At 43.6% G+C, this 144,179-nt stretch overlaps 2 protein-coding genes and 1 pseudogene across 4 annotated transcripts; 2 read left to right on the plus strand and 1 right to left on the minus strand.

Moving 5' to 3' along the window:
- The first annotated feature begins 5,335 nt into the window (after positions 1-5,335).
- Positions 5,336-75,099, plus strand: KLHL2 (kelch like family member 2). 3 transcript variants are annotated; one of them, XM_084856392.1, is made up of 15 exons: positions 5,336-5,642; positions 18,003-18,128; positions 20,067-20,173; positions 22,589-22,710; positions 35,930-36,092; positions 42,880-42,989; positions 50,357-50,473; positions 51,454-51,603; positions 53,734-53,851; positions 54,067-54,264; positions 54,883-54,984; positions 67,585-67,713; positions 69,970-70,110; positions 70,561-70,704; positions 74,064-75,099. In XM_084856392.1, exons 1-15 carry the CDS (start codon positions 5,614-5,616, stop codon positions 74,090-74,092), a joined length of 1,785 nt encoding a protein of 594 aa, XP_084712518.1. In that variant the 5' UTR covers positions 5,336-5,613; the 3' UTR covers positions 74,093-75,099. The 3 variants fall into 3 exon arrangements, with proteins under 3 accessions (XP_084712518.1, XP_084712519.1, XP_084712520.1); XM_084856393.1 differs by having other exon boundaries at positions 74,134-75,099; XM_084856394.1 differs by lacking the exons at positions 18,003-18,128; positions 20,067-20,173.
- Positions 75,100-89,598: 14,499 nt separating this feature from the next.
- On the plus strand, positions 89,599-105,464 carry MSMO1 (methylsterol monooxygenase 1). The gene is made up of 6 exons (XM_084856395.1): positions 89,599-89,636; positions 94,184-94,488; positions 96,884-97,032; positions 100,362-100,488; positions 102,378-102,532; positions 104,499-105,464. Exons 2-6 carry the CDS (start codon positions 94,237-94,239, stop codon positions 104,704-104,706), a joined length of 891 nt encoding a protein of 296 aa, XP_084712521.1. The 5' UTR covers positions 89,599-89,636; positions 94,184-94,236; the 3' UTR covers positions 104,707-105,464.
- A 2,417-nt stretch (positions 105,465-107,881) lies between these two features.
- Positions 107,882-108,047, minus strand: LOC146344013 (U2 spliceosomal RNA; annotated as a pseudogene).
- Between the last annotated feature and the right edge of the window lie 36,132 nt (positions 108,048-144,179).

A 144,179-nucleotide genomic window follows, 5' to 3' on the forward strand; every position in this document is an offset into this window, starting at 1 on the left:
ATGAATGGGATTTAAATTAAACCAAGATTGGATACATCCCAGAAAGAGAGGAAGGCTTTGATGCTGCACGGTGCAAAGGCGAGTGATTTCACCTCTCTCCACGGTGTAGCAGCAGACTGAGAAGAAACGATGACTCTGGAGTTGCTGTGAGCAAAAACATGCAGACTGCAGGCAGGTGGGTCCTTCAGCTCTTGCATCCAGACAGTGGGAGCTCCGAAGACTAAGGGCACAATCCTATGCATGTTTATGCAGAAAAAGTCCTACAATTCCCAGCCGGCTGGGGAGAATGCTGGGAATTGTAGGACTTTTTCTGTCTAAACATGCATAGGATTGTGCCCTAAGAAGATAAAGTGGAGAGAGCAAAAGGGGCTTTTCAGAGAAGATGAAAATTACCTTGGTGGGACAAGGCCAATAGAACATGACAACAACTGCTGTTTCTTGCTGCTTGTCCCAAACAGCTGGGACTGAGATTTAGTACCACTGGACATGGAAGTTGTTCTGTTTAGGAATTTGGTATGGATAGACCTACCCTCTGTGAATTCCTCTAAGGACACAATCTTATGCATGTTTAGACAGACAAAAGCTCTACAACTCCCAGCATGCCCCAGCCAGTCATGGGGCACGCTGGGAGTTGTAGAGCTCTTTTCTGTCTAAACATGCATAGAATTGTGCCCTAATCCATTTAATAAGCCATTTGAACTATCATAACCACCTTGCATTGATAAATTCCATGTCAGTTCTGAATCTACTGCCTATTAGTTTCACAGGATGATCCTAGTGTTGAATGAACCCTTGTCCCAGGAGGGCTGGACAGAAGCTTGTCAGTTAAGTGCAGGCTGTATTCCACAAGCCATTTGCAGTCCAATCCTATTCATGTTTACTCAGAAGTAAGTCCAACAATTGCACTCATTTCACATGCCAGCAAGGCTCAAAATCCTACAAGCTAGGCTTCAGCAGTATGTGAACCGAGAACTACCAGAAGTACAAGCTGGGTTTCGAAGAGGCAGAGGAACTAGAGATCAAATCGCCAACATTCGCTGGATCATGGAGAAAACAAGAGAATTCCAGAAAAACGTCTATTTCTGCTTCATTGACTATGCTAAAGCCTTTGATTGTGTGGATCACAACAAATTGTGGCAAATTCTTAAAGAGATGGGAGTACCAGACCACCTTACCTGTCTCCTGAGAAACCTGTACGAGGGTCAAGAAGCAACAGTAAGAACCAGACATGGAACAACTGATGGGTTCCAAATTGGGAAAGGAATACGACAAGGCTGCATATTGTTGCCCTGCTTATTTAACTTATATGCAGAGTACATCATGAGAAACTCCGGGTTGGATAAATCACAGGGTGGAATTAAGATTGCAGGGAGAATTATCAACAACCTCAGATATGCAGACGATACCACCCTCATGGCAGAAAGCAAAGAAGATCTAAACAGCCTCTTGTTGAGTGTGAAAGTAGAGAGTGCAAAAGCTGGTTTGAAACTCAACATCAAAAAAACTAAGATCATGGTATCTGGCCCTATCACTTCCTGGCATATAGAAGGGGAAGAAATGGAAGCAGTGACAGATTTTATTTTCTTGGGCTCCAAGATCACCGCAGACGGTGACCGTAGCCATGAAATTAAAAGACGCTTGCTCCTTGGGAGGAAAGCTGTGGCAAACCTAGACAGCATAGTAAGGAGCAGAGACATCACCTTGCTGACAAAGGTCCATCTAATCAAAGCTATGGTTTTCCCAGTAGCAACGTATGGCTGTGAGAGCTGGACTATAAGGAAGGCTGAGCACCGAAGAATTGATGCTTTCGAACTGTGGTGCTGGAGAAGACTCTTACGAGTCCCCTGGACTGCAAGGAGGTCAAATCAGTCCATCCTAAAGGAAATCAACCCTGAGTACTCATTGGAAGGAAAGATACTGAAGATGAAGCTGAGATATTTTGGCCACCTAATGCAAAGAGAAAACTCCCTGGAAACGACCCTGATGCTGGGAAAGATTGAAGGCAAAAGGAGAAGGACGGCAGAGGATGAGATGGCTAGATAGCATCACCGATGCAATGAATATGAACTTGAGCACACTCCGGGAGAGAGCGGAGGACAGGAAGGCCTGGCGTGCTATAGTCCATGGGGTCACGAGGAGTCGGACACGACTTAACGACTGAACAACAACAAGAAGTCCAACTGAGTTCAATGGGACTTACTTTCTAGTAATTGTGCTCAGGATTTCAGCCTGAAACAGTTTCACTGGATTTAACTGGGTTGAAAAATATACTGACTGATGTCTCATTTCGTTTATATTTGGTTTAGAAACCAAAGACTGAAAGATGGGGCCACACATATTTTGATTATTTGTTATTTACCTGGAGTAAAATACATCCCTGGTAAGAGTGAGGGCTTAAATGAATGCTGTCTGTGGTGAAGGCACTATGACCAGAAGTGACCAGAAGATGGCACTATGCTGCACACAAAAATCATTTGATCTATAGTTCGTAAATTGTACAAATTAATATGTACAATTAATTTTATCTGTGAATACAAACCTCTGTATGTTCTTATATTCATATGGTAACTAACATCATTCCCACTAATTTCATTAATTCATTGAGTACAGACACCTGTAAATATGCATGTTACCCTGCGCTGATTGCTGTCTATAAATGCTTCACATGATAGGATAGGGTATTAACAGCCTGGAACACATATGGAAATGATATTTCCCTTTCCTTCAGGAGGATTGCACTCCAAGAGTTAGGGAATTTTGTGTGCAAGTATTTGGGAGCCATGTTTTAGCTTCTGTTTTTTCTCCCTGATGTGGGGGAGGGGGAGCAGTGTTTGTCCCATTTTTGCTGTCACTGTTACAATGACACCCTCCACCTGAGTCACTGGACTGAAGACGCCTGCACAAGCAACTAGTGCTGAGATCTTATGTATACACTCTTGGCTGGTAGTACAGTCTACTGAACTCGGTCTGATTTACTTACAAATGAACATGCATAGGATCACAGTGGGCAAGATACACAATGCATCATATTTGTGATATTTGTGAGACAGATTTCCTGGGTGTGTTCAGCATCAACAATACTATTTATTTTATTTATTACATTTCTATAATGTCCAATAGCCAAAGCTCTCTGGGCGGTTCACAAAAATTAAAACCACAAGTACAGCATAAAAACAATATAAAATATAAAAGCTTTAAGCTACAGTATAGAAGTACAATCAGCATAAAACCTAGCAGCAATGCAGAGATTTAAAATACAGTATCAGATTTAAGACAGATTTAAGACAGCAGAGCTAAAAAACAGAATGCTAAAATACTAAAATTCCTAGGAAACTAAGCCTTCACCTGGCGCTGGAACAAGTACAACGTAGGCGCCAGGCACACCTCTCTAGAGAGCTCATACCACAACCAGGATGCCACAGCAAAAAAGGTTCTCTCTGGTAGCCACCATTCCATTTGCATTGTATTATTCCATCAACGGAAATATGTCTGCACTTTTCTTTCCTCAGATGTATTACTATAGGCACAATTCACCCAAATACCACAGACAAACTGTAGCTCTACGAATCTTAGGTCACTGCCATTCAAAAACAAACTGCAATGGTGAAGGAAAGGCACTCTGCCCATGGTTTGAGGCACTTTCTCATTTACTAGCGTTACATTATTATCTATTCATTCTTCATGTGTCCCAGTGCAACTGTCTCAGTGGCTGCCATTGTGGTTCCAACCAAACTAGCAGTGAAGATGATCATTGGTTGGCTGGTTTTCATATTCATAGAGTTATAGAACCATAGGGTTGGAATGGGCCTACAAGACCATCGAGTCCAACTCGCTGCTCAATGCAGCAAGCCTGATTCCCAGGCGGTTGGTCTCCCATCCAAGTACTAACCACGGCTACTTCCTTTGGAGGATTTGCCATGGTTCATTTTTCAAAGATCCGCAGTGAGAACTAGCTTGGTGTTGCAGACGGTGAACTGGACTTTGAGTGGGAAGCCATATGGTGCAGTCCTAAATATGTTTAGGGAGGCTGCAATCCCATACCTACTTACCTAGGAGTAAGTCCCATTGAACTCTATGGCACAGACATATACAGGATTATATGGCTAGTAAGATTCAGATTTCATTGGGTTGTTGAGTGCAAGCCTATGCATTTTTACTCAGAAGTAAGCTCATTAACATTAGATGAGGCTTACCTACATGTTTAGGCATGTTTAGGACTGTAGCTTTACTCCATAAATGAGTCTAGAATTGCAGTCCAAGATTCAAATCCTTGCTCAGCCAAAGGTGGCTTTGAGCAAGCCGCAACCACTCAATATGACATACTTCACATAGCTGTTGTGAAGATAAAATGGAATAATTCAGTTACACCAGTGTTCCCCAAACTGGTGCCCTCCAGATGTTTTGGACTTCAACTCCCATCAGCCCCAGGCGGCATAGCCAATGGTCAGAAATGCTGGGAATTGTGTTCCAAAACATTTGAAGGAAACCAGGTAAGGAAGGCTGATTTACACTGTTCTGTTATTATCATTTATCTGTATGCTGCCCTGATCTTAATGATATAGGGCAGGATAGAAATGTTTTAAATTAAAAAAAACGATTAATATGTATAACATAATATTATATAGGAATATAGTGCCATCAGTCTGGTGCTTTTACAGAGGAGAGAAGGACTTGTCCCTGCCCCCAAGGAGCTGACAATATAAAGTTTGAAATAGGGGAAAAAGGGAAAAGGGAGGCAGGAGTGAACAGGGAAAGAATACAAACATGGTCAATAAAATAACAGGGGATAGTGCCATTTTCAGAGAAAGTCTAGTTCTGACCACCAACATGGTCAATTTGTGAATTTAGCCAAACCATCATTTTTTCAGCCCCAACTGGCAATGCTAATCTGCCTGGCCTACTGCCTTGATTCAAATCCGGGCAAGGCAATTCGTGCCTCCTCTCACCCATCGATGTTTTCGACCATAGCTCCCAACACTTCACCGGGCAATTGGCTGTGTTGGCTGGGGATGATGAGAATTGTAGTCCGCAGCACCTGGAGGGGCTAGGGTTTGGGGAAAGGAGGGAAGGCCTCGCATCTCAACCAACAATTCTCAAAGCAGCAAAGAACCGCCCCCCTCCCGGCCTCCCCCCCCCTTCTGGGCTTTCGCCCCCGCCCGGATCCACCCGCAACACCAGCCGGTTCTCTTGCAAACTGCGCGCGCGCCTCGTGGACCACGCAGAGGAGGGGGCGCACGTAGGAGTTCTTCTTCCCCCCGGCCCCCCTCCCGCTCCAAGTTGCGTGTTGACGTCACCCTCCTCCTGTAATGATAATCGGGTTGGGTCCACTCCGCCTGGACCCCGGAAGTGGCGGATTGGCGGCGGCTGGGGGAAAGCAGAAGCGGCAGCTGCAAGTCGTCTCCGCTTGGGCGGGGGCAGCGGCGGCAGCGGCACCGTCGCCTGTGCAGTGGCACTCGCTCGCCGGAGAGGCCAGGCTGCTCTAGCCCAGGCAAGCCTTGCCTCTCTCTGGGCGTTCTGCCGGGGCTGCCCCAGCGTTCGCGGCTGGAATGGTGCTGGCGCCGGCGTTCGGTGCCTGCGTTCTGAGGAGGGAGCAGCCCGAGCGGAGGAGCCGCGATGGACATGCTGCTACTGCAGCCGTTGGGGTGAGTGTCAGGCGCACGTCAGGCAGGGGTGTGTGTGTGTGTGTGTGTGATGCGTGGATGGGTAGATATAGACTAGCCGCCCCCCAAAAACAAACCCTGGTGCTCTCCAGATGTGCTGGGCTACAACTCCCAGCACCCTCCAATCAGCATGGCTGGCTGGGGGATGCTGGGAGTTGGAGTTCAGCATGTATGGCGGTCACCCGCTTGGAGGGAAGGCTGGTGCAGACAGACAGAGTTGGCTGGACTGGGCTTCTCATAATGACGTGAGGGAACCTGGGGAGGATGCGGGGGGTTGCCTTCTCCCCCCACTCTTCCTTTCCTGAACCTGGTCTTGGCCCCGCCACCGGTTTGGAATGCCAAAGCTTCTGGAACATACGGAACAATGACTTCAGTGTATCTGGCCATGTGCAGAGTGCAGTTTCAGCTCTACAGTAGCCTGCCCGAAGGCACCTGAGGCTATAGAGGGTAGAACAGTGGCTCATCTCGCGGGTGGAGGAGAAACGGGAGTGATGCAGCTATGGCCCCCTTGGTAGCTATGCTTTTTTTGGATGGCAAACCCAGATTTGCTCCCTAGCCTCAGTTCTTTGGAAGCTGGCTGTGGTCACTTGTCTGGGAGTGGAAACATGTTCTGTATGGTCAGAGGTGCTGCCCTTATAATTCACATATTGCAGGGCAGGGACCTGATGTTTAAAACAGCTTCTGGGGATGAACCCTGGCTCAAATGTAAGGACTGCATTGCTTAAATAAAACTTACAGTCTAATTCTAGATGAGAGGGAGCAGCTTGCTGGCAGGCTGACCTCCTGCCTTTTTCTGTGTCTTGGCTGCCCTTGGTGCCAACCCATCTGTATGCACTGTGCTGAAACTCAGCTGTGGGTCTCGGGCAGGCTGACACAGAAAGAGCCTTGGAAGACTGCAGGCTTTCCGTTGTTTATTCACTCCTTTTTCTTTGCATGAAGTTGATTACTTCTTTTTCCCCTTCTAGGCATGGTTTGAATAATAATAGACATTTATTTAGCAGCATGCAAAGTGCTTTATAATGCACAAAAATGATGGTCTCTACCTGGGATGGGTACAGACTTGGTCTGCATGAATAGTTTTACTCTTTATCCTGAAATAACTGCCAACCCCCCCCCCCCCCGCTTTGTCTGCTACTAATGACTGTATACTTTGTCCAACTTGAATGCCACCATTTTGACAGAATCCGAGATGGATGTAGCGGTGGCACCATCTGGTCCTGTTGTTATGGATACTTTTCTGCTTGTGCAACCTAAGGATGTTGACAAGCTGCTTGGAGGACTGAGGTCTACCAGTTGCTCTTCAAATCCTTGCCCCTCCTGGCTAGTGAAATCTGCCAGGCCTGGGCTTACAGCATGGATATCAGTACTTCCATTAACCATGAGGTGTTTCCAGTAGTCCTGAAAGAGGCAGTAGTAAGACCACTGTTGATGAAGCCAGGTCTTTGTTCCCTTGGCTATGGGGAATTATCGCCCAGGTTTAAATCTACCATTTCTGAGCAAGGTCTCATGTCATGTCATGTCATGTAGACTCCAGACAGATTTGGATGACACTGATTATTTAGATCCATTCCAGTCTGCCTTCTGGCCTGGGTTTGGGACAGAAGCTGCCTTGGTTGCCTGGTGGATGACTTGTGCTGGGTAATAGATAGTGGGTGTGTGACCCTATTGGTTCTCCTAGCAGCTTTTGATACCATTGACCATGGTACCCTTCTGGACCATCTCTCTGGAATGGGACTCGGGGGCACAGTGTTGCAGTGGCTCCAGTCTTCGGTGTGTGTGTGTGTGTGTGTGTGTACCCAGAAGGTGGTACTAGTGAACTTTTGTTCCACCCTTTCGCCATTGGCATTTGGGGTGCCTCAGCATTCATCTTGTCCCCCATGTTTTTCGATATCTAGATGAAACCACTGGGAGATGTCATCTGGAGGTTTGGGCTGAGGTGAGGAGGACCAGGATCTCTTCTCAATCATCCCAGAGTGCAGGACGTGGAGTGGTGGGCTCGGGTTGCAGGAGGCCAGATTCCAGCTGGGCATCGGGGGGACCTTCCTGACTGTTGGAGCGATGCGACGGTGGAACCCATTCCCTGGGGAGATGGTGGGCTCTCCCACCCTGGAGGCATTTAAGACGAGGCTGGACAGCCACTTGTCAGGGGTGCTTTGACTTGGATTCCTGCACTGAGCAGAGGGTTGGACTTGATGGTCTTATAGGCCCCTTCCAGCCCTACTATTCTATGATTCTATGACATCAGTATGTGGATGACACTTAGCTCTGCTGCTTTTTTTCACCATCTAATCCCAGGCAAGCAGTTGAAACCCCAGGTGGGTGTTTGGGACAGGACTGGAATGGATGAGGTCTGACAAGCTGAAACTTAATCCAGATAAGATGAAAGTACTGTGGGTTGGAAAATCTGCTAATCTGGATGGAGGTTTAGATCTGACTCGGGATGGGTTCACACTCCCCCTGAAGGGCCATGTATACCGTCTGGGAGTGCTCCTGGACTCAGCTCTTTCTATGGAGGCACAGGTGGTGTGAGCCATGGTCTTATCTAGAGAAAGCCACAGTGACACTTTTATTTATTTATTCAATTTGTAACCTGCCTTTATTCGAAATACTCCAGGTGGCATACAGAGTTAAAAACAATTTTACAAAAAAACAAACCTAAAATAAAAACACTACAGCCTAGAAACAGTATATGACAATCAGCAAAGAGAAAGAGGGATTCTAAAAAGGGAAGGCCTGCCGGAATAATAGAGTCTTTAAGGGCTCAATCCTATGCAAGCTTAGACAGAGAAAAGGCCTACAGCTCCCAGCATTCCCCAGCCATCCTTGCTGGCTGGGGAATGCTGGGAGCTGTAGGCCTTTTCTCTGTCTAAGCTTGCATAGGATTGCGCCTGAAAACATTCAAAGAGGTCAGCAGGCACATTTTAGCCAGCAGGTCATTCTACAGCTGAGGGGTGGTGAAGGAAAGTGTCCTCTCAGGTGTGGCTGCCAATCTCACATTAGGCAGCTGCAGCAGATAACCCTCAAGAGGACTTTAAGTGGTGGACTGGGACATGGGGGAGGAGGTGCTCCCTGAGTACCTTGGACCTAGACTATGTAAGGCCTTAAAGGTAAGAACCAGCACTTTATATTTTGCCCAGAAACAAATGGGTAGCCAGTGTGAAGATTTTAAATCCTTGAGGTAAATGTACCTCGATTACATCCAGGTTAGATTACTGTAATGCGTTCCACGTGGGATTGCCTTTGTAGATGATTTGGAAATTGCAATTGGTACAGAACGTGGTACCCAGAACATTTGTGGGAGCTAAGTTCTCTGATAAACTTACTTCTGTTCTGTATTGTTAACATTGGGTTCCTGTTAGTTTCTGGGCCCAGTACAAGTAAAACCAGCACCTTGAAAAGCCCTAAATGGTTTTGGACCATGTTATTTGAAGAATTGCCTACACCTGTGTGAGCCTGCCCAAGCACTGAGAACAGCATTGAAGGCCCTACTCTCTGGCCCACCAGCAAGAGCCATTAGACTGGTGAGTACCAAGGATAGAGCTTTCTCAGTAGTGGTCCCACACCTTTGGAACTCCCTCCGTTGTTGTTGTTATTAATTAATTAATTAGTTGCATTTATATCCCGCCTTTTTTCCTCTTTCAAGGAACCCAAGGTGGCTTACATGATCCTCCTCCTCTCCCTTTTATCCTCACAACAACAACCCTGTGAGGTAGGTTGGGCTGAGAGTCTGTGACTGGCCCAAAGTCACCCAGTGAGCTTCCATGGCTGAGTGGGGAGTAGAACCCGGATCTCTGGGTTCCCAGTCCAACACTCTAGCCACTACGTCACACTGGCTCTCCAGTATTATTATTATTATCCAATATTATTATTATTATTATTATTATTATTATTAATAATAATATTTCTATACCACCCCACAGCCGAAGCTCTCTGGGTGGTTTACAAAAGTTAAAACATTAAAATACAATAGACAAAGTTTAAAAACCTTTTACATAAAAACATATGGACAGTATATACAAACAACGTATAACTAAAAGCAACTTTGAACCAAAAACATTTTTTTAAAAATCCAACAATAAAACACAGCTTAAAACAACACTGCTTAAAAATTATATGCAAAAGTCAGCAAAAGGAACAAAAATTCTAAAAAGAGAAGGCCTGCTGGAATAATAGTTTTTCATGCCTGCTTAAAAGCCTTCAACGAGGTCAGCAGGCACATTTCAACCGGCTGGTCATTCCAGAACTGAGGGGCGGCAAAGGAAAAGGTCCTCTTGCGTGTGGCTGCCAGTCTCACATCAGGCAGCCGCAGCAGAGAGCCCTCGGAGGACCTTAGGTGGCGGACTGGAACATACGGGAGAAGGCACTTCCTAAGGTACCTTGGACTTAGACCATGTAAGGCTTTAAAGGTAAGAACCCGCACTTTATATTTTGCTCAGAAACAAATTGGCAGGCAGTGTAAAGATTTTAAAACTGGTATAATATGGTCTCCACGGGATAACTCCCTAAAGTACGTATGACTTCATCACCGCTGGCTTTTAAAAACCAAACCAAACTTGAAGACTCATTTATTCCAGTCAGCATTTGGTACTTAAAATCATTAGCTGCTACTGTTGTGTGTATATTTAACTGTAATTGTATGTTTGTGTTTTTATAATATTGTAAGCTGCATTGTGGGGCAGTGTGCCCCGAAAGGCAGGTTAAAAATCTCCAATATAATAATGATAATTAATTAGATGAGTAGAAGAATATAAACATGCATTCTAACATGTTTCAACAATATAGATGCAGGAACTCCAGGTAGCTAAGGTATGTTTAAGGGTACCTATTCTGTGTTATGAGTTTGCAGCTTAACTCGGTGTCCCTCAAACTGACATGCTCAAAGTGGAGACCAGTTAATTAAAGACTCCTTGTTCCCAAATGGATCTGGCTGTCAGTTTAGATCATCATCTGAGGCCATTCCCCTGGTGCCTCCAGAATCGGAAGTTAAATGACAGTGACTAGGGAAAGGGCCTTCTTTGTTGTAGCACTTTGACATTAGAATGTTCTCACCTGGTGCCTAGTTTGAGGAGTTCTAGGTGCTGGGCCACAGCCTTCTTTTCCTGTGATTTTAATTTCATGTGAAATTTCATGTAAAATTCAAGTGAATTTCATGCTGCTTCTTTGAGACTTTATTACTGTTTTTAACTACTGCTTTTGTTTATTGTTTGTATTAATATTTAAAATTTGTTAGTAAGATTTTTGTAACCCACCTTGAAAATAAACTACTGCAGATAAACAAAATCTGACAGGGCCCAGGTGTCTTTTCCCCATGCTTCACAAAGCTCATCTTCAGTCTGAATGATGTTGCTGGGGAACATCAAGGCAGCTAAATATATAATGTATGAGGCCAATAAAATGTGTGTACTGTAAGATGCTGATGTACAAAGTGTGGACATGCTAAAGCAGCCACAATTTGCTGGGCTCTGCTGCGTGAACATTCCTCTCCATAGCATGTCATGTAGCCCTAATCATGTTTGGAGGTTGTCTGCTACTTTTCCAAGGCATTAGGCCTAGCCTGAATGGCCGGGAAGCAAAGTTTAGGGGATTGTGGTGGTAATCTCAATGAAGTGGGGAGGAACAGTTTGGAGGGGATAGGAAGCTGGGATTGAAGCAGGTAAGGCAGCTCATATGCTCCCCTGTGATTTTCAGGAGTTCGAGAACATACTAGAAGAGACTGTGTATTTATAAATTACTAGTCTGTATTGTTCAAGAATTGCCAATCCAAGTAATGGATAACTACCACTACAATTAGTGGTGTGAGATGGGAAAGTAGTGATAGAGTTGTAACAAAATTCCATGGCTTAAAGGGTTGTACGACACCCAGAGTTTCCAAAAGGGTTGTGTTAAGTTTCCTCCAAGTCCTGTTCCCAGTAGTTAGTAAAGTGAAATGTATTATAACAAGTTTAATGATCTAATGTAGCAAATTATCCCTGGGGAAACAGTTTGTCATTAAACTGAGCAGTGTCTTCTATGTGAGACAGTTCTGGATATGATAATGGAAAACTTGCATGTATGTATGGGATGCACACCCATACTGTGTTACGAACAGAAGAAGAGCGCTTATGGATCAGAACAATAGTCCATCTAGTCCAGCGTCCTGCTTTGCAAGTGGCCTGCCAGTTGTCTTTTGGAAGTTAGGCTTGTAAAAAAATTGTATTCAAAGGCTACCAAGTTCTGAGCAGCTACAGAAAGACATATAGCTAGATCAACAAAGAGTCTTGTGGCACCATAAAAACTAACACATTTATTGTGGATGAAGGTTTTGTGGACCACAGTCCACTTCCATCTGTTGAGGTGGTCTATGGTCCGTGACAGTTTATGCCAGAATAAATGAGTTGGTCTTTAAGGTGCCGATCTTTGCACAAAACGTTCCCTTGAGATCTCCAGTTTTCTTGAAGAGATCTCTAGTCTTTCCCATTCTCTTGTTTTTCTCAATTTCTTTGCATTGTTCATTTAAGAAGGCCTTCTTGTCTCTCCCTTGTCTATTCTCTGGAAATCTGCATTCAGTTGGATATATCTTCCCCTTTCTCCCTTGCTTTTAGCTTCCCTTCTTTCCTCAGCTACTTGTAAAGCCTCATCAGACAGCCACTTTGCTTTCTTGCATTTCTTTTTCTTTGGGATGGATTGAGTTGCTGCCTCCTGAACAATGTTACGGACCTCCGTCCATAGTTCCTCAGGCACTCTGTCTATCAGGTCTAATCCCTGAAATCTATTCCTCACCTCCACTGTATATTCATAAGGGATATGGTTTAGGTCATATCTGAATGGTTTAGTGGTTTTCCCTACGTTCTTCAATTTAAGCTGAAATGTTGCGATAAGAAGCTCATGATCTGAGCCACAGTCAGCTCCAGGTCTTGTTTTTACTGACTGTATAGAGCTTCTCCATCTTTGGCTGCAAAGGACATAATCAATCTGATTTCGATATTGACCATCTGGTGATGTCCTTGTGTAAAGTCGCCTCTTGTGCTGTTGGAAAAGAGTGTTTGCTATGATCAGCGTGTTGTCTTGGCAAAACTCTATTAGCCTTTGTCCTGCTTCATTTTGTAGACCAAGGCCATGCTTGCCTGTTATCCCGGTGATTTCTTGACTTCCTACTTTAGCATTCCAATCCCCTATGATGAAGAGGACATCTTTTTTTGGTCTTAGTTCTAGAAGGTGTTGTAGGTCTTCATAGAACCGATCAACCTCAGCTTCTTCGTCCTCAGTGGTTGGGGCGTAGACTTGAATTATTGTGATGTTGAATGGTTTGCCTTGGATTTGTACTGAGATCATTCTATCGTTTCTGAGATTGTACCCCAGTACTGCTTTTCCCACCCTTTTATTGACTGAGTGCTACTCCATGTCTTCTAAGGGATTCTTGCCCACAGTAGTAGATTTGATGGTCACCTGAATTAAATTCGCCCATGCTTGTCCATTTTAGTTCACTGATTCCCAAGATGCCGATGTTCAATCTTGCCATCTCATGTTTGACCACCTCCAGCTTACCTTGATTCATTGAACTTACATTCCAGGTTCCTAAACAATATTGTTCTTTACAGCATCGGACTTTCTTTTCACCACCAGACACATCCGCAGCTGAGTGTCCTTTCGGCTTTGGCCCAGCTGCTTCACTCTTTCTGGTGCTACTTGGAAATACCCTCTGCTCTTCTCCAGTAGTATATTGGACACCTTCCGACCTGAGGAGCTCCTCTTCCGGCGTCATCTCTTTTGATACGTTCCATGGGGTTTTCTTGGCAAGAATACTGGAGTGGGTTGCCATTTCCTTCTCCAGTGGACCACATTTTGTCAGAACTCTCCACCATGACCTGTCCGTCTTGGGTGGCCCTGCACGGCATAGCTTATGGCTTCACTGAGTTACGCAAGCCCCTTCACCACAACAAGGCAGTGATCCAAAAAGGGGAAACATGGCTACTCCTCTGGATATAGTTAGATGTATATCTGCTTTTGAATTTTTTTTTTACACATCTTGTATCCCCAAGCGACAAGTTTAGTTGTTACTGTGTAGTCTAATGATTAAAAAATGGCAATAGTCTCCTTCCGTTCCCCACTTACCAACTGAGCATCCTGATGTGGAGGGGAAGAACATAGTGCTGGCTGTTGTCTTATAATCAACCATCCACTGCTAAATGTTAACTTGTTTATCAGGCTAGATTCCTGGAATAGTGGGTGTAAGGATATAGAAATGGGTGCCAACTGTATGTTATCTCCTTTTAAAAAAGAGTTACTGGACCATTCTGAGAATAGGTTTAGCACAACATCATTCCGAAGTATACAGAGATAATTTTACTGGAACAAGTTACAAAATTGTTGATTACTTTGCCAGATATTTTTTTCCAATTGTGACCATCTCTTGTAAAAACATACAGGAAAGTAGCAACAAGAAAATGCAGATTTATTTGGGTGAACATCCACTTCTAGAGACTACAGAGGGTTGGAGAGAGGGAAGAGTGCCCAACAATTTGGAATCCATCCCTGTGCCCACTCACTCTTCCATATTGTTGGGCACTCTTCCCTCTCCCCAACCTTCTGCAGTCCCTAGAAGAAACAAGTGCTGAAAATAATGGGGCAGTTCGCACATAACAGCCCATCGGTTATATAAACCGTGGGCTGTCAGGAATGAGCAGGAGAGAGCAGGTGTGCTGCCACTTCTGCTTTTAATCAACACCATACAATTGACTTGTTGAGTGTGATGTGTGAGCCTGGATCCTTGGGTTGTTTATGGGCTAAACAAGCCAGTGGTTAACCCAGCAACAAACCATCAAGCATGTCACGCTCAACAACCAATTTGATGGTAGGTTATTGAGTAAAAGCAGAAGTGGCTGATACATGTGAGGTAGCATGCTCTCTCTTTCCTGCTTGTGCATGATATCCCATGAGTTGTTCAAACCATGGGTTGTCATTACATGCGAACACGGTCAATTAGTCAGGGCTGATGACTTTAAGTGCCTTTATACACTTTGAGTCCCTCTGTCAGATACATCTCAGTTAAAGGTGGCTTTTCTATGCAAATGAAGATCATTTCTCAAGTCTGAATATTAATACTCTGAGTGTTTCATGACCTGATGGAAATGAACTTGTCTAGTCTGCCCAGTCATTATCAGACCTTACTTCTACCTATGAGCCATCAGCATTTCATATTTGTTTGCTACCTTGTTTTTGTGAGGGCTGGGCCGGGCCAAGAAAGTGTGAACCAGAAAGGAGCATCACTGGAAAGAAGACGAGAAGACCAAATTGTCCAGTGCACAAGTTCCTATGTGCCCATACTTAACCTCACAAATTGTCATGACTTTCCCCTCTATAGATTAAAAAAAAAGAGGAAAGCCTACAAAATGTACACAGTGCAACAAAAGAGGTTGCAGGGCTGGGTTGTAAGATTAAAACAGTGTAAATAATCCTCTGTTTTTAAATTAAGATGATTTAGTGGTCAGTATTGCACCATTGTTTAGGGAAATATGTGGAGAAGTGTTAATGGGAAACGTTAATTTAAATCACTGCTGGGCAGAGCAATCCTAAACCCATTGGACAACTGTCTAAAGATAGTTAGAATGGGGTGGAAATGCCCCACTGCTAGTGGCGAGGACCTATGCTGGTGGGTCAGCATGTTCATTCTGAGGCCTCTAGAAGACCCACGGAAAGCTCCATGGATCAAGAATACTACTAGCCCACAAACAAGGAACTCTGAGAGGTTGTAGCCCCAGGATTGGTCTTGCCAGCTTGGAGTTGGTTTAGTTGGTTTCCCTCCCATTGAAACCAGTGGGGGAAATCTTACCAAAAAAAAAGGCAGAGGGAAGATGGAACACCCCCCCCCCCCGCTGGCAGGGTGTTGAAAGTGACAGATCGACTGTCACTTTGCTCCCCGCTACCCCACTTGGGATTACTCTGTTAAACTACCTTGATTTAAGTCAATCCACTCTGATGCCTGAAAAGTTAAACACATAAATACATTTGCTTAAAAAGTTAATTAAAACTTTGATTTAGTTTTAATTGGCATTGTATCCATTCCAGTTGCCAATCTGACTTTTGTGTTCAGTTATTTTGTGACTAATTAATCCTATGGAACAGTCTTATAAATGTACTTATAAAATTGTTTGTTTTTTCCTGTGGAAAAACATCCACCTCACGTTACAAGAATTGTGCGTAACGGAGACTACAGCAGCCTTAAGGGTCTACAAAGGGACATTACTCCCCTGCTGTGGTGGGTTGCTGAAGGATATGGTTATGAAAGGGCTACTTGGTGTTGTGTAGTTAGCAATTGCTGTCTCTGTTTTTAAAGGTATGAACCTAGAAATGGCAGCTGTGTAACAGCTGTTTTTCTTTGGTATTCAACCAGTGGATTTCATGCATATCTAAAGCACACTCCATTCGTTCCAATTCTCCACCACCACCTTTGGGCTTGCTTAGATGAAATATCCTGCCTTGGATTGCTCTTCTGTGTCTGGATATTGTAGTGCTGCTTTGATTAGAAAGACACTTAGCTAATAATAACTAAGTTATTTGGTGGGATCCAAAGGATAGCATGTGCTGGGACTTCTGTGGGCTTTCTCTTCTCCACTGCACCATGTAGCATTTGGCTGAAGAACTGTTTCCAAAAGCCAGGGTACAGCATGAGGATCTGTGTTTAGAAGTACACATTGGGGAAGCAGTGGAGTGTGTACCTGTACTAAGGCACGCACACACTAGAATGTTTTGATCCACTCCTTATTAAGCATCGTGTAGGATTTTATTAAAATCCTATTATTTATTAAAATTTATTTTTAAATTTATTAATTTAAATTAATTTAAATTATTTATTAAAAATTATAATCTTAATTTTAGGGGCCACGGTGGCTTAGTGGTTAAGACGCTGAACTGCAGACTGGAAGGTTGGCAGGTCAGCATTTCGAGACCCGAGTGCTGCGTGACGGAGTGAGCTCCTGTCTTCAGTCCCATCTTCTGCCAACCTAGCAGTTCGAAAGCAAGAAATTGCAAGTAGATAAATAGGTACCGCCTCGGCGGGAAAGGTAACAGCGTTCCGTGCACCTCGGTGTTCAGTCATGCCGGCCACATGACCACGGAAGCGTCTTCGGACAGCGCTGGCTCTTCGGCTTAGAAACGGGGATGAGCACCACACCCTAGAGTCGGACACGACTGGTTGGGGACACCTTTACCTTTAGGATTTTAAAGTGGATGGGGCCCCTTCTAGAATTGGCATAATTTAAGAAAAGTACACACCTCAAAAAGCATAAGGGATAGGAAGAGAAAAAGTGATCAAACTCCAGGAAATTCAGATACTCTCCCTTTGTGTAACAAAGTTGTTGGTATATAGAGGCAATTTCCTTGGAAGAACCAGCATGAGAGACTTTAGTTAATTAGAGGTTTTGTGATAAATGGCAATGATGCCTAATAAAGCTGGCAAGAATGATGCCTTGGGCTGATCTGCTTTCCAGATATTCCTTCCCTTTTATCTATTTGGGTGCATGGACACAGATATTTGAAAGAAGACTCTGCATTTGTTGACTTAAGTGTTTTCTACCACTGATTGTTCAAAGGACAAACCAATACTGGTAAATCACATGGTAGCAAGACACTGTGGAATAATGCCTGTGCTTGCCTCTCCACTCTGACCATTTGCTTTTGAGAAATTACTAAAATGATGAGTTTGGTTTCAGAGCAGTTCTGTTTGATCAAATAAAATATTTTCAGTGATTGGTCTTGCCATCTCTATTGGCAGGTGGCGGGGTGGTGGTGGTTGCCTGAATGAACTGCTTTGAAAAATATGATACTAGCACAATGACTGGTACATTTTAACTCTAGTGATTGTTTGCAGGTGTAGGTAAGTCTTGGTGTTGGGACTTTTTTTGGCTTACAGCTCCCATGATCCCGTATCATTGGCTATGCTGGCTAGGGCTGGTGGGAGCTGTAGGTCAAAACATCTGGAGAGTCACAAGTTGTCTACCCCGGGCTAAAGCGTACATCACCTTTTACCTCTTTCGCTGCATGCTGTTAGCACGTCTCCAGTGAGGATCCTTCCGTGTGGTGTTTTAAATGGGTGCTTATTGTGATCTTCCACCAATGTTTGAATCTGATTAAATATATTTAGTCTTGGGAGTCTTTCCATGCATGGATGTAAATTGCTTAGGGTTTGGGTTGTTTGTCCCAAGCATCAGGGGTATAGTCAAAGCAAAGTTCTGAAAGTGCATTTCACTTGTCTGACTTCCTCCTGGGAGTGTATAGGAGTTGCCGAACCATAAAAAGTAAGCCTTCAATCTGCGTTGGTGACAGACTCTCAAGGAGAGTTATTGAACTAGCCTTTCTCATTTGCAGATGTACCAAACTCTGCCAGCAGAAGCCTCTGGATCTGAAAGATGATAATACTGAAAAACACTGTCCTGTTACAGTGAATCCTTGGCATATGAAGAAAGCTTTCAAAGTTATGAACGAATTAAGAAGGTATTATTTCATTCTTGAAATACATGTACTCTCTTTGCTTATCTGGTTAATGATTTTCTGAAGTTACTTTACCTCTGTGATCGTTACCAATTTTGCAAATGACTATGTCATCTCTCTTGCTATTTCCTTGGTAATATGTACTACTTTGAACAGACCCAGAGAATAGATATCCCTACCTTCAAATGATTTTAATTCAGCCTGTGTCAGGGTAGGGCTTTAGGGAAAAGGTCAAGATATTGAGACTGTGTATGGTTCTGGTACAGTAATGAGAGCATTGGATTAATGTCTTTGAGAGGTGATTTCAAGGCTCACTTCTGCATTTACCTCATTGTGTGAAGCTAGACATGTTTGGTTCTCCATCTGCAAAATGGGAATAATGGTGACCTACCTCCAAGCCCGTTCAAATGTGCGAGAGGCTGTATGTGCATTGGGTGTGGGGAGCTGTACAGCCATGTGAGACTCCAGTGTTATATGGAGGCCTCCAAGGCAGAGGGCTTGAAATCTGTATTCCTTTTGCATCCGTGTGCTAGCTTAAGTTTTTTATTCTATATCAGCTGCTGCAGTGGCCTCTCAAATGAAATTGGTTTGAATTAACGCTTTGGTGTGCAGAGAATTCCCATTCTTTTATATGTGGGGAAAGGGATGGGGTTATGTGCCTAGGGATTTTCTGATGTATATGTAAAACAGATGTCTCAGGAAAAGAACAGGGAAACATGAATCTGTAGGGGTTTGATTGTGGATCTTTTAAAATTATATGTTCTGTTCTTCTACTAAAAGTATCCAGATAATGTGGTCTTCCATATAGACTGATACTGTGTATTTAGGGTATGAGCCTCCCTTGTACTCTGATTCTGGAGTGGGATTACCTGGGTGCAGGATTCAGCATGACCCACAGTGTGTGCTTCAGAATTTGAGATGTACTCAGAGTTAAGTATCACTGCTGTTTGCTGCTTAAATATGAGCAGGGCTGGCAGCAAATGCTGAGGAGCACAGAATGAATAGAGTTGTTATGTGCCACGTGACCTGCTCGGTGCCGCCGTCTGGTCACCCTTTGTATATAGAAGAGATGGGGGTGGCGCCATTTCGTCCTTGCCTCAGGCGGCAAAATGTTTTGTGCTGGTCTTGGCTATAAGTTAGTGTTGCTGATCCATTTTGGATCCTTATGAAATATAACCAGGTTTTATAATGAGACCTTCAGTAATTCTGGAAGCTAGAACATGTCTTTCCTGATGCATTTCAGGAGGAAATCTAGAGAACTGTTTTTTAAAAAAATCACCAAAACTCTGAAGTACGATGAGCCTTCAGTCTGAACATGGAAAATGCACCTTGCTTGATTGTTGGAGAAGGGAGCATATCCTTTAATTATGTGCCTTACCTTTCTGCTATACTTCTACTATGCAAACAAGCTTGTTCTGGTTTGGGGGCTTTAAACCATGTGACTAGGCTTTTTTCTTTTGTTTCTTTTTGCTACTTGTCACTGGACAATATTTTGAACCCTATCACAACGCATGATTACATTTGGACAATCCAGTAAGGATTGAAGGTTACTCTCTAGCAGGAGAAAATAAGTGACCAAGAAGCTAGCAGTGCTTCATAAAATGGAGGTAAAACTACTGGGGAACTTCAGATGCGATACAATACAAATGGGACAAGATAGGTGCAGTAATAGTGACATATCACTAGCAAGGGGAGCAGTAGGCATCTGAACTCTGGCTGTCCCCCACTTACTTTATAAGATTATGGGGGGTATGAAATTACAGAATTTGTGGGTTTTACCAAAGCTCCCTATACCTAAGCAATAGTCTTCAACAAACTGGTCAACAGTTATTCTTTTTAAAATATGTCTGAAAACCACCTTGAGAAGAATGAGTATGTTCTCTGTCTTGCAAATCATGTGTTATTTACAACTCTGTTTTTCTGCTGTCTTTTCCCATGTAGTCAAAACTTGCTGTGTGATGTTACGATAGTAGCTGAAGACATGGAAATTGCAGCTCATAGAGTTGTGTTAGCAGCTTGCAGCCCATACTTCCATGCCATGTTTACAGGTACCACATTTTCCTTATTGCTTGTTGCAGTTGAAACACAAATGGTCCATTTTGGAAGACATAACCAAGATATTTGGGAGGCTTTCCTCAATGATACACTCCCTCAATATCTGCAAGAACAAAGGGCAGGTCAAAATGTTTTAATAGTAAGTAAGTAATCAATCTTGGGGCTGGTTTACACATACATGTGCAACACCCAATGAATATGTAAACTATATCATCTTGAGTTGATACTAGAATATGACAGTTTTATCTGATGGCTCACTTATACATGCAAGATCACTTGATCATCTTCAGTGAGTAAAACATGCCTGCATGAATAGCTGATCTTCAAGGTCAAAAGACTGCAGTGAAAACAAATATAGAAATGCGGGTGGGAGGGAGTATTGAGGCACCAGTTATAATATTTGGAGATGGAAAATATTAACACACATGGAAGATGTGTGGCGGTCTGCCCATGTATACCAGCTGCTGGGGAACATGGGCGGGAGGGTGTTACTGCACTCATGTCCTCTTGCAGGTTCCTGGTCAACAGCTGGTTGGACACTGTGTAAACAGAATGCTGGACTAGATGGACCCTGGTCTGATCCAATAGGGCTCTTCTTATGTTCTTAAGATTTAATGGCTTTGGCATCTTATTGCTGGAGTGCATGTTCTAGTGTCTTTTTTTCATAGCTACACATGACAGCTGGACAGTAAATCTGGCCATATGTTTTCTATGCCAGCTGAATTTTTGCCTGTTCACGCTCCGCACTGACCATGCTGTGTGTTTAAGGGAGGAACGTCAGTGGCATTGCAGGATCCAAGAATAATTTACATTTGTGTTGTCAGGTCAGTTGCTTTAGTGGACTTCAGTGTGGCTTATGATAAATATTCAGTCACTCATCAGGAGAGTATTAATATTGAAGTTATGAATTAAGCCTCCCTTCTCTTTACGCTTTAGGAGTTCCTCTGTTTTAGATCAAGTCATCTGATATGTGCATTATTTTGATTTGAGTGTTCTCCTAAATGATATGGCTATAGATAATAAAAATTAAAATATGGGATCCTCATGCAACCTACGGATTATTCTGTCAACATACTGCTTTTGCCAAATGTATTTAGTTAAATCCTAGAGGGACCACTGATATGACAGGCTGTGAGTGTGGCTGAAAAACTTTTCTGATGGCCCTGCTCTCCCTTTACGCTCTGCCTCTTCTGTTTTATTCTGGAAAATTTCTTCTCCATCTTTGGGCCCCCAAGGCAGCTTCCCAACAAAAATACAATAAAATTGAAAGTTGAAAAATACAATAAAAATAGTGAAACAAAAACACATCGATCAAATCATTAAAAAAGCAACAACAGATGAGCATAAAACAACTGGATCAGTTTAAAAATGCAGTTCCACAGCTGTGTTATCGTCTGCCTGCCCTATCTTCCAGTGCCATTGAATGATTTGCTCTGATATCACAACAGGCTTTGCAGGCAGGAGTATCAACACCTGTTATGTGTAGGTAGATGTGGAGGGTTGGAGTTTGGCTCCAGCTCAGAAAGGGTATCCAAGAAAGGGGTGAGATACCAGGTCTATGTTACTTGGTGTTACTCTCAGCACCTGGCTAGTACTCAAGTTTAGAGAGAATTCCTTCCTTCCTTACTTTCCCTTGCTTGTAATTCTATCCCGTATTGCCAGTGGCTCTGGGGCTGTGCTCTGGATTGTAAGAGCTGCCGTGGAGCAGCACTCATTAAATATGCATTGGACTTTTGCACTCTGAGTGGCACTGGATTTTCTGGTCTCGAAGACTTGTTCTGAGTCCTCTTTTGTCAACATTTATCCTGGCACTGCAGATGGCCTTTCTGATCAGTTGTCCAGCCTCCACAAGCTGGTACGCTGTTTCCCCTTTCTTCTGAATAGAGGTGAAATGGTTTTGAGGGAGGATGAGTCGAGTGTTGCTAATCTTAATCCTCTTGTATGGTGCTGGAATTTTCTAGGACAGTTTGTACTGGTATCACTTAAACTTATTAAAATTGTTCCTATCAAGTTGCTGATGTGCTCCTGAGCTTGTGAATACTTCACTTTGTCTTCCTTGCCACGTGGGATTATCACATAGAACTGACTTATGTGCCCATGCAGATTCTAGCCCTGGAATAATGAGTGGATTTAGAAGCTTGATGAGTACCCAAGTTTTTGAAAGATTTATGCATCCCCAGCAGGAGGTGTAGCTCAACTTGATCTTTGCTCCTTAATTCAAATATTTTTCCAGTACTGCATGATTCTTGGGAGGTGGGCCTGTCTGTTTTCTTTCTCTTGGAGGAAATGGGGAGCTGGATGTTTGTGCTAGCTGATAAAGCCGCCTGTGATAAACTGCAGCATGTTGATGCCAATTGCCAGTATCTGATTAGATTAAATTAACAGATTTATACAATTGTGTATTATAGGTGAAATGAGCGAGAGTCAGGCCAAGAGAGTTCGAATAAAGGAAGTTGATGGCTGGACCCTTAAGATGCTCATTGAATATGTTTACACTGGGGAAATTCAGGTTACGGAAGAAAATGTACAGGTGAGTGGGAGGATTCTGTTGGCTCATCCTGTAATGGTATGCATGATGACACAAACAATAAGGCAAACTTCTTTCCCCCATGAGGGTAATGACATTTATTTTTAGCAACTTAGTCACAAGAAGGATATATGCATTTTAATAGTAATTGCATGATCTTGTGGCACTGCTTTCTTTAGTACAAAGTCATTGATACCTGATCTTGAACTTGTTTGCACTTTAAAGTCACCTGCTGTGTTATAGCCCTCAACAGGCTGTTTTGTTAATTGTGTAGCAAACGTAATCGCAAGCCCTGGAAAAGCTAGACAAAGCAATAGTTTGAAAGGGTCACATTTAAAAATATGCTGCATTCAGCTATAAATCACTGCTAATACTTGCAGGACTTTTTGGTGTAGCAAAGGTGCTAAGGCCTGTAGCCCAAATAACTTAGCGAAACATAAGCTCACCTGTATCATTCCTGCATCCTTCATGGAGTTGGAGAAGAGCTGATTTCATGCCTGATGCTGATGCCTTAGGTGGCTTTGTATGAAAGGGGCAAATGCAATAATTGCTTATTGGAAAAAGTGAGAGAAGATTACATTTGGAAATCACCAGGAAAATAATATTGGGCAAATATTTCCATGTGTTAAAAGATGATGTAAATCAGGCACTTTTCAATCTAGAGAACATAGTGAATACTGCAATTAGTCTATTATAATTAGAACTAGATTCTCTTAGAATAGGTATATTGAACCTCAGGCCCATCGTCCCATTCCAGCCCTACGTGGTTCTCCAAATGGCCACCCTGTCTTAGAATATAACTCTTTCTCTCTTTTCAATCAGGGTGACTTGTGCATAGACAAGAAAACAGCAGAAAGAAAAGCCTAAGAGGGGGTTTCTGAATACTGGAGGGACAGGAAAATACATATGTTTATGTTTTATTTCTTAAAGTTGCTTCCAACTCGAGCTGTAGGAATTAAGGCCTGTGCACGTATACTGCCTGTCAGTGAATGTTCGGAGGAGAGTAGATCATAGATAAAAGCACATATGTGGTGAGGGCTGGCGTTTACCCTGAAAGGAAGCAAGGGACCTGCTCTTTGCTTCCGCTCAGCATGGAGCCCAAAGGGAGAGGAGTGAATTGGCTAGAGAGGATACTGTGTGCCCTTAGGCATGAGTCAGTCCTCTGAGCCCAATTTCTTCTCGCCATAGGAACTGCTTAAGTTACAAGGCAGACTTTCCCCTTCACAGCTGAAAGGGTGAGGTGGCTAGAACCATGTTGGCTGAGGAGCCAGTGGGCAAAAGGAGAGGAATCCTTTAAGAAGTTGCAGGGAGTCAGGACAACAAGGGTGGGGATTGGCCTTAGAGATAATGCCTGTGCTCAAGCAGCTATTTTTGCTCCTAGTCCTTGCCTCCCTGTAGGGCCATGGGTGCACAAGCTTTTTGGCCTATAGGGGTACATTGGGTGTCCGTCAAGGGTGCCGGGGGCTGCACATGTGTGCTTGCATGGGTGGGCATACACTCTCAGACTTGGGAGAGGTTGGAGATAAGGGAAGTGCTTCCTTCACTAGCACTAGCTAGGGAAATCCCAGACTTTCCCTTGCTGGCGCTAAAAAGAAAAACTCTGTGTGGGGCCTTGGAAGCGGCTGTGGGTTGTGCACCCATGCCGTAGTGTCAGACTAGGGGTAAATGAGATGCATATTTCATTTTCAGGCTTCTCAGCTGAAGTGCTGCAGCTATGGATTGCTCTCCCCCCAGAAGCCTGACTGGTTCTGGCATATTTGGCCTTACTTTAGCACCAAGTTAAGATCTGGCTATGTACCCAAGTTTTGGGGTCATTGACTATAGCTCAGTTAATATTGTTTGGATTGTTGCTGATGATACTTGATTGGTCTTATGTTAAAGTTGTTTTTATTAATGTTCTCCACCTTGAGATCAATGGATATTTGGAGGGGGGAGGGGCTTAGAAATATTTTAATAAATATGTTGCTGAGTGTACATCTTATTGAAAGCCATGCAGTAGAGTGGGTATCTGCCTCTCTACAGACTATGAACATGTTTTACTGGTGTCTCACCAGTTGAGACATTTGCAGTGACTAAGTCTCAAAAGCCAAGTTAAATCAAAGTTTTACACAACAGTATTTAGCAACAGAATAGAGTGGGATGATATCAAAACCCACGATATTAATCTTGATTTTTAGCGTGATCATATTTTTAACAAAGAAGCTAAGATGACAAAGGGAAACAATCCCTGACTAAATGAAACCTAGAACCAATATAGAAGCCAGGAACAATCTATTACAATATATTCAACAATTTTTACTCAGTTTGCTATTACTTTATACATAACCAAATGTGTTAAAAAAACAAAATGTTTAAAATACGCTCCTTTGAATACATCGTTAATAAAATAATGTCCTTATTGCAAGGCAGAGAGAAATAAATCTAATCACCAATACACATGAGTAAGAATTCCAGTTGCCAGGTGTGTTCCAACTTTGTAGTCTTCAATGACATATAAATGTCAATTAGTGGATTAGCATCAGATTCTGCCTTGCTTAAATCAGGAATTATTTTCTTGAAACAGAATAATGCAAATGTAATTTTTTTAATGTATAAACCTTACTTGCAACCCCCCGCCATCTACCAATACAAGTATACTATGGGTTGGGCTACATAGAGGAATTCACTATCTTTCTTTAAACATACTTATAATGGAAAATCCTGTACTCTCCAGACTCCCCAAGTCTGGGCCAAAAGTTGATCTAATTGCAGTTCCCAAGCCTCCTTCACAGTGGATTTGGAAGGATGTGAGAGTACACATTTTATCTTGTTTGTACTCATCCCTGAAAGTGCCCATCGATATGCAATGTACATGTGGCAATTTTTAAATGATATGTAAATGAAATGTTGTGCATCGTACTTGCAGGCTTATGTACAGTGATGCCAACAAACCCTTAGCTGTGATGGCCCCTCATGTAATTACCATATCCTTTAAAATATTATTTTTGAACACCACCACTTACGTTTGTCTAGGCAGCTGCTGTGCTGACATATAACCACTGCATACGAATGGACCAGTGCATATTATTAGTACTTACTATGGAAATAATCTTTAGCTGCCATAATGTATATATGTAGTGCTGCTGCATGTGGGAGGGCTCATATCTAAATTGTTCCCTAGTCAATAGGCGGCCTAAAGATTCTGTTCTACTCACCTTCAGCCACAATCAACTGGCTTCCTTTTTAACAGTTACCAAAGATATAATTTGGGAAAATAAAACTTCCCAACTGAGAATCTATGCAGCATTAACAAAGAAGGACTTATTACTGTTGTGATCATGTTTCCTTAGTACTTGGAATCCTCCAGGGATTCTAGTACCCGGAAGGAGCTTCTTGGGAAACTTTATCCAAAGATACAATTTTACAGGTGGTGTTCTTAGTTTTTGTCCCTCTTTTATGATGTAGAAAGCTGCTTTATACTAGGTCAGACTATTCAGATAGCCCAGTACTGGCAGCACCTTTCCAGCACCTGTTATGAGACCCCCTTTTAACTGGAGTTATCGAGGACTGAACCTTGGACATTCTGCATGCAAAGCGTGTGCTATACCAGTGAACTGCGGCCCCTCCATCTGTTGTGTTTATGCTCAGCCTGAAGGATGGAAATTGTATAATTGTAGCAACTGTATTTCTTACAGCAGTACTGCAGCCTTAACAGAGCAGGATCACTTTTCCATTGACTTGATGCTACCACATCTTTACTAGTTGAGAAAGAAATGTGGTTACTATTGTAGCTCCATGTTTGTGCATCCCTAAGAATAAGAAACTTGTTGGCTTAAAAACTTACTAAAAACTCAGATGCCAAGTTCTTTAGTAATTTAAGGGATTTGGCTTTCACTCTGTAAATGCTGGTTTCTCACCTTCCTAACCTTGCTGTGATCAGTGTTCAGCGCATGTAATATCATTACATGTTGACAAACTGCTGTGTTCAGTCATAGTGGAGACCTTCATTGAGTGATATTGTCAACTATTCTTTTTAAAAGGAAGTTCTTCTTTGTTGCTGTTTAAAGTCCTCATTCAGCTTTAGATGCTGTTATCAGTCTGTTTCCTGAACATTGACCTAGATGTCACTATATTCTAATGCAATGTTGATAATAGCAACTGGGGGAAATCTAGCAGAAGTAAAAACTAGGGCTACAGATATTTGTGTCCAGTATCACCTGATGTTTGCAGCTAACCTTAAAATCTCCCAAGAAGAGATTTTACTCTTCTAAGATGCTGGCTTATACTATTTATGCTCAATAATTATTCAGCTGCCCTATTCATGGAACTGTGAGTTCGATATGACTACAGTCATCTGCAGGCCAAAGCTGAAATAAATAGAATTCTTAGTTGCTGATATTAACAGAGGTGTATAACTCTGTGTTGTATGTTTAGGGCTGAGGCAATAAATGAAGCATGTTCTGTGAAAACAATTTCACACATCCATGCTGCTATTTTGGGGGACGGAAGGTCTGGGCAACAGGAAGAAAAGTGCATCCATTGAGAGTGAGGGCAGGAAGAATCTTCCTCATTCTGACAGTGGTGTCAGACCATATTCAGAGTGGTGGTAATTGTAAAGGAGTGACGATTATCTAGACCCATTTCAGTCGGGCTTGGGCATGGGACAGAAACGGCCTTGGTCGCCTTGATAGATGATATGAGGAGGGCTCTGGATAGGGGTGAATGCTCCTTCCTTGTTCTCCTCGACCTCTCAGCGGCTTTTGATACCGTTGACCAAGGTATCCTCCTGGACCGCCTGGGCATTGGAGACACCGTATTGCGGTGGTTCCGGTCCTTCCTCTCCAGCAGGTACCAGAGGGTAGCACTAGGAGAGGAGGTTTCGGACCCGTGGCCACTTACTTGTGGGGTGCCACAGGGTTCCATCCTCTCCCCGATGCTATTTAACATCTATGTGAAGCCACTGGGGGCTATCATCAGGAGGTTTGGGGTGCGGTGTCATCAATATGCGGATGACACGCAGCTCTACCTCTCATTCAAATCTTCACCAAGGTTGGCCGTAGAATCCCTGTCCAAATGTCTGGAGACGGTGAGTGGCTGGATGGGGAGGAATAAGCTGAAGCTGAACCCTGACAAGACTGAGGTACTTTTGGTGGGAGACAAGAGGAGGTTGGGGGATGTTGACCTGGTGTTGAATGGGGTACGGCTACCCTTGAAAGACCAGGTCTGCAACCTGGGGGTCATTTTGGACTCCCAGCTGTCCATGGAGGCTCAGGTGTCAGCTGTGAGCCGGACAGCGCTGTATCAACTCCTTCTGATACGGCGGTTGTGCCCCTTCCTTCCCGACCATCTGCTCCCATTGGTAGTACATGCCCTGGTCTCCTCTCGTTTAGACTACTGTAATGCGCTCTACGTGGGGTTACCTGTGAAGACGGTTCGGAAGCTGCAGCTGGTACAGAACGCGGTGGCTCGCCTGATTAAAGGCAGCCGCCGGCGAGATCACATCACTCCAGTGCTGATGGAGTTGCACTGGTTACCAGTTGTTTTCCGGGCCAAATTCAACGTGTTGGTTTTGACCTTTAAAGCCCTATATGGTTCCGGCCCAGCCTATCTTAAGCAGCGCCTCCAGCAGCACCAGACGGGCCGCTTAACAAGATCAGCCTCGGATGGCCTTCTCTCTGTCCCATCAGCCAGGACAGCTAGATGGGTGGGGACGAGGGAGAGGGCCTTTTCTGTGGTGGCCCCCACTCTGTGGAACTCCCTCCCTAGGGAACTCCGCCATGCCCTCTCTTTAATGAGCTTCCACTGTGCATTAAAAACATGGTTGTTCAGGCAGGCATTTGGGGTGGGTTAGGGTATTTTAGAAAATGTTTTTATTGTAGAATTTTATTGTTTTAAACTGTTTTATTGTATGCTGTACATCGCCCAGGGTGGCTGGGTGATCAGCCAGATGGGCAATTAATAAATTTAATAATAAATAAAATAAATAAAGACGGTTGTAAGGTAGGTTGCTCTGCTCCACTCAGGTTTTGGGTGGGAGTTAAGGGTTAATAGTAAAAGGCATTCTGTTTTCATTAGAATGTCATGTTTTCTAATCAAGGAGCTGGCTGAGAAGATTTGCAGCCTTGGGGCACTTGGAAGGAGGGAGGCTTGCATTATCTCCTGACCAGCTAAGGCCTTTATCTTTATTCAAGGTCATAAACCATCTTGGACCGCCAAGTGGGGGAGCCACAGCTGGAAAATGCCACATCCTCATCCCTTGAAGAAGGGAGTGGGGGTGAATTGGAGAGTTGGGTTTGAAATGAAATAAAGCTTAGGGAGAATCTCCAGCCTTTAGTCTTTTGGTTTCCATTCAGTCTGGTGGAAGGTCTGGGTTGCTGGCTATGTCTCAAAAGACCGTACTTGGAGTAAGTAGTCAGGCTAGCTAGTTTTATTGTTTTACCTTATTGGGTCTCCAATCAAGGGTTTGGTTTTTGTGTTTCCTTTCTGTATTTTTCAATGCTCTTCCTATTCCCTTACCCCGAACTTATAAATAAACTTTCTGCCTCTTAATTTGTGCTGCTAATTCTTTCAGTGGCTCAGTGCTAAATCCAGCAGGGCTATTGCCTAGGGATACCTGGCTCTGGGTGCTGGGACATTACAGAGATTTCCTTTAAGTCTCAGGTGTAAGGAGACCTGTGGAGATGGTGGCAGTGGGAAAGCATGGTGGCTAGAGCCACCATGTCCAGTCTACCTTTAGAGTAATGCTTCCTGCTTTCATTCTTACTTGGCTGCATAATGATGTGACATCACTGACTATGTAGTTGGTTGGGATTGCCTCAAAAAAGTGGTGCCAAAGGTCTAGATCAGTGACTGTCATACCAACTAAGCAGAAGATTTATCTTTTTTGTTTTCATTGATGTTTCTGAATCAATACCTTTCTATTTGTATATTGTCCTCACCTACAGTTTCAAAAATTAAGATTTTTGAATTGGGAATAATTAAAGGTCTCTTCAGTTACAGCTATGTCTGGCACTGAAGTTCTGCAACTAAACCCTTTGTCGCTAGTACTCAAAAGACACAACATTGTAGCAAGTCACCAAGGTTCATTAGATGTGAAGAATGTCTTGGCTTGAGCTCCATCCCAACAGGCATTATGTGGTTCTTGTTGCTGAGGCTGCAAGGTCTCAATGGGAAGTCTTGGAAGGAAGCGATAGCCCTGCTCTGCAAGACAGCTGAGCTTCTTGTAAAGCCCCACAGGCGGCTGCTAATATGTGTCACCGTGGAATTTAGTGAGATTTTAATGTGGGAAAGCTATACATGCATGGTGCACACTGCAACACAAAGAGGCACAGCTGCAGGTACAGAAACCCGAGGACTGCAGCTAAAAATGCCCCCCCCCACCTTATTCCACTTGCAGATAATAGATTGGGCAGTCTGTTCCATTTGTAAAGACATGCGATTTATACTCCTCCCTCATTTTCAAATTGTGGTGTAAATGTCCTTTGTTCGCAATCTGGAACAAGCGTGATAGAGGACTGTTGCCACTCTGGAAGGTAGAGTGACTTCATTATATACAGTGCTCTAAAAATAGCTGCTATCTGTTACTGAGGTATATAAATGGTGTGTGTAATAGCAGTGATCTAATGATCTCTTGCACTGCAGATCACGTTCTACTTCCTGTTGTTAGGTATGACTTGCCAGTATCTTTCAGCTCGTTATCTAGTACAGCATGTAGCATTGCTAACAACCTGTTTGGCCAAATGTTCACTAAGCGCTACAAAATGTCTCAAGCTGTTGAGTAGTCACACTTATCTGCAGCAATAAGGATTTTTAACAACTATTATCTTGCTGGGTTTAAAAATCTTTAACTGTTGGGATGGGCCTGACAGTGGCATAGATTAAACCATTGCAAGGAGCGCCATGCTACTTTCAATGAACACCAGTTTCTTTACCTTTGAAAGTGGCTTTTCGCATACATTTGGAGCTTCCTTGCTAGAGCCTGGGCTGATTCAGTGCAGTCAGTGGCTGCTCTGAGGCTCCCTGGATCTGCTAGGCTGAGCTGCAGTTTAACACCAGTGTTAAATTATTAGGAGTGGCCTGTGGGGAGGAAGATGTGGCAGGATGGGATCACCTTTGAGAACCTAAAACAGTTTCTGGTAGCTTGTATTTTTATGGGAGCATTTGAACTACAGTATGCCATGAACTCAGTGACTTACAAGTAATGCTTCCATGCCATTCGTTTTGTCACTTTAAAAACATACTGGGTTCAATCCTGTCTAAATTAGCTGCCTTAACTAACTAATTTCAATGGGAGCTAAGCGTAACTCATTTAGTCTGGATCCATCTTGTTGTTGCTATTATTATTTAGAGATCAGTACCCCACCTTTCAACAAAATACCCAGGGTGGCTCACAAAATTTCAGAAGGCAGTAAAACAAATTAAACCACACACAACAAAAACATACAAAAATATACTAAAATATACTAAAAACAATAAAATCAAGGGGGGCAGCATACACAGTTACTGCAGCCTAGATAAAACAGAACTAGATGACAAGGGCCATAGGAAATATCAGATCTCCCCCTCCGAAGTCCCAGGGAGAGCTCTGCTGTCTAAAGAGGAGATCCAAGCTCAGACCACCCATCCTGTGGAAGTATCTGCAGTACTCACCTTCCCAGTGTCAGGGCAAGGTGAAAAGGGGGGCGGATCAGGATATGGTGTGGGCAGAAGGGGATAGCCTTGGATGCACAGGATCAAAAGCCTTCCCAATCCCTGAACATGCCATCAATATGTGAAAATTCATGGCAGCCCTAGGGTTGGCATAAATAATTTTGCCCTTGCTTGCAATACCAGGGACGTAGTTAAGAAAAAAAAGTAACACTGGACAGAATGGAGAACATCATTTCTTCACTTCCGCCCTGCCAGCAGGAGGCTGGAAAGGCTTTAGATATGTTAGATATTCCAATCTCAGTGTTCCAGCTGAGGAACTACAATTGGCCTGCAGATCAAATGTCAAAATCTGAGAAAATGAAAAGCTGTTTGCCTATTGCTGAAATGACAGTGGGATAGGCACTGGGAAGAGCATTTCACAATTGTGGCAGCACCATTAAGGAGGCACTTTCCCTGGTAGCCTGCTGGTGTAACTCAGATGGTGGGGGACCTGGGAGAGGAGGATATAAGCTTCCCACCCTCCCCCATTTTCATCCTGAAATTCCAGTCCCCCCGCTCCATTGGAATCAATGGAAACTTTTCTTTTTTTAAGCTCCCCACCCCCACTGCCCACCAGTGTGGGTGGAATTTCTTGAAACAAATGCATGGGGAGGAAGCTTACACCCTCCTCTCCCAAAGCACCATGGTCCAAATCAGAATTGGGGCCGTATGTGTTTGCAGGATAGATGGGGAGCCCATGTCAGCTATGCATGATTAAAGGAGTGTTTATTTTGGCCTACAGTGAACTGACAGAGCAAATGAGAAACAGCAATACTCCATACAATCAATTGAGTTTTTCTCACCAGAAAATAATACTTTTGCCTCTTGTCAGACACTGCTTACTAATAGTGCTATCCTTTGCATGTTTACTCAGAAGTAAGGCCCATTGAATTCAATGAAGCTTTATTCCCAAGTAAGTGTGTTTAGGATTGCAGCCTAAACACTGAATCAATGTTCCTCCAGCTGTGTAGTATCCAACACATTTACTTTGCATTAGTCTAAATTCTTGGAGCCATTGCAGATATCAAGAGTGGGGTCATGGGGGGTAAGCAGGCAGTTCTGCAGACACACCTTGTGAAATATAAATGCCAAGCATGCCCTGAATCAAGGTATTTTATGAGAGTATCAACAATAGAAGTATTTTGCAAAGTAATTTATGCAGCCAACCCGGTGCCTTCCAGATGTATTAGATTATACCCCCTATCATCTCAACCCAGCAGGCTATTTGGCATGCTGGGAGTTGTAGTCCAACACATTTAGAGGGCGCTACATTGGGAAAGGCTGAAATACACTACATGGAAGTGGCACAATAAATTTGCTGTGTTCAGCCTTGGAGCCTGTAGGTGAAAGTAGTCCTTGGCAAGACCCTAGAGCCATCCCTTACCATTGGGTATGCTGGCTAGAGCTGATGGGAGTTGTAGGCCAACAACCTCTGGAGCGCCACATGTTCTCCACTTGTGTCCTAGAGCATGCAGTCCATTTGTAAAGAGCTCCCACATGTATAGATAACAACTTCTGCCTGAAAAATGCATCCCAGTGGGGTTCTTAATTAGTGCTTGCATGTGTTTTAGACATAAGGTGGAGTAGTTACTCTGTGTATAGAAGTTTGGATCTTTTATTTTGCATTCTTAACCCCACTCCTAAAAACTGTAGTAGTGTGTGCCCAGTAGAGCTGTGTGTAAATGGTCTCTCAAAGTTATCCAGCGTATTTGTGGGCAGAGAAATTGGGGGGACAATTCCACTGAATTTTTTCTAGGGGAGGAGAAATTCTCCAGCAGTTTCTTACAGATAGGGCTCACTAATGGCAGGGGTTGTAGCACAGCTTCTTTCTTTTGTCCTAAGGATTTTTGGTTTATTGCACTGCTCCTGCAAGTGGCAACAGCATCAACTATGTTGAGGCTTCCACTTTTCTGAGGCAGAATTTTAAATTTCTTTTGGCTGTTGAGCTTACCTAATCACTGTGAGGTGGCTGAGAGTGCTGTGTGTGTTTTCTCTCTGTTATTACACATCTTTCTGTTGCTCTGCAGCCTCCCAGGCCACCTGCACTTCCTGAACTGAAAAAGCCCCATGAGGGGAATTGCCTCATGATGTCCTCCTCGTGATAGCTTTCATTGAAGTGTAGGAAGCCGAGGAGGCTACAGGCTGCCACAGAGATTATTGTACAATGACAGACAGGGCACTCATGCACACTCCTCAGCCACCTCATAAGTAAGGTAAGCACAAGAACCCCAAACCGAACCCATGAGAATTTCTCCAAAATTTTCTCTCCTTTGGATTTCTTTACAAAAGTAATTTCTATCAAATTGAACGAGAGTAGTAAAAAAATGTGGGAGACATTTTCAGCACAGCGCTATTTTTAGACAGAGTCCACTGTTTTAAAACATACTGATGCCAGTCTCTTGAACTAATGCCAGAGGATTGCATGCAACATGGCACAAGCCCAGGTTTAAAATGTTTGTTGGGAAGGAGACAATGTGAAAATGTTATACAGGGTTACATGCTCAGTGTATAATACTTGGTTTTCAAGCAGAGCTGAAAGCTGATTGCTAAAAGGTTGTGTTTTAGAAGACATTATGCAAGATACTTGTAGTGAATTGTTCTTAAAATCATTTACATCTGAAATGAATGAGTGCTAATAATTTTCTTGGGTGCAATGTAAAGTGTTAGCTTTTAGCTTTGTGTTACAGATGTCAAAATGTATTTTTAGCTTTCTCCAATGCCACCCACCCACCACTACAGCTGTTTATCTTGACTCATGCTTTCTTGAAAGACAGGTGGTACAAGTCTAAAGTATTTCTGCTTGAGGCAATTTCTGCTGTTCTGTGTTGGTTCACTGAACCCATTGGAACCTGGAAGCATCATCTTTAATATATCACTGTCTGAGTGAAATTGAATAAGGGCTAGGTAACTAGCAGTACCTGTTCTCTGAAAGGTGTTTCTGTTAAAAACTAGCAATCCTTGGTCCTGTATTTGAATTTGCAAATACAACATGCAAATATTGGCAGCAGTACAGATCAGCAGAGTTTGTGTACAAGGAAACCAGTTTTGTGCAGTAGGTGGTGTGTGAAGATTTGGTGTAGATTCCAATTCCTGCTTGGACAGCCCTGAGATCATCCAAAAAATAACAATGCATGTTTTCCCCATTTTGGTATGAACATTTTAATAAATAGGAGTTGCATGCAAATGCACTCCATATTGTGAAAACCTAACGAGTGTAGCAAATCCCCATTTAACCTTGGGTGAATCCTCTAGGGCTTGTGACCCTATAACTGGGTGTCCTGAGGCTTGATAAGCGCATGATCTAACTTACTTCCCCTAACAGTCTGATCTGAGCACAGTAGTAATGGGAGGCTGTCAAACAGCTTTTCTAAGTGTGACTGCAATGCCATTTATTGGGATCATCATTTTAAAAGAATGTAGGTTTAACGATTTTTTATTTGTATGGACTCACGTTAAAGGCTTTTAGAAATGTTGAACAAAGCCATGTAAATGAAACAAGATAGGAAGAAGAAATCATGGCAAACAACCTTTCTTCCCTACCCGCCCCCATGGTGCTTTTCATAAGTTGCTATTAGAAGAAAATCAGTCAGTACTAAATTGCTTCTATTTTCATTGCACTGTTGCAGTGGATATTACTAGGTTCTCACAAATCAAAGTGAGTATGCAAGTAGAGGATTAGCATTCTTGGGCGGGGGGGGGGGGGAATTATTTTTAGTCCTATAAAATGTAAATAACTATTAAAGAAAACCAGGCTTTGAATGTCCTAAGATCAAATTGCCAGTTTCCAACCAAGCTCAAAATTTCTGCAAAATCATTTTATTATCCAATCTTTTCTATCTCAATGGTTATTTGAAAGATTTTGAATGGTACAATGAATGGTATGTTTGAGATTGACTTAATGGGTTGACTCCATCCAGTAGTAACTTGCATTCATGGAACACCAGTGAAACTTTTGTATCCTCTGGGAAGCTATGGCTAATGGCTACCAAAAAACCCAGGATTTGGAGCCATGATTTAAAGGTGGCTTCTGAATCTTAGTTTGTTTGGTAGTCATTAACCATTGTTTCACAGTTCAGACATAACAGATTGTTATGTCGGATTATTTCCCTGCTCACACTAAGGGAGAAGTGAAGTGAGAGCAAACGGGCTGTCAGAAGGTGCATAAAGTTTGCACCTTAGTAAGCCAGGATTTGATCATCTGAATCCAGTTTCTAGTTTAAGAGGCCAGATGAGTAACTGCTTTTTTGCAGTGATCCATTTCTTGGCAGCTAAACTAGATTCTAAAGCTAATGAGGCATATTAACAAGGAAGCATAAGATGAATAGAAATACCAGTTGTAAAATAACTTCCCCAGAATAGATTCTTCAATAGCAGTCTTCACAAAACACTAGTAAAGCAAGGAGGTGATTTTGAAATGCAGACCTCCATCAGTCATGGCCTCTCTGTAAATTCTAATACTACTTCTAATACATGTGCATTAGTTTTAAGGGTTTTTTCTCTTTTTTGTTGATAGTAACACTGACTGCATGAACTCACATAGTTTTGGTTATTGTAGGTACTTCTCCCGGCAGCTAGTTTGTTGCAGTTGCAGGATGTAAAGAAGAGTTGCTGTGATTTTCTGGAAACCCAGCTCCATCCTGTCAACTGTTTGGGCATTCGTGCTTTTGCTGACATGCATGCATGCACAGACCTCCTGAACAAGGCCAACACATATGCAGGCAAGTGCGAGACCAATTCTAAAAATAACTTAATCAGACTGTGGTTTTATTTATTTATTTATTTATTTATTGCATTTATACCCCGCCTTTTTTCCTCTTGCAAGGAACCCAAGGCGGCTTACATTATCCTCCTCTCCATTTTATCCTCACAACAACAACCCTGTGAGGTGGGTTGGGCTGAGAGTCTATGGCTGGCCCAAAGTCACCCAGTGAGCTTCCATGGCTGAATGGGGACTAGAACCCAGATCTCCCAGCTCCTAGTCCAATACTCTTGCCACTGCACCACACTGGCTCTCTAATGTATTTCTGTCTAATGTGGTAGCCTTTTAACATTGCATGCACAAAAATGGAATTTAAGCCACAATGTTGGGAAACAGATAATTCCTAAAACTGTCCTGACATTTTGTAGGCACAAGAAAAATTCAAGAAGCAGCTGGGAAACTGAATATATTTCAAAACCAGTACTGAAAACACACAAAAATGATAGGCACCCATATCAGATCTTTGTGTTCAGGCAACCAAGCACCTAGAATTTTCCATCCTGTCCAAAATATTGATAATGCAGTAATTATAGACAGAAATTTGTCAGTATACGATAGTTACTGTATAGAGAGCTTCGGCTATTGGGCGGTATAGAAATAAATAAATAAATTTACTATAATAGCTAACAAAAGGCAAGAACAACTGTAACCTTGTCAAGTCAGTATCTGTGTTTGGAAGAATGCACGTCTGTGTTACTATGAATTTTCACTACGCTTATACTTCTAAAGGCTTGCATGAATGGAAGTTTCTCTTCACTATGTTAGCCTATTTTTCTTTATTTTTTATGTGAATTAGTTATGTGAACCAGTTTTTAATACTTAAATGATGATCCCATTTAAGAGGCCAGTATTTAAGTAGTTATTTTATCAAACATAAAGAAACCAAAAACTCTTTCCCATGTTTTCTGGTGTACTTTAAACTCATGTACTCAGACAGCCATACTTTTACTGGTAAAATGGCTATAATATTTTAAATTAAGGATTTAGCGTTGGTGATAGCAATGGCCTTCCTTTGAGAAGATATTGCACAACAGTTTCAACCTCCTAATTTTGGGCCAAGAGGATAAAAATGAAATACAACCAGATTTTCTTTTAATCTGGATATTCACATCAGTAGGTATGTTCTGTGGGGATAGATGACAGGAACGGCTAAATTCAAGTATCATGGCCAAACTGTCATGCATACAGATTTCCATGAATCAGGAAGTGAAGGAGACAACTGTAGTTTGCCATGACACCTGAATTGGGCAAACGTCGATTACTGCTAATCATATACCTTGCCTGCAAACCAGAGGCCTGCTTCAGACCATGAGTGGTCACCATAGTTTACCTGATTTGGATGTTGTGGAAACTGTAGTTTGCCACAACATCCAAACAACATCCAGAGCCAAAAGTAGAGGCGTGAATTGGCATGCATTAGGGGGGAGATGGAGCATGCAAGCATATTCCTGACCTTTCTGAATTGAGCCAATGACTCGCCAAATGCATTGCTGTTGAGATGAGTGTATGGAGACTGATTTGATTCTTCATGGTGCTTTAATCTTGTTCCCCTTGTTTTGTTTCTCTTTGGGAATCTAGAGTACAGAAAGACCCCTTCAAGGGGGGAGAGCAGGGGGACTGTATTGATGGCCTGGAAGGAATTGCAGGGGAAACTGAAGATATCCCTCATTTACACAAACGCTGAGTCAGCACTTTGCACATCAGCTCAACATATTAACCACAACACCACGTTAGCTGTCATGTTGAAATCAACATGACAGCTGGTGTGGTCAATGTGTTGATGTTCTCATTTGATCTGCAAAAGCCTGAAATAGGTTTGTGGCATCTTCAGTATTTGACTGCATTGCAGACACTTCCACCTACTTTGGGAAGCTCCCCTCAAACACGTGCCACGACATTTGTTGTTCCCCATCTGCAATTCTAGTTGCTGACTTGGATCCAATACAGAATGCGTGTACAAATCGAGCTAGAATGGACTTCCAGGCTTTATTCTCAAATCCTAGAGACCATTTTAGGGGCATTATTGTGGGGGATTACAAATTATGCTCATTTTAATTTGTGTGTAAGTCCTCCCCCATAGCCTGCCTTATCCTGTGGATATTTCTGCCCATAATTAACTGTGTTAATTTATGAATAAAATGGACTGGGTTGGGAGGACAGCAAGAGGGCAAATCAGAATAATGAATTAAAATCTCAGTTACGGGAATCTTTTCCATTCTGTGCTGGATATGGCTGCACAATCTCCATCACCACAGTCAAGTGCGAACCACTTTAGTATGAACTGTGGCTGCTTCAGAACTCGGTAGCACCTTTAGTCTCATCAGATGCTGGCTGCATTCTTACTACTTATGGCAGCCATTCCCAATATGATACACTGGAGGTAATTGGCAAGGTCTTCTGTTGTATAGGGCATGTAATAACTGAAGTAATGTCCTGGTAGCAGATGGTAATGTTCTCTTGTGGAGTTGTCTTGCATAGACAGTGTTGTTGTTGTTGTTCAGTCGTTAAGTCATGTCCGACTCTTCGTGACCCCATGGACCATAGCACGCCAGGCCTTCCTGTCCTCCTCTCTCTCCCGGAGTGTGCTCAAGTTCATGTTCGTTGCATCAGTGATGCTATGCATAGACAGTGACCTACCTGTAAATGTAGAATTTTCTAAATATTCTTGAAATCCATGAAAAAGTCCTCAAATCCTAGCATTTCATCAAATCAGCCACTAACTACGACTTTTTTGGAGCAATAGCTTCTGTTGCTATGCTGTTCTAGCTTTGTTACTATGGTTTTTATTCTTGTACGTGGTACTTAAAACACAACTCAAAGAGATGAGATATTTGAGTCTCCTTTGCTGATTTTAGACCTTCTGCTTGCCTACTAAGTGGAGTCATGAGACTTAGATTATGGCAGTACTTAAGTACCAGTGGGATAAATCTTTGATATATTTATGGGATCTATAATGGAAAGATCCCATGACTGCCTTGTTGCCAAAGAGCAATTTCTTCCCCTACTCCAAAAGGCATTCAAATGTTATGGTGAAGAGAGTTTTGAACTTGATCTTCTCCCTTTTTGTAGTAGGATTTTACAGATTTAAGCCATTTTGTTCTGATACCAAGTAATACACCTTATTTATTTTTTATTTATTGCATTTATATCCCGCCTTTTTTCCTCTTGCAAGGAACCCAAGGCGGCTTACATTATCCTCCTCCTCTCCATTTTATCCTCACAACAACAACCCTGTGAGGTGGGTTGGGCTGAGAGTCTATGGCTGGCCCAAAGTCACCCAGTGAGCTTCCATGGCTGAGTGGGGACTAGAACCCGGATCTCCCAGCTCCCAGTCCAACACTAGCCACTATACCACACTCCTTATGTTTATGTCACTAGAGGGTATTGCCCAGAACGCAGTTACCCCTTGGTAGTTACCCCTTGAGAAATGGCAGTCACTTGAAAAGTGAAACAGTAGGATTGGGCATCTCTCTCAACATAATATCTGAAACTTATTTCTCTTTCTCTTTATCCCCTGGATTTCTGTAGAAAATTGGTCTCTGCTGCTATCGTGTGTGTGAGATAGATAGATAGATAGATAGATAGATAGATAGATAGATAGCTCGTGTGTGTATGCATATGTATATGTGTGTATTTGAGAGAGAGTGTCAGAGAATACTGCTTCCAAAGCTGCTCTTGCTAGATGGGTGCTTTTCTGTACTTCTCTTTTCACCTTGAGATTGAGTGTATGAGTTAGGTTCTTGGACCTTCCTTCTTTGACCAAGACTTCTGCTCGCTTCACATATCTGTGCCAGAAATCAAGACAGCAAGATGTTCTTGGTCATGGTTTCTGTGAGAAAGGGTAGGGAAGTGCATGAGATCTTGGTGACCAGATGTGGCTCTGCATGAATTAGACTTGTTGCAGCATTTTGAAATATAGAGAGGGTGAACTTGGTCCCTCAAAGATTAGTGACTGACTTTTGAAGCAGCCAAGGTGTAGAGCATCCTCCCTGGACTTCTTCCTGTTGTCCTCCCACCTCTACATCCCCACCCAGCAGCAGCTTGGATGAAATGCTGGGTGCTGGGGAAAGTACTAACAGTAATTATAGTACAGGAATCTTTGGATCCATTTTTTTTCTTTTATTGATACAAATATAAGTCCCCAGTTAAAATATAAGTAGTAAAGTACGTAAAAGTAATTAAAGCTATATTTCCTAAGCATTTCTTGCTGTCACAAAAGAGAGCATTGCTGAGTCCGTTTGGCGTCCCAAGACTTCTTTATAGAATTGTCTGGCAGTATCACAGGCAAGGAGCTTCAATATCAAGGAAGCTATTTAACCCCTGAATCAGAACATATGTATAGTTTCTAAAATACTACTTCACTGCCAGTATGTCAGCTGCCAATTGCTGTTTCATAAATCTAAGTTCACAGTCTTGACTTCTAAAAGAATCTTTGGTGATCAAAATACACATACAAAAACTTAAACATATACTTTCCAAGTTAGATACAATTAATTTTGATATATGTCTTTGGCAAAGCAATTTCTTACTCAAAGTTTACTAATTAAACCTAAGTACATAAATTTTTCTAGACATCTATATATCACATTTAATGCTTATACTTTACACAATATTTTTTGCTCATTAATTGATAAGAAAAATCTTTAGGTTCACTCTGACCCTGAATAACACAGTTTTAATATCTCTCCATTTTTTACATAATCCTTTTCATCTCTGGTGATGAGTTATAATTCAGCATTCTCTTTGGATATTATCCAAACCGCTTTGCCAGTTATATGTTGATAACAATTACCTAAAGTTCATTGTGAACGCACTTCGTATCTTCCCTGTTGGTACCAGCTACCTCCTTATTTATATAATTCTCTTGATTCCTAATTACCTTCTATGCAACATACTTAATTGCCTGGGGCTTGCAACTGCAAGACAAGGCAGCTTTTGTGCATGTGTGTGAAACAGTCACTTTCTTCAGTAATCATTTTGAGCACATTGAGAACTGTGCCACCAAGTTTTTGTGGCAGATCCATCACAAGTTGAGATATATAGAAGTGGCAGAAGACTCCTTTCTTACATGTGACGCTGAACAACTGAGGAATGGAGCGTTCCTGGATTGTTTCCTAAACCAAATGCAAATCAAACATGGTGAGCAAGCAGGAAGTAGCACACTTGTTCGCTCCCAAGCAGCCCCAATCATCCATGGGTTAATTAATTGGTTGTTACGTGCGAACCGGCTCAATAGGTGAAATTGGGTGCTCTCACTTCCTTAGTGCTAACAGCACTACAATATATCCTGGCCCTAAGGCCTGTGTGAGCACTCCCCCCCCCCCCGGGCCCCACAGTTTCAGGACCCATTATCTGCAACCTGTGAGGCTCAATGGGCCCTGTATTATCAGTTTAGATTCATAAGTCAGTATTATTTATTTAGCTGCACTTCTTTCCTTACAAAAGGAGATACATCAAACAGTCAACAAGATCTCCTAGGCAACCAGCTAAATTTTGAGCAGGTGGCTGATCATAGCATTGTCTCTTCAGATGCCTTACACTATTTCCTGGGGAACCTGAGGGAATACACAGAGTAACTGTGTATGAGAGAGTATGTGTGTGAGAGAGAAGCACCACTACTGTGTTTGAATAGCATCACCACTTAAGAGATTGCTCCCCTGAAACTGCTGAATTTGTAATGGATTGTTTCGGTTTATAATGCTTCTGTTCTAGTGTTCCATTCTTTCAGGCAGCCCTGCCTTCCTCCAGGATGCTCTTTTCCATTTCCTCTTCCACCCAGTTATCTGTGTCTCCCCCAAAACCCTGCTGCCACCACCGCCAATCAGTCAGCGTTCTACAAATTACTGACCACGCGCACTCCTCGCTGGACTGTTTTAGTTCAGATTTTTTTAATCAGATTTTTTGTATGAATCTTGGGGTCCCACTGAGCCTGCAGATACATCCCGCTTGTGTGTGGATGGTGCCGTTTTGGCTACATAAGCATTGGCACATGCCTGAACAACAGAAATAGAGAGATTGAGGGAATGATCCCAAATTTAAGATTGCGGAATACTCTAGCTGTAGAGTATTCTGCCAACCTCTGCTCTTCCTGTTCTTAGATGGTGGTTTTAGAACTGTTATTTCAGTTAGCTATTAATATGTGGTCAGCTGTTTTTAAAGAATTGTTAGTTCTGCTGCTTTTAAACGGTTAGCTTCAAATTGTTTTATTGAAGTTTTAGTGCTTTGTTTTAGTGTTTGTTAATCTTTAGATATAGTGCTTGTTAATCTTTCTTTTTATTGTAACCTGCTTTGGTTGTGTTAAACAGAAAAGCAAGGTGAAAATAAATAAGAATTGACTTGTTTGTTGGCCCTCAGGCTCTATTTCCTGCTGCTGCAACTGCCTCAGTCTTTGCTGTCCCTGAATCCTTTTTTTTTTTTTTTTTGTACTCTATGTCATATTTTGGAACAATGATCTTATTGTCAGTCATAGTTTCTGAAACTGGGGAAACTATTTTATGGGAAAGATTATTGTTCCTATGGTTCCATAGTAATCAAAATGGATTTGTTTTATAAATGGGATTTCCATATTGTAGAATGCACTGAAGTGCTTCATATATATGAAGTTCGTGCTCCAGCAAGTAGTCATAGCAGCTGGAATGAAAACTAAATGTGTATTTATTGAATCTGTATAAAGATGAAATAGCTCTCTTACTGCTGCTTACATTCCAGTAGTGTGAGATTTTAAATATTTCCCCGCCTCTTAACAGAACAGCACTTTACCGAGGTCGTACTTGGTGAGGAATTTCTGAACCTTGGTGTGGAACAAGTGTGCAGCTTGATTTCCAGTGACAAACTAACAATAGTATCAGAGGAAAAGGTAAGATAACTTCTGTTTAATTTGGAAGCAGTTTTATGGATTGTTGAAGCCTCGGATAGCCTTCTCTCTGTCCCATCAGCCAGGACACCTAGGCTGGTGGGGACGAGGGAGAGGGCCTTTTCCGTGGTGGCCCCCACTCTGTAGAACTCCCTCCCTAGGGAACTCCACCATGCCCCCTCTTTAATGAGCTTCCACCATGCATTGAAAACGTGGTTGTTCAGGCAGGCATTTGGGGTGGGTTAGGGTATTTTTAAACAATGTTTTAATTTATAATTTTAGTGTTTTAAATTGTACTGTTGTACATCGCCCAAAGTGGCCAGGTGACCGGCCAGATGGGAGATTAAGGAATTAAATAAATAAATCAGATACAATGGAACAATCATGCAGATGTCCATCGATTTACTCTTACTAAACCCTAACCATAAAAGCAGCACATGGGGGAAGCTTGTTTGCTTTCTTGTTCACTCACTCACTTATTTATTTTATTTATTTACTAAATTTATAAATTGCACCCTCTACCTATTAGGAGCCTGGGGTGATGTTAAGTAAAAATATTAAAACATCAAATGATATATAGGAGCACATGACAATAAAATAACAGTGGAATTAATATTAAAATGGGAAAGTGACAATCTTTACAGCCTATTTTTAGCGGTTAGAGTGTTGGACTGGGACTCAGGAGACCTGGCTTCTAGTTCCCGCATGGGCTCTTTGGAAGAAAGTCGGGATATAAATGTAACAAATATAAACAAAATAAGAAAGGAGCCAATCTCACCTTCCCTTGGGAGGGAATTTCATGGTTTGGGTTTTGCTACTGAAAAGGCCTTATCTTGAGTGCCCACCAGCCTTGCCTCTCTGGGATGCTCGAATTTTCCTCATCCTTTCCCCTCAGTCTCCCGCTGCAGCCACTCTTCTCAGTTCTGGCTCTAATATCAGAAATGAATTGAGCACAGAACAAAGACCTGAGAGGAGGCAAGGCCACAGGGGGAGAAGGGGTTCATTGCCCTCTTCCATGCACTCCTTTTATTGTTAGAACCTCCATCCCCTGTTTTATGGACGAAACTGAACTACTATCACATCTGGTTTGGCTCTGACTTTTGAGGATAAGTTTGCTATCCAGTCAAACGTCACAGATTAGTCAAAAGCCTTTCAGCGAAATTTGCCCAAGGTAGCTAATGAGAGACACTAAAAACGACGCAAAATCATATATATTAAAAGATGTAAAATGGTTAAAAATGCCCTGTTCATTAGTGTTAGGTAACTGACTCATCAAATATTTGTGTCGTATCCATTGGGTTGTATCTTGTGTTAGTCTGGCTTAGGTCTCATTCATATCAATGAGTCTACTCTGTGTAGGGCTAACATTGGATACAGCCATTTGATCAAAGATTTTTAAAGCATTAACGTTGTGAGAACATCAAAGAAAATGGCCATCAACAGGTTTGGGACTTACGCAAGTGCAAAGAAAAAGAAACTGGTTATGAGCATATTTTATTCTGCCCTTCCAACAAGGTGCTCAGGGTTTCCAGTATATAGTTCCCCTACCTTATACTCACAACAGTCCTATGAAGCAGGTTAGGCTGTGTATGTGTGTGACTGGCACAACGTTGCCTCACAAGCTTCATGGCTGAGTAGGGATTTGAACTTGAGTCTGCCTATTCTTTGTCTGACCCACTGTACCGAGTAAGAAAGGGCAATGACTACTTGCATTCCTGATTGGGTCACCTAAGAATGTAAGAAGAGCCATGCCAAATAGATGCCCATGGGAAGCCCACAAGTAAGACATGACTGCAATACCACCCTCCCACTCTTGAACCCCAGTAACTGGTGTACATAAGCGTGCTGCTTCTGATACTGAAGGTAGCACATAGCCTTCATGATTAGCAGCCATTGGGCAAGTTTGCATGACATGAAAACCCACTCTGGTGAACAAGTCACGCAGTGTGGCTTGTTCACAGAATAACAGACAATGAGCCCGACAGACGATCAGGCTCACTGTGGGTTGTTCTACCCCTCCTTTCGCCTCAGTCCTCCAGCCTGCTTCTGCATGTATCCCAGGGGACTTTGTGGCAGAACCCATCTTGTCTGCCTGTCCCATCCCCCTCCCCGCTCAGATCATGACCCCGGCTTTTTTCGTGCCCTGACATTTGTGCAAATGGGTCTGGAATACTTTTTTTTTTTGGCCCCAGAAATTTGCCCAAATGTCTTTGCTATTTTTTATTATTATTTTTGTTGACTTTTCACAGTTGCCTTACAGCTGTCAAAAATATATATAGCCTTGCCTATTGCCTTGTATGTTTCAACTGTCAAAGGCAAGGAACTGCAGTAGGAAACATACAAGGTAATTGATAAGACGGGAATGCATATAAGCAACTTTGACAGCTGTTAACAGTTGACAGCTTGGGGAAGTTGATAGGTCACCCCCTTAGCAAGGTGATCCCCAGGGCTCTAAGTGTTGAACTGATGCTTGGGGGTGTCCTGTTTCCATTTGCAGTAACCGGAGCCACAAAGTGGGGTCGGGGGGAAGCGTAGATCTCCCTTAAAAGGACTTGCTGGAAACTCAGAGGAGTGCGGAATGGAAGCAGGGTGCCCCCAAGCATCAAGTCCCAAGTGTGCAAACCCAGTCTGACAGCCTTATTCTCCATGAATTTGTCAAATCCCCTTTTAAAGCCATCCAAGTTGGTGACCATCACTACATCTTGTGGTAGCAAATTCCATACCTATAGTATAACAGGTAACCAGTGGAAGAAGCTTTACTGTGCTTCCAGGTTTGCCCTTGCCTGCTGCAGCGGGGGGGATGGAGATAAGCTGCCGTCACTTCTCTCCTCACTTCTGCCCTTGCTAACAAATGACACTGTAATGAAATAAGGTAAGTGCCATCGTCCCAGTGGCATTCTTCGAATATTTAACCAGTCAAATAATAAGCAGTCAATGACAATATGCCAAACCCTAGTTTAAATGCTAAGTAGAAGTCATTTTTTATCATTAAAACTGTCATTGTTTTCCAAACAAAAGAGTGAGTACATAACAAAACAAACAAACAAAATCCCTTACAGTTCTCCTCTCCTCTGCACCCAGGGCCGGCCCTAGGATACTCCTCAGTGTGAGGAGTGCCTTTGGTGCCTTGCCCTCCATGGTCACTTTTGCAGGGCCTCTCAGGATTAATGGGGCCTGGTGCAGGTGTGATGTCCATCAAGAATGACATTGCTCAAAACCTGATCTCTCAGCCACTGTGCTACAGTTTGCACAAGCCAAAGTTCAAAAAGCCACATTCTGAGCAGTGGCAGTGCACTATGCAACACAGCAGGACTATCACAGGCTTTACTTACAATTTTGTTTTGTTTTGTAGCAGTTCCTATCTTTTGGTAAGCATTCTTTATTTTAGAATATTCATTATTTTTATCTTTAAAAATAATAAAGAAAAATATAAATAAAACAGCTTACAGCTTTATTTTATTATTTATATAGTGCTTATAGAGTTTACAGTATTTGAAGTGCTAATTGCTCGGTAATGTTGCCTCAAAGTAAAGGTGTTTCACTGATTTTTGCCTAGCGTAAGTGACATCAAAGTGGAAACTGAAAAAGAAACATACTTTAAAGCTAACTGAAGGAAGATCGTTTTTGCAGTTAGTACCTAAACAACCAGTAGAACCTTGAGAGAAAGGTTACAGACACTTGCTTTTTGCCACCCTAGCTCACTGCAGACAGTACATCCAAAAACATAGCCGCTGAGCTCAGCCTGGTGCCCCCCTCAGCTCAGCTTGGTGCCCCCTTCAGTTAGGCGCTCTGGGCGACCGCCCTGCTCAGCCACCAGCCTAGTGCCAGCCCAGCCTCCACCCTAAACCACCAAGCAGAATAACAACATCAATAATAAAACACTACCAGTCCAGTTTTTTTTTTTCTTTTAAGAAAAAAAGGAAGGGGAAATGGAAAGTAGGAGGGGGAGGAGACAGAGGGGAGGATGAAGGAGGGGAGAAAAGGCAACAGTGGAATCAGACTAAGAATGGAAGAAAGATGGCGAGATACTGCTCAGGGTAGAAGCAATATTAATCATAGCAGCAGAAATGAGCAGAAGCTAATAGGTGCAACCCCAAAGCCCTCTCAAATATATTTCTTTAATTGATTCAGGGTACTTGAGAGCAAGAAAGATAGAATCACAAAAAAACCCCAATAAACACCATGAAACAATTACAGAATGAAAGCCACAATAAAATAGGATAGTACATTTTCAGAAAATAAACACTCTGGGAATATCTGGAACCAGAAAGACATTAAAGTAAGCACTAGGTGAACCTCCCTGGTGGGAGGAGGGCAGTTCCATAAATGGGTGCTATAACAGAGAAAGCTGGCCCTCTCCCTGGTCGCTACCACCGCACCACAGATGGTGGGGGCATCTGGAGAAGGGCTTTCAAAGAGTGTTGTAGTACATGGGCTGGTTGATGTGGAAGCAGACAATCCTTTGGTTCCCTAGGTTCAAGGCTGTGTAGGCTCCGAAGGTTAGCATCAGCACTTCGAATTGGGCTCGGAAACTGACAGGTAGTTCTTTCAACATGGGCGAGATGTGTTCCCAACAAAGGTCCTTGTTATTATCCGAGAAGCTACATTTCATGAGAGAGCCCCATGTACAACACTTTGCAGTAGTCCAATCTGGAGGTTTCCAGAAGATGGATAAATGGATTAGAGGATAAATACATCCTATGTAAAGGGGGGGAAACAGTGTGCAAAGATAGCATATACCTAAACCACCCAAGGCAAGGTCATATGACACTGAACGTGGGCCGAGATGTAGGCTATTCAAACTATGTGCCGAGTTTGGGCATATGGAGAAACTGTTGTGATTGTTTTGTTTTGCCACATGCCCAGGTCGTGTGTGGGCGTCTTCCCTCAATAAGGGCTGACACTTTACTGCACAATCACAATCTGACTCTGAGACTTGGCAGTGATGCGGTACTATCAGCCCACATCTAAGCCTGCTTTTAGAGTTGTGTGACTCTTATCCTTCAATTAAATCCTCAGCAGATTTTCAGGACCCTAATTGCAAGCTGAACTTAACTTTTATGAAACATCCACATAGACTGCAGATATGTTTAGTATGGTAGTTCTATATTTGTTGTTGTTGTTCAGTCGTTCAGTCGTGTCTGACTCTTCGTGACCCCATGGACCATAGCACGCCAGGCCTTCCTGTCCTGCGCTCTCTCCTGGAGCGTGCTCAAGTCCGTATTCATTGCATCAATGATGCTATCTAGCCATCTCATTCTCTGCCGTCCCCTTCTCCTTTTGCCTTCAAGTTCTATATAAAATCCTTCTAATAGCAAACTCAGGTGGTGTGTGCCAACAGGATTGTAACCAAAGCAAGATCACTCAGAAGCAAGAGGGAGGGTATCAACATGCTCAGAATCTTGTACTTGCAAAGTACAGAACCCTTTGCAGGAAAAAAAGCCCTAAAGGCTTAAACACACCAAAAACATCCAGTGAGGACTGAGTATGCTCATTTAACCACAGAATGTTGACTGTCAGCTGGAAAAGAGAAACAGAAAACTGGGATAGGGGAATGGAATGGCCTACAGAAGGCATTGCCAGCTCACTGAAATCCTGAACATGAGTATTTATATTAGGAGGAAAAAATACTTTGCAATATTTTTTGCATGTCCCATTTATAAATAAAATTGAGTTAACTGTCCAGGTTTTTTGTTGATTCCAGTGCATGAATGGAAACCACCCAGGGAGTTTCAGCTAATGGGCTGTATAGAAATATAATAAATAAACAAACAAACAAACAAACCATAATGAGCAGTTAAAGGTGAAATCCTATACACGCTTATCTGGACGACTTGGTGGGACCTACATTTGAGTAGACATGCATAGGATTGTGCTGTAAAATAACTGAGGCCTTTTAGCAAATACATTTGAAAGTGCATCTACCTGGCTTTCTGGAAAGGAGTAGCAAGCATACGTAGAAGTGATAGTGGTGCTCGGACCTACAGATAACTTGGCTATGCTTTTTATTAAAATTTTTATTAAAAAAAATTGTTTTGCAAAAGCAACTTATAATTAATAACTTCAGTGTGTAAGAAACATACTAGTTTATCACCCTGTGTATGCTAAACCTATGAGTGGTATGAAATTAAAATCCAGTACTAGAAAATTGCTTTCTTCATAGTTCAAGATTTTTAAATTAGTGTCCATGCTGTGGTTCTCGTTAGGACTGTCAATAGTTAAAGAAATTGTAGTTTATTAACTAACTAATAGGCAAATGTTTAATCAGTGAAAATTTAATGCCTTCATATATTGTCAGAATTTCAGTATATATACCTTTTGGAGATAGAAGTGTAAAAACTCATAATTTACTAAACCAAAGGTATCATTCTTAGAAGGGACAAAAATCTGTCTTTGACCCAAAAAATCAAAGAAGCTTGCCATTAACTTACAGCTCCAATTATTACAATCTGCTCCCCTTCATTGATCTATAGGTTATGCTTTTTCAAGCTGACAGCCTTAATTATTTTAATACCAGGTGTTCAGTTGGGTCACATTACTAGGCCAACAAGCCTTGAGATCTAGCTAAATAGCTGCTGTAGAAATCATGACGTTATGTAGTTGCATGTTCTGGTTAAGTAATATGAGGTTGTAATCCTACACACACTTACCTGGGAGTAAGTCCCACTGAACTCAGTGGGGCTTACTTCTGAATAGACATGTATACGGGTTGCATCGTGAATCATGCCTTATAAGTCCAGCCCCTTCATCTTCAAAGTTCACTGCTAGAGATATAACTTGTGAAACCTTTACAAACTGAAGTGGGTACAATGATTTACACAGGTTTCTAGCTGTTGTGAAAGTATGGACCACATCACATGTCATCCTCTTAATGAAGGAACACACATGCATCTTAAGTTCCATCTGCCTCTATTAGCAGCTTTGAAGCGCTTGGTGTTACCTCATCTTGTGTCCCACTCCTGACAAGGAGAGATTCCTAGCTTCCCTGATGCCTTGCTCATTCTGTTGGCATCTGCTCTCTCCTGAGCAACGTTTGCACAGGGGAGAGCAGCTACTGCCTATGATCTGCTCAGGGACAAGGCTGGTTTGGTATGGCATCCTTTCTAACTTCTTTCCAAAGTTAGGTTTATGTTGTCTTTAAAAGGTTGGATTTTGCTGTGGATGGGTCAGCAAGTATTCAGGAGCTAGGGGGCAAGGCTGTTTCATCTGCCTCTCTAGCTTCCTCTCTTGTACTGGCACGTTGTGGAAGCATCTCGCTCCTCCATCCTGAATCCCAGAACTGGCAGAGTACGACCCATTAAGAGAGTACTGTGTGAATCTGCCCAAAAAGAAAATATGCAAAACTCATAGCATTCCTTATGTTGTGCAAGGTTTTTGAAGCAGTGATAGCGTGGGTGAACCATGATAAAGATGTGAGACAAGAACTCATGGCACGGCTGATGGAACATGTTCGCCTACCATTGCTCTCCCGAGAGTATTTGGTTCAGGTAAGTAAAAAGTAAGCATTTCACGCACTCTCTCTCTACTGTGATTCTGTAAGATAAACAACTGCATTGTAAGAGGGTAGACTAATAACCATAGGAATAAAATCTATGCCATTAAGGAAAGGAAATTACTTACCCATGAGCAGCTTTTCTTGTAAAATTCTACTAATTTATTTCCGTCATCTGTAAATCTGGTGATGCTATTTTAAAACATAATCTTTTTTTCTCGTTTCTGTTATGCTTTGTGGTGAACATAATATACTTTGAAAATATTTAATAGTGGCAATGATAGCGTGCTCTTAATTTGGAGAAATAGATTTATCAATCTAACTAGCAACAATCCCAAATTTAAAGTAATGTACCTCACATGGCTTTTGCTAAGAGGGTCTGAACTGGCAACTATACTAGAACAAAATACCTTGGTGTATTGTGTACAAGTGTATGTATTTTCCTTTCTGTTGAAGAGTTTAATATTTGCTGTTGGTGTTTCCAAAGACAAATATATTTGTATAGTTTAGAAAAAGCTGGGATTTTTAAACGCATCTTAACAAATTAGCAATATTAATTCTTCTAGTTTTGTTTTCCTTGGGTTCATTTGTTTAAATAAGTTATCCTGATGGTTTCCAAATAGGTTTTGAAGAAGTATTTGCATGGCAAAATCTGTACTGTTATAGAACAAAATTCCGAAGGGTACTTAATAAATAAAAATAGGCGTGGTTAATAATACTGCTTTACCTTTTTGCCATGGCATGGCTTCTGTTTTATTTCTATGTTCTGATATCTAGCTTGTCAGCCTACGTCCTTGAATTGGTTTGCCTTCTAATTTTTTGGAAAGCGTTGTGTTTACATTTCTTATTGAACAAAGAGACCTGGCAGAAGACTAATAATGAAATAGGAGCTGGATTCTCCAACCACTTATATTAGTCAGTGTGCACTTATATAGCAGGACTTTCTAAAATTGTGTCTATATGTCTACCGTGCAGAGAGTCGAAGAGGAGGCACTTGTTAAAAACAGCAGTGCTTGTAAGGATTATCTCATTGAAGCAATGAAGTACCATTTGTTGCCACTTGAGCAAAGAGCTCTGATGAAGACCATACGAACAAGGCTAAGAACACCTGCCTGTCTTCCAAAAGTAAGGCCCATCATCGTTGGTTGGCTGGCTTGCTTCCCTTTTGCGTGGCACTGCATTCTGTGAGGAAAAGTTAAAATATGCAATAGCAATGTAATGTATGAATTAAATCCTGTGGTCTTTTTATTAAAAATTCTGTCACTTCAGAATAATTTAAGGTATCAAAATGACACCATGAAATCATTAAACCAGAGAAAGAGGTATGCCACTCTCCAGTTGCACCCAAATGGGTTCTGTTCTGTTCTGGTGAGGGGGAGAGCAATCCTATGGCCACTAGACTTTGTCAAGATGGCCATAGGATTTTTCGGTTCCCAGAAACTGTGCTTTCCACCCCCTCCTAGCTGGCATGATTCTTTCCACGCTGCTGCTGTCTCCGTGCTCATAAATGGAGCGTGGAGAGGGCAAAAACAGGTTGTTCCCAGGGGAGCAGAGGAGCTGTTTTTGACAGCTTCCTGTCTGGCCTCCAGGCCCCTTTCCTCTCCCTCCCTGAAGCCAGTTAGTCACATGAAAATGTGCATCTAGCCACAAATGCAGGGCAGGCGAGGAGCAGAGGAGAGGATTTCCTCCATCCGCCCTGAACTGGATAGCCAGTAAGCTCCAATTTCAGAGGCTACTGACTATCTCAATAGGATTGCTCCCTAAGTGTATTTAGACACACAAACTCGAGCAGGGGTGTTGAAGCTCTTTCAGCCCAAGGGCTAAATTCCATTTTGGAGATGTTTCCAGGGTGAGGCACATTCAAGTGGTGGGGCAAAATGCAAAAAATGCCAGCAAATTGTAGCTTAAAACTCTTACTGCCATTGAACCACCCAGAGCGCTTAGGCTATGGGGTGGTATAGAAGTATAAGAAATGAAGTAAATGAAATGAAACTATTTCTTTCTTTATTTCATTTCTATACCATCCAGTTGCCGAAGTTCTCTGGATGGTTCAAAAAGCTAAAACTTAAGGTACAGCATAAAACAATATAAAATATGAAAGCTTGAAACTACAGTATAAAAGTACAATCAGAATAAAATCTAGCAGCAATGCAGAGATTTAAAATACAGATTTAAGAAGAGCTAAAACACTAGAATTCTAAAATGCTGGGAAAATCTAAAGGTCTTTGCCTGGTGCCGAAAGGAGCACAGCATAGGCTCCAGGAGAACCTTAGGAGAGCCATTTCAATGTTTAGAATTGGAGGGGGGGGGGACTGAACAAAAGCCAGGAAACTACCAAACAATTGGTGGTTGGGGGAAACTGGGTGGCGCTATGGAAGGGGGCATGGCCATCTGGGGCACCCCTGAGGCCTGCATTGAGACTCCAGTTGGGTCAGATTTGGTCCCTGGGCCTGAGGTTCTACACCCCTGATCTAGAGCATGCTCCTTATTTCTGAATGTCATACTTTCAAATTTCATCAGTAGGGTTCTAGCTTTTCCTAATTGAATGTTAAAGTATTCATCAGGAGGGTTCTAGCTGTTGTCCAGGACAATTTAGAAACCATTAAGTAACTGACATAATGGAAAGATGGTGAAATCATGCATTGAAATAAATAAAGACATGTGAGTGAGATTGTTCAGCAAAGAGACTATTCGGCTTGTTTAGAGTATCTACCTTTTAGTCAAATGTTTCTAGAGGTATTTGGTGCCACACACATGGACAGTCATTTAATAATAGTGTTACAAACCATGTAGAGGCTAGTCTCTCCTTGCCTCCGAATAGGTGATGTACATACAGTAGGTGATGTATGTATGAGAGTGGAAAGACATCCTCCTTTTCATTGGGGATTTTGGTGGTAGAACTCCTGAGAATTTCCTTGGGAAAAGTAGTCTCAAAATAAAAGAGGAATGCAAGAAGTTAAAGATGACTCTCAAGAACTTCCTCCTTCACCACCTTCTTCTATTTGGTGAGGTGGCAAATCAACAGGTATGGCCATAATTTATTCACATCTGCAACTGGATGAACCACTCACCCCTGTCCCATTTCGTAATAGTGGTAGGTATGTCACTCTGAGACATAAAATGGCAGGTAGTCTGTGCTTTCTTTATCATGTTGGTTGTTTCTGTAAGAAATTATAGCTTTTCAGTTGTGTTTTTTTGTTTCCATTCATGTGGATAAGTAGTTAGGTTACTTACTAGGTATTGCTTCCTTTGAAGCTGATGGTGGTGGTTGGAGGACAGGCACCAAAAGCTATCCGCAGTGTGGAGTGTTACGATTTTAAAGAAGAACGTTGGCACCAAGTTGCTGAACTGCCTTCCAGAAGATGCAGAGCAGGTAGTTATTTCTCTTCTTAAATTGAAAATACTGCCAAATGACTTCTTAAATATTGTTGATAATGTTTAAACCCATGTCAACAGTGTCCTCTGAAGAAAGATGGGTTGACATAATGTATGAATGAAAGAGCATACAGCTCGTAGGATTTTAAAGTATGGTTTGCAGAGACTGAACTCTTAAATATAGGTGGTGAAGCAGAACATCCTCTCTTTCAGGAGTGGTATACATGAGTGGCCTTGTCTTCGCTGTTGGTGGCTTCAATGGCTCCTTGAGAGTTCGAACAGTGGATTCATATGATCCAGTGAAGGACCAGTGGACAACTGTTGCTAATATGCAAGACAGGAGAAGCACTTTGGGAGCTGCTGTATTAAATGGGCTCCTCTATGCTGTGGGAGGATTTGATGGAAGCACAGGTATAAAATCTTTGAATAATAATGTACTGGCCTGTTTGGGTTGTTTCTTTCGAGGAGGCAATCTTCTAGATTGTGGAGTTTTTCTGAAATATTATTTTCATTAGCCTTTTCTCCTGAAGCTAATGCTTGAAACACATTGGGATGTTGAGCTTTTTAAAAAAGAAACACTACAACAACATAAGACACCTCTGCTTAAATTGAGACCATAAAAGATCTACCACTTGAATTATTCTAAAATCCTTTTTTTCACTGCCTTTCTACTGCGTTTCCTCCTCCAGCCCTGCATTTTCAGTTAGAAAAAAATCATATTGGAACCTGTTCCACATTATATATATATATATATATATATATATATATATATGCACACGCACACACACACACACACATTCTGAATGAGTTTTCTATGTGTTTTCTGTGAGTTTTCAGTTGAAATATTGCAAACAGTATTTCAACTGAATAAGACCAGCAATCTAATGTTACTATCATATCTGTTAGTAGCTAAATGATATTTGTTTATTCCATGAACAGGAAATAGTTCATAATTCCTATTGATTGTCCAGAAAATTAGCCTAAATAATACCTTCGTTCTTCCTGGCTTTGCATACTGCTTTATTACAGGTTTATCCTCAGTAGAAGCTTATAATATGAAGACTAATGAATGGTTTCATGTGACTCCAATGAATACAAGGAGAAGTAGTGTTGGTGTAGGTGTAGTTGGAGGTAAGGTCTCCTCGTAGGTCTCAGCTGAGTTCGCTGTCTATGTGACATACTGTTTTTTCTTTCTTTTATTTATTTATTCAACTTGTGAGTAGGCCTATAGATGAAGCTCAGGGTGATGGATGTAAATACAAAATAAAATACAAAAAACGAAGAGCAGCCACAAGACAGTTTAAAATAGCAAAGACTAAAATATCTAAAACAACAAATACCAAAAAGATCAAAAAATATCCACAGTGATTAAAAAAAGAAGAAGCTCTAACCTTAAAGATACCTCTGGGCAGTAGAGTGACTGTATAGCAAATCAAAAGGCTTGAGAGAATAAAAAGGTCTTAGTCCAGTGCTGAAAAATCAACCAAGTAGGAACCAGATGGAATTCTCTGGGGAAAGCATTCCACAATTGGGGGCAATCACTGAAACGGCCTGCTCATGCGTAGCCACCTACTGAATCTTAGTATGCAGGAGCACTCAGAGTAGGGCCTCTGATGATCTCAGAACATGGGTAGGGACATACAGGAAGATGTGGTCTTTCAGATATAGTGCCCTAAGTTGTGAAGAGCTTTATAGCTTAAAACCAGCACTTTGAATTGAGCCTGAAAAAGAACCAGCAGTTGTCAACATTACATATTACATTCATACTTTGTGACAAGATTCCATTATATTTCATAGGAGTGCAATTTATTATTATCTGTTTGTGCTTCTTGTAAGTGCAGAGTTATTAGTTTTTATATATGCTATGAGCTAGCTAGCTTTAAGTGCTAAATGTGTTCTTGGAACTGGGACAAGGGAGTATGCCATAGGTGCAAAGTGAGTTCTTGGGGAGTGGGGGAGAGAAAAGCTCCTTAACTCAGGAGGAGACAGATCTTCACAAGGGTGTTTCTGAAATTAGCTGTAAGCCTGGGCTGTACAGGGGGAGGCCCTCTTGAAGTTGGCTGCAGGAATTATGACTGGGACTTTGAGTCAAGCTGCTTAGATATTTGTTTAAGATAAAGGCCCTGAGCTAATGTTAGGTATAATATTATAAATAGTAACATTTTGACATAGTTGAGCAGAGAGATCCTGGGGGAACAGGAAGTCTACCAAACATGATTATCTGAGCTCTGCCAGCCATGCTTGCTAGTTAGGAATGAATCTCTCTCTCTCTCTCTCTCTCTCTCTCTCTCTCTCAATGACAACTGTTTTGTTAAGAGGAATAAGAATTTAAACTTTAATTGTATTAAGAATATGCTAGCCACTACGTCTATTGTGCTTCTAAGATCTTAATTGTATTGTATATGGTGATGTGTCTTGCTTTTTCATCATTGCCAAGTTTTGTTATTCTGTAAGATTGTTTGGTGTGTGTGTGTAGTGGTACCATTTTGTGTTCTCTGGCTTGAAGGATGCTTCAAGGACCACCACCCATAAATTGTTATAATTCTTGAAGCCCAGAACACTCAGCTGGGATTTGTGAATAGTTGAGTGGGGTCTGTCCATATAAACACCATTCTCTCCCTTAGACAGGTGAGTCTCAGACACACCTGTTCAGGTAAGGGAAATAAGCTAGTCAGATGGAGCAGAAGTGACTCACCCATCTCACAGCCAGGCAAGATGGTACTATGCTGGTCTGATACTGTAACATCCAGTTCCAGTCAGTACTCTTGCCACCATATTCTGTACTATCTGAAGTTTTTGGACCGTTTTCAAGACAGTTGTCTTCACAAGCTTAATCCTAAATGCCCCCATTTAGTCACCATATATTTTTCAAAGCAGACTAATAATTAGGGATGGGAGCATCACCGATGTTTGAGACTGCCAAGATTCTCCAAACTCCACCTTGAAGTTCAGATCGCTGTGTTCCCATGTTCAGTTGCAATCTGGTTTTCTTTTCAAACACAAAAAGTCCATATTTTGGTACACTGTTTTTGAAAATGTGCACCCAAATATGCACATTCCTGCCCTAGACTAAAATGTGAAAATCTGTACTTTGGGGGACATACCCACTTTTTAAAGTACAGATTTCTAAAAGTGCAGATTTTTCAATGTGAGCACATGTTTAGGGATATGAAAGGTCCCCCCCCCCCAAATGTGCTCGCATTCGTAGGTGCAACCAGGGTAAATTCGAGTAAAAAATGAAACAATGTCAAACTCTTGTATATCCCTACTAATAATTTCATGAAGGCAGAGTACAGTCCCATCCTCAGATGCAGTATTAGGCTCTGGAGTGCCCTCTGCTGTGATCTGTATGAATTTCCTTTCCTATTCACCTTATCTTTTGCTTTCCTTGTGGCTAGAAAAAATTAGAGTACTGCCTGCTGTAGAAACAAACAGCTATAGCAGTCACTTTTATTTATTTTGGCTTCAACTAGGAAGCTAAGTAGTACCTCTTACGAAATAGCTGCTCAGGTTTCAACAGGCTTTCTTGAGTAAATTAATATTAATTTAGGGTGCAATCCTAACTAGGTAGGGGGCCGCCTCCAACCTTGGAGGCGACCGCCTATCCAAAGCAAGGCAGGAGAGGCACGGGTGGGATTGTTCCCTCCACGTCTCTCCTGCCTTGCTAGTTTTCGCTAGACAGCCATTTTCAGCTGTCTAGCGGCGGGGGGGCCAACCGGGAGAGGAAGCTGCCGTACGACACATTGGATGTCCAAATATTTGTGTAAACTGTTTTGAGACACAAAGGATTCCATGATTAGTTTCTCATACTGCAGATCACATTGATAGATACTTTATTTTGATAGATACTTTATTGATAGATACTTTATTTTGGTGGTACATTAGACCATATATTACAGTTTAAAAACAAAATGAACATTTCCATTAAAAAATAGAATAGACTAAAAATAACAGTTCCAGTTTAAATTGGAGACAAGACAATTTCTCAACTATGTTGTTTATTTACTGTTAGCTTTTCACAGCTCCCCCCCCCCAAAAAAAAAAGATTATTTGGGGCTTCTAGTTTAATAAGAGAGAACTGTCATTACTGCATAAGCAAGGATTTCTTGTAATTCCCATTATAACAACCAAAAGCTGTAGGGAAGAAAATAAGCTTGCTCCTGTAAAACTCCAGTAGCAAATACAAATGTCAACTCTATAAGAATTCCCTAAAGTATAATCCACATATAAGCAATCATTGCTGTGTTGTTTATGTACAGATAAAAGTAATATAATTCAGGCTGAAACCCTGTCAGGGTATCGTTTGCTAGACGGAAGCCTCCAAGATTCCTGCCGGGCTGCTGTGGGAGAAGCGATGGAAGCGACTTTTGCCTCTCTGTCAACTTTTTAATTTTTTTTCCAGTATATGGGCCTCTGAATCCATGTAGTGGAGTTGTGCTGGTAGGGGAAGGCCTGAGGCTAGAGAGGCCAAAGGATACAGCATATCCTGGCCTCTCCCTGCCTTTGTCTGGGGTCATGACACTGACTTTGGAAGAAGAGCCACCATGGAACTTGCTGCAACAGCTGGGGGGTGTGGGGGTGAAGATCTGAGTGGTCATCTCTGATGTCTTTGCTCTGTCTACAGCCTCAGAGGTGAAAATCCCCAGTATCTGATCAGTCCTCAGACAACGTCTCGGGGCCATAGAATTGCACCTAGTAGATGAAAACTCTTGCTTAAGAGATTGTGAAAACAAATTGCCGACAATATTGTGAAAGCTGATTTGCACAAAGCATTACCTGCATCTGTCTCCTGTAAATAGTTTTACAATGTTTCAGTTCTTCTTCGTGGTCTCTGTGCATCACACATATGGGCTCTGAGCCTGTGCTGAATTTCATTCGGGAAGCTTCCATAGCTGAGGAATGTTTTGGCGGAAACCCTTGCCCCACTGTCCACTGCGCATGTCCCAGCATGTTCCTGCCCATTCCCTCAGTTCTCTTTCGACTGCCATAGAGTCTTCTCGGAGCTTCCTCTCTGCTAGAAAGACAATTGCTGAGGTCTTATTGTTACTGTTACATTTGTTGTTGTTCATCTTCCTTGTCTTCCACATCGTCTCCCTCTTCATCAACGTCCACCAGAAAAAAGAAATTCCTTCATTGTCTTAGTCGTTTGTCCATCTCTCAACCGCAGCTGTGGTGCCATCTTATGGCTGCAAAAGCATTTTTTCAGAAGTGTGTCAAGTGTGGGAGTAAGTTGCCCCCCACTGACCCTCACTCCCTCTGCCTTTTTTGCCGGGGTGAAGGACACCTCCCTGATTCCTGCTCCCTGTGCCAATCATTTGCTAAGCAGGCACGGAAGAACAGAGTGGACAGACTTAAGGCAAAGCTGTGGAGGAGAGTGTTGTTGGCGACAGACCCCAAAAATGCTGCAGGGTCTTTTACAAGTGACAAACTTGAGGCGATTATGTCTTCCTCCAAGCTGAAGTCTCCTTGTCCAACTACCTCAGTTGAACAGACTGATCCTCTGACCTGGGGCCACTCCTTAGCACTCTCAGTTGTGAGAAAAATCACAAAAAAAGACAAAGATTCCAAAATCGGGACCAAATGGCCTGAAAAAGCATAAGAAAAAGAGGATGGCTGAAAACTCTTCAAAACTGACTATCCCAGCACCTCCTCTGTTGCTGGACTCGTCAGTTTGTGTACTATCACTGGCACCTGCCGTGTCCAGTCTGCCGCACCAGTCACCACTCCAGTCGACTGTGTCCGAGGGTGAAATCCTGGAATTTTCCCCTCCGCTATCAGTCTCTCGGGATCAAGAGATTTCTCCATCAGGAGACCGTCACTCACCAATAAGGCATGAAGCCCCACGTCGCCATCTCCTGTTCCCTCCTCGGGATCGAGAGCATCCGTTCCATTCGGGGTCGTATCGTTCTCCTTATTGGGATCACTGTTTCAAACTTCACTACAAGGACAGATCAAGATCTCTCCAAGGCACTTGGGACAAATGCTTGGAATGGTCTTACTCTCCGCAAGGGTCTTAGCATTTTGATGAATGGCATGCTGCTCAGAATCGAGCATATTTTTCAAAGTGCTCCAGGTATGCTGCCCTGCACTCCACAATTGACTGCCCTGCAATCAGCCTCTTCTGCCGAGGACTGTGTTCCATCCTCCTGAGAGGAATGAGTTTCTGGTGCCTCCACCTGTGCCACCTTGTTCCTCTTTGCTGCTGAGGAGCCAAGTGGAGCCATCTAAATTGGTGCACTTGATCCCGGCTTCGGTTCCACAACCGTTTCCATCAACAGACTGTGCACCATGAACAACTTTACACCATGACTCTGTTGATGACTACCAATCAGATTCCTCTTCTTACTCATCTGTCCCACCATCCATTCCATCTCCAGATGATGTAGTGGGCTCCCATGACAGGGCATCCTCCTCTGAGGATATGTTTAACTTTGCTGAGCAGGTCAGCAGAATGGCACATTCCTTGGGCATCGAAGTACAACAACTGGAGGAGCATATACAGGACCCCGTTTTCGACGCAGTCCACGCCAAGTTATCGAAACCGATAGTGGTGCCTTTCCTCCTGACCCTTCTACAGACCATCCAACAGTCTGGGAAGATCCCCTCCTTCATGGCTCCAACATCTAAGTGCTTTGAATCCCTTCATAGGGTGCAGGAGAAGGACGTGGAGTTTCTGTATTTACATCCGCGCCCCAAATCCATCATCGTGGAATCGGTGCAAGGTCGATCGCAGAAATCTCATGCATTACCTGTTGATATGGAAGGAAGAAGGTTAGACTTCCTGGGTAGGAGAATGTACTCCATGGCTGCTGTAGGGCTCCGAGTGGCCATTTACCAAGCCATCATGCCCAAGTATCAGTTATTCTTGTGGGAGAAGATGGACTCCCTTTGTGCCTACCTCCCAGAGGATCAAAAGGAACTTGCCAGGATCTTCCATGCTGAAGCTGTCAAACTATCTAGGCAGCAGATTAATACCTCTAGGCATGGTGCAGATTGCAGTGCCAAATCGATGGTTGGTTCCATTGCCCTCAGGAGGCATGCCTGGCTGAGGTCTGCGGGAATGACTCCTGAAGCTAGGTCCCAAATAGAAGACCTGCCTTTTGATGGAGAGGGGCTCTTCAATTTAAAGACGGATGAGCAGATGGACTTTGTTCAGGAAGCCAAGACAACTGCCCATAAGATGGGCCTGGCTCCTCAGCCAGTACAGCAGAAGTACAGGAGTCGCAGGTGGTTTTGGCCCCAGCTGTACGCGACCAAACAACAGTTCGACCAGTACCAACATTACCAACCTACTCAACACCAGAAGAAACAGCATACTTCGACTGCAAAGTTTTTTCAGGACCGCAGCAGGATTGACTCATCCTCAGAGCCTTGACTTTGACTCTCCAACATTCATTGCTCCCATTCTTCCCACCCACCCCCTTTTCGGATCCGTTCTGACACGCTTCCTACTGACCTTCTTAATACAGGAGGGAAATTATGACTTGATAGGTATAACTGAGACTTGGTGGGATGATTGTCATGTCTGGAATATAGCAATTGAAGGATATAACTTGTTCAAAAAGAACAGGAGGAACAGAAAGGGAGGTGGGGTTGCACTTTATGTGAAAAATACATATCTCTGCACAGAAATGCAGGAGAATGAGTTTGGTATCCCCATCGAGAGCATCTGGATCAAAATAAATGGAGCAAAGAATAAAAGGAACCTGATGGTGGGAGTCTACTACCGGCCACCCAACCAAGGAGAAGATGAGGATGAAACTTTTGAAAAGCAAATAGCCAATGTTTTAAGGAAGCATGATGTAGTAGTAATGGGGGACTTCAATTTCCCCGATATTTGTTGGGAGACAAATTCTGCAAAACATGGCCCCTCCAGGAAATTCCTGACTTGTGTGGCGGATAACTTCCTCCTACAGAAAGTAGAGGAAGGAACTAGAGGATCGGCTGTCCTTGACTTGATCCTAACCAACATAGATGACGTAGTGGATAAAGTAGCAGTTACAGGAACTCTGGGGGAAAGCGACCATGTTGTACTTGAGTTCTTGGTTCTAAGGGAAACAAAAGCCGAGTGTAGTCAAACGCGTACCCTGGATTTTAGGAAAGCTGATTTTCATAAACTCAGAACAATGATCAGTAAGGTCCCATGGCAAGCAACTCTAACGAGAAAAAGAGTGCAAGATGGGTGGGAGCTTTTAAAAAAGAAATTCTCAAGGCACAATCACAAACAATTCCAACAAGAAGAAAAGGTGGAAGACAACAGAAGAAGCCAGTGTGGGTTCACAAAAAGCTTAGAGATGACCTGAAAACAAAAAAGGACACATATAGGAAATGGAAAGAAGGCCAAATAACAAAGGAAGAGTACAGGCAGTTAGCACAGAATTGCAGGGATGGCGTCAGGAAGGCTAAAGCTGAGAATGAGCTGAGGTTAGCGAGGGATGCTAAAAACAACAAAAAGGCTTTCTTCAGCTACGTGCATAGTAAATGGAAGAGGAAAGAAATGGTTGTTCAGCTATTAAATAAGGATGGCAAAACAATAACAGATGACAAAGAAAAGGCAGAGGTTTTCAATTCCTACTTTGGCTCAGTCTTCTCCCGAAAGGGTCTATGACCCCCCTGGCAAAGGCGAAGTGCAGGCTGAAAGGGCAGGATTGCAGCTTGAGATCGATAGGCATATGGTCAAGGAACACCTAATTACTTTGAATGAGTTCAAATCTCCAGGGCCAGATGAGCTGCACCCTAGAGTAATAAAGGAACTGGCAGAAGAACTCTGAGAACCGCTGTCTATTCTCTTTGAGCAATCATGGAGGACGGGGGAAGTGCCAGATGACTGGAGGAGGGCTAATGTTGTCCCTATCTTCAAAAAGGGTAAAAAGGAGGAACCTGGGAACTACAGACCAGACAGTCTGACATCAATCCCTGGGAAAATTCTGGAGCAGATGATAAAGCAATCCATCTGTAAGCACCTTGAAAACAATGCAGTGATTACTCCAAGCCAACAGGGATTTGTCAAGAACAAGTCCTGCCAGACGAATCTGATCTCATTTTTTGATCAAATAACCTCCCTTGTGGACTGTGAGAATGCTGTGGATATAATATACCTCGACTGCAGCAAAGCTTTCGTCAAAGTGCCCCATGATATCCTGATGAGCAAACTAGCTCAAAGTGGGCTAGATGAAACAACGATCCGGTGGATCCACAGTTGGCTACAGAATCGGACTCAAAGAGTTCTTATCAATGGGACCTTCTCAAACTGGGGAGAGGTAACGAGTGGGGTACCACAGGGCTCAGTTCTGGGCCCAGTGCTCTTCAACTTTTTTATTAATGACTTGGAGGAGGAGGTGCAAGGGAATGCTGATCAGATTTGCAGATGACACAAAATTGGGTGGGATAGCTAATACTTTGGAAGACAGAAACAAAATTCAAAGAGATCTGGATAGACTGGAGCGCTGGGCAGAAAACAACAGAATGACATTTAACAGGGATAAATGCCAAGTCCTGCACCTAGGAAAAAGAAGCCAAATGCACAGTTACAAGATGGGGGATACATGGCTCAACCACACTACAAGCGAGAAGGATCTTGGAATTGTTGTCGATCACAAGCTGAATATGAGCCAGCAATGTGATGTGGCTGCAAAAAAGGCAAATGCCATTTTGGGCTGCATTCATAGAAGCATAGCTTCCAAATCCCGGGAAGTACTAGTTCCCCTCTACTCAGCACTGGTTAGGCCTCATCTGGAGCACTGTGTCCAGTTCTGGGCACCACACTTTAAGAAGGATGCAGACACGCTGGAGAGGGTTCAGAGGATGGCAACAAAGATGATCAGGGGACTGGAAACAAAGCCCTATGAAGAGAGACTGAAAGAACTGGGCATGTTTAGCCTTGAGAAGAGAAGACTGAGGGGAGATATGATAGCGCTCTTCAAGTACTTGAAAGGTTGTCACAGAGAGGAAGGCCAGGATCTCTTCTCGATCATGCCAGCGTGCAGGACACGGAATAATGGGCTCAAGTTATGGGAAGCCAGATTCCGGCTGAACATCAGGAAAAACTTCCTGACTGTTAGAGTAATATGAGAATGGAACCAATTCCCTAGGGAGGTGGTGGGTTTTCCCACACTGGAGGCATTCAAGATGAGGCTGGACAGCCATCTGTCAGAGATGCTCTGACTTGGATTCCTGCATTGAGCAGGGGGTTGGACTCGATGGCCTTGTAGTCCCCTTCCAACCCTACTATTCTATGATTCTATGACCTGGCAGATAATAACATCAGATACCTGGGTGTTGGACATAATTGCTCCATATATAATTATATAATAAAGTTTCACACTCTTCCCCGCCAGGGACTGTTTGCGTCACACCACCATCGCAGGCCCTCCTTCTGGAGACACCCACCCTGCTCCAAAAGGGAGCTATTCAGAGAGTCCTTCCATTCCAGCTGGACAATGATTTCTTCTCCTGCTACTTCACCATACCGAAACGGGACTGAGGCCTTCACCCTATCATGGATTTAAGGAAGTTGAACAAGTTCATCAATCCCAGAAGGTTCAGAATGATCACTTTGGCCACAATCCTCCCTCTCCTTTGAAATAATGTCTGGTTTGCTGCCATGTACCTGAAGGACACGTATTTCCACATAGCGATTGCGGACACCCACCGTTGGTACCTGCGCTTCATCATTGGTACCGACATGTTCTAGTTTCGGGTCCCGCCATTTGGCCTGGCAATCGCCCTGAGAGTTTTTATGAAGTGCACGGCGGTCGTGTGCATGTACCTGAGGCTGCAAGACATTGAGGTTTGTCCTTATCTCAATGATTGGCTCCTGGTCTCGGATTCAAAGAGGCATCTTTGTCGTGCCATTGGGATTGTTCTGAACCTTCTGGGCACATTGGGCCTTTAAGTCAACAGAGAAAAGTCAATTCCGGAACTGACTCAATGACACCAGTTCATAGGAGCACTACCGGATTCGATGGTTGCTCATGCGTACCTCCCTCAAAATCAACAAAAGCAATTAACTGCCCTTGAGGAGACTGTCGTCGCCCGTCGTTTGGTCACCGCCTGCACCGCCCAAGTTCTCTTAGGCCACATGGTTACTACGGTCTCAGTTGTCAGGTGGGCAGGACTTCAGCTACAACCACTACAAAATTGGCTGTTCCGAAACTTCACTTCCAGCTCGGATGCTCGGTGCTGTCGCCTTTCAATCCCAAACGTCCCTTCTCTGGTGGATGCAGCTGTACAACTTGGATTAGGGAATGCCTTTCGTCTAGCTGCCTCCTACACAAATCCTAACAACGGATGCCTCACTTTCTGGATGGGGAGCCCACTGTGGTCTGTTGCAGACTCGGGGCTTATGGTCTGCAAAAGAAAAGAAATGCCACATAAATCTTTTAGAGCTTCTTGAGACTTGGAAAGCAATGCGTGCTTTCGAACCTTACCTTCAAGGCAGACATGTGCAGATCCTGACAAACAATACATTGGTCTTCTGGCACATTCGGAAGCAGGGCAAGATGCGCTCTTCACGACTTGTCAGCCTCACGTTGGACATCTTTCAATGGGCAATTCAGTGAGGCATTCTCTTGAGTGCTCTTCTCTTCATATTGCCAGAAAGGACAATGGCTTAGCAGACACTCCAAGCCGAATGTACCAGTCTCCTCATGAGTGGCAGATGTTGGCTTGTATTCTGGATCTCCTCTTCCAGCATTGGGGCAATCCAACAACATACTTGTTCGCCACTCCGGCGAGTGCCATATGCACCCACTTCTGTACAAGAGCGGAGGTCAGTTGATTATCTTTCAGCGATGCATTCCAGATTCAGTGGCAGGGAAAACTTTTCTATCTGTTTCCACTGTTTCCCCTCCTCTCCAAGGTGCTGCAGAAGATAGTGCATGATGGGACGGACTGCATTCTCATTGCTTTTTGGTGGCCGAGACAGCCATGGTTCCCAGCTTTACTTTGTCTATTGAGGAGACAGTTCCTCCACCTTTCATAGGATCTGGACCTGATAGCTCGAGACCGAGGCAGGATTCGTCACCCAGATCTTGACACATTAAAGCTCACAACTTGGAGGATCCAACAGTGATTACTCCTCCTCGAGTTCAACCCAGAGTTCAGGCAATCCTGGATGTGGCAAGGAAGCCAGCTACCCGTCCTTCCTAAGCTGCAAAGTGGTCGTCCTTTCAGTCCTTTGCCAATCTTCATGCTTTCGATCCTCTTCAGGCTTCTTTGGAGAATGTTCTTTTTTTCCCCTAGTTTGTTTCAAAAAGGTTTAAGATGTTCATCTTTTAGAGTTTATCTAACGGCTCATTCTTGTTACAGAGGGCCAGTTCAAGATTTCTCCCTCTTTACTCACCCTGCTATTCACCAGTTCCTGTGGGGTCTAAAGAACTTGGCCCCTCCAGTTCGAACTTTGGTTCCTCAAAGAAGTCTTTCAGTGGTCTTTCATGCTCTCCTCTTGAAGCCCTTCGAACCTTTGGCCATGACAGACCTTCGCCTATTCTCATGGAAAGTTGTCTTTTTGGTCGCCATCACATCCTCTAGACGTTGTCAGTGAACCCTGTTCCTTGAGGGTGGACCACCCTTACACGATCTCTCTTAAGGACAAGGTTGACCTCAGGCCGGATATTGATTTTCTGCCCAAAGTGGTCTCTGACTTTCACGTCAACCAGACCATATCGCTACCAACCTTTTTTCCAGACCCTTCTTCTTACCTGGAGAAGAAATTGCATGCTCTCAATGCCAGGAGGGCATTGGCTTTCTACAAATCCAGGACAGCATCGTTCTGTACCACGCAACACCTTTTTGTTTGCTACGGCAGTCCCAAGAGGGGCTCTCCTGTCTCCTCCCAAAGACTGGCTTCCTGGATTATGCAAACCATTGGCTTGGCCTATGATTTGTTGGGATTGGAATACCCTCATCACCTTGGAGCGCATTCCACTTGAGCAGTAGCCACATCTATAAATTTCACCAGAGGCTCACCGCTGTCGGACTTGCACAGGGCAGCAACATGGTTGAAACCGTTGACATTTGTGAAGCACTACGCTGCGTGTTCAAACACGTTCGGACTTTGCTTTTGGGCGAGCCGTGCTATCATCAGTCTTGGCTTAAGACACCTACCTGCCTCTGGTAAGTGAGATTGTTAATTGCCCATATGTGTGATGCACAGAGAGCACGAAAAAGAAATGCAGGTTGCTTACCTGTAACTGTAGTTCTTTGAGTGGTCATCTGCGCATTCACACAACCCTCCCACTGTCCCCGCTTCGGTGTCAATGTCGCATTCAGTGTTGGTACCGAGGCGCGATTGTTTTCCTTGCGTCCGAGGCCACATTAGGCGGTCTCAAGGAACTGAGGGAATGGGCGGGAATCTGCTGGGACATGCACAGTGGACGGTGGGGGAAGGGTTCCCACCAAAACATTCCTCAGCTACGGAAGCTTCCCAAATGAGATTCAGCGCAGGTGCAGAGCCCATATGTGTGAATGCACAGATGACCAGTTGAAGAACTACAGTTACAGGTAAGCAACCTGCATTTATGCAGAACATCAATCAAACTGCATTGCTTCTTTAACTAATTTACATGAGAGCATCCACTTTCTGATCAAAATCAGCCGCTTAAATGATCTTCAGAGATAAATGTTTCTTGATGTAATCCTCAGCACTGTTTACAGAAGACATATAGTATATTGTGACAATCTACGTATGTGTATATGAACATATACATAATTTGCTAATCATATTTCTAGGTATGCTGTATGCAGTTGGTGGCTATGATGGTGCATCACGTCAGTGCCTTAGTACAGTGGAATGCTATAACTATAGTTCAAATGAATGGACCTATGTTGCAGAAATGGGCACTAGGCGTAGTGGAGCAGGTGAGCACGCAAAACTTAAATGAGAGCTAATGTTAAGAACTGTGTCATGGAAGAATACGTGGGTGGATGAATGCGTCACATGTTGGTGGTCTCCGATGCTCAGGTGTGGTGCCAGTTTTGTTCCAGTAATTGCAGCTCTTCAAACCTCCAGTGAGGTCCAGATTACACTACTGCTCCTTGAACGTATATACATACAATGAGTTTGGGGACAGGTCTCTCATTTGCACGTGCCTCCTCCACATTGCATGTATATAAGTCCTGAACCAGGAAAGTATTGCATTTATCTGAATGTGTGATCTGTCTGATCCAGATGAATTTTGAAATCCAGGTTTTGAGTTGTGGGATCAAGGAGGTCTCATGATATCTCACAGTTCAAGTGTCACCATTCTAGAGGTGAGGAAGGGTGGTAGGTACACAACCTAAAGATCCACTGCTGCCACATCCCAAACCAGACCCTAGTGTAGATAATGTATTATTTATTTATCGTATTACATTTGTATTCCACCTTCCTTCCATCATGGAACTCAGGTTGGCTACATGTGGTTCCCAGGTGGTGTCCCCTCCAAGCACTGACCGGACTCAAACCTGCTTAGCTTCACAAGGTGGCTGCCTCATGTGCCTTCAGACTATGGGGTATAGCTAGCTCTCATGGTATGATGTACCCAACAAAGCTGCTGGGTCTACTTGAAATTCTTACCATCTTTGTAGACGACTACAATTCAGAGTAAGTGTAAAAGTCCCTTAAAAATTAAGGAAGTACATGAGCAACTCTCTGGATTGCAGTTCATACTACATTTAGGGTGCAAGCAGGAAGCACGCACAAACTGCACAGTGTTTCCCATCTGTAATTTTCTGTAGCTAATCATTAAACTGCTGCTTAATCTCCCCTGCCTTTTCAAAGCAATTTGTAGTTTTGATGTAAGAGGTACTGGTCGAAAAACAATACTATTCTTTAAAAAAACACTTATTTAAGCATTTCTGTCAAAAGCTTCCAGCAACACTCCCAAACTACTCCACAAATACATTTTTTAAGCACCTTCTGGTTCTGCATGAGACTTGCCAATAATTCTTTTGTGTGCATGTCCCTGGATTGCAACCATGCACTAGGCTCATTTTCAAATATGAACAAGGGTTTTCTGATCTCCCCACCATTTTTTTCAGCAGTTTAAAATCTTTCTGTATAATTCCTCGGTTTTATCTCATTAGTTCAGCTTGGGAACATTACTTTTCCTATCTTATTGTCCCTGTTAGCAAGTGTTTTACACTTGTAGTGTTATCCTAAGTATATTTACTCAGAAGTAAGCCCTGCTGAATTCAGTGGGTTTTACCCTTGGGCAAGTGTGCATAGGGTTGCAGCCTCAATCTTGGCAGGTTCTGTTGACATTTTTGTTCATAAAGCACCTCATGGTTTCTAAGTGCTGGACAGGTATTAAAAGATAAGACAGTCCCGTCCTGCTGGTTCACAATCTAATATAAACAGTACAAAAAAAAAAAGGAATGGGGAGGGAAAAGGAAAGCAACCATTGGAGCACTGCGCCTTCACTGGCCAATAGATGAGGTCAGGTTGGTCTCCCCCTTGCCATGATATTCTTCATGGGAGGCAAGAGGTGCAACTTCCCAGTGGCCCTTGCTTTCCAGACTGGTGGCAGAGGCTAGAGTATGCCTCTCTTGCACTCTGCAGTTTGTTTGGTATACACCTGGTTTCCAAAAGAGCTTACTTCCACTGCCTTTTTATCCTTGTTAAGCTATATTTTCTTGACTTGGATAATCTGTTGAAGGACGCCATAGTTCTTGCATCCAATGACCTGTACTGAGTTAATAGCTTGGTACAAGATGGAAGACCCAAGAACGGCTGTAGGATAGTGGCTAAGAGTCCGTTGTGAACCAGGAGGTCATTGGTTCAAAGCTCACTCCTCTCTCAAACTCACTACGTAGGCTTTAGCAAGCCACACGCTCTCAGCTTCATTATTCCAGCTACAGTATGGGGATAAAAATACTGAACCATCTTTCAGGTTTATTTTGATTAGTGAAAACTGTGTGTAGACACTTCAAACACTCAAAGTTCTGTATAAATAGAAAGTATGTGTGTTTGTCAGTGTGAAACTCAATATTTGTATGACTTCTGTTGTAACTGAAAATATTTCTGATGTAATTTCCCTGGACCCCAATTCTCAAGGTTCGTCAAACTTGATAGCACTCCAAAACGTGGACTTTTCTGAACCTAATGTTAACTGATTTTATATTTTCTCCTTACAGGTGTCGGTGTCTTAAACAATTTATTGTATGCAGTAGGGGGGCACGATGGCCCTTTAGTTAGGAAAAGTGTTGAAGTATATGATCCAACCCTCAATACATGGAAACAGGTTGCAGATATGAATATGTGTAGGAGAAATGCAGGTAAATATTACAGCTGACAATGAATTTTTCATATAGTATTAAAAAGAGCAGACATTAGCTTGCAGGAAGGCGTAAAATGCTCACATAGCACCCGAGGCATATTTGTGTGCCTGACAGGATTTGGTTTTGGTTACTGAGAAACTGAATGTTATCCAATAACATGCTCATTCACCCACATTCCTCATGCACCCACATTCCTCATAAACCAAACAGCAATGGGCATAATAAATTTCTGCAATTTTGGATATTGTGAAAAGTCACTAGTTCCAGATCTAACTTTGGGGAATACATACATATACCATATGACAAGTAAGAACTGTGCATTCACTGAGTCATAGACTGATAACCTAGAAAGGTCTTAATGCTGACTGCTTTTGATGCCTTCTGGCAACAAATATTGCCTGGGTAGCTAAGATACCAAACAATCACACTATTTTTGCTTTTTATTAGGAGTTTGTGCTGTAAATGGGCTCTTATATGTAGTTGGAGGAGATGATGGTTCCTGTAACTTGGCAACAGTGGAATATTATAATCCAACAACAGATAAGTGGATGGTTGTATCATCATGTATGAGTACTGGAAGGAGCTATGCAGGTATTTTTATTTATAATATTGCTAGGTCACTTTTAAGAAAAAAGCCCTCCCAATGCTGCTTATATAATAACATTCCATACAATAAAACCGCAGAAAGTAATAAATACCAGCAATAATAACAAACATCCAGTCAAAACAGTGCTAAAATGTTAAACAGTTGCAGATAAAAGCCACAAATGGTCCAATAAAACACAGGAAAAGGACAAAAACCAAAACCTGAATGGATCTTCAGGGCTTTCCTAAAAGCTGGCAATAATAGTCAGACCTGCAGCTGGCAACCAATTCCAGATGTGCAGAAAAGGCCCTCTTCCTTGTATTTCCAACTTAACTACCCTCAAAGGTGGGCAAGTAAGAAGGACCTCCGTTGCTGATCTTTAAGTATGGATAGGCTGATATAGATGAAGGCAGTCCTTCAAGTAACTTGGTTCCAAACCATTTAATGCTTTAAATGTTAAAACTAGCATTTTAAATTGGGCCCAGAAACACACTGGCAATCAGTGCAACTGATGCAGTATAGGTGTCACATGAGCCCGACTGCCTTGTCTGCCACCAACACTTGGGCAGTTGTATTCTGTACTAGCTGAAGTTTCCAAATTGACTTAAAAGACAGCCCCATGTAGAGTACATTACAGTAACCCCGCCTGGATGTCACTAGTACATGGATAAATGAGGCAAGAACTGTCCTCCCCAGATATGGCTGCAGCTGGCATAACAGCCTGTACTGACTCTGGGATCCTGAGTTACTTAGGTCCCTGTCAAATGTGATTCAAAGGTTGCCAAAATGAAATGAGGTCACAGATGCATCAGATTAACAGTTTATTGATTACACACAGGCGATAAATGGATGCAGAAAGAAATGCAGATAGTTCACATGGCCCTTCAGCCAATCAAAACTGGCCATCACAGCTAGTGGTGTGCCCAGGTCCCCACAGCACACAGGGTGTCACTCCCACAGACCCAAGTTCCTCCAAGCTGGCTGTGCATGTTTCCTCTTGGAACGAGACCAAGTTGCTCTTGGTATGAGCTTATATAGCTCCCTCCCACTTTCCAGAAGGAGCCTGAAGCATTCCAGCTGGGAGATAAGTCTCCCCTTTCTATGAGAAAGGGCCACAACATTCCAGCATGAGAGGGAAAGTTTCTCAGCTTTTCAGTAAGACTGGGCAAAACATACTACCTTGGAGGGATGAGGTAACTAGGCAAAGGCCAGGCAGCTCCAGGATTGTTGACATGTGAAGCTGTTAAATTACCTTGTTTCCTACTTAATTAACTGAAATCTGCCCACTATGTTAGGCTGTACAGGTGTCTATGCACTCAAACAGCATTTAGGATGCTGTGTACATTCACACGTGACTCCTTGTCTTTCTTCCGATGTCAAACTCACTACACAGCCTAAGCTGGCAAAAAGCACTCCTGACAAGTGTAGTCACTTGAGCTTCCCCAGTTAGTAAAGCACATGGTCTTTCAGGGACAGTGCAGTCCCATCTAAGACAAGTTGTAAACTTTCATCCAGAGTAGTTGGTTTCCCTACCCACAACACTTGGATTAAGTCCCAGCTTGTTCATCCTCACGCACCCCAAAACTGCCTCCAGATGCTGGTTGAAGAACCCTACAACCTCCCAAGAACAAGTAGATGGAAACAAAGATAGAACTGGATATAATTTGCATACTGATGTCACTTCAGCCCAAACGTCCACATGACTCCCTTCATCTGGGAGGAAAAAAGGAGGCATTTCCCTTCTTCTGGAGGCTAATAAAGGGCAGTTCACTTGATTATACTCCCTCAATAAGTGTAACATATGAAATGGCCCTTGTAAGATGGATGGGGTAAAAATGGAATTAAGCATAGTGTCTGGACACAATGGAAGGAAATTCGTATCTGAAATGAGCTCAGGACAAAATCTTACGTTTTGATTTCTATTTTTCTTTGGAATCTCCTCTTCAGAAGGTTAGATGAGTACTTCTCAGAGGTGTCTATGTCATTTTATAAAAGAGCAACAGCAAGAAATGCTGTAACAACTAGGGTTAATCTTGCATGGAACAATGCCAAATTGCTGACTGCTAATTAGCCTAGCCTAAATGTTCTTAGAGAAAAAGGGACCAATGAATGTATAATATAAACTAACCAATTTCCATAATTTGTTGAAATAACATTGCAGCTTCTGTCATATATTAGTATTTCTGAGGTATGTTAAAACTTTGTTTCATCGTTGTAGAGTGACCTTTAGCAAGCTGCTCCCTTTACAGCAGGGGTCTTCAGTGCAGTGTCCATGGGTGCCACTGCACTCCCAAGGCCAGGCTGAGGTGCCTGCCAAGCTGTTTACCCCTCTGCGAGTGAATGGAGTGATTCTGCCATTTCCTTCACATGGGGACCCCCCCTGCAGAAAACAAGCTGGAGGGGCTGTGATATCCACCCCTCAACTAAGGATATTTGGGGCAACAGGTTTTTTGACAGGGGGTGACCTTCAGCCCACCGTCAGCCAATTTTCAGTAGGTGAGCTTTTCCCTTCCCTATTAAAGTCAATGCAGCGATTAGTCCATTGGTTTTTAATAAGGAGAGAAAAGAATCCTGCCAAAAAACAAATTCTTCCCACTGCCACCAAGGACCCTTGGACCAACAGGGTCCTTAGCAGGACCCTTAGCAGGGTTCTTGCCCCATTTCAGCTGATTTTTGGCAGGGGACTTTAGCCCTCTCCATTAAAGCCAATGGAGCAATTTATCAATTGGTTTTAATAACATCCCGAAAAACAGCTGAGGGGGTAAAGTCCATCAGCTGCCAAGGACCCTTGGGGCAACAATAGGGGATGGCCTTTGCCCCCCTCTCCAGACAATTTTTGGTAGGGGGTTTTTTCGTTCCTATTAAAGCCAATGAATTAATCGCTCCATTGTCTTTAATTAGGAGAGGAGCGAGGGAGGGAGGGAGGGAGGGAGGGAGGGAGGGAGGGAGGGAGGGAGGGAAGGAGCCAGAGAGAAAGAAGGAAAGAGGAGCTGGGGGCGGGGGGATGAGACACAGGAAAAAAAGGAAGAAAGAAGAGCCAGAGAGAGAGAAGCCAGAATGAGTAACGCACACACAGGATGCACATTCTTGCACACATACAAACACAGATAAGGGGAGCTCACAGCATATTTGTGATTGGCCCTCCACCCCCCTACAGCAGCTAATTTGTGGTGGTGCCCAGGGCACTTTTTCAAAATGCCAAACGTGCACATGGGCCCAAAAAGGTTGGAGACTCCTGCTTTACAGGGTTTTCATAACGATAATGCATGTGAACTGCTTGAACACAAGTGCTTAGTAGTATTAGGGTACCCAAATAGGAATGTTACCCTAAACCAGAGTTCAAATCTTGCTTCTCTCTCTCCAGGTGTTACTGTTATTGACAAACCATTGTGAGTTGTTGGCGTAAATATTTTTTCACCTTGATTATGCACTAGAAGCAAGCTTTAACAAGTGGTATTGAAGTGGTCAAGCATCAAAGCACTTCTCAACTTGTCGCTGCACATTGGGACATATTGGATGCTGTGATCTGCTACAATTAAGGATGAAAATGAAGATTATTCTAGGTTGAAGCAATGTGTAGCATTATTTGACATAAAGCTGCATCTGACTAAGGTGTAGTGAAGTTGTATGGACCACAAGTTCTTGTTTGCTAGATATCTGGACAAAACTCCTTAAGGACCAATCATGTCTGTCATGGTTGACTATGGATTTTTTTTTAGTGGAAAATGAAGTAGTGTGACCTAGTGAAGGTAAACTTGTCTTTTTTCCAAAGAAAAAGGGGAATATCCATGAGCTATAGGTTTTCTGGAGGGGTATTGAATCCCAGTTTAGTAGTACAAGCTGGCATGAGAGCCTGGTAGCTTTTCTAAACATCTTTGGTTACATTATTATTGTGTGCATATTTAAGTGTGTGTAAGTACCTTTCCTTTATACCTGTTTGGAACTTGATGATACTATTTATAATTGGCATGGTACTTTGAAGTATGCCAGTACTATGTTGTAAAACAGAGGTGTATATTTTGATATTTACCAATGCTTTAAAACAAATAAATGCCACAGAAAACATAATGCCAAAACATTTTTAACTTACATATTGGTGAATCTTATTTATTAAGATCTCCTTTGTTATGTTTTGATGTATCTATCTTAACTCTGTCATAGGGGTTAATACCTGGCATGGACATAATTACAGGTGTAAAATGGATGTATGGAGCTCTGTTTTACTTGCATGTCATTTAAAACTATTCCTGTGTAACTCTAGCTGCTATTAATGACTGTGTACTATATGTGAACATGTTCATAAAAAAATCAGTTAATTCCTGGATGCTTTAAATATGACCAAAATTATTGTCATTTTGACCTATTTTCTTTAATAAAACTTTGCATATTTGTTTTTCCTAAAGCTTGTTTGGGACTTGTATTTAATCACGATGCCTATACTCAGTAATAGTGAAACCTCATAAGATCATGACTATTACTTTGCAGATAGACTGAAGGAACTAGTTGTATTTTGACTGGAAAAAATATGAAAGAGCCGCATGTTGACCATTCTCAAGTATGGTTCTCAGAAGAGAGCAGTTTTTCATCCTGCCATCTGATAAGACAAAAAGTCTCAGTTTAAAGTATGTTGTTGTTTATTCGGTCAGTCGCCTCCGACTCTTCGTGACTTCATGGACCAGCCCATGCCAGAGCTTCCTGTTGGCCGTCAGCGCCCCGAGCTCCCCCAAGGTCGAGTCCGTCACCTCCAGAATATCATCCATCCATCTTGCCCTTGGTCGGCCCCTCTTCCTTTTGCCTTCCACTTTCCCTAGCATCAGCATCTTCTCCAGGGTATCCTGTCTTCTCATGATGTGGCCAAAGTGCTTCAGTTTTGCCTTGAATATCATTCCCTCAAGTGAGCAGTCTGGCTTTATTTCCTGGAGGATGGACTGGTTTGATCTTCTTGCAGTCCAAGGCACTCTCAGAATTTTTCTCCAGCACCACAGTTCAAAAGCATCTATCTTCCTTCGCTCAGCCTTCCTTATGGTCCAGCTCTCGCAGCCATAGGTTACTACGGGGAATACCATTGGTTTCACTATGCGGACCTTTGTTGTCAGTGTGATGTCTCCGCTCTTCACTATTTTATCATAATTTGTCATTGCTGTCCTCCCAAGAAGTAAACGTCTTCTGATTTCCTGGCTGCAGTCAGCGTCTGCAGTAATCTTTGCACCTAGAAAGACAAAGTCTGTCACTGCCTTCACGTTTTCTCCCTCTATTTGCCAGTTATCAATCAAGCTGGTTGCCATAATCATGGTTTTTTTGAGGTTGAACTGCAACCCAGCTTTTGCACTTTCTTCTTTCACCTTCGTCATGAGGTTCCTCAGCTCCTCACTTTCAGCCATCAAAGTGGTATCATCTGCATATCGGATATTGTTCACGTTTCTTCCAGCGATTTTAACTCCAGCCTTGGCTTCATCAAGCCCAGCACGTCGCATGATGTGTTCTGTGTATAGGTTGAATAGGTAGGGTGAGAGTATACAACCCTGTTGTACTCCGTTCCCAATCTTAAACCAGTCTGTTGTTCCGTGGTCTGTTCTTACCATTGCTGCTTGGTCATTATACAGATTCCTCAGACTTGGTATCCCCATATCACCAAGAACTTGCCACAGTTTGTTATGATCCACACAGTCAAAGGCTTTAGAATAGTCAATAAAACAGAAATAGATGTTTTTCTGAAACTCCCTGGCTTTCTCCATTATCCAGCGGATATTGGCAGTTTGGTCTCTAGTTCCTCTGCCTTTTCGAAACTCAGCTTGTACATCTGGCAATTCTCGTTCCATGAATTGCTGGAGTCTACCTTGCAAGATCTTGAGCATTAGCTTACTGGCATGTGAAATAAGTGCCACTGTTGGATAGTTGGAACATTCTTTGGTGCTTCCCTTTTTTGGTATGGGGATGTAAGTTGATTTTTTCCAATCTGTTGGCCATTCTTGTGTTTTCCAAATTTGCTGGCATATGGCATGCATCACCTTGACAGCATCATCTTGCAAGATTTTAAACAGTTCAGCTGGGATACCGTCATCTCCTGCTGCCTTGTTATTAGCAATGCTTCTTAAGGCCCATTCAACCTCACTCTTCTGGATGTCTGGCTCTAGCTCACTGACCACACTATCCCCAATATTATTATCCTTCCTATACAGATCTTCCGTATATTCTTGCCACCTTTTCTTGCTCTCTTCTGCTTCTGTTAGGTCCTTGCCATCTTTGTTTTTGATCATACCCATTTTTGCCTGGAATTTACCTCCGATGTTTCTAATTTTCTGGAAGAGGTCTCTTGTTCTTCCTATTCTGTTATCTTCTTCCGCGTCCGCACATTGCTTGTTTAAAAATAATTCCTTATCTCTTCTGGCTAACCTCTGGAATTTTGCATTTAATTGGGCATATCTCCCCCTAGCACTGTTGCCTTTTGTTTTCCTTCTTTCTTGGGCTGCTTCCAGTGTCTCAGCAGACAGCTATCTTGCCTTCTTGGTTTTCTTTTTCTGTGGGACGTTTTTTGTTGCCACCTCCTGAACAATGTTGCGAACTTCTGTCCATAGTTCTTCCGGGACCCTATCTACTAACTCTAGTCTCTTAAATCTATTATTCACCTCCACTGCATATTCATGAGGACTATTAGTGAGCTCATATCTAACTGATCTGTGGGTCTTCCCTATTCTCTTTAGTCTGATTCTAAATTGTGCAATAAGAAGTTCGTGAGCTGAACTACAATCAGCTCCAGGTCTTGTTTTTACCGACTGCATAGATGTCCGCCACCGTTGGCTACAAAGGATATAGTCAATCTGATTTCGGTGTCGACCATCTGGTGAAGTCCATGTATAAAGTCGTCTCTTAGGTTGTTGGAAGAGAGTGTTTGTTATGCACAGTGAGTTGTCTTGGCAAAATTCTATCAGCCTATGTCCTGCTTCATTTTGTTCTCCCAGACCATGCTTGTTTGTAATTCCAGGTGTCGTTTGACTACCCACCTTAGCATGCCAGTCTCGTGTAATGAAAATAACATCTTTTTTTGGCGTACTATCCAGTAGGTACTGCAGATCCTCATAGAACTGATCTACTTCTGCTTCTTCAGCATCTGTGGTTGGGGCGTATATTTGGATCATTGCAATGTTAAATGGCTTACCCTGAATTTGAACTGAGATCATTCTGTCATTTTTTGGATTGTATCCAAGCACCGCTTTAGCCACTTTATTATTAATTATGAAGGCTACTCCATTTCTTCTGTGGTCCTCTTGTCCACAGTAGTAGATCTGGTGGTCATTTGATGTGAAGTGGCCCATTCCAGTCCATTTCAGTTCACTGACTCCCAAAATGTCTATATTTAATCTTGACATCTCCCCAGTAACCACATCCAATTTGCCCTGGCTCATAGATCTTACATTCCAGATTCCTATGGTGTGTTGATCTTTAGAACATCGGATTTGTCGTTCACCACCAGCACCATCGGCTGCTAGCCGTTCTTTCAGCTTTGAGCTAGCCGCGTCATCACATCTGGGGCTAGTTAAACTTATCCTCTGTTCCTCCCCAGTAGCGTTTTGACCATCTTCCGACCTGGGAGTCCCATCTTCCGATGGTATACGGACATATCTCTGGTTGTGCTGATCCATTTAGTTTTCATGGCAAGAATATTTGGGTGGGTTGCCATTTCCTTCCCCAGGGATCGTATTTAGTCTGACCTCTCTGCCATGACCTTCCTGTCTTGGGTGTCCCTTCACGGTTTAGCTCATGATATCATTGAGGTGCTCAAGCTCCAGCACCACAACAAGGTAACAATCTCCTTTGCTGAAGTTTAAAGTATAGCGACTTTAAATATTAGGAATTTCTAATTATGAGCAACTACTAGAACAAGTTTATTGGGAACGCTATGGAGTCTTCCTTGGAGATATCCAGAGGGTAGCCATGTTAGTTCACTGCAGCAAAAACAAAGAATTTTGTGACATCTTAGCTAAAACTTTTGCTATAACACCCCATGCACCTGATGAAGTGGGCTATGCTTCATGAAAGCCTATGCCAAATAAGGGCGCAATCCTATCAGGATATGCGGCCGCCTCCGAACTCAGAGGTGACTGCCTATCCAATGCAGGGCAGGAGCAGTGTGGAGGAAATCATCCCCTCCACGCTTCAGCCACCCTGCATTCACGGCTAGACAGCCAATTTTGGCTGTCTAGCCATGGGAAGTCAGAGCAGGGGGGGCGGGCCCTGATCGACACATAGGAAGCGTCAGAACGGCACTTCCGCCCTCCCCACCCCAGCACGCCCCCAGGAACACCCCGTCTTCGCTGCTCCGCTCTCCTCTTCCATGGCCTATAAGTCAGCATGAGAGGGTGGAATCTCAGGGAATCAACCTATCCTATGGCTGTCTAGCTGCTGACTAGTGGCCATAGGATTATGCCCTAAATGTGTTAGACTTTAAAGTGCCACAAGACTGTTTTTCTGTGATATTCAAAAAAAGTTGAACCAGTATTTGTTAAAGATGTTTTAAGCAGAAGGTGGCAGGGGGAAAATGTTGGGACAGCATAATTCAAGAATCCCCAAACTCTTTGTATCAGTTGGTACATTTTGAATGTTTAGGGTGTTACGGATGCTCTCATAAAGTGGCTGCAATGGCGGGCTTGCCCATTCATAAAATGGCAACCCTGCTGGGCATAGTCAGTCCCAAAACACTCATTTTCCAGAAGGCAGCTGGTGAGACTAAAAGAAAAGTAATAATGGTAGAGATGGGGCCTGAGCTCCAAAACACAAAACCACTAATCTGAACACAAAGATGGCACTGGAAGGCATTATTTGCCCAGTTAAAAGAAATATAATTTCAAAAATCTGAAGAAATAAAATTAAAATCAGAAGGGGCAGGGAGCCTGGCAAGTGCCAAGAGAGGTGTCCATGGGCACACAGGACCTAGTGTGATAACTATTTCTCAGCATACAAGATCTATTTTGCTACTATTTATTGATGTATTAATACTTACATACCACTTAATATACTAAAATACCTAAGTGGTTTACATATAAATATTAAAAATCACTGTTTAAAATATAGTATTAAAAACAATTTCAGCTATAACAAAAAACAATATTATGTCTAATAGCCACTGATAACTAGATCCTGTATTATTCTTAGGGTGCAATCCTAACTAGATAGGCGGCCACCTCTGACCTCGGAGGCAACCGCCTCTCCTGCCTTGCTCTTTTTCGCTAGGCAGCCGTTTTCAGCTGTCTAGTGGCAGGGGGGCCGACCAGGAGAGGAAGCTGCTATATGACACATAGGATATGCCGTACGCACAGCTCCGCTTCCCCCCCCCCCGGAACGCCCCCCCTAGCCCTGTTTCAGTTGCTCCACGCTTGTCTTCTGGGCGCAGAGGATGGGGCTTGTCAGTGCTGCCTCGGAGGTAGCGCGGATGAAGGGGGAGGTCGGATTTCCAGGAACCAACCTCTGTGCGCGGGCTCTGAGGTCGGCTCCCGGAATAGAGCATATCCTGTGGCCCTCTAGACAGTGTCTAGTGGCCATAGGATCACTCCCTAAATCTTTTTAAAATGTTTTGTTAAAAGAACAATTGGCCACTACTTGATTTATAAGTAATACATTTCATTGACTGAAGCATATGTTGTGTGAAGCATAGGTTCCTTTTTAATTTATTTTGTATTTTACTACATTTACAGTCAGGGCCAGAAATATTGGAACAAGGATAACTGTTTTGGCAGTTGGCCTCTGTACACCACCACATTGAAGTTGAAAGGAAACACACCCAGATGGGAGCGAAGTCAGGACTTTCAGCTGTAATTCAAGGAGTGTGACAAAAGTGGGGCACTAACCATTCGGGAAGGACAGCCAGTGGCATACACACACCCCCATCGTTGGTGGCTCATAAGTAATGGAATGAATGGCTGACAAGCAGCTGCATGGCCAGGTGTGGCTTGTTTCCTGGGTACCCCATGACCAATCAAGCAGAGAAAAGGCCTGGAGGTGGTTCTGAGTGTTTCATTTGCATTTGGTAGCTGTTCACTGGAACACCCAACATGAGGACCAAAGAGGTGTCCATGCCAGTGAAGGAGGCCATCATTAGGCTGAGGAAACAACATAAACCCATCAGAGAGATAGCAAAAACAGTGGGAGTGGCCATCACAACAGTTTGGAACATCCTGAAAAAGAAGAAATTAACTGGCAAGCTCAGCAAAAGGCCTGGAAGACCATGGAAGACAAGTGGATGACCACAGAATGCTGCTCATGGTGAAGAGGAACCCTTTCACAACATCTAGCCAGGTCAAGAACGCTCTTGAAGAGGTAGGCATGTCATTGTCAACATCTACAGTCAAGAGATGGCTTTATGAATGTAAATACAGAGGCTTCACAACAAGGTGCAAACCACTGCTAACGCTCAAGAACCAAAAGGCCAGATTAGCCTTTGCCAGCAAACACCAAAAAAAGCCTGCCCAGTTCTGGAATAAGATTCTTTGGACTGATGAAACCGAGATTAACTTGTACCAGAATGATGGGAAGAGAAACGTATGGAGAAGGAAAGGAACAGCTCATGATCCAAAGCATACCACATTATCTGTCAAACATAGTGGAGGCAATGTTATGGCATGGGCATGTATGGCTGCCAATGGAACCGGGTCACTGGTGTTTATTGATGACCTGACTGTTGATAAAAGCAGCAGGATGAATTCTGAAGTGTATAGGGCTATACTTTCTGCTCAGATTCAGCCGAATGCTGCCAAACTGATAGGACGCCACTACATATTGCAGATGGAGAATGACCCAAAACATACAGCAAAAGCTACCCAAGAGTTTCTGAAGGCAAAGAAGTGGGATGTTCTTCAATGGCCAAGTCAGTCACCTGATCCCAACCCAATAGAGCATGCTTTTCACTTATGGAAGACAAGACTGAAGGCAGAAAGACCCCCAAACAAGCAGCAGCTGAAGGCAGCTGCCTGCAGTAAAGGCCTGGCAAAGCATGTCGAGGGAGGAAACTCAGCATTTGGTCATGTGCATGGGTTCCAGACTTCAGGCAGTCATTGACTGCAAAGGATTTTCATCCAGGTATTAAAGGTGATCCTTAAGTTTGAAATGATGTTGGTTTGTTCCATTACCTATGAGCCACCAACGAGGGGTGTGTGTGTATGCAACTGGCTGTCCTTCCTGAATGGTTAGTGCCCCACTTTTGTCAAACCCCTTGAATTACAGCTGAAAGTCCTGACTTCGCTCCCATCTGGGTGTGTTTCCTTTCAACTTCAATGTGGTGGTGTACAGAGGCCAACTGCCAAAACAGTTATCCTTGTTCCAATATTTCTGCCCCTGACTGTATATCCCACCTTTTTTCCCTCCGTAAGGAACCCAAGGCGACGTACATAATCCTCCTCCTCTCCATTTTATCCTCACAACAACCTTGAGAGATACGTTGGGCCCAGAGTCTGTAACTGGCCCAGTATCACCCAGTGAGCTCCCATGGCTGAGTGGGGACTAGAATCCCAGTCTCCCAACTCTAGTCCAATACTCTAGCCACTACATCACACTGGCTTTTTGGCCTAGTTCTCACTGAAGAAGCATGCCTGTCTCTGGACCAGCCTTCCCCAACCCTCCAGATGTGTTGAATGCCTCCCAAAGTTTTAAATGACAACTCCCACTATTTCAGATTATTTCAGATTATGATGGGGCTGATGGGAGTTGAAGTCTAAAACATCAGGAAGGCACCAGGTTCAGGAAGGCTGCTCTGGGGGGTATGACTTGCAAGCTCATGTTTAAATGTATCTCTTTACCCACAGGTGCCCTCACTACACAGTGGTGTAGAACACAGTGCTGTGTTCTACTACACAGAAAAGTAGATTTTGGGGAGAAGGCTAGGATCTACATTTTTCACGTGTGTGTGTGTGTGCATGTTGTGTTTTTAACTAGGGGACTAGGCACTTTCACTACATTGTCAAAAGAGAAGGCAGTAGGGCAGCACACTGTCTTTCTGAAGTAGGGCTGCAATCTAAAGCAGTTGTTGCACAAAATGCTAGTTTCGCCCCCTGGAGGCTAGTCCAATTTGCCCCACAGAGGAGTGTCAACTTCAGGCTGGGTCCAACTCAATTTTATTGTTTGCAAACAGTTCGACAGAGGAGCTCACGCTCAAAAGCAGAGTCGACCCTGGGCAAACCCCGCGCTACAGTTTTATCACTTAGCTTGCATTCCTCAGCCCGCGTGTTACTTTTGATTGGTTGCCAGCTGTTTGCCTAGCAACCTTATCTTAGGGTTACTGTCTGCTCATTCCAGGCATGCACAGCTCTTACAATACTACATGCTGCTTAAGACACATACAATGGCTTTTAGGTTACATTTTTACTACAATTCCCCCTCAAAAGGCTTTTCTCAAATTTATACTCTCTTTGGTCCAGCGGTGGACTACACACTTAAAGGCGCAAACTATTATTGCTGTGGCATTGACGGTTTTCTCTAAACAGCAAGTGAGGCCTAGGACGCCTTTGTTTTAGCTACTAGAATGTTGACAACAAAAACACATTTTTTTGGTGTAAGTCTGGAATTTGAACTTTTGCAACTCAGTTTTGTTCCGTTCATCAGGAACCCTTGAAACGAGAGTGCCCTCTTTCTGTAGAGCTACCTGAGTTTTTCTAATTAAGGCAGGCAACAAAGTAAAGTTTCTGACAGTTGATGGGTGTTTGTAATGGACAGCAAAACTATCTCTATTCTGCTTAAACGTAAGTTCAACATGCCTCTTAAACTAATGTTTTTTGTTGTTGTTTTTTACTTGAGTGGGGAGTGTTGAGGCAACTAAACTTAAGAAGGAGAGAATAATGCGCATGATTAGGAGAAAGCTCTCTCATGAACAAATACTTGAGTCCTTCCAGGGGTTCATTATTCCAACAGCTGCCTTCAGGTGGGTCAGCTTCCGGTGTGACCCTCTCTGGTGCAGGTGATGCCTTTATTCAGTCCAATGAATCCACTTCTTCCTTCAGCGACTTTTATAGCAGTGGGAGTAGTAAGCAGGATCTGAAACTGGACACTTCCGTTTCTCGGTAGGTGGTTCATCTTTCTGGGACTGGATTAGCACCCAATCACTGGGATTGAGATTATGCACTGGAGCGTCTAAAGGCCAGGATTGGTGCGGTGTCGCAAACCTGTGAAAACAAAACAGACTGCAAGGCAGTAACATAATCCTGAATCTTAAAACTCTTACTTTTAAATTCACATTTAAACTATCAGCCATAGGTAATATCCGAGGTGGGCACTTATAGAATGTTTAAAGGGTGTCAGTTTAATACTTCCCTTGGGGGTGCACCGTACTCGGGTCAAGGTGATTGGCAAGGCCTGTGGCCTTTCAACTTAATCTTTAAACAAATTCTAATGAGCATTGTCTTTAAGGCACAGTTCATCTTCTCAACTTGACTTGTGGATTGAGGTTTTCAAGGGGGGTGTAGCTTCTAGTTAGTTTGTTATGCCTGGGTCACTACTTGCGTCACTTGTCTAACAAAATGCGGCCCCTGATTTGATTCACTCTCTTTAGGTAACAAGAGCCTAGGGATTACTTTTTAACAGGATCTTGGCTACTGTCTGTGTGGTGCAGTCGATTGGTTTTATTATTACTAGCAGGTACCGATAGCCATGAGTCTGGGGCAACTCTGAAAAGTCAATTTCAAATCTCTGAAAAGGATAGTAAGCGCATGGGTAACTTCTCATTTGAGCTGGGGGCTCAAACATCTTTGAATTGTTTTTGAGGCACAAAGGGCAGTCAGCCACTGCTCTCAGGTCTTGGTCCAACCTGAAGGAGGTGCTATCTGCCTCGGGCGCACCCAAAATCGGGGTGTTAAAGGGGGATGATCCCTTTATTAGCTAACCATAATTTTTTGAACTTCCCAATGAGCGGCTTCAAGCCTGCACAGGTGGCTTTCCTCAGAGGATACTGCCTCACGCACACAGGGCTCTCTCCCTTTTTAAAGATTTTAACTGGTGTTATGCATTTGCTCGGGCAGGGGTTCTGTCTGCCCACACACATGGATCAACATTCTCTAAAATCTCAGTCCCTTTGGCCTCTGACATAATCTCAATTGCTTGAAGGGCCATCTGCTAATTTGAGCCCTGCATTATTGGCAGCTGTACTACAATCTGATTATCACGGAATAAGATTTTAGCTTGCAGTTTTGTTAACAAGGCCCGCCCCAAGAGGGCAACCAGGTATGCAGGTGAAACTACAAAGGCATGTGCCAGTATGTTATTTCCAATCTTTGTGAGGAGGGGCTTATACACGGGCAATTTAGTTTTTTTTCCCTTTAATTTCTTTTACAGTTACATGCTTTCCACTTTCTCTCGCCGGGGGGTGGGGGCGGGCTTCACAGGGATCATAGAAAATGTGGCTCCAGTATCTACTAGGGCCTCACAGTCCCTGCCACTAACCATTACTTTTACCTTGGGATTCTCCCAAGCGTTTGTTCATAGGGTGGTGGCCCTTCAGCTAGACTCCCCCCCCGCCGAAGGACCCTGCCCGCATTTGGCAGCCTTCAGGGTGAGTCTCTTTTCTCTTTCAACTCTGGACAACTCCAGTGTCTCTTCTCTTGACAATACGCACATTTGTTGAGCCCCGGTCGGCCCTTTCCTCCCCCCCCCCCCGTCGCTTCTGTGCTCTCAAGCCGCGGTTTATATCTCCGCCCATGGTGGCTGCCAGCATTGCTTTTTCCTTTTTCCAGGAATGGCACTCTTTTCATGTGCTCTCACGTGCACCATAACTCTAAAAATTTCATGAACTGGGGTCTGATAAGGCTAAAGCAGGTGATGATATTAAGGTTTGCTTCAATGTAAGAAAAGCCTTTTTTATTTTAATTGTCCACTTCTAGTGGGTAATATTTTTGTTAAAGCTTCGTACGGGGGCTTTGCCCCTTTTTATGGCTACTATAGCCTCCCTCTTGTAACAGGCACACTTATTTTTTGGCTTGCCTGTTCTGCAGATCATGTTTCAAATTCTCTGTGCCATGCACCAGTTTTAACTCTTTGTCTTCTCTGCAAGTTAGGCTGTTTGCCATTGCTTCGACAGAGACTCACTTGCTTAGATCTTCTTACTAATCTCAACTACACACATTTGGGATAAGCTCTCTTTCTTTTTTAAGCCTTTTTGTCTGCTACTTTCTTCTGCCTTCTTTTATACCTTTTTCATATCATTAAAATCTAACACCATGACTGGAAAACATTTGTTTTGCGTCGTAGGGCATGGTGGAGCAGATCTAACAATTATACCTCTCCTCTGACTGCATGGTCAGGGCCCATCAAGTTCAAGGGAAGGGCATTCTCCTACATGCAAAGAGTTCCAAGCCACCATTTTTGCATCGGCAACTCCACGCTGCATGATTTTTGGCAGAGTGTCAGGTTTGCCTCTGAGCAAATGGAATGTCAGAACAGTTCAGATTTTGAGAAAGAGCTGGAACACATGGGGCAGGAACTTTCTCAGGCTTCAGAAACACAGCTGAGCTTAGAAGTATCATGGGAGAATGGGGGACTCTTTCCCTCTCACCTCTTAAGTTAAGAGAATTTGCTGTCCCCCTTTTTAAAGAGAAACTAACTTTCATAGTTTCTCTTTGAACTTTTTGAAGGCTGTTTCCTTTGTAGTCTGTGAATCTCTAGCAATTTGCATCTGTGTGCTTCATTAGGGTAAATGAAATCAAAGCCTTGGAAATCATAGAATAGTAGGGTTGGAAGGGGCTTACAAGGCCATCGAGTCCAACCCCCTGCTCAGTGCAGGAATCCAAATCAGAGCATCCCTGACAGATGGCTGTCCAGCCTCATCTTGAATGCCTCCAGTGTGGGAGAACCCACCACCTCCTTAGGTAATGGGTTCCATTGTCGTATTGCTCTAACAGTCAGGACATTTCTCCTGATGTTCAGCCGGAATCCAGCTTCCTGTCACTTGAGCCCATTATTCCCTGTCCTGCACTCTGGGATGATCAAGAAGAGATCCTGGCCTTCCTCTCTGGGACAACCTTTCAAGTACTTGAAGAGCGCTATCAGATCTCCCCTCAGTCTTCTCTTCTCAAGGCTAAATATGCCCAGTTCTTTCAGTCAAATGCAGCTTTTTATCTGAGTGTTGAAATCACAAATCAAACTGTACTCTGAGTTGATCACAAACAAACACATAATCTACAACAATGGGAGTTTAAGGCTATGACAAGCCTCACAGTAATTTTTACGGCAGGTCTTTAACTGTCCAAAGTTCCAGTCCATGTGCAGAGTGCCTCTCGAAAGTCTGAACAATGATAGATCTAAACAAAGAAGGCTTTGGGCCATAAAGAAGGGATGTTATTAACAAAAGCTCTCTGTCTCTTCATCAGTTCAAATGGGGAAGGTGTAACCTTACACCTCTTCCAGATTCCTCCACAGATAAGAACAGAGCGGTGCTGCTCAGCTTTCCAGCTGTGATGCTTTTCTTGTTTTTTGCAAATCTCACTCTTTTGTCAGGTCCTCACAGACACCTTCCAGCCTCTCTGCTTGCTAAGGCTAAACCAGTGGGGCGAGGGGGGTTAGGTAACTCCCCCTTGGCTCTGCTCTGAGTAGGCTGACAGAGATAAGCTTACACAGACCTGATATTTTAAGAACTTGCTCTGTCTTTGTTTCTTGACTTTGCCACAGTCTTTAAGACTTCAAACAAATCTCTTTCTTCAGAAGTTGCAACTTTTTCAACTGCTTTTGCTTCTTCTAACAAACTTGGATACCGTGGCAGACAAACTGTCTCTGGAGGGCCCCCTCCCTCCCCCAACAACCTCTCCTCCCAACCTAACAGACCGAATAAGATGAGGAGGAGCTCAGGGCTCCTTGGGCAGGGTCTCCTAATCTTCAAGCTCCTTCCATGGGGCTTGAATCGGGGAGAACAGGGGCTTTGGGCTTCACCTCAGAGCATACCATCATGACTTTACAATATTGAACTTTATATTCAACCTTTTCTCGCCTTCAGTGGATTTTGGTTGGCACTTATCCAAATGCTGATAACCTCACTTTCCCTGAGGCAAATCTATCTCACTACTTGATTCAGACAGCACCCAGGGCCTCTTGCCCCTGCGGTCCTTTGCCAGTAACACATTTACACATCTGTAACTAAGGGGGATTCTTTCCGCCCCAATTCAACCAACAATCAATATAGGGGAATTGATCCCATTGCCCATTATTCACCACATTTTTATATACAGCATTTATAAGATTTACATCGAAGGATCCTATGTCTGGCCAACTAATTCCAAATGCTGGCCAGTCCAGCTGGCAAAAGAAGGTCAATTTACCCTTGGCCATCTTAATTCTAAAATCTCTTTTGAACTTCCTAAAGTTCTTGAGCATGCATTCCAGTGGGGTTGCAGAGTTTTCTTAACGGGAGCTACCCGACCCCATTGTGCCTACCTCTATTCAAAACCATACACGGAGCCTGACAAACCTCAGACACTCCGAAGGCAACTCAAACAGAAAGACACAAGGGAAATCAAATACTTACTCCACCCAGCACCCTGGCGCTATCCCTTCGGACCTGTTCAGCCTGGTTGACTCAGTCAATGGAGTCCACGCCTTTAACCTCCCGGGTGTCTCGACCCCCGTTCTCTGGTGCCGTGGCAGACCTCAAAGGCGGTCCGGCGCGCCCCACAGGCACCTTCGCCGGTCCTGTCGTTTGACCCCGGGGTGAACCGAGGGGACTCCTGACTGCTCGCCAGATTGTTGCACAAAATGCTAGTTTCGCCCCCTGGAGGCTAGTCCAATTTGCCCCAAAGAGGAGAGTCAACTTCAGGCTGAGTCCAACTCGATTTTATTGTTTGCAAACAGTTCGACAGAGGAGCTCACGCTCAAAAGCAGAGTCGACTCTGGGCAACCCCCGCGCTACAGTTTCATCACCTCAGCTTGCATTCCTCAGCCAGTGTGTTATTTTTGATTGGTTGCCAGCTGTTTGCCTAGCAACCTTATCTTAGGGTTACTGTCTGCTCATTCCAGGCATGCGCAGCTCTTACAATACTACGTGCTGCTTAAGACACATACAGTTGCTTTTACTACACAGTGGTGGGCAGAAAATAGATCTCCAGATGTTTTGGACTTAAACTCCCAGCGTTCCTGACCATTGGCTATGCTGGGAGTTGAAGTCCAAAACACCTGGAGATCTACCTTCTGCCCACCCATCCCTGATCTAAAAGCATGCTTACTATGAAACAAGTCCCCCTTGAGGCCCAAAAACGTTCCATACGACTTGAAGATGGACTCCTCTTGCCAGCAAAAAAAGGGAATTTAAGAACCAGTAAGGGTGCAATCCTATCCATGCTTATCCAGAAAAAATTCCTACAGCTCCCAGCATGCCCCAGCCAGCCATGCGGGCCCCAGGATGCTGGGAGCTGTAGGGCTTTTTCTGTCTAAAAATGCATAGGATTGCACCCTAAGTTAACACAATACCCCATTTCTGTTTAGGAGGGGGAAATGCTTACGTTGCATAGGAAAGTAGCAATGATATGCAGCCGCACTTGGAAGCAAGTTCTAGTTAAACATGTATGGGATAGGCTTGGCCTGAAAGGCTGCAAGCAGATTTCATCCAAGCGAACGTGCTTGAACGTGCATATAGCAGGAAAGAAGCAGTCGTTCTCCGGTTTCCATGGTAACCTTCCGCCTCAGGCAGCCTCTTGCCTCCTGCTCTTCTCCTTCTCGTCGTCGTTGGACCGACTCCCCATCCGATTGGCTACCTCCGGAAATCTGACTATCCTCACTCCATCCCTTCTTCCAATGGCAGCCCGCGGGACCTCCTGTGTTCTCGGTCCGGCGCACGCCTGACCGCGACGAATTCTCGCGCGGTAGCCAATCGGAGCGGCGAAGGCGGCCCTCTGCGGCCAATGGAGAAAGCGTATTTCAGGAGCTGGTGTTGAAGGCGGATATTGTTGTCGGGTGTCGAGGAGAGCTGGAGCTTGTCGAGGTAAGTGGCTGCCCAGGTTAACTGGTGAACGGCGGTGGCCCCGGGGTGGGCTGGTGGCCTCGAGGGTTCGGCCTGTGGTGCTCTTGCTCCGTTCCTAAATTCTGTGGGCAGCCTAGTGCCTTTGTGGCCCCTGAAGTAGGTGCCTCCGGGAAGCCCACAGGCAGGACATGAGGGCAATACGCCCCTCTCGCTCTTGTTTCCCAGAAGAAACTGGTACTCCGAGTCCTGCTGCCTCGGATCCTCCAGGCAAGCTATAGCCGACATGACTAGTGCCATCGGTTCTAAAAGCAAGTTCTAGAAGCCAGCATGATATTAGTGTTGCAGGTGTTCAGTGGGAGATTTCTCAAATGCATATTTTGTTTATGCAGCTCGGATTCTTGTTGTATCATGCTAAAATGCCTGAGGGCATGGTAGCGTTTGGGAGGAATGGGACGCCATCCTCCCAAAAGACTCTTAGGGGCACTGTGTGTGGCTGTGACACATTTGCTTTGAAGATGGATGTCTTGCCATCCTTGCCCCCCGAAATCACTGTTGGCTCCATATTGGGGGAAGCAAACCGCCCATGGGCTGGAAAGAAGCTCTCCCCTTGACGCAGTGGAATCTTCAAATCCAGCAGTTTGCTTTTCATCATAGGAGTTGGTGACTGAAATTGAAGCGTTTGACTTTCATTGGGATGAGGACTCTGCTGAGGAATGGGGGCAGGGTTTTTTCATCTTTCAACAGTGACACAGATTACACTTTCTTTGTCACACAGTACCCAGTAGGAGACGTTTGAGTACCAAAGCTCATCCCTACTTGCATAGCCCACTAGAATGCAATGTGTTTGGTGGAGAGTGTAATCCTGAGAAATGTGGATACATTCATTCCTCAAGGGAATTCTGTTATTTCTTTATTGTGGAGTTTATACCCAGATCTTCAGACCTTAGCTCCTAGGATGGCTAACATAAAATTCTCTCCTTTCTCTTCTATTGCTGATGCCAGCGAAGAGTGCTGGTACCTATGAAGAGAAGGAAAAAAGTCATATAACTTGATTTTATTCCTCATCTAATAAAGGTTAATGAATAACTGTGGAGTCCAGCTTTCAGTCCGATGCATTAGTAATGGCCTCATGGGGTAAGGGGTAAGAGTTTGCTAGTCCAGTAGATAAGAACATAAGAAGAGCAATGCTGGATCAGACCAAGGATCCATCTAGCCCAGCATTATTTTCACACAGTGGCCAACCACCTGCCAACAGGAAACATACGATCAGGACATGAATGCAAGAGCACCCTCCTGCCCATGTTCCCCAGCAACTGATATACATAGATATGCTGCCTCTGATACTGGAGGTAACATATGGCCATCAAGACTAGTAGCTATTGATAGTCTTATGCTCCATGAATTTGTTCAACTGCCTTTTAAAGCCATCCTAATTGGTGGCCATCACTACATCTTGTTGCAGTCAATTCCATAGTTTAATTATGCACTGTGTGAAGAAGTACTTCTTTTTGTCTGTCCTGCATCTCCCACCAATCAGCTTCATGGGATGACCCTGGGTTCTAGTATTATGAGAGGGTAAGAAAAATGTCTCCCTGTCCACTTTCTCCACAACATGCATAATTTTGTACACCTCTATTATATCTTCCCTTACTTGCCTTTTTTCTAAGCTAAGCAAGCCCAGGTGTTGTAACCCTTTTCACATAAAGGAATTTATCCAGCCCCTTGATTATTTTAAGGCACAATCCTATGCATGTTTAGACAGAAAAAAAGTCTTAAAACTCCTGGCCAGCTAGCGAATGCTGGGAGTTTTAGGACTTTTTTTTTGTCCAAACATGCATAGGATTGTGCCTTTAGTTGCCCTTTTCTGCACTTTTTCCAACTCTACAGTATCCTTTTTTAGATGCGGTGACCAAAACTGTACACAGTATTCCAAGTGTGGTTGCATCATAGATTTGTATAAGGGAAGTATGATCTTGGCAATTTTATTTTCATAGAATCATAGAATAGTAGGGTTGGAAGGGGCCTATAATACCATTGAGTCCAACCCCCTGCTTGATGCAGGAATCTAAGTCAAAGCATCCCTGGCAGATGGCTGTCCAACTTCATCTTGAATGCCTCTAGTGTGGGAGAGCCCACTACCTCAATAGGTAATTGGTTCCATTGTCATATTGTGCTAACAGTCAGGAAGTTCCTGATGTTCAGCTGGAATCTGGCTTCCTGTAATTTGAGCCCATTATTCCGTGTCCTGCACTCTGGGATGACCAAGAAGAGCTCCTGGCCTTCCTCTCTGTGAGAAGCTTTCAAGCACTTGAAGAGCACTATCATATCTCCCCTCAGTCTTCTGTTCTCAAGCCTAAACATGCCCAGTTCTTTCAGTTTCTCCTCACAGGGCTTTGTTCCAGTCCCCTGATGATCTTTGTTGCCCAACTCTGAACCTTCTCCAGTTTGTCTGCATCCTTCTTAAAGTGTGGTGCCCAGAACTGGACACAGTACTCCAGATGAGGCCTAACCAGTGCTGAGTAGAGGGGAACTAGTACTTCCCGGGATTCAGAAGCTATACTTCTATTAATACAGCCCAAAATAGCATTTGCCTTTTTGGCAGCCACATCACATTGTTGGCTCATAGTCACCTTGTGATCTACAATTCCAAGATCCTTCTCGCTTGTAGTGTTGTTGAGCCAAGTATCCCCCATCTTGTAACTGTGTGTTTGGTTTCTTTTTCATAGGAGCAGAACTTGGCATTTATCCCTATTAAATGTCATTCTGTTGTTTTCTGCCCAGCACTCCAGTCTATCAAGATCACTTTCAAATTTTGTTTCTGTCTTCCATGATATTAGCTATCCTGCCCAATTTTGTGTCATCGTCAAATTTGATCAGCATTCCCTGCACCTCCTCCAAGTCATTAATAAAAATGTTGACAAGCACTGGGCCCAGGACTGAGCCCTGTGGTACCCCACTCGTTACCTCTCCCCAGTTTGAGAAGGTCCCATTGATAAGCACTCTTTGAGTCTGATTCTGTAGCCAACTGTGGATCCACCGGATCGTTGTTTCATCTAGCCCACTTTGAGCTAGTTAGCTCATCAGGATATCATGGGGCACTTTGTCGAAAGCTTTGCTGAAGTCGAGGTATATTATATCCACAGCATTCTCACAGTCCACAAGGGAGGTTTGTTGTTGTTCAGTCGTGTCCGACTCTTCGTGACCCCATGGACCATAGCACGCCAGGCCTTCCTGTCCTCCGCTCTCTCCCGGAGCGTGCTCAGGTTCATATTCATTGCATCGGCGATGCTATCTAGCCATCTCATCCTCTGCCGTCCCCTTCTCCTTTTGCCTTCAGTCTTTCCCAGCATCAGGGTCTTTTCCAGAGAGTTTTCTCTTCGCATTAGGTGGCCAAAATAGTTGAGCTTCAGCTTCAGTATCTGTCCTTCCAATGAGCACTCAGAGTTGATTTCCTTTAGGATTGACTGATTTGACCTCCTTGCAGTCCAGGGGACTCGTAAGAGTCTTCTCCAGCACCAAATGAGATCAGATTCATCTGGCAGGACTTGTTCTTGACAAATCCATGTTGGCTTGGAGTAATCACTGCATTGTTTTCAAGGTGCTTCCAGATGGATTGCTTTATAATCTGCTCCAGAATTTTCCCAGGGATTGATGTCAGTCTGACTAGTTTGTAGTTCTCAGGTTCTTCTTTTTTGACGATTCAGTTCCTTTCCTTATTATTCCTAACATGGAATTTGTTGTTTTCGCAGCAGCCACGCACTGGGTTGACATTTTCATCAAGCTGTCCACCACAACCCCAAGATCTCTTCTCCTCCTACCAGTTCCTTCAGTTTAGAGAAGTTTCCTTGTGAAAGTCAAATGTGACTATGTTGGACTTCCTTGGCAATTTTCCACTTAAATATGTATTAAATTTGATAGCTCTGTGGTTACTGATTCCAACTGGTTCAACAACACTCACATCTCATACTAAATGGCGACACCATTTAGTATTAGATCCAGGGTTGCCTCCCCTCTGGTCAGTTCCATGACCAACTGTTCTAGGGCACAGTCATTTAGGGTATTGAGAAATTTAACCTCTTTGTCATGACTGGAACATATATTTATCTAGTCAGTGTGGTAGAAATTGAAATCACCCATTATTTCAATACCTGCTAGTTTGGAGGTCTCCCTGATTTTGTTTTCCATCTCAAGATCACACTGAGCATTCCAGTTTGGGAGACAATAGCATATTCCTAGTACTAAACGAGTTTTGGAGCCCACTGTTGTCACCCACAGCGCTTCTGTGGAGGAGTCTGCCGCTTTGGGGCTTTCTAATCTGCTTCACACTTTTTATTCTACAAGGGAGCACTAACAAGGTCCACCCATTTCTGTACAGGAAGAACTAATTAAACAGCTGTATCTGACCTTTGTTCATCCTAACCTGGACAAGAGCTTACTCCCCACTTGTTCATATACACTGCTGGAGGAGGTTTTATGTAGGGTGAAGGTTGCACTTATTCCTGCTGGTTGATCTTCTAAAATATCTTCTTGGTTATTGAGTGTTATCATTAATTTTTGATGTATTGCAGAGTCATAGAAATCCTGTAGAGAAGCTACTTGTGTGATGTTCCAGAACTGAACGATGGCAACTAACAACAGTGGCATATTTAATTCCGCTTACCTGGCTGTAGAATACATAGACTCTTTCTTGCCTGAGAACCCGCTACAACAGCCATTTAAAAATGTTTGGGTATATATGCTGAATAACTACACTAAGTTCCAGATTGCAACCTGGGGATCACTTCTCATTCATGAACTTTCCTATTTTTTACTGTGTCTGCCTGGATTTATATTTCAGTTTATACCTTACATGCAAAAGTATAAAATACAACAGGTAAGAGGGAACTTTTTCTCACATGAGAAATTCCAGTCCTAACCTAGCTCTAGCAAGTGGCACAACCTTGGAAAGGTAGTTTCACTCTGCTCTTGTAGTAAACCTGTTATTTTATTTTATGCAATTCTTGTCACTTATATTTTGGTGGGCCATTCTTTTCATTACTAATCACTTTGGGTGGTGTTTAGCTTTGTGCAATGCTATTCTTTGGTGCTGTTGGAAGACTGGCCTCTAGCTTGGATGCTTTCGTTTAAATAAATGCTTGTGTTTTCTGTTTTGTCCTGTCACGAAATTGTGGAAAATAGAAGGGTGAAACAAGATTGCCCCAGATTACTTGTTATGTTGTTAGGTGTTCGTTATTACCTTGCTCAGTACCTCAAAGAGGAGCTAATGTTGCCAAGTTTATTAGGCTGCAGTTCTGTGCACACTATGGAATACACCCCATTGAAAGAATGACAGTTACTTATATATATGCAACGAGTGAACATGCAATCATGCGAGTGAACATGCAATAGGATTGTGTTGTTAAAATAGTAAATTAAGGAAGGGGAACATATTGGATCATCACTAATTTCCCTTGACTGGCTAACTGGAAGCTTCAAAGCAGTTAGAGCGTTGCCCCTGTAAATCGGGGTCCCCAATTTTTTTGGACCTGTGGGCACATTTGGAAAATTAAGACCACCACAAAATGCCTAATCAGTGGATCACCACTTTCGCATCTATGGATCTTAGGCTACATCTTATTCAGCAAAAACTTTCATCTCATGTCCGCTAGGTATCGCAGAATCTCTTTATTAAGGGCTTATCTAATTTGGCTAATTGCTGGTGATGCGATACAGCTAATGCTTTTTTTAAACCTTTCTTTTGGCAATGCCCAGTAGTTGCTTCTTTTGGGGAGGAGGTACATTCTGTACTGCAGCACTCTTTAATATTCACTGATGTACACACTCTTTTAAATTATTTACCTGCTGGTCAGCAAAATGGATTCTTTGCACCCTTTTGACAGCTAAAAGACCAATATTACAACACTGGAAGGATAAACACTCGCCCCCTATAATGCAATGAGTTGAGGATCTTACAATGCTTTCAATATTTGAACGGATGACATATAGATGCCACCTTCAGATGGACACTTATTTAAATATTTGGTTCACTCTTGTTGAAACCGATGTATAATTGTGAAAAAGTTATATGCAGTTCATACAAATCCATGTATATTAAAAATGGGGGGGGGGGAGTTAAAATTAAAAAATACATTTTGTGTGCCTGTAGGCACTACGCTGGGGACCTATTTGCAGGCACCATTGGAGGTGACTGCAGGCACTGCATTGGGAACCCCTGCTGTAAATAGCACCAGCCTGAAGCACTCTTACTAGTTTTTAACAGTACGGTGCTCGTGAAGTACACTCAAGGAAGCTGACCTGATATCTGTACAGTATATATATATATATCACCATAAATGTTGACCGTTACAGCAACACATCACAGAAAATACTAAATCAGGACATTTTGTATCACATATCATTCCAGTGATGTCTCCAGTATTGACTGAAAGGTAGTCCCATTTCAAGAGAATGAAGGGGCCTTCCAGTGTTTTAGCTGGTATAGAATATGGTAGCTGACTTCTGTGTGACAAGGCCACCACTAGTATGTTACGACAGTGCTTAAGGGGCCGTGATGGTTTCCTGTAGCCTTCTTGGAACAGTATGCTCACCCTAAAGCCATAAATGCCTTGGGCCCTACATACTGTAATTGCTTTCTTTTGACCTGAAAATAGCAGTGAGCCTGCATTTGCAATGTTGGTTCATTACAATAAACCCAGGCCACATGGGCAGTTGTGGTGCTGTTTCCAGGTTGAAAAAAATCTATATATTCCAACAGTATCTTAATACTCCTCATTCTTGTCTGCCATAAGAAATCAAACAGTGCTGAAACAGAAATCTGGACTGGAGTAGTAACTTGGGAATCAACAGCTGAGATGCAGTTCTGAAACACTGTTAATTCCAGTCACCAGTACACCTACCTTTTTCCAACTGACTTTCACTGATCCATAATTTCATTTCCCCAGAGTAAATCTGCTGCTTTGTTGGGTAATATCAATTGAAATTTATCCAGACAGACGTGGCTGAGCTTTTGTTACTTTTTACCGGCGTTTCTCAACCTTGGGTCTCCAGATGTTGGACTATATAACTCTCATTACCACTGGCCATGCTGACTCAGGCTGATAGGAGTTGTAGTTCAACAACATCCAGGCACCCAAGGTTGGGAAAAGCTGCTTTAAACAATAGCTAGTATTTCTTCCCTTGTATATTTGCATCTCAAATATTGGCATCAGAGTGTTCTGTTCTGTTTCTATTGATAAACTATGCATCATATAAATCCCTTTTTGTTACAGGATAAGCCAGAAACAAGGGAAAGACAATGGAAATGTTTCAAAACACTTATGTTCAATCACTTTTTTATTCAGCTGCCTCTGATATGTGGCACCTATTATTTCACAGAGTACTTCAATATTCCTTATGAATGGGAAAGCATGCCAAGATGGTAAGTAGACAGAGTTTAGTTATGTTAATAATCTTATGCAATGGAGGGAGCAATCATGTGACCACTCAACACTGTTTTTTCTGTTTCTGGGAACTGAGGTAGGAGCCAGGGCTCTGACCTCGGTTCCCAGAAACTGCTCCCCCGCCCCCTTGTAGCCTTTGCGGTTCTCTCCATACCAGCTATGTTGCCACACTCAGAGACGAGGAAAAGGGGGCGGTCCTGGGGGAGGGGAGGAGACTGCAGAAGCTGCGTTATGCCTCCCTCCTGCTCCAAAGCTACCTGGCTACACAGATGAAATCTCCTATCTAGCAAAAAATGCAGGGTGACCAGAACACGGAGGCGAGGGTGCTCTGGCCACCCTGCATTGGATAGTTGTCAGCTTCCAAGTTTGGAGGCTGACGGCTATCTCCATAGGATTGTGCTCTAAATTATATAAGGTGGTCTTCCCCAACCCAGTGCCTTCCAAATGTGTCAGATTATAACTGCCATTATCCCTTGCCAGCATGCTGGGAGTTGTAATCCAGCACATCAGGTTGGTGAAGGCTGGTATTTGGCAATATACTTCAACAGAGCAGCGTTTCTCAAGTACTACTTTGGTCAACCATTGGGATAAATTTTTCATCTTTCTGTGCTTTAAACTACTCACTAGTCTACTGTTCAATAGTTTCATGCTGAACTTCCTCTGTGGCTCATAAAGTGTTCTTGTCATTACAGATTTGATATGTTTCTGATAAAGTCACAAGGCTTGGCAGTGCCAGCTTGCATTATTACGTATCATAGCAAATACAGTACAACTTTCGTCTCTCTAAATAGAAGAGATTTTATTGCATTTGAAACATTTTTCCTTGGTTTCTTGGGAACAGAGTAGTAATGGATCCCATCAGCATCTACAGTCAGGGCCAGAAATATTGGAACAAGGATAACTGTTTTGGCAGTTGGCCTCTGTACACCACCACATTGAAGTTGAAAGGAAACACACCCAGATGGGAGCGAAGTCAGGACTTTCAGCTGTAATTCAAGGGGTTTGACAAAATTGGGGCACTAACCATTCAGGAAGGACAGCCAGTTGCATACACACACACCCCTCGTTGGTGGCTCATAGGTAATGGAACAAACCAACATCATTTCAAACTTAAGGATCATCTTTAATACCTGGATGAAAATCCTTTGCAGTCAATGACTGCCTGAAGTCTGGAACCCATGCACATGACCAAATGCTGAGTTTCCTCCCTCGACATGCTTTGCCAGGCCTTTACTGCAGGCAGCTGCCTTCAGCTGCTGCTTGTTTGGGGGTCTTTCTGCCTTCAGTCTTGTCTTCAGTAAGTGAAAAGCATGCTCTATTGGGTTGGGATCAGGTGACTGACTTGGCCATTGAAGAACATCCCACTTCTTTGCCTGGAGAAACTCTTGGGTAGCTTTTGCTGTATGTTTTGGGTCATTCTCCATCTTCAATATGAAGCGGTGTCCTATCAGTTTGGCAGCATTCGGCTGAATCGGAGCAGAAAGTATAGCCCTATACACTTCAGAGTTCATCCTGCTGCTTTTATCTGCAGTCAGGTCATCAAAAAACACCAGTGACCTGGTTCCATTGGCAGCCATACATGCCCATGCCATAACACTGCCTCCACCATGTTTGACAGATGATGTGGCATGCTTTGGATCATGAGCTGTTCCTTTCCTTCTCCATACGTTTCTCTTCCCATCATTCTGGCACAAGTTAATCTTGGTTTCATCAGTCCAAAGAATCTTATTCCAGAACTGGGCAGGCTTTTTAAGGTGTTTGCTGGCAAAGGCTAATCTGGCCGGTCTGTTCTTGAGGATTACCAGTGGTTTGCATCTTGTTGTGAAGTCTCTGTATTTACATTCATAAAGCCTTCTCTTGACTGTAGATGTTGACAATGACATGCCTACCTCCTCAAGAGCGTTCTTGACCTGGATAGATGTCGTGAAAGAGTTCCTCTTCACCGTGAGCGGAATTCTGCGGTCATCCACTTTAGTTGTCCTCCGTGGTCTACCAGGCCTTTTGCTGTTGCTGAGCTTGCCAGTTAATTCCTTCTTTTTCAGGATGTTCCAAACTGTTGTGTTGGCCACTCCCACTGTTTTTGCTATCTCTCTGATGGGTTTATGTTGTTTCCTCAGCCTAATGATGGCCTCCTTCACTGGCATGGACACCTCTTTGGACCTCATGTTGGGAATTCCAGTGAACAGCTACCAAATGCAAATGTAACACTCAGAACCACCTCCAGGCCTTTTATCTGCTTGATTGGTCATGGTGTACCCAGGAAACAGGCCACACCTGACCATGCAGCTGCTTGTCAGCTGTTTGTTCCATTACTTATGAGCCACCAACGATGGGTGTGTGTGTATGCCACTGGCTGTGCTTTCTGAATGGTTAGTGCCCCACTTTTGTCACACCCCTTGAATTACAGCTGAAAGTCCTGACTTCACTCCCATCTGGGTGTGTTTCCTTTCAACTTTGATGTGGTGGTGTACAGAGGCCAAATGCCAAAAGTTATCCTCGTTCCAATATTTCTGGCCCTGACTGTATAAGTGTGATCTTCCCATATGTTAAATCTTTAGTTTATTTGATTTTAGCCCCATGTCATATACTGCAGCCCAGCCAGATTAAATTAATTCATTCAAAATATTTGAGGCTGCCTTTAAGGGCAAGAAGCCTCTTAAGACGCCTTCCAAGATAACAATACAACAGTACACTTCAAATTATTAATAAAAGCATGGTGATAATAAAAACAATCATCCAGTCTCAAAATACACAAAAATCCAACTAATAATTACATTGTAAAATCTACCATCTTATCTATTCAATGTGGGTCTAGCCTTGTTTCTAGGTGTGTGCTTTGTTCATAGATTTTAAACACAATTAGTTGTTTGTCTTCTTTTTAAGAATATGATAACCAGGATCTGGTGTGCGTTATCCATGAAATGAGTGGAAATGTAAAGAGATGGGTGCTTAAAACATGTGTATGGTGCAATACAACTGCTGCACTTTAAGCAATTCTTACCCAACCTGTCTTGGAGAGTGCAGGATACATAAACAAACCTTGAACAATAATTTCACTGTGCTCATTGCCCTCTGGTTAAGGGATGCTGGGAGTTGTAGGACTTCTTTCTGCCTAAGCATGCATAGTATTGCACCCTAAACATGTGAAGTTCCTATTTCTTGCTGAATATTTGTAAGCTTCTCCCCTTGCAAGCAATTGTTTCTTAAAAACAATAGTACCAGTTTTATGGCCAGAAATAGAATTATACAAGAAAAAGGTGGGTTTGGGCTGTTTTACCTCTCCTTCAATATTTTTTCCCCTCAAAAGGTATGGGCTGCTTGCCCAGTGTCTTGGATGTGCTGTGGTTGAGGATACCTGGCATTATTTCCTGCATAGACTCCTGCATCACAAGAGAATATATAAGTACATCCACAAAGTGCATCATGAATTTGTTGTATGTATTGTTGTAAGTTTATGGATTGCATAGTTAATGTATGAGTCATGGGCATATACATTTGTTGGAGGGGGTGTTAATTATTGTTTTGGAGACAGAGAGAACAAACCAGCAGGTTGGGCAAGCTATTTTCATCAAGAGTTTTATAGTGCTATAGTTCAGACTTTGAAATTGCAGTGATTCATCTCAGCCAATGCTGGTGGATCACTAAACACAGAAATAATTAAATATCTTGGGTAAAATCCAGTGCCACTGCTGGTGGCCACAATGTAGCGCTTCTGGGGGTAAGCACCAAAACAAGCAGAAATGCTTGTTTCTGGAAGGGGCAAGTTGCTCTCCTTGCAGAAACAGGTGTTTCCGCTCATTTTGGCACTTACCCCCAGAAGCACTACATCACGGCCGCCAGTGGTAGGGGCTGCACACTTGCTGCCACCACCGGCAGTGTGCCTGGGATGCCCTTGCAAGGGCAGCATTGGTTTCTACCCCTTAAGTGCAGTTCTGTAGACATATTTCTTTCCATACCAATGGTAGCTACAAAACAAATACGGAAAACCTCTTTGCAATGATCTCCTTAAGCAGCCCTATACTAGATCCTGCTATTTGTTCACTAGCTTTGTATTATGAACTCTGAGTGGCAGTGACGCTCGAAGTTCTCAGGTCTTTCCCATCACGTGCTGCCTGAGATGCTTTAAGTGGAGATTCCAGAGGTTGAACCTGGGGCCGTGTGCATGCAAAGCATGTGCAGTATAACTAAGCTATGGTCCCTCACTAAGGGTTCCAGCTTGCACTGGATTGTAAAACTGTTCTGTAGTGTAAAGTTTTTCTTGAGTAGCTGACTTCTGTTGCTGACGTAACATTTCCAGTAGGGAGCATAAAGCAGAGATTCAAACAATCGCTTGCATGACCTTAAAAGATGTCACTGAATAGATATAGTGTATCCAGCTACGAGTTGCTTCTGTTCTAGCTGTTTTGCTGGGGCTTCTTACTATGGCTGTCCTTAGATGAGGCATTTATCGTGCACTTGTGATTGGTCACTCATGGAAGTTTGCGGGTCATTAACATGACACTGTCATCGTCCAGGGCACATCCAGCGGGTTTTTTAATCTTTATCCCACAAAACCCAACCCAGAAGATAATCCGCTATTTAAATATAAATCTGCTTTAATGGCTGTGTGTAAATGTGTGGTTTTGCTATAACCACAGCCTGGAAAGTAGAAGTCATTGGGCTAGCAGGAAAAGCACAATTGCCCTTCCCCCTTCCTCCAGCATGTCTTCCCGTTGACCTGGGCTAGGAGGAGAGTTTTCTTGGCTGGGTTAGGAGAGGCTCAAAGCGAGCGTGGAGCTGGCTGTGGAGGAAGAAGAGGGAGATGGCAACCCACCATGTAAACAGCTGACGGCAACAAAGCCACACACTCTCCCTGTGCTGCTTTGGAGAGAGAGGAAGAGAGATACTTGAATCCCTTGGGAGACCCACTGATTCACACTCTCTGTCTCCCCCCCCCCGCCCCCCAGCTGCAGAAAACGTGCCTGTGTAAAGAACTGATCTTTATCTCACATAAAATGCAGCAAGAGCAGCCCCTGTACATTGCAAAACAAAAAGCTTTGTGTGATGAGGCTCTTAGTCTTCTAAGTCTTCATTATATACTACTGGATGGCTATAGTGTTTCAGGAGCAGTCTGGAAAATTCTTAGATTTAGAGATGGGGTTATCTCAATGTATTCATTCCTGCTTTTCCTGTGGTAAACCCAGGGTCTGACCACTAGAGGGGAGAGAATTCTGCTAAAACAGGCTGGTCAAGTAGGAAGCATAGATTTCAAACTTAAATTACTTGTATAGTTGTATGTGTCTTGGTGGGCAGCAAAATTGATGCATTTTTCCTTCCTCCTTAGGCTCCATTTGGGATGCAGGCTGAATATGCACATCCTCTAGAAACCCTTATCCTTGGGGCTGGATTTTTCATTGGAATAATAGTCTTTTGTAATCATGTGATTCTTCTGTGGGCGTGGCTAATTTTTCGCTTGATGGAGACCATTGATGTCCACAGGTAATCTCCTTTTGTTACTTAGTAATGATTCCTTGTGGTCACATGTAGAACTACACATCCACCAAGTAATGACCGGAAAGATTTTTTTTCAATTCTTAATTAAATGTTAAGGACTCCCTGTAAACATCTTTATTGTACAAGTCTGAATTTAAGGATAGGGGATGTGTCTCAGTAATTGATCACATGCTTTGCAGACAGAAGGCCCAAGGTCCAATCCCCAGCATCTACAGGTAGCGCTAGAAAAATTGGGGTCTGAAACCCTGGAGAGCTGCTACCAGTCAGTGACCTACTTCACATGTAACAGCAATTCTTGGGTTGTTTAACCCAGGAACTGTCAGTATTTAGTGGGAGCAAGCATTCCTGAGTTGTTATTCTGATGTCAGAACCTGGAAACTCTGGCTTATTTGGCGGATAAGCAGCTCAAAGTTAACCCAACAATAAACCATGGTTTAACTCTGGTTTGTTTAGCCCCTGTACAGCCCAGATTTTCTGGGTTTAGATTTCACAATAACAACCCAGTTCACTCGCTGCCACTCAGCCCCAACAACCCATGGGCTGCTGTTGTGTGCAGACCTGGTCAGTGTTGATAATTCTGAGCTAGATGGACCAAGGCTCCAACTTGGTATAAGGCAGCTTCCTATGTTCCTAAGTCTGGAATCCTAGTAATAAGTTTCATTGAATTTAATGGAGCTTGCATATGATTAAATATACATAGGTTTGTGCTGCACATAGTTTTTCAAAGAGTGAGTCTACACATTCTCAACCACAAGCTTACACATTATTTTAATTTATTTGGCAAAGGAAGGTCAACTGAAGTTCCACATAAGTGAACTATAAAAGCTGCTCCATGATACTTCACAGTGTGATTGATAATGGTTTGATTCAGGCATAATGGAAGACCATGCAATCTGGATAAGCCTATATAAGATTTGGACTCACAGTTGTCGTCGTTGTCCCCTTCACATGGCACAGAGGAGATAAAAAGCTTCCACTTTTGATATTAAACTAACCACAGGTCCTGTGAACCAAGCTAATGACTAGAGCATATGGAATACTTTAGCAAAACCTGGAGATTCAGGTTATTACACCTCAACACGTCACTGTCATCTGATAAGCAGCCTTCAGCTTCTTCTGGTTCATTCCCCTCAATCAGTCAATTATATTTTGTGGATGGAGTTTGTCATACAGCATATGCCTGGAAAACAAAAGTGAAAACCCTATTTCTGTTTTAAAATGGCACTTGGGAAGTACAGTAAGATGCCCTTAAAAAGATGTATGTAGTTCTCCTGTCTCACTGCTTAGGAAGGACCTAATCTTTCTCATGTTCAGGACATGGCAAATGCTCAGGTCACCAGAGCTGTCAGCCAAAATTAAGCACTTTTATGTCCTATTGATTTCAGTGGGAGTGGTTTAAGTACATTCTTAATTCTCCTACTTAAGGAGACAGATGTTATGCCTGTTTATGCTGCAGAAGTGTATAGTACTCAATGAACTGTGCCCTAATTCATATAACAGTATCTTCTGTTACTTCTCCCTGGAGAGCCCACATTCATTCAAACAGCTCCCTCATTTCTCTGCCTGGTATAGTGTGGAAAATGTTAAAATATTCACATAATCTTCTTGCAGTACAGCATGTATGAACAATACAAAAATAAGAGAGAGACTCCTTAATAACCCCCTGAAGGGCTTTTTTTCTACATCGATAATTTCAGAAGTATATTGTCCAGTGGCATAGTCTTTGAACTTCAGAGGTTTTAAAACCAAGTTGATACTGAATGAAGAAAATGTCTAAGGCTGCAATCTCAATACCCATTCATCTGGTAGTAAGCTGCACGAAACGCGGGGCGACTTACTTCTGAGTAGACATGCATAGGATTACACTGCGCGCCTTTAACACTAGTTCATTAAACAGAGAATGTGAGAATTGTCTTTGGATCAGTATTGAAATATGCCTCTTTTTCTCTAGTGGCTACGATGTTCCTCTGAATCCTTTGCATTTGGTGCCTTTCTATGCTGGGGCTCGCTTTCATGATTTTCACCATATGAACTTCATTGGTAACTATGCATCAACCTTCACGTGGTGGGATAAACTCTTTGGTACAGACTCTCAGTTCAACTCTTACACAGAGAGAGTGAAGAAACTGGAGCACATGGTGGAAAAGAAGACAAAATAAATTTCCCACTGGAAACAGAAGGGGGAAGCACTCAACAGTTGCAAATGGCTGCAATGTGCTTTTGGGTAAAACTGGAAGATTTTAACACATGTTGCAATGCAAAGCAAAATACTGCTTTTAATTGAAGTCTAAAGGGAAAGCCTACTGAGTCTTGTCTGTATAGTAGGAAAAAACATTAACTACTGCATCTTCCTAATGGAAATGTTTTTTCTATTTTATACATAAGTAAAGCATATATATATATATTTGAGTAAAAGGTAAAGATGAAGGCCATGAATTTGAAAGTTTGTAAAGAACAGTATTTCCATTAGAGTTTGATAGAACTATTATAATTTTGGGTGGCATGAATGTTAAACTCTCTTTAAATGTGTAAAAACCAGTCATGAAAACTGATTTTGCCAGCTTTCTAAATGTGAATTACTAAGTAGAACTTCCTTGGGAGCAAAAATATTGGGAAAAGAGTGTTTTGGCAAATTTGCACATGTTAACATCCATTTTAAAACGTTTCCAAGTCTGGTGTTAGAAGATTTTTTAGATTTGAGAGAAGACATTTTTTCATAATTTGCCAGGAGGAGCCGGTTTATTCTATTTTAATGAATCTACTCTGTCAGTGTAGTTAGTGTTATACATAACCGTGAACTACTGAATTGTTGCTATATTTTGCGCTTGTGGCTGACAAAAAAAAAAGTAGAGATGCTCTGACATTTTCTTACGTTTACCATGCAACAAATAAAACCATATTAGGATTCGAACTATATTTCCCTGTCCTTTCATTAACTTTTCACGTTCAGAAAAGATGCTGATGTGTGACTAATGTTTGAGAATATAGATCCACATAGACTAGCACTTCGTAGTTTTATCTATGCATGCTCTCAAGCAACATTATGAGTTACTTTTCTACAACAGTCACATTAGTAAGCATAGATTGAAAAACTATAGTTTTCATAGCAGCTGGTTTTATTCTGAGTAGATAATGACCCCTGCTGAGCTGTTGGAGAAGAGTGTGGCTACTGAAACTAGACTCTGGAGACTACAGGTTAGCCTTCTCCAGCCCTCATGCCCTGGCTGTCAATTTATGAGAGTTGTAGTCCAACACATCTTGAGGGCACCAGGTTTGGGAAGGCTGCAATAGATAATTAAAAAAAAAAGTAAAGGTGTCCCCAACAAGTCGTGTCCGACTCTAGGGTGCGGTGCTCATCCCCGTTTCTAAGCCAAAGAGCCAGCGCTGTCTGAAGACGCTTCCGTGGTCATGTGGCCGGCATGACTGAACACCGAGGTGCACGGAACGCTGCACCTTCCCGCCGAGGCGGTACCTATTTATCTACTTGCGATTTCTTGCTTTTGAACTGCTAGGTTGGCAGAAGCTGGGACTGAAGACAGGAGCTCACTCCGTCACGTAGCACTCGGGTCTCGAACTGCTGACCTGCCGACCTTCCAGTCTGCAGTTCAGCGTCTTAACCACTAAGCCACCGTGGCCCTACGCAATAGATAATAGGCTCTATTAACTCCACCCTACCTCCACACACAATCTAAATTATTTCTAAGTAAGTGGTTTGGTAGCTATCAAACAACAACACTCGTGTTACCATGGGTGTTGGCCATAGATTGATCTTGGATAGTCTTCAGCTTACATTAGTCCTTAGTTACACAGATGTAGGGGCATCATACATAGGGGTTGCAGGGCTGCACTGCTGGGCCTGCCCTCAAGTTTGAACAAGTTCCTTGCCTCATTCTCCCCCTCCAATATGCACATGTTAGGCACAGACATCTGCAGGGGGGAAACTACACACATCTAGCTGTGTGAGCTAGAACCCTGATCATACAGGGTTCCAGCTCATGTGGACTTCCCCTGCAGATGCAATGGAAAAGAAAAGGCTAGTATGGCATTAAACTGGGACCCAAGGTTTCCTTGGGTGGAGGCTTGAACCAGAACAGTAAAATGGAAAGTAACTCCTATATTTGAATCCAGCCATTGATTCTGATTAGGGATGTCGAGAGGAATCTGGATTAGGGGGGGGGGGGGGGCTTGCCAAGCTTTAGTCAGCTCAGCCCCCCAAGCTGACTAAACAGCTTTAGAGTGCAATCCTATGCAAGTTTGGACAGAAAAAAGTCCTACAACTCCTAGCGTTCCTTAGCCAGCATGGCTGTCTGGGGAATGCTGGGAGTTATAGGACTTTTTTCTGACTAAAGATGCCTAGGATTTCACCTTCAGTTTAGCTCGCTTTCCCGTGAGCTGGCCCGACTTGATCTGCCTTGAATCAGGTCAGCTCATGGATTTCTGGGGTTTTTAAAATGTGTGTAAAGCAATTTGCGTAAAGTTCAGCCATAATTTGTGTAAATGGCTTTTTATGCCAACCTCCACCCCCCCAACAACCCCTGACAAAGCTCCCAGATTTTTTTTAGGGGGGGGACCCAGCTTGGCTTGCAAGTGCAAACTACGTCAAGGGCACCACAGGAATCCATCAGGTCCAAAAAAGGCTGGATTTCCCAGCAATGGACATCCCTAATTCTGACCCATGGATTATAGAGAACCCCATTTCTCCAGCCCTGATTTTAACCATTCACAGTTCTGTTCTCCTTGGGTTATACAGTAATTAATAATGCAAATGAACTGGTGTGCGCTATATACATATGTATATGTATGTGTATATATTTTCTACCCTTCACTCAACTTGTATGCCTCTCCCCAGACAAGCAACCAGCCATGTGATTGCAAACATTCTGCTTCACTTAGAGGCCTCCTGTTCACATTTAAGAGAGCGGACACAAAGCACCCATTAAAAGGAAATTAAAACCATCTGTGATCTGAAGTCAAAGAAAATTCAACTAGCTGTAGCAACACTTGCAGTTAAGCAGAATATGGAGACATTTCGCTGTTTTGATTTTGTATATTAAAGTATGAAAACTATGTATGACTAAATCATATGCTGAAATGTATTAACACACCTTCAGATACGTTTTATGTGCTTGCATATCACTGCACTTGGAGGGTTTCCCCTCTATAACAAGATAGAGAACTTGATAAAATCAGACACCACATGGTTACTTTAGCAACCAATGGGTTAATTTGGTCCGCTCTTTTAACTACTGTCTGTTCTCTAGGTTCCCTTCTTGATGAGATGTTAGCTCACAGGTGAGGGGATCTTCAGCAGCAGAATAGTCATATTTATTTAAGACATCATCCCATATTGAAATAGTGCAAGTCTTATGTATTCCTTATAAATACAAAGCTTTTTAGTGGGCATGTAGTTATATATTATAGGTCAGTACAAAAAAACTTAGTTACTCCAGCTGTATTACACACACTATACTTGATCTTAGCCAAAAGGCCGAGAAGCGATGCCAGCTGTATTATTAAAATTTTCACCTTTTCCTCATCTGTTCCTACATTCCTACATTTGTTTCATAACTGATTCAGAACCATTTCATTTGTTTTTGTAACTTAACATTAATTTTGTTTGCCATCAATTTCAGTGGGAGACCCTGCCAGTTTTCTTCTGCCTGTAACTTTGGTATTTTGTATCTTATTGGTGTGAATTTTATTAGACATCCTATTACTTCTCCAGGGTATTGGTCCTGCCAAATATCAGACAGAGAGAACAAAAAAAAAAATCCATATCCAATTAGCTTCTCATGGCTTTCAGTGGGGGAAGACAGCTGCTCTTCTGCTTGTAGCTTATGTGTTTTGCGTCTAATTACATGACATGTTAGTTCTAGAAGGTGTTGTAGGTCTTCATAGAACCGATCAACGTCAGCTTCTTCGGCCTCAGTGGTTGGGGCATAGACTTGAATTACTGTGATGTTGAATGGTTTGCCTTGGATTCATACTGAGATCATTCTATCGTTTTTGAGATTGTACCCCAGTACTGCTTTTCCCACCCTTTTGTTGACTATGAGTGCTACTCCATTTCTTCTAAGGGATTCTTGCCCATAGTAGTAGATACAATGGTCACCTGAATTAAATTCGCCCATGCTTGTCCATTTTAGTTCGCTGATTCCCAAAATGCCGATGTTCAATCTTGCCATCTCATGTTTGACCACCTCCAGCTTACATTGATTCATTGATCTTACATTCCAGGTTCCTAAACAATATTGTTCTTTACAGCATCGGACTTTCTTTTCACCACCAGACACATCCACAGCTGAGTGTCCTTTCGGCTTTGGCCCAGCCGCTTCACTCTTTCTGGCGCTACTTGGAAATACCCTCTGCTCTTCCCCAGTAGTATATTGGACACCTTCTGACCTGAGGGGCTCATCTTCCAGCGTCATATGACCCTGATGCTGGGAAAGACTGAAGGCAAAAGGAGAAGGGGGCGGCGGAGAATGAGATGGCTAGATAGCATCACCGATGCAATGAATATGAACTTGAGCATGCTCGGGGAGAGAGCGGAGGATAGGAAGGCCTGGCATGCTATGGTCCATGGGGTCACGAGTCGGACATGACTTAACGACTGAACAACAACATGACATGTTATGGCATCATACGATGCCCACATGGCACCAAACCTACCACATTTGAGACAGATAAGACAGTGCCCCCATTTTATAGGCAATTTTAAAAGGCATACAGATACAGTCTAAATACTTCTCTCTTCCCCTCTCTCTGTGACCTTCCTGTTATGTATGCAGGCTGTTCCAGCAGGACTCCAATTAAAATAAATGAGATGGATATATTTTGTGGGTGTGTGATGACGATGACGCCATCAGTGTGCATGGTGTGTTTTACAGAGTAGTGTGGTTTGGATCCAGAGAAAGCTCAGTGGAATAAATTCTGGTGGTGGCGAGGTTCTGCAAACTGTTGTGCGGGAGGTAGCAGAAGACTGCACAATATGGACTAGCACAAGCATGTGCCTTGAGACATCGCATAAGACCTTGTTGCATGAGAGTGATCAGTGCCTTCTACAGGACCAATTGGTAGCATGCGTCTTGAGACTTTGTGCATCACATTGCTCAACGCGTTGTGCTAATAGCAAACCACTGGACTGCTGTTCTCCTTTCTCATGCAAGGATCTTGCACTAAGTTGAGAAAAGCTCTTCCATTGACAGATGGGCACCTCTTGATCCAACCCTATATATTTTGAGTGAATGAACTTTTTCATAGATACGATGAGTATTTTGAAATATGCTTTGCTTCTTTTAGTGCTAAGACAGGTATCCACTGAAACATGTCAGGCATCTTAATGCTGCTTTGAGGCTTTGTCTCATTTTTGTTTTGCTTTGTTTTCTTATGCTCCCTCCTCACCTCTTTTCTTTCCTGTCTCAGCTTACAAGTCACAAGTTTTGCAGGTTTGTCTATTGTACTCATGCTACATGGATGAGTTTTTCATTGCAATGAAAACTTTGCCGTTCAATAAAGGGAAAACCTTTTTCTTTCAATGGGGAAAAAACAGAGAGAAAGAGGGCGGGGTTGCTTCTCCCCCAGACCTGGCCTGGAACTGAACTCTCCTCTCTGAAGCTAAGACTTGCAAGGCTGTGTGTTCTAACTTGCTTCTGCTGCTGCCTTTCTATTGCTGATCCTCTCCATAATCTTGCCAAGTAAGTAGCAAATGCTCGCTATCTTAATGAAACACATAATCTAGTAAAAGCAATCCATGCACGTATCTGATGTGTGTGTAGATAAATCACCAGATCTCAGTACACTTCCAGTTTCCACTAAACTCGATGGACGTGACTGATGCAGATGGAATAAAGCTTCGGCTATTGGGAGGTATAGAAATTAAATAAATAAATAAATAAATAAAGATGGGGATTGTGCCTCCCCTTCAGGGAACAGCCTCATACAACAAAGCACAACTAGAGTTGAATCAGGGTCAGAGACAATAGACATTTCTTGCTGTGGCTGGTAACCAACCAGCCCTGGCAACCTTGTTCTCCACAAATAGTGCTTGCCTCATAACAGCCCCTTCCAGACTGACTCCTACACATGCGCGCACGCACACACACACACACACACACCTTCCTCCCAAGCTCACCACATGAAGTTAACAAACAATCTCATTACTCAAAACTTAAAGAATGTTGGAATCAAAAGTTAATATGAGAACCAGGCCTCAGCTTAGTGTTAAATGCTATCCAAATAACAACTGAGAAACCAATGGCAAGAAAGAGAGATAAATGGCAATCCTAAGTGAGAGTACCTAAAAGGTGTTTGTTTATTACATTTCTATACTGCCCAATAGCTGAAACTCTCTCGGTGGTTCCTAACAATTAAGACCATAAAACACAAGACAATAAAGTACAATATAAAAATGAAAAAGTTTAAAACTACAATACAAAAATAAATAACCAAACAGAACCTAGCCGCAGTGCAAAGATTTAAAATACAATACCAGATTTAAAAAAGAAACTGAAAAACTACAATGCCTTAGAAAATAAAAAGGTCTTCACCTGACACTGAAGAAAGCACAATGTAGGCGCCAGGCAAACCTCTCTGGGAAGGTCATTCCATAACCAGGGTGCCACAGCAGAAAAGGCCCTTTTCTTAGTAGCCACCCACCTCACTTCCTTTGGTGGGGGCTCCTGGAGAAGGGCTGCTGAGGACAATCTTAGGGCCCAGGCAGGTATATATGGGAGGAGACAATCCTTCAGGTAACCTAGGCCCAAGCCGTTCAGGGCTTTGAATGTTAATACCAGCACTTTGAATTGGGCCTGGAAATGCATTGGCTGGCAGCCAGCGCAGCTGGAAAAGTACTGACATAATATGATCATGTTGGCCATTTCCTGTTAACAATCTTGCGGCCCTATTTTGGACCCGCTGAAGTTTATGGACCGTTTTCCAGAGTGATGCACATTCTGATGTTATGAAATGTACTAAACGGTGTCCTGAAAGTCAGGATGTTTTAAAAGAAAAGGGACTAGAGTACAATTGTTAAGTACATCTTGGTGCTTGTTCATGCCTTATGTGTAAATCTATATAAATGTAATATACATACCCACATTTTCTAACCTCGAGGCAGGGCAAACAAGCTGCTTTCTTAATAAAGAGGGCAAGCGAAGTTAAAGCTGCTTCATATCCATCCAACTCACATGTAACAATAGCAGCCTCTCCCAACCTGGTGCTCTCTGGATATGTTGGACTGCAACTCATATTTCCAGCCAGCAAAGCATGCAATACACCTTTGCATTGGGGTTTCTTGGGGGAGGGAGGGCATGTTTGAGGGTTTTGTTGGTGGGAGAATTGGTCTGTAATACTTCACCTTACCAGAAAGTGGGGCATAATCCTTTTCTCAGCATAATTATGAACTTCCCTTCCCAGTTTTTGTTTCCGATTATTATCTACTGTGTTTCTCCCTCTGTGCTGTATTGCTTAGTAGAGCGAATGCCCTCTGAGGTCTCTTTCAAATTCACACAAAGTGCGTCTATCTACTGTTAGCAAGGAGAAATCCTTTCATAGCAAAGAAACTTTACTATGGGATACCTTCATATTACCTGGCTGAACACAATCTTCTCAGAGAGAATGAGTGACTGGGTTCACATGATATGCCAATCCATCATGGGTGACCACCCACAATGGGTTAGCGCGTCATCCGAACCAAGGCAGCTTCCCACAGGGTAGATTAATTTTTTAAAACATGCTATGGCAACAACCAATTCTAGGGGTTGTTTTACCCACAATGGGTTGGCATGCCATCTGAACCCACAACACCCAGTCCTTTGCAGGTTGAGAAAAGCAGTGAGCAAGTCAGAGAAAAAAAGGGGGGGGACACTTTTCTATGAAAAAGGGGATGCCAACTCAGGGAGGTGTGGACTACAAGGGGGAACCACCCAGGGTTGGGTCCCCCTTTAAATGCTGGGCATCCCCTCAGTAATGTGAAGTGCTTCCCCCCCTTTTCTTTCCTTTGTGGCACTATAGTGCTGTTCTGAATGACAGGCTTCTCTGGCCCCATACCAAGACTGTGGTAGATCACTACTGCGATTAAGCCCTTATGCGCATGAGGGCTTATACCCTTAAGCCCTTACTACAAGCATCACAGGGAAGCAAAGTTATGAGACATTAGAGAAATGACAACACAACATCATAAAAGCTAAGTAATGCAAACATCAGAGAAGTGCATACTCATGGAGGCTAGTTACTCCCACTGGTGAAAAGGAAGTGCAGTGTGATTCTGAAGGCTCGAAAGAGCGCTCTAGGGCTTTGATGTGTTGGAAAGGCAGGCTAGTTACTCTAGTTACCTAGGTTACCAAGGTCACAACCCGGTGAAAGGCACACCCTTAGGAATGCCCTAATCAGACTGAATTTAAAGCAGAGGGATTGGTGCACAGCAGCTGAACCACAGGGCAGCTGAACCACAGGGCAACAGAGTAAAAGTACTCTGCAAAAATGAGGCTTCTCCACAGGTAAAATCTGGGGTGGCTAAGGACTGGCCATGATGTCATGTGTCCCTAATGACTAAGTCACAGCAGCATCAGAAAAAACCTGCCATTTAGATGGGTGCCAATGGTCAGTTTCATCCCCACTCTGGTCAGCTGCTTTCCCCTGTAGTCTGGAAGCCCCCTATATGACATTGTAGAATGTCTTTACTGCTTAAGTTACATGGCACAGAAGGTAACGTAGGAGGCTTTGCTTAAAATGTCCACAATTTGCAGGTGTGAATAAATTGGTTAAAAAAAAAAATGGAGGGAGGTTAATCCTAGATTTCTATATACATTAGAATCTATACTGCAGCCTTCCCCTGCCTGGAGCCCTTCAGATGTGTTGGACTACAACTCCCATACTTCTCAGCCAACCAGTTGGCAACAGCTCCTCCTCCTCTTCTTATATCAGGAATGGGGGTGATGGAGGGCAGGGGGAGTGAAATTTTAGTTGTGTGCTTCAAATTTGAAGTAATATGTAAAAGGAGAGGCCTGTATAACTATTAAATCTAGGATCTAAAATTACCTAGCTGCACTATTTCAAGTTTCTTTCTTTGCCCTTGAAACAGCTGCTAAGGGTTATGAGCTTTAAGCACAATGCAATTCAATGTATGATGTCATAGAGGTATGTATGTATTTTAACTTTAAAAAAATGCTTGCTTAGATCCAATTTTAGTCATGTTTAGAGAAGACCCACTGAAAGCAATGGGACAACTTAGTCATGACTAACTGTAAAATCCCATTGATTTCAGTAGGTCTGCTCTAAGCATGACTAGGCCTGGGTCCAACTCTATTATTGAAACCCAAAGGTTACAAAAATCCCAGTGTAGTGGAGAAAACAAAATATTAGCAATTCTCTCCGTATCAGTTGACTACGTTACTATCCAAGAATTTCTCACACAGCTTAACAGCTAGTGCCGTTGCCAAACCCAATAAAACAATCACTTTGGTGATGTCTTTTTCTTTGCCTGTTTATATATTCTGTTTTCTGCTGACTAGACCAACTCTGGATCCAGCTAGAAATTAAATCATGATAAGAATGTAAACCTTATATCCTCGTAAATATGGCTGTTCAGCAAATAGTAGGGGAGGTCTTCTATTAACCTTTTCCCTGCAGATATTTTCCCCGCAGAACCTTTTCCTTGCAGATATCCCTGCAGCAACTAGGCTTGTTTCTATATTTAAGATATATTGATAGGCTGTCTTTCATTAATATCCCTGCCTCTGTAAATGATTTATTTCATTTTAAAAGGGGAAAAGAAAAGATGATTTCCATTTTGGGAACTGTCCATTGAATCTCAGCAGAGGATTAGAAGTAATCTTCTAATAGGGCTATTGTGGATACTGAGATGGCTGAAGGGTATTTGCATAAAATTATCTTAAAGGCAGCTGACAATCTTTGACTGTATTTCTCATTAGCACTACACCAAACAGAAATTAGCACTGAGGGTACTGCACAGGCAGCATCTGGGACACACAGTCAGGATGTGTTCCACATGTACATGGAAAGACACAATGAAAACCCACAATTTTGTTGTCACTGGCACAAGCTATTGGGTTAAGATTAGGGATGTCGGAGGAATTGTTTGGGGGGTGAAGCTTGACGAGCTTTCATTGGTTCAGCCCTCCGGACTTGCTTCTGTTTTCTGCTGCAGAGTCTGACTCAGTCTGCAGTAAGTTAGCGGGTTTTCCATGTTTTGTTTTGTTTTCCTTTCTGCAAGTGATGGCTGAATTCTGTGCAAATTTGCATAATTTGCTCAAATTGTGCAAAGTACACCTGCAATTTGTGCAAATTACACAGATTTCCACAAATTTTGGCCACAATTTGCGCCAATCTGTATTTGCACACATTACAACTTGACACACACAAAAATACACAAAAAGTTCCCAGAGTTTGGGGAAAACCATAGCTCGGCCCACAAATGCAAACTGAGTTGGGCATGCTGTGGAACTCCGTAGAGCCCCAAAAGGACTGGATTTCCAAATGACAGACATCCCTAGTTATGATAGTGTTTAAGAGAGCTCAGCCCCCTGTTATTTGCCTGGTATTAAGGGTGGGCTGATTTGGAGTATGATAGTTGGACAACGTGACCCGTGCTGCTTGGGGTAAGAGCCTAATCAGTGAAGGGTGGGAGGGAAGGAGGGTGACTGGTAGCCTATTTAGTATTTATTAACACTGTTTTTTAACAGTCATTTTTAACAAGTTTGTATGTAAACTGCTTAGAGATGTTATATTAAGAGGTATGCAAATATTAATAAATAAATACATATTTTAAATTAAAAATACAAAAATACCAGGGATTGTAACCCTCAGATAGCTACAGCCACTATCTAGGGTGGCCAGGTGTTCTCTTTCGCAGAGGACAGTCCTCTGTTTGACGGACTGCCAGAGGACTGTCCTTTATTTGGAAGGTGTTCTCTATTTGAAGGGCTGTCCAGTCCAAATCGAGTTAAAACATAAGGAACCGTCAGAAGGATGAGCTGAGTCTTGAAGCTGCTCATCAACAGCACCAGGACAGCAGACGGAGCAAGGCACACAAGTCACCTGGTCACAGTCTTCCACACTGTGGTGATAGGGATTGTATTTCTATTTACATTATAATTATTATTTCTAAATTTGCATCTAAGCATATAAATTAGCATATGCAATTGTCATGCAAATCAGTGCCTTCTTTTTCCTTTGTTGATTCACATGTGGCAACCCTAAGTGATTCATACAGAGCTAAAGGAGAAAGCGTCCATGTAATTTCAATCTGATCAGCTGCTATGGTCACAGTATGATTATAATGTTAATACGGTGTCTTATTCTTTTATCTTGTTGTTCACCACTCCAAAATCTTTGATGTAGAGTGGTATATAAGTATTGTAAGTAAGTACACAAACAAACAAACAAACATTTCAAGAATGCATAAAGGTTTTGCCCTCACTGAAACATGTGTTCTTTACTATTATAGATACGTCATCCTTCCTACATGCTAGTGTCAAACAGCCAGGACACTTGTGTCCAAGCATGATATTTTCACACTACAAAGCCACTGTTTCATAATACATGCATTTTCAACAGTAAAATCCTGCCCGAGGTAAAATCCTGCCCTAGGAGCACTATTCATTGCTGAATTTCCACAGACGTAGAGCTACAGTGTAGTCCTTCCTAGGACACTGTCACTGGAACAATAATAGCCAATGTCCCCAAATGTCAGCCATTATAATTTACAGTGGGTGTTTTTTTTTCTTTCTGTGCACAAAAAGGACTTAATTATATGTCAATATATGGGGGGTTATATTGTGTATCATCCTCCAGTCTTATTAACATTTCTGTACAGTTGCTATGCCCCTTCATGGATCACTGCCTTGTTGTGGCGAAGGGGCTTGCGTAACTCAGTGAAACCATAAGCTATGCCGTGCAGGGCCACCCAAGACGGACAGGTCATGGCGGAGAGTTCTGACAAAATGTGGTCCACTGGAGAAGGAAATGGCAACCCACTCCAGTATTCTTGACAAGAAAACCCCATGGAACATATCACAAGGCTAAAAGATATGATGCCGGAAGATGAGCCCCTCAGGTCAGAAGGTGTCCAATATACTACTGGGGAAGAGGAGAGGGAATTTCCAAGTAGCGCCAGAAAGAGTGAAGCGGCTGGGCCAAAGCCGAAAGGACACTCAGTTGTGGATGTGTCTGGTGGTGAAAAGAAAGTCCGATGCTGTAAAGAACAATATTGTTTAGGAACCTGGAATGTAAGGTCAATGAATCAAGGTAAGCTGTCAAACATGAGATGGCAAGACTGAACATTGACATCTTGGGAATCAGCGAACTAAAATGGACAAGCATGGGCGAATTTAATTCAGGTGACCATTATATCTACTACTGTGGGCAAGAATCCCTTAGAAAAAATGGAGTAGCACTCGTAGTCAATAAAAGGGTGGGAAAAGCAGTACTGGGGCACAATCTCAAAAACGACAGAATGATCTCAGTACGAATCCAAGGCAAACCATTCAACATCACAGTAATTCAAGTCTACGCCCCAACCACTGAGGCCGAAGAAGCTGAGGTTGATCGGTGCTATGAAGACCTACAACACCTTCTAGAACTAACACCAAAAAAAGATGTCCTTTTCATCACAGAGGATTGGAATGCTAAAGCAGGAAGTCAAGAAATCACCGGGATAACAGGCAAGCATGGCCTTGGTGTACAAAACGAAGCAGGACAAAGGCTAATAGAATTTTGCCAAGAGAACACGCTGATCATAGCAAACACTCTTTTCCAACAGCACAAGAGGCGACTCTACACATGGACATCACCAGATGGTCAATATGGAAATCAGACTGATTATGTCCTTTGCAGCCAAAGATGGAGAAGCTCTATACAGTCAGTAAAAACGAGACCTGGAGCTGACTATGGCTCAGTTCATGAGCTTCTTATTGCAAAATTTTGGCTTAAATTGAAGAACGTAGGGAAAACCACTAAACCATTCAGGTATGACCTAAATCATATCCCTTATGAATATACAGTGGAGGTGATGAATAGTTTTAAGGGATTAGACCTGATAGACAGAGTGCCTGAGGAACTATGGACAGAGGTCCGTAACATTGTTCAGGAGGCAGCAACGAAATACATCTCAAAGAAAAAGAAATGCAAGAAAGCAAAGTGGCTGTCCGAAGAGGGTTTATAAGTATCTGAGAAAAGAAGGGAAGTGAAAAGCAAAGGAGAAAGGGGAAGATATATCCAACTGAATGCGGATTACCAGAGAATAGCAAGGAGAGACAAGAAGGTCTTCTTAAATGAACAATGCAAAGAAATCGAGGAAAACAACAGAATGGGAAAGACTAGAGATGTCTTCAAGAAAATTGGAGATCTCAAGGGAACGTTTTGTGCAAAGACGGGCATGATAAAGGACAAAGAAGGCAGGGACCTCACAGAAGCAGATGAGATTAAGAAGAGGTGGCAAGAATACACAGAAGAACTATACAGGAAAGTTCTTAATGTCCCTGATAGCCATGATAGTGCGGTCACTGAACTTGAGCCGGACACCCTAGAGAGTGAAGTCAACTGGGCCTTAGGAAGCATTATTAACAACAAAGCTGGCGGAGATGACAGTATTCCAGCTGAGCTATTTAAAATCCTAAAAGATGATGCTGTTAAAGTGCTGCACTCAATATGCCAACAAATTTGGAACACTTAGCAGTGGCCACAAGACTGGAAAAGGTCAGTTTACATTCCAATTCCAAAGAAGGGCAATGCCAAAGAGTGTTCAAACTACCGTACAATTGCACTCATTTCACATGCCAGCGAGGTTATGCTCGAAATCCTACAAGCTAGGCTTCAGCAGTATGTGAACCGAGAACTACCGGAATTACAAGCTGGAATTACAATTACAATTTGAAGAAGCAGAGGAACTAGAGATCAAATCGCCAACATTCGCTGGATCATGGAGAAAGCAAGAGAATTCCAGAAAAACATCTATTTCTGCTTCATTGACTACACTAAAGCCTTTGATTGTGTGGATTACAACAAACCGTGGCAAATTCTTAAAGAGATGGGAGTACCAGACCACCTTACCTGTCTCCTGAGAAACCTGTATGAGGGTCAAGAAGCAACAGTAAGAACCAGACATGGAACAACCGAGTGGTTCAAAATTGGGAAAGGAGTACAACAAGGCTGTATATTGTCGCCCTGCTTATTTAACTTGTATGCAGAGTACATAATGAGAAACGCCGGGCTGGATGAATCACAGGTCGGAATTAAGATTGCCGGGAGAATTATCAACAACCTCAGATACCAGACGATACCACCCTAATGGCAGAAAACGAAGAGGATCTCAAGAGCCTCTTGTTGAGGGTGAAAATGGAGAATGCAAAAGCTGGTCTGAAACGCAAGATTAAAAAAACGAAGATCATGGCATCTGGCCCCATCACTTCCTGGCATATAGAAGGAGAAGAAATGGAAGCAGCGACATATTTTATTTTCTTGGGCCCCAGGATCACCGCAGATGGTGACTGTAGCCATGAAATTAAAAGACGCTTGTTCCTTGGGAGGAAAGCTATGGCAAACCTAGACAGCATAGTAAGAAGCAGAGACATCACCTTGCCAACAAAGGTCCGTCTAATCAAAGCTATGGTTTTCCCAGTAGTAACATATAGCTGTGAGAGCTGGACTGTAAGGAAGGCTGAGTGCCAAAGAATTGATGCTTTCGAACTGTGGTGCTGGAGAAGACTCTTACGAGTCCCCTGGACTGCAAGGAGGTCAAATCAGTCAATCTTAAAGGAAATCAACCCTGAGTGCTCATTGGAAGGACAGATACTGAAGCTCAAATATTTTGGCCACCTAATGCGAAGTGAAAAGTCACTGGAAAACACCCTGATGCTGGGAAAGATTGAAGGCAAAAGGAGAAGGGGATGGCAGAGGATGAGATGACTAGATAGCATCACCGATGCAATGAATATGAATTTGAGCACACTCTGGGAGAGAGCAGAGGATAGGAAGGCCTGGCGTGCTATGGTCCATGGGGTCACGAAGAGTCGGACACGGCTTAATGAGTGAACAACGACGACAACAGTTGCTATGACAAGTACATATCTAAGACCATGATTCATTAAACTGTAAAACCATAAAGAACAAAATCAATGAACAATTCCATAATGAGGTGTAATTAGAGGGATACGTTTTTAATAGTCCTGTGATGCAGTAATGTTTTGAGTCATCTGTGTGACAATTCCTTATTTATGTAATAGGATCTGTAGCAACAATGACGATCTATTCAGCATAATTACTGATAACTTTGCATAGTGTCTTGTACAGCTAGTGTGCTAAATATAGCATTTCTAGGTTGAAATGAAGCATCAATTACCTGTGGAGCTCCTAATTACTTCCAGTCTCTCTCTCTGAATTGCTTACAGTTAATCATAAAAACAAATGAATAGTGTACCTATAATTAAACGTCTATGTCATAGTGCTAGGAGTACCAGAGGCTGATCATGTGACTCTAGAAGCTACAGGCTGTTCTTGAAAGAAGGATTATTTCAAAGTAACGCAAAGTGCAAGGACCCAGGCTGAGTAGTTGAATGAATCCCATTGATTCCAATGGGTCTACTCCAAGTATGAAATAGTCTGGATCCAACCCTATGTAAAAACGATAACAGTTTCCTTTGAAAATGAAGACCCCCTTTGCCATCATGACTTGTAGCCATTGATAGACTCCTCCATGAATATGTCTAATCTGCATTTACAGCCTTCCAAACAATTCGCTATCACATATCTTGCAGCAGCATGTTCCATACATTTATTGTGTGCTGTGTGAAATACACTTTCACCTGCCCATCAGTTTCATTGCATAGGTCTGAATTCTAGTATTATGAAAGACTTAGAAAAAGACATTCCCTGTGCCCTCTTCATCCACACCATGTATAATTTTCTATCTATTGGGTTCTCCCTTAAGGGCACAATCCTACTGGATAGATGCCCGAACAATGGAAATCTCTGAGACTGGAGGCCTCCATCTACCCTATGCAGGGTGGGAAGAGTGACAGGAGTGACAGAGGATTTCTAGCCACTCTGTCCTCCTTTCCTTTAGTTTTTGCAAAAAAATTGGCAACTTGGGAACTTTAATATTGCACACATAGTGGCCGTAAAGACCCCATCTACACAAGATTACAGGTGTAAATGAGCCATTTACATCTGTAACATTGCGTAGATGGGGCCTTTATGGCCACTTTGTGCACAATATTACATTTACGGAAGTCCCCGAGTTGCCATTTTGCGAAAAAAATGGCCATCACAGGAACAAGGGGCTCTTGGGAACAGCTCCAAGTAGGTGCCAGCATCTTGGCAAGCATGGGGCGGGGGTGAGCAGGGGCAGCAGCTCGGCGGGCACAGCCCAGAGGTGCAAGGGGGGGGGAGTCCATCGGACTCCTGGGCTCAGCCAAGTGCCTGCGCCATCTCTAGACACGGGATCAAGATAGATAAACTAGAATGTATAAAACCACTAATTACCATCTAAAATGTAAAATATATGGCACGTATATAAGCTAGGGAAGAAGCATCACAAATTTAGTTTGGGCAGAGAGAATCCTTTTATGTGCCTTTGCAGCCCCCACTATTTCTGTTACCCCCACCCCCATATCTGTTAGTAAATAAACCAGATACCACACAAAAGTCGTATTTGGGTATTTTAACAGGATATGAGTCAATCATCTTTTTAGTCATCTTTATAGAAACTATATACAAAAAAAACACACGGACTAGTGTTTGTATAGCATAGCCCCATTTCCACAGGGCCAGATAGTTAAACCTAGCCCGGGGGGGGGGGGGAGGAATGAAATGGTATTTTACGTTCTCCAGATAATTTGCATGGACTTTTGAAAGGTCAAAAGACAAAGCTAAATGGAGTGGAGAACAAATTTTCCAGGTTGTGGGCATAGAGTACTGTTAGTCCATATCCTTGATCCAGCAATTAACAATGGAATTTGCCTGACAGTGGCCCTGTGGGAGCAGAAAGTTTACAGACGAGCCTAAAAATTGTAATTTGTTACTGAAGGCCTTGCACCATGAGCTGACATATTGATCCTGCTGAAGAAGCTGCGAATAACCCACAGTTGTATCAGTAAAGACCAGTTTTAACCAAAAACTAAAGGATAGAGACCATGTTCTACATTCAACAGAAGAGAGCTCAGCCTCCAAGCAAAGGATTGCTGCTGCTACAAATCTAGGCACACCATAAAGAGAGCAAAAAACATTGAAAGAACACGTTCAGCCTTGGGGGTCAAACCCCAGTATCCACATGGGAACACAATACAATACCTGGACCAAAGCTTTGGCATTCAGCATCTGAAGAGCAGCAGGAATCAGCTGCCCTTGTAGAGGACCACAAGGTGCCCACCCATGTTCTAAATGACCCTTCTACAACACTTTAGTTTTTTCCTCTCATCAGGAATGGATTCCAGAGCCAAGGCCATCATTTCCAGAAAGACTTTGGCTCCACATTTCTAGTTGTTAATATGGATGGAGGGATCAGTCTGTCTCCAGTTCACATCTTTTTTTTCATGTGTGTGTTTATATGTCCCATCCGATTTCCACCTCAGCCTGCTTTTTTAAAAAATACACATACACGTGAAAATTCAGGTTTAAATTGAACACCCTTCTCCCTAAAACAAGGATGGGGAACATGTTGTTGCTCTGCCACTCCCATCATCACTCACCACTGGTTATGTCGGTAGGGTTGATGGGATTTGCAGTCCAACAACATCTGGAGGGCCACATATTTCTTTATGAGGAGAGGGGCTAGACACCTTACAGCTGTCCCCTCTTCTGGTTCTTCCCCCAACCTGATGGTTCCTGGCAGCCTTACCAGTCTGCCCTCGGGTCTGGTGGTGCTGCTGCTGAATGCCAGGTCGGCCCAAAATAAGACCTCCCTCATCCATGATTTGATTGTGGATGAGGGGGCTGACCTGGCATGTATTACTGAGACCTGGGTGGGGGAACTGGGAGGGGTCACTCTCTCCCAGCTGTGCCCTGCTGGGTACTCAGTGCAGCACCAACACCGACTTGAGGGTCGGGGAGGGGGGGTTGCCGTGGTCTATAGGAATTCAATCTCCCTCTCCAGGCTTCCTGCTCATTCGAGTGCAGATCTTGAGTGTCTGTACCTTGTGTTGGGTACCCGGGACAGATTAGGGATTCTGTTGGTGTACCTCCCACCCCGGTGCCCATCGGACTCCCTGCCTGAGCTGACGGAGGTGGTCTCGGACTTGGTGTTGAGGGCCCCCAGGATGATGGTCCTGGGGGATCTCAACTTCCATGCCGAGGCCGCTGTATCCGGGGTGGCTCAGGACTTCATGGCCGCCATGACAACCATGGGGCTGTCCCAACATGTCATCGGCCCAACGCATATAAAAGGACACACGCTTGATCTGGTTTTCTCGCCTGGGCAGGAGGATGGTGATCTGAAAGTAGAGGAATTAACATCTGTCCCTTTGTCATGGTCAGATCACTTCCTGCTGAGGTTTAGACTTCTGGCAGCCTTTCCCCTCTGCAAGGGTGGGGGACCTATTAAAATGGTCTGCCCCCGGAGATTAATGGATTCCGATGGATTCCAGAGGGCTCTGGGGGATTTTCCTGCTGGTATGGCTGGTGCTCCTGTCGAAGCCCAGGTCGCTCTGTGGAATGCAGAGATGACTCGGGCGGTTGACACGATCACACCCAAGCGCCCTCTCCCTCTGAGCAGAGCCTGGCCAGCTCCTTGGTATACACCTGAGCTGAGGGCAATGAAGCAAGAGGGGAGACGGCTAGGACGCAGGTGGAGGAAAACTTGTGCTGAGTCTGACCGAACACAGGTAAGAGCCCACTATCGAGCCTACTCTGTGGCGGTGAGGGTGGCAAAGAGGCAGTTCTTTTCCACCAGCATTGCATCTTCTCAGTGTCGTCCGGCGGAGCTTTTCCGAGTGGTTCACAGCCTGTTACATTCTGGGCCAGGGAGAGAGACGGTGGAACCCTCGGTAGCACGCTGTGATGAGTTTGCGCGGCACTTTGAGGATAAAGTCACTCAGATTCGTCATGAATTGGACACCACCATTAATGCAGTTCCATTGGTAGAGGCGTTCAGAGCACCGTCTGGTCCAGTTTTATTGGATGAGTTTCAGTTACTGAGGCCTGAGGATGCGGACAAGGTGCTTGGCCAAGTCCGATCAACCACTTGTGTGCTTGACCCTTGCCCTTCATGGCTTATTAAATCAAACAAGGAGGGGTTGTCCGGCTGGGTCCAGGAGGTTGTAAATTCCTCCTTGAGAGAGGGAGTGGTGCCTGCTGCTTTAAAAGAGGCAGTAATTAGACCACTCCTGAAAAAGCCTAACCTGGACCCAGAGGATGTTAACAATTATAGGCCAGTGGCCAACATCCCCTTCCTGGGCAAGGTGCTTGAGCAGGTGGTTGCAGGACAGCTCCAGGCACTCTTGAATGAAACGGATTATCTAGATCCATTTCAATCGGGCTTCAGGCCTGGTTTTGGAACGGAAACTGCCTCGGTCGCCCTGTGGGATGACCTCTGCCGGGAGAGGGACAGGGGGAGTGCGACCCTGTTGATTCTCCTGGACCTCTCAGCGGCTTTCGATACCATCGACCATGGTATCCTTCTGGATAGGTTGTCTGGGTTGGGAGTTGGAGGCACTGCACTACAGTGGTTCCGCTCCTACTTGGATGGCCGATTCCAGAAGGTGGTGCTGGGGGATTATTGCTCTGTGCCATGGCAATTGTGCCATGGGGTTCCACAGGGCTCTATTCTATCCCCCATGCTGTTTAACATCTACATGAAACCGCTGGGGGAGGTTATCTGGAGGTGTGGGCTGAGGTGCCATCAATATGCGGATGACACCCAGCTCTACCTCTCTTTCTCATCAAAACCAGGTGAGGCAGTGGCTGTTCTGAACCAGTGCCTGGGCACGGTAATGGACTGGATGAGTGCTAATAAACTGAAACTCAATCCAGACAAGACGGAGGTACTGTTAGTGGGTGGTTCGTCTGCCCGGCTAGGTGATATTCAACCTGTTCTGGAGGGGGTTGCACTCCCCCTAAAGGATCAGGTTCGTAGTTTGGGGGTGCTCTTGGATCCAGAACTGTCACTTGAGGCACAGGTGAACTCAGTGGCAAGGAGCACTTTTTATCAGCTTAGGCTGGTATACCAACTACGCCCTTATCTGGACAGAGAAAGCCTAGCTACAGTTATCCATGCTCTGATAACTTCTCGTCTGGATTACTGCAATGCGTTATACGTGGGGCTGCCTTTGAAAACGGTCCGGAAACTTCAGCTGGTCCAAAATAGGGCAGCAAGATTGTTAACAGGGACTGGCCTGCGAGCTCATATTACGCCAGTACTTTTCCAGCTGCACTGGCTGCCAGTCCATTTCCGGGCCCGATTCAAAGTGCTGGTGTTAACATTCAAAGCCCTTAACGGCTTGGGGCCAGGTTACCTGAAGGATCGCCTCCTCCCATATGTGCCTGCCCGGACCTTAAGATCATCATCAGCGGCCCTTCTCCGTGAGCCCCTGCCAAAGGAAGTGAGGCGGGTGGCTACTAGGAGGAGGGCTTTTTCTGTTGTGGCACCCCGGCTCTGGAATGAGCTCCCTAGTGAGGTTCGCCTGGCGCCTACATTGTACTCCTTTCGGCGCCAGGTGAAGACCTTTTTATTTTCCCAGGCATTTTAGCTTTCTAAATTTTTATCTTTGCTGTTTTAAATCTGTATTTTAAACTCCTGTACTGCTGCTAGGTTTTATTGTGGTTGTATTGTTATATTGTGGTTTTAATGTTCTATATATTTTAAATTGTTTTATTGTGTGTTGTTTGGTTTTAGTTTTTGTGAACCGCCCAGAGAGCTTCGGCTATTGGGCGGTATAGAAATGAAATAAATAAATAAAATAAATAAATAAATAAAATTTATGCATTTTTGAGCCAAGAACTGCATCTCAGAATCCAGAGAAAGGCGCAACCTGAAGGTGAACTGTCTTCCAATCCACCTATTAGTCCAAGAAGTGCAAATGAAGCCAGTTTGCTTGAAAATGGGACCAAACAAAATCCTCCTGCATCCCTAGATGTTACCCACCGAGAAAGGACCAACAACCAGTATGGAGTAGAGGGGAGGGCTGAATTTCACATACTGATTCAAAGTAATGTAGGCAAAACCCCATAATCATTCAGGTATGACCTAAATCCTATTCCTTATGAATATACAGTGGAGGTGAGGAATAGATTTAAGGGATTAGACCTGATAGACAGAGTGCCTGAGGAACTATGGACGGAGGTCCGTAACATTGTTCAGGAGGCAGCAACGAAATCCATCCCAAAGAAAAAGAAATGCAAGAAAGCCAAGTGGCTGTCTGATGAGGCTTTACAAGTAGCTGAGGAAAGAAGGGAAGCGAAAAGCAAGGGAGAAAGGGGAAGATATATCCAACTGAATGCAGAGTTCCAGAGAATAGCAAGGAGAGACAAGAAGGCCTTCTTAAATGAACAACGCAAAGAAATTGAGGAAAACAACAGAATGGGAAAGACTAGAGATCTCTTCAAGAAAATCGGAGATCTCAAGGGAACGTTTTGTGCAAAGACGGGCATGATAAAGGACAAAGAAGGCAGGGACCTCACAGAAGCAGATGAGATTAAGAAGAGGTGGCAAGAATACACAGAAGAACTATACAGGAAAGATCTGAATGTCCCTGATAGCCATGATAGTGCGGTCACTGAACTTGAGCCGGACATCCTCGAGAGTGAAGTCAAGTGTGCCTTAGGAAGCATTAGTAACAACAAAGCTAGCGGAGATGACAGTCTTCCAGCTGAGCTATTTAAAATCCTAAAAGATGATGCTGTTAAAGTGCTGCACTCAATATGCCAAAACATTTGGAACACTCAACAGTGGCCGCAAGACTGGAAAAGGTCAGTTTACATTCCAATCCCAAAGAAAGGCAATGCCAAAGAGTGTTCAAACTACCGCACAATGGCGCTCATTTCACATGCCAGCAAGGTGATGCTCAAAATCCTACAAGCTAGGCTTCAGCAGTATGCGAACCGAGAACTACCGGAAGTACAAGCTGGGTTTCGAAGAGGCAGAGGAACTAGAGATCAAATCGCCAACATTCGCTGCATCATGGAGAAAGCAAGAGAATTCCAAAAAACGTCTATTTCTGCTTCATTGACTACGCTAAAGCCTTTGATTGTGTGGATCACAGCAAACTGTGGCAAATTCTTAAAGTGATGGGAGTACCAGACCACCTTACCTGTCTCCTGAGAAACCTGTACAAGGGTCGAGAAGCAACAGTAAGAACCAGACATGGAACAACCGAGTGGTTCAAAATTGGGAAAGGAGTACGACAAGGCTGTATATTGTCGCCCTGCGTATTTAACTTATATGCAGAGTACATCATGAGAAACACCGGGTTGGATGAATCACAGGTCGGAATTAAGATTGCTGGGAGAATTATCAACAACCTTCGATATTCAGACAATACCACCCTAATGGCAGAAAGCGAAGAGGATCTCAAGAGCCTCTTGTTGAGGGTGAAAGAGGAGAGTGCAAAAGCTGGTTTGAAACTCAACATTAAAAAAACTACGATCATGGCATCTGGCCCCATCACTTCCTGGCATATAGAAGGGGAAGAAATGGAAGCAGTGACAGATTTTACTTTCTTGGGCTCTAAGATCACCGCAGATGGTGACTGTAGCCATGAAATTAAAAGATGCTTGCTCCTTGGGAGGAAAGCTATGGCAAACCTAGACAGCATAGTAAGAAGCAGAGACATCACCTTGCCGACAAAGGTCCATCTAATCAAAGCTATGGTTTTCCCAGTAGTAATGTATGGCTGTGAGAGCTGGACTATGAGGAAGACTGAGCGCCGAAGAATTGATGCTTTCGAACTGTGGTGCTGGAGAAGAGTCTTACGAGTCCCCTGGACTGCAAGGAGGTCAAATCAGTCAATCCTAAAGGAAATCAACCCTGAGTGCTCATTGGAAGGACAGATACTGAAGCTGAAGCTGAAATATTTTGGCCACCTAATGCAAAGAGAAAACTCTCTGGAAAATACCCTAATGCTGGGAAAGATGGAAGGCAAAAGGAGAAGGGGACGGCAGAGGATGAGATGGCTAGATAGCATCACCGATGCAATGAATATGAACCTGAGCACACTCCGGGAGAGAGCGCAGGACAGTAAGGCCTGGCGTGCTATGGTCCATGGGGTCACGAAGAGTCGGACACGACTGAACAACTGAACAACAACAACAACAACAACAACCAGCCAGTTCTTTGGCTTCTAGTATGTTTTAAATGCCTTGCCCAGTGAAAGCATGGCATATTCAATACCAGTCTCCCTAATCAGTTCAATATCTCTGTTCTATGAACTTTGCTCATGGCTTAACTAACTGGGACCTTCTTGCAAACCAGTTGGCTGGTATAATAACTTCACACTGGAATTGCTCATCAGGTCATGGTGGGTACAGAAAATGAGCAATTCAGGTTCTGGTGGAGATGCTGAGCAGGGTGAGATGCACGAAGATGTTGTTGTTATGCTTTCTTTGAAGCTGCTATGGACCACAGGAGCATAAACAGTGTACAAAGCAGCAGTGCAGAAATGAAGCCTGTTTATTTGTGCAGATAAGTAACATTTCACCCTGCCAAAGAGGAAGCAATGAAACAAGGGCAAACTCAGCTGTGGGTGCCAAAGCAGATACTAATCTCAATTGAGCAGGTGGTGGAACACAGTCCAGCAAGGTAGAGTAGCCAGGGCTTCATCTAATTGTCAGTTTCACAAGCAGGCGCTTGCATAGCAGTCACTGGGATGCTGCTGCATGCAAGAATTCATCAGATGCAGGAGGATGGGCTAATATTTGGCTTTGAATTTCTCACTTCGTTTCTTTTTACTGCCATGCCCAGGAGGGGTACCAGGCCATTCCTGCACCGACAGACCCAAGTGTCTAGTCAAAGGATGAGGCAAACATCTATTTATTTCATAATTCTATCCCACCCGTCCAACCCATCATGGATGCATCAACAAAGCAACTAACTTTTTTTAAAAGCAATTTTAAAATAGCAAACAGCTAAAACTGCAGATAGCACATATTCTAGAAGCCTGGGGATAAGTAAGCAACTCAGGATCTGATCATGTCAAAGGCATTTATTTGTCTTTCACTTTGAATACTGTGTCCAGTTCTGGATACACTTTAAGGAGGTTTCAGATAAATTGGAATGCATTCAGAGAAGGGCAACAAAGATGATCAGGGGACTAGAAACTAAGTCCTGTGAGGAAAGCCTGAAGGAGCTGGGTACATTTAACCTATAGAAGACAAGACTGGGGGGGGGGGGAATATGATAGCACTTTTCAAGTACCTAAAAGGTTGCCATACAGAAGAGGGTTGCAGCCTGTTCTCCTTTCCAAGACTGCAGGACACACAGGACACAATTAAGTTACAGGAAGGCAGATTTCATTTGAGCCCAGGGAAAAACTTCCTAATGATCAGAGCAGTCTGACAATAGAACCAACTGCCTAGGGAGATGGTGGGCTTTCTGTCATGGGAGGAATTCAAGCAAAGACTGGACAGCCATCTGTTTGGGATGCTTTAAACTGGATTCTTGCACTAGGGATGTCACAAGTGCCCATCTGGGTCCAGGAAGCCAGCAGACTCCCCTGTGCCCAGCCCCGCTCGCTGCACCGTGGGGTGCTGATGGACCTGATCGCCAAGTGCCCCAGAGCTTGGTGAGTGGCTGGGAGCCACCCAGGTTGTTGCGCACATCCCAATCACTCTCGCTATCTCCTTCTTGCAAAGAGCATATGGTAAGAGAAGTTGGGGCAAGAGTGGTTCTGAGGACACATCCTGCCCCCACTGGCTGTCAAGCCCTTAACATCCAGCTGGGGCAGGATGAGGCCTTTCAAGGAGGAGATAGCAAGAGTGGTTGGGGCACATGCGGCACCGAGGACTCTAGCAGCCGAGTCCTTGTGTGCATAAGGGCTTGGCTGCTAGAGTCCTCATTGCACAGAGGAGGGGTGGCTCACACAGCTTGGTGGGCAGGGGCAGGGCGAGCAGGGAGGCTTGCTGAGCAGGTCCAGGCTGTGTGAGCTTGTCGAGCTCCCGTGCAATCTGGACAGAAGTGAGTCCACCCATGCCTATTCTGCACTGAGCAGGGTGTTGGGCTCAGTGACCTAAATGGCCCCTCCTGATTCTGTGATTCTATGATTGAGATAAATCCCATCAAAGATGTAGTCATTCAGATCAAGTTCCATAGCCTAGGTGGCACAACAGAGAAGGCCCTCCCTTGTATGCCCAATCTCACCTCTGCTGTCAGTCCATGCCTCCCCCCACACACAATTCTGCTGATAATTTGGAAAGCCAGCAAATAGAGTGAGGGCAGGAAGCAATGAACTCACTGATTTGGCTTTGAGATGTTTTAGCCAACTATGCTTGTCTGCATAACACCATGAAGTCACCACACTGGCCACATGATTGCTGATTAGCTGGGTAACATTGCCATCAAGAAGAACCCTTTAAAAAAGTACTGCAAAACAATTGCCAAGAGGGATAGCAAATAGGAGCAAATGCTGCAATCATCATCATGGTTTCCAGGGGTATTCTGCTGAGAATATTTTGGATCCATTTTTCATATAAAAAATGTTTGGAAGTTAACATTCAGCTCACCCCTACTTAAAAGCAGAAACAGGCAAGGACAAATCTAAGCAAAGTCCGTGACCTGTGCATGGGGACATTTTACTGCGCAGACAAGAGTCTGCCGACTGGAAGGGAGAGTTCTACAGGAAGAAGAAAGGGGAGATACAAGTCACAGTGACTAACAGTGGAACATGGCAAAGAGCCTGTAACGTTACTTGGACTTGAAGGGCTATCATTTTTTTCCAAAGTGATGCAGTGATTTGAAGAGGAAAGCTCCAATCCAGCTGTCAGAAAGCCTGCACCTAAGACCAGAAATGCTGGAGAAACCTGAGATGGACTAAAATGAGTTTAACTTCTAAGAATCCAGCTTGTGGAATCCACTGTAGAGCAGCCTCCTTGGGCCATGCAGTCTGTGGACATTTGGATCTTCTTTTTTAAACTTTCCTGAAATGTATGCAAATTTATTTGTAGGAAAATACATAAGTTTCTGCTGAGACATATGTCATGCTGGAAAATATATATGGAGAAAAGTTGAATGGAATTGGGGACAATACGCTAATTGTTACATACTAACACATTTTGTAAGTTGTTGCGAACCCTCTTATGGAATTACTAGCATATTTTCCACATACGAGGAAAAAAGATGAATCTGTCTGTGAACAGACACCGGAATGAATGATACCACACTTGAGAACTTGAGAAACTTGAGATTTCAATAGAACTGAACATGAAATGAAGAAACTGAAATGGATGGATCTGCTCATCCAGACCAAAGACTTTGAGTGCATTGCTCTTCAAAGTCTGGGTCTGAATCCCTGTGCATTCAAACCATGTTCATACTTAGACTTGCCACCTCCTTTTTCTGATGGCCTCCTCATCTTTAGCAGCTGTGTGGCAGGCAGGTACATCATGGCCTTCTCTGTGCTGGGAAAAGTTGTACCCATTGAATTTGGCTGGTGCAGACTGGTGAGCATTTTGTTTCAGTTCATTTATGAACAGGATTTACCAAACTTTGCAAAGTTTGCCATGTTTGGGAGAGAAAGAACATGAGATTTAAGAAGTCTGAATGCAGGAGAAAGCGAAAGCAGCAGATGTGTCCATCCCTAATCTAGAGCTGTCTGGCACATAGATCTCTTCTTAGCACCTTCTGTTAACTTTTATGAGTTTCACCAGTGACCTGCTGGACTATATGAAGGACTGCGACTCATGAAACACAAGTTCAGACCCCCATTTGGCACACAGAATTAAAAGAATATGAAGTTGCATTATACTGGGTTAAACGATTTACACATCTAGCCTAGTACTTTGTACTCTGACTGGCAGTGGATCTCCAGGGTCTCAGAGGTCTTTCCTATCACCTGATCCTTTTAAGTCAGAGGTGGGCAACCTCAAACTTAGGGGTCAAATGTATCCTACAGGGGTTCCCCAGTTGGCTAAGCCCCTTTCCCCTGACCACTGATTGTTTGGTGGTTTCTCAGCTTTCATATTTTTCCCCATTCTAAAAGGCTGAAATGCTTCTCCTAGGGCTTAGTTATTGGCAGTAAGAGCTTTAAGCTACAATATGCTGGTGTTTTTGGTCCTGACTCTTTTGTCTTCGGTCCCACCTGCCACTAGAATGTGGGCCCCCGAGAGCTTTTCCAAAATGGAATTTGGCCCTCAGGCTGAAAGAGGTACAACACTCCTGATTTAACCGACGATGCTGCCAGGGATTGAACCCGGGACCTTCTGTATACAGACCATGCTGAGCTATGGTTCCTCCATGATTATTAATTACCCAAGATTAGATTTCAACATTTCGTGCTGGTTTCTTTCCAGTTCAAGAATTTGGCAGAAAAGAGATGGAGAGAGCAATCCTATGGCGCCTAGACGGCATCTGGGGGGCCGTAGGAAAGTTCAGATTCCTGGATCCAAGGTCGGAGGCAGTGCTGTGACCTTTGCCCCAGGAGTCAGAGCTCCCTGCCCCTCCTCCTTGCAGTTGGTGCAGAGAGAACTGTGCCAGTGACCTTGGAGAGGAGGGAAAGGGGATGGTCCTGTTGGTGGGGAGGGGACTATGGAAGCTGGCTTACAAAGAATCCTCCAGCCTCCTTCCCTCCTGCTCTGCAGAGCCCCAGGTAGGGATGTACGAAAGTCACTTACCTTTTCGATGGGGTGATTCGCGGTGGGGGGGGGAGGCACTCCGCACCTCCCCCCGAAATCCTGATCCAGCCAGCTCCGCTCTGTGGAGATTCCGCAGAGCCGCTGGCTGGGGCCGCCTGCAGCCGGACATCTGGCCGCTGGGCAGCCTTCCGAAAAAAAAACAGTGTACGCAAATGGCAGCGGCTATAGCAGCCGCCATTTGCATTCCGTTTTTTTCACTGTTTTAGCCTATGCAAATATTTACATAAGCTACTACGGCGAAAAAAAGGGGAATGCAAGTAGCGTAGTGGGCGCTATTTGCGTTCCCTTTCCCCCCCACCTTTTTAGCCTATGTAAATATTTATATTGACTCCACAGCAGCTGGCCAAGAGACCAGCTGCCACTGGAGCCGCCGCCGGAACATCCGTCCCAGGTAAGCTTTGTCCCGGGGGGGATTCCGTGGGGGGGCGGGGGGGAGGCCATTCTGCCACAGGTTTCGGGGGGCCGAATGCCAGTGCATTCAGCCTCACTGAAATCCGTGGTGGAATTCTCTGCCATCCCTAGCCCCAGGTAGATGAGCAAAAAAGCCTGTGTAGCAAAAATGCATTGGGTTGTGCCTTAATAGTGCTAGGTCTTACTTTATTTCAAAAATCATGTTAAAGTAGGACAGAAGTGCATAGGATTGCACACAGTAAAATAAACATGCAAATTAACAGATGTTAATACCAATTCCCCTCCTACTCCTTACTGTATTTTTTTTTAAATGGAACAGCAATTTAATGTACCCCTCAGATGAAAGAAGCAGCCCTAATGCAATCTGCAATAATTTTGAACAAATATAGTTCTAGAGCTCTTGGTACGGTACGAATCTGAGTTCCAAATTAGTATAATTGTTTGTATCTAATTGCTGACAATTCTAATTCTCTCTAAAAGGCAGAAGGGACATAAATTGCCTTTGACAAACTAAGTTGTTCATCTGCCTTGGCCTCTCGTGTCGTATTCTAGTTTTTCCTTCATTGTCAAATACATGAGCCTCATGGGAGCGTTTCATATCCAGATAATGTGTTCATTTCCCTTTCAATTAAAGGCAAAATTATCTGTATAAACTAAGGGTCTAATGGACTGAATGAATAAATCAAGTGCCTATAGAAATATACACCTCAATGGAAGACTAATAGATCATTATTATAATTGTCATTATCATTGGTTTTACTATTTCTAGTGATCAGTATATTTAAACGTGGGGTCAAGGTGAGAAACTGAACTTGACAGTATGGAATAGTGGTTAGTATTGCATTTTGATGACAGATATCCCACTTCCATCCCTGCTCAGCTCCAATGTTTACTATGAAACTTTGAGCTTGTCATCGTCTCTACAGCTTAAGGATTGTTGTAAGAATAAAGGGGGTGGGTAGGGATGTATGAGAATTCTGTTTTGGGGGTGAAATCTTGACTGATTTTTATGGTTTGGCCCTGGTGGATTTCATTGTTATTCCCCACTGGCATCGACTCAATTTGTAGCAAGTTGTTCCAATACACGTATTCCATGTGTTTGTTTTTAATGGCAGCAACTTGTGCAACTTGGATCTTTTTTGGGTGGAAGGATCTTGAAATTTGCACAAATGGGTTCGTGTTTTGTATTTCTTTAAAAAAAAAACTGGCTATCTTGTGCAAGTGTGCACAATTGCAAGACCACCTGTCCACTATGTAGCCCCACAGAGGCATATTCCCATCTTGTAAATATTGTTGTCAGTTTCATCCTCTCAACACACTACTTCATTTACCCCAGCAGAGCTATATTCTCTACTTGTCAAAGGACTTGTCAATTTCATCCTCCACTTCCATGCTTCCCAAGCAAAAGGGTGGAGGGAACTGACACATTCTTTGCGAGAATTTCAAGATTTTCCCCTCCAAAAAGATTCAATTTACACAAAGTGCCATTTGCACAAATACCAAAATATTGGGCAGAATATTTCCGGAATCGGGGGGGGGGGGGGGAATCAATTACAGTCCACCATGACTTATCAGAATAAAAACACTGTGGAATCCCATTGGGCTTAAATGGAATGGAATTCTCAGCATTGCACATCCCTAGGGGTGGGTCATGTTGGCTGCCTTTACCTTCTTGAAGGAAGGGTAGTTTAAAAATTGGCATATCAGACTCTGGAAACATGAATTGCAAAGGGATGAGAGATACTGATATATTGAGGTTTTCCATTAACCCTCCAAGTGTAAAAATACATTTTTTTATTTTACAGAATGTATTTTACAGAAAATACATTTTATACCCATTCTCTCTCATTTCTACTTCAACCTTTTACCTGTAGACTGAGAGATGACCTGATTCCCAACTTTAACATTGCTGTAGCAGATTTTGTCCCACCTCCAGCTGAGGGCAACATACGTTAGCACAGCTTAGAGATCCCTAGGGATGTATGGATACACATCAACACCGGGTTCCATCTTTGACTGACTTCTATACCCCATCCCTTGCCCAGTTTTTACTGCTTTCAAATCTCTCCTCAAAACCCCCCATCTTTTCCAGGAACATTTAACACAACTGCTTAGTCTCCATAACTACACTGTAGCAATGCCTCAGTATTTGTAACTAAAATAAATGTATGCTCTTTCCCCATTTAAACCACCCCCCCCCCTCTAATCTCCCATGTTGAATTTTAGATTGTAAACCCACAGGGCCACATGTCCTCTTGTAGGATTGGGCAAATATGCAAGGTTCGAGTTTGTTGAGACTCTCCAATCTATTCCTCGAAGCTCAATTTGTCTCAATATACAAGCATATCATATGTAGAGACAAGCAGCAGGCACTCCTACAAGGTGACAAATCCACAATCCCAGTGTGCTTGTGGGAGAGACCTCCCCGCACTCTGATGGGCATCTCATTCAAAAATAGGTAGTTGCTAACTATCGGGTGACTGTCTCCTGATCATTTGCTTTCATTTAGGAAACATCAACCAACCATTCTGGGCTATTAACCAGCCATCTGCCAAACAAAAAGAATGGCTAGGCAGTCACAGTAAAACCTGATATACTATATGGTGTTGAAACCGGCATAAATAATCAAACCTGTTATGGAAAATAGGCAAACTGTTGAGAAGTTGCCAGAAAGCAATTACAATTACAAAATGTTTTCCACACTCTCCTACTTCTCAGAGCAGTAGGGAAATAATTCTGTAGCTTTCCTTTAAATTCTGAACATGTTGCCTTTTTCCAAGGTAGGTTTATATTGATCTAGAAATCAATGGGGAATGGGAAATAGTTCTGTGGTGGGAGTTCTATTATGGATCATTCTTTGGTTCCCTGAAGGAATTCGTGAGAAATGTGGTCCATCTGTTTGGGTTTTTTGAGGGGGGGAGGAGTCTAATTTTCTGCACTACTTAGAAATGGATGCAGACTAGATGGAATTTATATCCAGAAGTTCATACATTTCCAGACTTGGGATGCTTGCTTTCCATGGACCAGGGAAAAAGCATCCCCCAAAAGGTGGACATTTGAAAAGTGTATAAAGTATGAGTATATTTTAAAAATACATTAAAAGATGCGGTCATCAATGGGTGGTTTGCATAAAAAAATCTACACAATTTGAAAAAAGGTGCACATTTTACAAATATGCAATCCGAACAGATTTTTCTCTATACAAGAAAACATCTTCCTGGAAACCCCCTAGAGCTGACTTGAGACTGGAAAAAGAGGAAGTCTGTGCATCACTTGTTGTCTGTTATTTGATTCCCAAATACTCAATTTATTATTGTTCAATCTTTATTCACCACTGAGTGCTGACCTCACTCAGATATTTGATTCAATTAAGAGAAATCAGTTGTGGATGAGACAGATGCGAATTAATATAGATTGTAGGCTTTTTATTCTTCTGATAAATTCATAGCATCAAAATTATGTGGAGATTTGGTCTGGGACTAAAAGCTAGCTTTTGGATCCAGTGCCTATGGTGACAGGGTTTACCAATTTAAACAGAAATCTCAGGTGAACAGCCTGAAATTGCCAGGACCTTAGGACAAAGAGTTAGAAGACCACACCAAGGTTTCTAGTTCTGAAGATTTATTAATGAAGACGTTAGAAAGTGTGGGATGCCTATGCTGAGCTTACCACATGAAATAAGGCATGCCAGGCTTAGTGAAAACTAGCTCTAACCTGAGGAATCCCCCAGGCTGGACTGTGTGAAAATCAGCTCCAAGCTGGGACATTTTCATTAAGACGAGACCTGTATGCTGTGTGCACCGCACCTAAAACCTGAGCCATACCTATACAGAGGAGGCTTGCAAGACTCATGAGAAAATGAACTGCAGAAGTGTTGAGAAGACAGAACCAGCTTCATGGCTCTCATATGCAACAAATGCTTGATACCACATGATGCTTTTCTCATCGCTTGGACCTGGGGAGGAAAGAAAATGATGGTGAGGTAGACATTTGAAACATACTATGAAGCCCATGGCGACAGTTCTCAGGACACAGAGGTGTGAGAACAGTGCGAGTCTTCCTCCCCACTGGAGGCCTGGTGCAGTTACTGTTGCTGTTTGCTTTCCCCTGGTATTTCTTCTAGGGAAAGAGCCCCTGGGCAAGGACTGACTGCTGCCATCTCTGTTGGGTCCTAGTGCCATTCCACAGAGATCTTCCATTTACCCATAGCTTCCTCTGGGGAAACATGAAAACACTGTGCAAGCATAGTGCCTGCTCTACTTCAGTCTGGGTAGTCACAACTGAAGAACCAGATATTGGCTGTGGGCAAACTTCAGGAACTTCGGAGGGCTGTGCGTCTGAGCGCTGAACTCCTGCACTTTTATCCTGAATTCCCAGGACCTTTTGTGCTTTTCTGAAAAGTGCTGGGAAATTCCCAGCTGCAGACCATCCAATTGGAAGTGGTTTAGTTGGGACTTGACCACAGCTTTCATAAACAAGGCATAAGTTGTGTGAGCCCTGTACCCTCCAGTTGCACCTCTTCTGAGCCATTGGCAGTTGGGAGAAAACTGTGGAGACACAGAGGACGAATGTCTTCATTTGTGGCTTCTCCAACAGAACACTGCCTACCCAAAGCACAAGAGGTTCTTCACCAGATGAAGAAATCTGAGAAGAAAAAAGGTCCCACCTTTCTGCGGGTAAAATAGCAGACAGCTGAGGAATGACACAACAAAGAAATGAGACTGGGGTTCCCGCCTTTCTGGAGGTAAACGCTCCTAAATTTAACTTTCAATTCAACTCCAACACTACCATGCTGGTTTAATTTCTTTAACTAAAATTTGGAAAATCCAGAAACAACCCTAAGATGCAATGCTGAGCCTCTCACAGGGGAGGACAAGAAACCCAAGGGAGTGGCAGGTCTCACCAAGTGGGAAACTGGGTACTGCGCTCAATGTCCCGCTCTGCGGAGAAATAAGCACCAGGGCAAATCCAACCCGCTACGTGGAACCTCACCTCATCTGTGAAGACATCCTGGGACTGGTAAGACTCCTTGGAAGCAGAAGAGCAGTCAGCAACGAAACCGGCTGTCGTCGGTCCTGACCAGGGGCCTCAGAGAAATGTCCTTGCTTGCTCCATCGGATATCTTTTCACAGGTCTTCCAAAGTATCAAAAGGCAGCATGGGCCTGCATCACTAGCATTTTTGACAAGCAGCTCATGCCTCAAACATCCCGATGAAGGGGAGCCTTGCAATGCGTGTGTGAAAAACATCTCAAGGGTGACACAGTCCAACCAAGGAGAGGCTAGCATGGGCAGGGGAAAACATCCCCATCCCCATGAAGAGGATGGATGACTGGCAAAGACAAAACCAGCGCTAACCTCATGCCTCCCCATGAAAAGGAGACATGATTACCTTGGTGAAACCTACTTGTAACCTAAACCCTCCTCATGAAGGGGAGGCTACCATGGACTGGTGAAAACATCCCCATCCCCATGAAGAAGATGGTTGACTGGCATAGAAAAAACCAGCTCTAAGCTCATGCCTCCCCATGAGGAGGAGACATGCCTGCCTTGCTGAAATCTACTTCTAAACGGAACTCTGCCCATGAAGGGAAGGCTACAATGGAATGCTGAAAACAACCCCGTCCACATGAAGAGGATGGTGGAATGGGAAAGACAAAAGCAGCTCTAAGCTCAGGCCTCCCCATGAAGAGGAGAAATGCCTTCCTTGGTGAAATCTACTTCCAACCTGAAACCTCCCCAGGAAGGGGAGGCTAGTACGGACTGGTGAAAACATCCCCATCCCCATGAAGAGGATGGTGGACTGTCAAGGACAAAACCAGCTCTAAGGGCATAGACAAAACCAGCTTCCCCTTGAAGAGGAGATATACTTGCCACAGTGAAATCTAATCCTCAAAAGAACTCTCACAATGAAGGGAAGGCTTGCATGGACTGGTGAAAACATCCCCGTCCCTATGAAGAGGATCGTTGACTGGCGAAGGCAAAACCAGCTCTAAGCTCATGCCTCCCCATGAAGAGGAGACATGCATGCTTTCCTGAAATGTACTTCTAACCTGAACTCTCCCTATGAATGGGAGGCTTCCCCATGAAGAGGAGATATGCTTGGCTCAGTGCAATGCAATCCTAAAACTGAACTCTCCCCACGAAGGAGAGGCTTGCATGAACTGGGGAAAACATCCCCATCCTCATGAAGAGGATGGTGGACTGGCATAGACAAAACCAAATCTGAGGTCATAGCTCCCCATGAAAGGGAGATATGCTTGCCTTGGTGAAATCTAGTCCTAACCTGAACTTTCTACGCAAAGGGAAGGGAAGGCTTGCATAGGCGGGTGATAGTAACCTCATCCGCATGAAGAGGATGGTGGACTGTCAAGGACAAAACCAGCTCTAAGCGCATAGATAAAACCAGCTTCCCCATGAAGAGGAGATATGCTTGCCTTGGTGAAATCTAATCGTAACCTGAACTTTGTACGCGATGGGGAGGCTTGCATGGCCGGGTGATAGTACCCCCATCCCCATTAAGAGGATGGTGGACTGACAAAGACAAAACCAGCTCTAAGCACATAGACAAAACCAGCTTCCCCATGAAGAGGAGATATACTTGCCTCAGTGAAATCTAATCCTCACCAGAACTCTCACAATGAAGGGAAGGCTTGTATGGCCTGGTGAAAACATCCTTATCCCTATCAAGAGGATAGTGAACAGGAGAAACAAAACTAGCTCTAAGCTCATGCCTCCCCATGAAGAAAAGACATGCCTGCCTTGCTGAAATCTACTTCTAACCTGCAATCTCCCCATGAAGGGGAGGCTAGCATGGACTGGGGACAACATCCCCATCCCCATGAAGGGGATGGTTGACTGGGAAAGACAAAAGCAGCTCTAAGCTCATACCTCCCCATGAAGAAGAGACATGCCTGCCTAGGTGAAATCTTCTTCTAACCTGAACTCTCCCTATGAATGGGAGGCTTCCCCATGAAGAGGAGATATGCTTGGCTCAGTGCAATACAATCCTAAAACTGAACTCTCCCCATGGAGGGGATGCTTGCATGGACTGGTGAAAACATCCCCATCCTCATGAATTGGATGGATGACTGGCATAGACAAAACCAGTTCTAAGGTCATAGCTCCCCATGAAGAGGAGACATGCCTGTATTGGAGAAATCGACTTCTAACATGAACTCGCCCCATGAAGGGGAGGCTGGCATGGCCTGGTGAAAAAATCCCCATCCATATGAAAAGGGTGGTTGATGGGAAAGAAAAACCAGCCCTAAGCTCATGCCTCCCCACGAAGAGGAGACATGCCTGCCTTGCTGAAACCTAATTCAAACCTGAACTCTCCCTATGAATGGGAGGCTTCCTCATGAAGAGGAGATATGCTTGGCTCAGTGCAATGTAATCCTAAAGCTGAACTCTCCCCATGAAGGGGAGGCGTGCATGGACTGGTGAAAACATCCCCATCCCCATGAAGTGGATGGTGGACTGGCAAAGACAAAATCAGCTCCAAGCTCATGCCTCCCCATGAAGAGGAGACATGCCAGCCTTGCTAAAACCTACTTGTAACCTGAACTCTCCCATGAAGGGGAGGCTAGCATGGATGGGTGAAAGCATCCAATCCCCATGCAGAGGATGGTTCACAGGCATAGACAAGACCAAATCTGAGGTCACAGCTCCCCATGAAAGGGAGATATGCTTGCCTTGGTGAAATCTTGTCCTAACCTGAACTTTCCACACGAAGGGGAGGCTTGCATGGCCTGGTGATAGTGTCCCCATCCCCATGAAGAGGATGGTGGACTGTCAAAGACAAAACCAGCTCTAAGCGCATAGACAAAACCAGCTTCCCCATGAAGAGGAGATATATTTGCCTCAGTGAAATATAATCCTCACCAGAACTCTCACAATGAAGGGAAAGATAGCATGGCCTGGCGAAAACATCCGTATCCTTATCAAGAGGATAATGAACAGGAGAAACGAAACCAGCTCTAAGCTCATGCCTACCCATGAAGAGGAGACATGCCAGCCTTGGTGAAATCTACTTCTAACCTGAACTCACCCCATGAAAGGCAGGCTAGCATGGACATGTGAAAATATCCCATCTGCATGAAGATGATTGTTGACTGGTGTAGGCAAAACCAGCTCAGATGTCAGTGCTCCCCATGAGGAGGAAATATGCTTGCCTTGGTCAAATCTAATCCTAATCTGTATGTTGGACATGTAGGGAAGGATTGCAAGGACTGGTAAAACCATCCCCATCCCCAGGAAGAGGATCATTGACTGGCAAAGACAAAACCAGCTCTAAGCTCATGCTTCCCTATGCAGAGGAGAGATACCTGCCTTAGAGAAATTTAATTCTTACCTGAAGCGTCGCCATGGAGGGGAGGCTGGTATGTCCTGGTAAAACCATCCCCACCCCCCACAAAGAGGATGGTTGACTGGCAAAGACAAAACCAGCTCTAAGCTCATGCCTCCCCAAACAGAGGAGACATGCCTGCCTTTGCTGAAATATACTTTTAAGCTGAACTCTCCCCATGAAGGTATGATAGCATGGACTGGTGAAAACATCCCATCCCCAAGAAGAGGATGGCTGAATAGCAAAGATAAATGAGCTCTTACCTGATGCCTCCCCTTGAAGAGGAGATATGCCTGCCTTGGTGAAATCTACTTCTAACATGAACTCGCCCCATGAAGGGGAGGCAGGCATGGCCTGGTGAAAGCATGCCCATCTCTACGAAAAGGATGGTTGATGGGAAAGACAAAAACAGCCCTAAGCTCATGCCTCTCCATGAAGAGGAGACATGCCTGCCTTGGTAAATCCTACTTCAAACCTGAACTCTCCCATGAAGGGAAGGCTAGCGTGGACGGGTGAAAACATCCAATCCCCATGAAGAGGATGGTTGACTGGCATAGACAAAACCAGCTTCCCCATGAAGAGGAGAGATGACTGCCTTGCTGAAACCTACTTCAAACCTGAAATCTCCCCATGAAGGGGAGGCTAGCATGGACGGGTGAAAACATCGAATCCCCAAGAAGAGGATGGTTGCCTGGCAAAGACAAAACCAACCCTAAGGTCATTGCTTCCCATGGAGAGGAGATATGCTTGCCTCGGTGAAATCTGATCCTAACCTCCACTTTCCACGGAAAGGGAAGGCTTGCATGGCCGGGTGATAGTATCCCCATCCCCATCAAGAGGATGGTGGACTGACAAAGACAAAACCAGCTCTAAGCGCATAGACAACAACAGCTTCCCCATGAAGAGGAGATATACTTGCCTCAGGGAAATCTAATCCTAACCAGAACTCTCACAATGGAGGGAAGGCTCGCATGGCCTGGTGAAAACATCCTTATCCCTATCAAGAGGATAGTGAAAAGGAGAGGAAAAACCCGCTCTAAGCTCATGCCTCCCCATGAATAGGAGACGTGCCTGCCTTGCTGAAATGTACTTCTAACCTGAACTCTCCCCATGAAGGGGAGGCTAGCATGGACTGGGGAAAACATCCCCATCCCCATGAAGGGGATGGTTGACTGGGAAAGACAAAAGCAGCTCTAAGCTCATACCTCCCCATGAAGAGGAGACATGCCTGCCTAGGTGAAATCTTCTTCTAACCTGAACTCTCGCTATGAATGGGAGGCTTCCCCATGAAGAGGAGACATGCCTGCCTCGGTGAAATCTTCTTCTAAACTGAACTGTACCTATGAATGGGAGGCTTCCCCATGAAGAGGAGATATGCTTGGCTCAGTGCAATGCAATCCTAAAACTGAACTCTCCCCAAGAAGGGGACGCTTGCATGGACTGGTGAAAACATCCCCATCCCAATGAAGTGGATGGTGGACTAGCAAAGACAAAACCAGCTCTAAGCTCATTCCTCTCTATGAAGAGGAGTCGAGCCTGAGTTGGAGAAATGTACTTCTAACCTGAACGTTCCCAATGAAGGGGAGGCTTGCATGGCCTGGTGAAAACATCTTCATCCCTATCAAGAGGATAGTGAACAGGAGAGACAAAACTGGGACTAAGCTCATGTCCACCATGAAGAGGAGACATGCTTGCCTTGCTGAAACCTACTTTAAACCTGAAATCTCCCCATGAAGGGGAGGCTAGCATGGACGGGTGAAAACATCCAATCCCCATGAAGAGGATGGTTGACTGGCATAGAAAAAATCAACTCTAAGGTCACAGCTCCCCATGGAGAGGAGATATGCTTACCTCGGTGAAATCTAATCCTATCCTCCACTTTCCACGCGAAGGGAAGGCTTGCATGGGCGGGTGATAGTGTCCCCATCTGCATGAAGAGGATGGTGGACTGTCAAGGACAAAACCAGCTCTAAGCAAACAGATAAAACCAGCTTCCCCATGAAGAGGAGATATGCCTCCTTGGTGAAATCTAATCCTAACCTGAACTTTCTACACGACGGGGAAGCTTGCATGGCCGGGTGATAGTACACCCATCCCCATCAAGAGGATGGTGGACTGAAAAAGACAAAACCAGCTCTAAGCGCATAGACAAAACCAGCTTCCCCATGAAGAGGAGATATACTTGCTTCAGTGAAATCTAATCCTCACCAGAAGTCTCACAATGAAGGAACAGCTTGCATGGCCTGGTGAAAACATCCTTATCCCTATCAAGAGGATAGTGAACAGGAGAAACAAAACCAGCTCTAAGCTCATGCCTCCCCATGAAGACATGCTTGCCTTGCTGAAATCTACTTCTAACCTGAACTCTCCCCATGAAGGGGAGGCAACTATGGACTGGGGAAAACATCCCCATCCCCATGAAGGGGATGGTGGACTGGCAAAGACAAAATCAGGTCTAAGCTCATACCTCCCCATAAAGAGGAGACATGCCTGCTTAGATGAAACCTTCTTCTAACCTGAACTCTTCCTATGAATGGGAGGCTTTCCCATGAAGAGGAGACATGCCTGCCTAGATGAAATCTTCTTCTAAACTGAACTGTACCTATGAATGGGAGGCTTCCCCATGAAGAGGAGATATGCTTGGCTCAGTGCAATGCAATCCTAAAACTGAACTCTCCCCATGAAGGGGACGCTTGCATGGACTGGTGAAAACATCCCCATCCCCATCCCCATGAAGAGGATGGTGGACTGGCGAAGGCAAAACCAGCTCTGATGTAAGTGCTCCCCATGAGGAGGACGTATGCTAGCCTTGGTCAAATCTAATCCTAATCTGTATGTTGGACATGGAGGGGAGGATTGCATGGCCTGGTGAAAACATCCCCATCCCTATGAAGAGGATCGTTGACTGGCGAAGGCAAAACCAGCTCTAAGCTCATGCCTCTCCATGAAGAGGAGATATGCTTGTCTTAGTGAAATCTACTTCTAGCCTGAACTCTCCCCATGAAGGGGAGGCTAGGATGGATTGGTGTAACATCCCCATCCCCATGAAGAGGATGGTGGACTGGCAAAGACAAAATCTAATCCTA

Source organism: Heloderma suspectum, chromosome 5 (assembly GCF_057233095.1).
Source record: "Heloderma suspectum isolate Gila_16-S chromosome 5, 16-S_ref, whole genome shotgun sequence".
Taxonomy (NCBI): domain Eukaryota; kingdom Metazoa; phylum Chordata; class Lepidosauria; order Squamata; family Helodermatidae; genus Heloderma; species Heloderma suspectum.

Bases quoted from the DNA above. Each gene is read 5' to 3' on its own strand.
- KLHL2 (XM_084856392.1), top strand. From the start codon at position 5,614: ATGGACATGCTGCTACTGCAGCCGTTGGG. The intron at 22,711-35,929 runs GTGAGTGGGAGG...TGGTTATTGTAG, and splicing joins TTACGGAAGAAAATGTACAG to GTACTTCTCCCGGCAGCTAG. The intron at 54,985-67,584 runs GTAAGGTCTCCT...TCATATTTCTAG, and splicing joins TGGTGTAGGTGTAGTTGGAG to GTATGCTGTATGCAGTTGGT.
- MSMO1 (XM_084856395.1), top strand. From the start codon at position 94,237: ATGGCAACTAACAACAGTGGCATATTTAATTCCGCTTACCTGGCTGTA. The intron at 94,489-96,883 runs GTAAGAGGGAAC...TTTTTGTTACAG, and splicing joins AAAAGTATAAAATACAACAG to GATAAGCCAGAAACAAGGGA. The intron at 102,533-104,498 runs GTAATCTCCTTT...CTTTTTCTCTAG, and splicing joins GAGACCATTGATGTCCACAG to TGGCTACGATGTTCCTCTGA.